Source organism: Sminthopsis crassicaudata, chromosome 5 (assembly GCF_048593235.1).
Source record: "Sminthopsis crassicaudata isolate SCR6 chromosome 5, ASM4859323v1, whole genome shotgun sequence".
NCBI classification, from domain to species: Eukaryota; Metazoa; Chordata; class Mammalia; order Dasyuromorphia; family Dasyuridae; genus Sminthopsis; species Sminthopsis crassicaudata.
In genome coordinates this window covers 226,883,451-227,027,629 of record NC_133621.1, presented here as the reverse complement: position 1 = coordinate 227,027,629, position 144,179 = coordinate 226,883,451, and positions in this window count along the sequence as shown.

Here is a 144,179-nt window from a genome sequence, read left to right as displayed (position 1 = left end):
TCCCTACCCCAGCCGTCCACCTCTCTGCGGCAGTGGAAGCTTCATCTCTCTCCTGCCTCATTTGCCGCCGTTGACCTTACCGAGTTAAATTAAAAAGCAATGTTCTGTGTGCGGCTCCGGCCCCGTGGAGCTTGACTCGGGGAAGAGGAAGACAATTACCTTCTCCTCCGTCTCCCTCTCGTCTGGCTGCCTTATAATTTTTCCCCCCGCTGCCTGGTATGCAACATTTATGTTTTTAATAACACCAGAATGGCTTTGACCTTGGGAATTCAGAGCGGAATAGGTACTGAGAAAGACCCCGACGTGATTGGCGTTTGTCTAAAGCGTTGGCAGAGGAGGTGTCTCTGTACCTGGGAGGTTGGGCAAGGGGGAAATTAGGAGTGAAACAGGGGGTGGAAGGGGAGTCTATTTCAGGACTAAAAGGGATGAAAGGGGTACGGAAAGGGGAACGTATATGGGGGGGAAGAGAAGGCGGAGGTTGGGTTTCTTCCCATTACATTTTTTGGGGGGGAGATCCGGAAGGGAAGGATTTATAAATGATATTTTCTGGTTTTGAATATATTCTGTCTTGAGTTTTATCGGGAAGTAGTTAAGGGTAGTGATGGTGGTCCTGTGTGGATGAGGGTATGGGGAAAAGAGAGGGCTGAGGTTGGGATGTTTCACTCAGGAATGTCAGTCACCCACACCCACAAACACATACACTTGCCAGCCCCTATATCATCTCCACTGTTCTCTTAAGTGCTCATTATATGCAAATATGATGCTCCTGAAGGGCTGGAAGGTATTTTAGAGAGCATCTAGTCCAGAAAATTTTGGTGTAAGGTCACACAGCTGGGAAATGTCAGAGTTGAGACCTGAACTCAGAGCTTCTGATTTAAAAGTTAGTGTCCTTTCATGTGATCAAAAAATACTGGCTTACAGCCAGGGACACAGGAGACTTTTACCTATATGATCTTGGACCAGTCCCTTCCCATCCCTAAACTGCAGATTGTGACATGGAGGGGACTAGATGACTTCTATATTGTCCTCAGATCTGATCTCAGACACTTATTAGCTGTTTGACCCTAGATAAGCCACTTTACCCCGTTTACTTTAGTTTCCTGGTCTGTACAATGAGCTGCAGAAGGAACTGGCAAAGCGCTCTAAAACCAGGAAGACCCCAATGGGATCGTACCAAGGAAAAGTGACTGAACAACTTACTCAGCAGCTCATCAGAAAAGAGGAAAAAATGAGAATTCCAGCTGGAAGAGTAAGGTTAGATTTTAAAGGGAACTTTCCAACAGAGACAATTGGATAGAAGAGATATCCTAACTCAAAGATGACCTCTCTCTCCGCCATCTTCTTTTTTTTTTTTTTTTTTGTCCTCCTTTCCCGGGATAATAACTGATTTTGGGAAGCACTATGCATGGAGTAATCACCTCATTCATAGTCAAGCACCCAATGAAGTAGGTACTACTCTCCTCACTTTCTTCAGAGGTAGCCTACCTCTTTCTGCAGCCAGGCGCAGAAAGTGTTTCAGTGAGCCGTGCTACCTCTAGCTGCACATTTAGAAGGGATCCGGAGAAGAAATTTGTGAGTGGTAGAGACAAGCAGAGCAGAGAGGCCGTGGAAGCAGGAGCGATGACAGTGGTTTGGGAAAGTGACGGGTGTGAGGAAGAAACGTCCTTGAGAGGAGAAGATGGGGTGGAGAGTAGGGAGCAGACCCTGACTGGTGTACGAAGGGTTACGGGCACAAGAAGCTATTACTTTCAGTGCACACCTAGGATTTGAACAGATGTTGGAATATAAAGCATCAAGGTTAGATTTTAGAAAGGCTTTCTCTTTCTGCAGGGTATAAGGTAGAAGCGAGGAAGCAAAATGATTGACGGCCCTCATCCCTGCCAAGGAGGCTGAGGGCCATAGTGACATTTGGGGGATAGAAACAGAGACTGGGGTCCTAAGGGACCCAGTTATCCCGCTTTTCTAGCATCGGGAGCCCAACACGTTTCTTCCGGATTTGTCTGTGTCTCTTTAAGAGCGATGTCAGGGTAACATGAAAAAAAAGGCTCTCTCCCAGACTTCTCCTCCGGCCCCCTAACTCCTTCCCTGTTTTTCCGTCTCGGTTCCTGCTCTCCCAGCTCCTGGTTTTTGCTTCCCTCCCCTCCCCACCCATTCCCACTCCAGGAATCTTCCTCTACGTAGAATTTCCTAGCTTGTTCTGGGAGTGGGGGAAGGTACACGAAGTCTGGATTTGCATGTACATCCGGGCTATCCGTCCCCGGCCATCGCGGGAACTACCCCGAGGTCACCGGATTACAGCCGGGGGCTGGCCGGGCTCGAGCCCCCTCCGGGCGCGCGCTCTGCGGCACGGGGACCTCCCGGGCCTCAGTTTCCTCATCCGTGAGACCCGGCCGGCGGCGGAGCCCCCCAGCTTTACAGCTCTGCCCTCTGATAATAAGACTCTGTTTTTATAGGCCCTTTAATAGCTTCTGCCTCTCTCCCTTCCACCCTCCACAGCTCAGATGGAGCTAAATCCCCTCGTTTCCCCAAGGCCGCCCCTTCTGACCTGTCTCCCCAACCCCTTTGCGCCCCACTGTGTCCAAAACGCACACTGCAGGGAGCTCTGTTGTTTGCTGCCCTCAGGTGGCAGAAGCGCAGATCGCAAGCCCCGGCCTTGGGTTCAGTTCTGGTCCAGAGGACTCCCTCCTTCCCCCTGGTGGGGATTTGCTATATTACAAAGAAGGAGCTTTTCTCAGCTGTGCCTCTGTTTTTGAGAAAACATCCTTTAGCTTGAAAAGTTCTTACTAAGTTGTTATTTTATTTTATTTAACCGTCCATCTTCGGCAGGGAATTTCCATTGCTTTCTGGGGAATGAGAACTGGATAAAAGGAATCCAGATTCAAATCAGAGTTATCTCCATCCTGCCATCCCAGAGAACGGGAATCCCTGCAGGGCCTCCGCAGTCCCTGTCAGGTCTTTAGGGAGGGTCCAGCACTAGGAGGAAATTGAGGCTGGGGCAGGTCGTGAATTGCCCAAGGGCATGAGGAGTAAATGTGTCCCCCCCCCCCCTTTCCCCCAGGATCTCTAAGTAATTAAAGCCTCAAAGACAGGGTCATTTCTAACAGAAAGCCAAATGGGTCGGGGGGACTCCTCAGGCCTCTGGCCCCGGTGCCATTGCTCAGCGCGAGCCGTCCATCCGCGGAGAGATGGATTGGCAGAAGCCGGGAGCGGCGAGACAGGGATGATGAAGGGAGATGGCGCGTCTGACAGATGCTGACAAGCCTCGTTATTTCCTCCCAGGGGGACTCCACCCACCCAGCGAGCGGCTGAGGATCTCCTAGCACGCAGGGTAGTTAGTGGCTCCTGCCGTGGAGGACCCCGGCGTCCGGGTTCTTGGGGGCCCCGAGTGAGGCTCTCAGCGAGGAGAGCAGAAGTCTGTGACACTGAAAGACGGCGGGTTTTTGAGGGAAGACCCCCCCTTTCAAATGGGATAGGTGAATTTAGCGAGGGGGAGGCATTGACTGAGAGAGCCCCTATTAATGTAACAGGGACATGGTCCCTCGCACCAGAATTTGAGTGGGGACTTGTGGCATTTGTAAGTGAGCGTCTCCAGGCATATGCGTGTCTTTAGCGGTCTGGGACTCGCTGGGAGACCCTCCGCGGGGGAGGCGCTCCTTGCCCCTCATCTTCTCTGACCCCAGCGTTCCCCGTCCTCTCCTCAGCTCCATCCCGTCACCCGGTCCCTTCTCTCTCTCACGCTCCGAAGCACTATATACCCTTGTACATGTAGATAATGGGTGTGTGTGAGAGTATATAGGTATCTAAGCACTTATATACATGCACACATACGTGTGTAGGATATCTATATCTGTATACGGGCATATGAGCACTTGCATGCCCGAGGGAAGGCCGCCCGAGGCTCTGGCGTTCTCACCCCCCGGCCCCTTGGTCCCACTGCGGGGAAGTGGCCCTGGGGGCAGAGGTCAGAGCCGGCGTGGAAGGCCGGGGGTGGGGAGGGGCTGGGGCCTGGCGCGGGGCCGGAGACTGGGGGGTGGGGTGGGGAGTGTGTGGTGCGGGCGGGAGGCTGCAGTGGGAGGAATCGTGGAAACATTACTGGGCGAGGCGAGTGCTGCAGTCGGAGCCCGCGCTGCATCCTAATCAGCGCTGCAGGGTCTGAGTACAGCCCCGCCCCCAGCTCCCTAAACTGTCAATCATCCATACAAAGGGCCACCTACCCCCGTCACCACCTCCACTGCGGGGGGGGGGGGGGAAGGGCAGGGAGGGGGCGCGGGGGAGACAGGAGGACAGAGATTTGAGTCAGCAGAGATAGGGACAGAGGGAGAGACCTAGTGAGCGAGGGCAGAGAGACTCAGGAGACGGAGAAGCAGAGGCAAGGAGGGAGCATAAAGATGGAGACAGACAGTTACGGAGGGAGGAGAAGGGGGCATTTTGGGGGGAGAGAGGTGTGAGCTGGAGAAGAGAAATAAATGCGAATGTGTGTGTGTGTGCAGGGGACAGGGCACAGCTGGGCTCAGGGTCTGCTCTCTCTGACCCGCTGACCTGATGGAGGCATCTCCACGACTGGGAGATACCCGAACCCAAGCAAGCTTAGGTGAAAGGGAAGATTCTGGAATCTCATTCCATTAGGGTCATTACCACCACCTTGCTAGTTCTCTGTGGCAACTGCTTGAAAGTGAGGAGAGAGACATAAGGGAGACAGAGACAAAGAGAGAAAGGACAGAAGCCAGCCACGGGCAGATGCAGGGGACGTGGAGGGAGGGAACAGAGGGAGAGGAGAAGGAGGGGCAGCAGAAAGATAGAGATGGAGACAGAGACAGAAAGACATACAGTGAGACACAGAAACAGAAAGGACACAAAAGGAAAGAAATAGAAATTGAGGGATAGGAAAAGACATAAAGAAAAGGATGGCGTACAGAGTGTCATCAGTCCCAAAGAGACTGAGGGACAGAAAAGGATGGGGAGTGAGAAGGGCGAAAGGGAAAGTCATATTGTAAGGCAGCATAAGGGAGAATGGGGGATGTAAAAATGGCTAGGGAGACATCACCACCCTGGAAGCCAGACTAAACGAGCTGGGTGGCCTGGTGAAACGGGGTCTGGCCCCAGGGTAGGGAAAAGTGGAGAGAAAAGTAAGCCAGGTGTCTGCTCTCATGCTTTACAGGGTGAGGGGGGGGGGTTTCCCCTTGGAAGCAAGTCTGCACTCTAGGTAAGCAGCTGAACCTGGGGTCACTGAGGCAGCTAGACAGACACATCCCCCCACCCCCACCCCAGAAGGGGAAGAGAGGGAAAGGGAGAAGGAGAGAGAGACAAGAAAGACACAGAGTCAGAAAGAGAAGGGGGGAGGAAGGAAAGGAGGAACAGGGAGAGGGAGAGGAAGAAATATAAATGGACTGTTTGGGTGTATTGTGTTGTATATCTCCTTATGTATGGGCTGTGGCCACTAGATAATGAAATGGCATTTAATGAATCTATAAGATTTTCTCCATTCAAATACTAGTTGACCCCTTCTAAGCAGGTGCACTGGGAGGCTCTAATCATATTCCTGGGTTCTGAATACCTTGGGAGTCTTTTGGGCAATTGTCTTTAGAATCTGAGGCACGTCCTCACTGATGCAAAGTGTTTTCCTTTGAAGAGGATTTGATTTTTGGAAACAGGCAAAAGTCGTTTGGAGCTAAGTCTGGTTAAATAAGGTGGGGGATCAAGATGGGGGTGAAAAGAATCTGTGGCTGTAAAGTAAGGAGACTAATTTTCTCTGGTGGCTCATAAATGGGACTCTGAAGTCACTTTCCAAAGAGTAGTTCAAGCCTGTTTTGAGCAAAGGTTCGTGACTGGAATCAGTCTATGGCCTCCAAGGTAACGACTCTGAAGGACAGCGCTCAGTTGAAAACATGTTTGTTTTATTTTATTTTTTCTTGAAGCTGCTATGCCTCTGCAGTTATAAGCTCATATATCAGTCAGCAAAAGATACCGGGGTGCCTCCTTTTGTATAACCCTGCAATAGAGGGAAAAGGAAGAAAAGCCATATCAGTCTTTTGCTTTTGGGGAGCTTATGGTTATAGAAAACAGGGGGACAGATACTCTCATATATGCTTGTAAAACAACCTGAGAATATTTAAAGCCCACAGTCATTTAGTACTAGCTACGTGACTATCTACAAGTATTTCTGAAAAAATTATGTTGATCAAGGTAGAAAGGATGTAGTGTCACATAGGGGTCTCAGTCATCAACTAAGGAGAGCTGCCTGGAGCAGGCTAGTTTTGAGCCATTTAGAGGGCTAAATGAAATGTAGTTTGGGAGATTGGAGGAGGCAAGCCATTCCTAATGATCTCAGCCTCTTTCTCTGTCTCTGTGTCTGCTTGTCTCTCTCTCTCCCATCCTTTTTTGTTTGTTTGTTTTCTCTTCACCTTCTCTGCTTGCCTTTGTCCCAATCCTTTTCTCCATCTTCTCTCCTTCTTTCCTTCCTTCTTCATCTCTGTCTTTCTTGAGTTTTTCCCTTCCCCGGAGTCCTGAAGAAATGGCCCTAGCTTCTATCTCTTTTCTGGTATGGAGGTTCTGAACTAGGAAATAGGGGAGAATCAGAATAGCTTGAGTTGAGGAATTTGGATAGATTAGAAGTAGTCACAATTCCTTTTAGGTTCATGTTGACTCATACCAGGGCATGCCAGTATGTGGGAGTATCTGTATATGGGGGTACCTATGTTTTAGGGTATGTGACTAGGGGGACTGCATATGTGTGGGGTGGATTAGATAGAGTTGTAAGATGATTGCCCCTGGTTGCTTCTGCCTTACATCTATGAACATATTCTTATATTGATGTGTCTGAGTGTGTTTGTTTAACTTTCATGTTTTATGTGAGCACATGCAAATATGTCTCAGGTTCTATGTTTGTGTGTCTGTGTGCACTGATGGACAAGATGAATATACCTGTGTGTTTGAGTAGCTGGGGGTTTGCTGACAGTCTGTGTGCCTGCAGTAGGAAGGTGGAGATTTTCCCTGGCTCGGTCATTACTGCATCTGTCTCTCCTCTCCAGGAGTCTTATCTGCTCTTCCTGAGGTCAGTGCAAGGAAGGGGGTTACTCACAGTACACAATAGCAAATAACAGCCCGATGGACAGGAACACAGACTCCACATGGATTCCAGTGCACAGGGAGAGGCACAAATCCTGGGACTGGCAGACACATTCACACATAGAGATGCAGACATATAGGTATGCAATTACACTCATTCACATGAGCATCCTTGCATATAGATATGCATACAGACATGCAGATACTCACGGGCGTATTTTTATTCATACAGGCAATACTTGCACAATACACATTCAAGTACACTCAGACTCAGGGGGATCCATAAGTAGCATACTTTCACACACGGACATGCGGACCCACAAGGTACATATATGTGCACATACACAAACATGTTTGCTGACATACAGACATGCAGTCATACACAGGCCTGCACACACACACACACAGAGCCCAGGGAAGCCCCCCTTCCATCCTCCCCCCCAACACACACACCCCTCCTCTGAGCTGCTCCTGCTCTGCCTTCAATCACCATAAAACTATAGCCGAGGTTGGGGCCGCGGAGCACAGAGCTGATGTTCAGATTGTCTAATTGCTCCTCTGGCTGAGGGTGGGGGGGACTGGTCTCCCCACCCTCTTCCTCAGCCCCCTCTCCACCCCCCTCCAGCCCAGCCCGCGGCAGTTTCGGAAATCGCCCGGCGGCTGAGAATTCATTAGCTGGGGTGGGGGGGAGGGCGGCGGCGGATGTAAAGGCAGCGCTGTGGAACGTTTTAATTAGGCCTGAACAATAAACAAGCTAAACGAGGCGCGCAGGGCTCCCTGGCGGCCCTTCAGCCTCCTCAGCATGGCGAGGACTCATTATGGCTTCAGCCAATTTCATGCCATAGCGGAGGACTGGGCATGTGGGGGGCTGCGGTGGGGGAGACGGGGCCCGGTTTCCGGGCCGTTTTCTGCCGCAGTACTGGGCTGCCTCCCTGGGGCCCCCCTAACCAGGGGCAGGGGCATTTGCCTTTTCACCCCCCTCGCCCTCCCTCACCACAAAGCATCCCACCCCTTGTCCTCAGTCTGGGTTTCTCCATCCATGTGCCTATAAACCTAGCATGAAGGCTCCGCCAGCCCCTTCCCCCACTTCTTGGGCTGGGGAGGGAAGGGACATTTTTCTGCTTCTGGATTTTTCTTTAGGATCTTTCTCCCTCTTCATCTTTTTCTTGCTTTTTGTCTTTTATCTTTTCTCCGTTAACAGCTCCATTGCCCTTTCTCCCTCTGCTTCTGAATCCACACTTCTCTCCTCTCAACGTCCATTTCTCTGGGTAGGTATCACTCCCTTCTGACCCTTTTCCCCTTTCTTTGTTTCCCTTCACAGCATCTGTATTTTTATGTCTTCTTCCTCCATTCCTCTGGCCTGTCTTCTGTCTCCATTTTCTTTCTCTAGATTTCAGCTTTTATTTTTTTAGTTTTTTGTCATTCTCTCTCTCTCTCTCTCTCTCTCTCTCTCTCTCTCTCTCTCTCTCTCTCTCTCTCTCTGTCTCTCTCTCTCTCTCTCTCTCTCTCTGTCTCTCTGTCTCTCTCTCATTCTCTCTGTCTCTCTCCTCTGTCTCTCTGTCTCTCTCTGTCTCTCTCTGTCTCTCTCTCTCTGTCTCTCTGTCTCTCTGTCTCTCTCTCTCTCTCTCTCTCTCTCTCTCTCTCTCTCTGTCTCTCTCTCTCTCTCTTTCTCCACTTATAACCTGTCTGTCTGTCTGTCTGCCTGCCTGCCTGCTTGTCTATTTCTCCTCCTTTAGACTGCTGATTTCTGCTTTTTATACTGACTTCATTAACTCTCCCACTATGAACTGAATTGGCAGAGTTCCTTCTGCAATCGGGTTGGCACACAGCCAGGGCTAGGAGGGTAATGTAAGGACTGGAGACCAGCCATACAGGGATCCTTTGGAAAACTTGGAATGGTTTACTTGAAGAAGAGAAGGCTAAGGGCAGGCATGCTAGGAATATTCCAAGGGCAATTTATAAAGAGAGGGGCAGAAATGACAGAGTTGGGGATTTAGGCTTAATGTAAAGGGAAACTTTCTGACAAATAGGGCTATTCAAAAAGTGAAATGGCTGCTCTTGTAATAGTGCCTCTCCTTGTACATTACTGAAGGACTACATCTGGGAGATGGAAAAATAGTTTTTGGCCATTTTTCAGATAACCTTCCAATTTTTATTTGGAATTTCCAAAGTTCTCATTCTTTGCAACTCTGAAATTATGTGACTAGGTGTCTGATATTTCTCATTTCCACCCCACCCCCTTCTCTGAGCCCCTTTCTCCCAAGTTTCTCAGAGTGGACAGAGTCCAGAGAAGCATCAGAAATTAGATGTTTTACCTTGGAGTTTTTCAGGTAGTTGAAGAGGTTGGATTGGTTTGGGAGTTAGAAGTTTGGATTCATGAAACAATTGAATGGCATAACACAAGGAATCCTCTTATGGTCTTGGACATTGGGTGTGTACCTTTGAACCTTTAATAATCCAGACCATTTATTTATCTAGGATCTAGTCTACTCTAATCTCACTGCAGCAACCTATAGAGACCTATAGAAGAATCATTAGGTCCCTATCTCCTAAGGCAGAAGTAGATTTGAAGGTCTAGTTCCCTGATATCACAGGACTTACACTTGAAAGGAATCTTTGAGATCATCTGTTCTACTCTCATTTAGCCAAATAGGTAAGGAAATGGGAAGATAAATTGATTTACCTGACTTTGCCTAGATTGTCAAGTATGAGTCCCACTTCGGGACTCTATGCTCTCTCTATGTCACTCTACCCCCCTCTCTTTTTTTCCTGACATCTTATGTTCTCTCTCTCTCCTTTCCCCTCCCCCCCCCCGTTTTTCCTCCTATCATTCTAATTCCTTTTTTTTTTTTTTTTTTTTTTTTCTCCTAACACTTGGTCTGGAATGAGGAAGGCTTCGGGCACAATACAAGAATAACAGCCTGGAATGCAGCAGGAGTAATTGATGATAGATATGAAGAATGACTTCCCAATTTGTGAGGTGGCAGGGTTGAGAGGGGAGGAATTTGCTAAGAAAGGCTATAATCACTTCAGTTTGAGCCCCACTCTTTTAGAGACAGGAGTCTGGACAAGATGAGCTTTGTTGGCCCATCTGGATGAGATGAGCTTGGAATCTAAGATTCTGTTCCTCTGCCTGAGATAGTTTCCCCCTAGAACCTCATCTTTCTCTGGCAAAGAAAGAGCTGGTTAGAGAGACTTTTTCCACCCTCTACCCTCCCTCACCAAGCCCCCAAAGTACCCAATCCTATCTTTTAAACTGAGAGAAGACTAGAGGGAGACAATAAATGGAATCTGCCCTGCTGGGTAAAATGGGTTATATGCCTAGGCTGCGCAGGTATATGGGATGGGAACAATCATATAGAGTTCTAGACATCAGTGCTAGGGAGATAGGGAAGGATTTGGGGAGGAGCAAATTGAGAAAAAGAAGATATCTGGGAAGAGCATTGTAGGAAATGCTAATTAGGAAGGCTTTCCTGGAAGAGGGAAAAAGACATGAGTTGTTCAGAAAGGAGGGGCGGGGGGAGGGAGGAAGGAGGGGGAAGATGCATCCCTGAAGTGGGGAATAATCTGAGTGAATCTTAATAGTAGGTGAAGGAAAAGGATATGTGTAGAGGGCTAGGCTAGGTGGGAAGTAGGAATGAATGGCCCTTGTTGTTGGAGCAAAACTGAGAAATTAAAAGCACTTGTTTGAGTCTGAATCTAATCTCATTCTTTTACTAGCTTTGAGACTCTGGGTAAATCACTTAATCCCCTTTGCCTCAGTTTCCTCATTTGTAAAAAAGGGATGATACTAATAAATAATATACTAATAATAGTGGTAATAAATAACCTTCCAGAGTTGTTGTGAGCATAAAGTGAGCTGATATTTATAAAGTACTTGCAAATCTTAAAGTATAATGTAAACATTAGCTATCCCAAAGTTGGAAAACTACAAAAAATTATTCTCATACTCTAGCTATAATAAATGGGCTGCCAACACTACTGCCCTGAGACAAGTGGATGAGATGCTTAGACTAGCCAGGTTTCTCTGGCCCTGATGGATCTTTTTGCTATATGAGGATGAATGGGCCTGGATTTCATGGGCCAATGAGCCATGGCTGGCTGGAGACAGCTGCTTAGACCATGAAATGTAGGGAAGTGGCCTCTGGGGGTCAGGAGAGGTGGAAAGAGAGAGGACTGTGTGAGCGTAGGAAAGAAGTCTTCCACATCTTATTAGCTGTCTCCAGCTCAAAATCCCAAACTCAACCCCTATTCACAGAATCAACAACCCTAGAGCTGAAGGGATCCAGAGATTCTTGAGTTCAGTTCCCTCTGCTTTTAGGCAGGTAAGGCTCTATTATTTCATCCATTTTGCAGATGAGGCAAAACTCAGAAAGGGGAAACCATTTGCCCAACTAGTAAGTGATATCAGAGAAATTAGAATTAAGGTCCTAAAATAATTTTGTAAGAAAATGCTCTTCCTATTATATGCTGTCTGACCCTTCTCACTTCCTCATCTTCACAGTCCCCATTGGACTTCCTGCTCCTGGGAAGTTGGCTCACAAGGGCCTTCTTGTCTCCCATTAGCTCTTCACGCTGCCTCATCACTGAACCTGAACATTATGATTTCCCTTGCTCAGATGTTCCCTCTTCTTTCCCTGATATACACATCCTAGCTCTGGTAATTCCATTTGTTTATAATCATTTGCACTCAATCCTCTGCCTCTCTAGGTATGTGCCTTGTTCTCCACTTCCTCCCTGACACACACACATCTCTATATTCCATCAGTAGAAGTACCCTGTCTTTTTGGATCCCTTCAGTAAACTCACATTCAGGGAAGTGAAATGACAACCTTGCTCACACAGTCAGTTAATCATAATGCTAAACCTTAAAGCCAGGTCTTCTGACTCTAAATTCAGTGTTCTGCCCAATGTATCACACTGCCTTTGGGTTTGTGATTCAGATACACTATTTGCTTTTTCACACACATTGCCTTATTGGATTCTAAACAACTCCAGATGTTGCAATGGTGAAAGACAACAGTAGTTTAGGGAGAGGGGTTGGTGGGATATCACTTTGGGTGTCAGATACCAGTGTTCACTCTATTCTTTTTGTGTATTATGTAATATCTCTGTCTTCTAATTTTCCACTTCTCTGAACTTGGAGAGGTAAATCACCACACTATTTAGCACAGTGCTTGGTATGCAGTAGATGCTTAATATATATTTTTTGAATGAATTCATAGTAGGTGCTTAATAAATGTTTATTGAATGAATGGATTTAGACAGTTTCTTTGTATTATAAAAGGGAAAGCACTATCACCTCAATTTTCTAGGTCAGGAAACTGAGTTATACATTCTGATGGTCATTTGCTCCATAGAGGCAGCAAGATGACTCAGTGAATAGCATACCTGACAGGAAAGCTTGAGTTCAAATTCAGCCTCAGATACTTAGTAGCTGTGTGACCTTGAGAATGAAAATACATTTGTAAAAAGCATAGTGTCTGGCAAATAGTAGGAATTTAATAAGTGCTTGTTCCCTTTCCTTTCCTTTTTTTTCCATCTCCTTTCTGTATCCCCCATCCATAGGAGGTAGCATTTTAAATAGCTTAAGTAAATAGAAGTTTTTTTAAATTTGGACTCATAAGATCTGGGTTCAAATTTTGTCTAATATTTATGATGGGTAAACCACTTCATAAAACTAGAATTTATATAGTGTTTTAAAGTTAGCAAGTGCTAAAATGTGTTATTTCATTTGAGGCTCATAACAATTCTATTACCCCCATTTTATAGATGAGAACACAGACTGAAAGATTAAATGTTTGGCCCAGGGTGTTATAGTTAGGCTATGTCTGAGGTAGTAGTAGAATTCAGGTCTTTCTAATTTCAAATTCTTTTCTTTCTCCCCTATACCACTTGGCTGTCTTTCTGGGCCTCAATTTTTTTTCATCCCTAAAATTATCAATATTTGCACTATCTATCTCACAGGGCTGTTAAAGGGAAGGAAATATATAAATTTAAATGCTTTTATAAATAAGAGCCAATATTCCTATTTTCCTCTGCGTGGTTTATGTGTTAGAAGGGGGAAGAAGTGGGGAAATTAGTGAAATGGGAAATAGGAAAGGATAATCTATATCCTCTCTATGTCAAATGAAAAAAACTTTTCTGTTCAAAAGTCCTTTCTGAATGCTGACTTGTTTCTTTTACTGCAAAGGAAGTAGTCCAAAGCTGTGGAGATATGGGGGAGAGGGGTTTATAAGAGCTAACCCAGGGGCAATTACTGCAGACTGAAAACTATGATCTCTTCCTGGGGAGCTAGTTAAAATAGATGAAAAATGTATGTATATATCTATATTTATATCTATATATCTGTGTGTGTGTGTGTGTGTGTGTGTGTGTGTGTGTGTGTGTGTGTGTGTGTAGGGGTGAGGTTGGGGAGGAGAATGGGGAGAAGACCCAGCCACTGCCTCCAATTCCAAAAGTGATAAGGAAAATTGGTAGACATACTGAAAAGTTTAATGTCTCCTTATGGGGGATGGAGCAGGTACCCCAACCCCTTTCCCCTACTCCCAAGAATTTGATTGCTCATCTCCTTTTCTCTCTACAGATGGCGTTATAAAGCAGCTCTTAAGAAAAGAACAAAACCTTTGAGGATGCAGAATGCCATAGACGTCCCCTGTTCCCCCCTTTTCTGTCCTTCATCAATTTCTCCAAGACTCACTGGTTCTTTGACCCTTCTACCCTCCATCTCTTTCCCTTCCTGATTGGAAGGTAGACTTATTAGCTATTTCCTGGGGGGGCTGCCTCCTCCTCCATACCCACCCTCCCAACCTGTGCGTTAATTATGAACAGAGGGAGCTTGGTGTGTGAGGTTGGTCTGTCCCCTACTCTCCTTTCTGGCTGAGGGAGAAAAGGGAACTGAGAGCCAGGGGATTTAAATGTAATTTCCTGTACCATTTTCATTTCCTGCTGGAGACTGGGGGAGAGCAAAGAACAGAGTGGGTGGCAAATCAGAGAATGACCAGGCAGGTGTCAGAGGTGACTTGGAGTTCCCTTAGAGCTCCCCTCTATTATTCCTTCTCTGCCATCTCTCTGTCTTGAGCTCCTTAAGGAAGGCAGATTTTGTCGAATACAGTTGTAGGACAGTAAGGACATGTGGAATCGAGAAGATCAAGACATAGAGCCTTCTCAGCCCTCTACATTCCTAAGTGTGGAAGGAATGATATTTTTTTTTCTTCCTTTTTTTTAATTGTTTTTAAATAACAACAGGATTCATAGGTTGAAAGAGACTTTAGGGGCAATCTAGTCCAATATTTTCATTTTACAGATGAGGTAGCTAAGGTCCTGACAGGAGAAATGTCTTACCCAAGAATATATAATCACCAGGAGTAGGACTAGTCAACTCAACTTCTAGGGCAATGCCCACTCTATTATACTAGGATGTTTCCTTAGTAAGTTGTTGGTCCAGATGTGAGTGGGCTATGGGCCAGCTCATAAGTTTGTTCAGTGAAGGGCTTTAAAGGATCCAATTTGAAAAGGATTCAGATGTTGGTGAACCTCCAGAGCCATAAGCTGGAAGAAGCTCTTAAGATCTATGTGCTGGAGGGTAAAGGGAGAAGGACAGGGAAGAAAAAATCCTGACCCTTTAGCATCCCATTCACAAGTGTGAGTCCTGGAGCCAGATGTCTCAAGGCTAGGAGGATGGTGAGGGGGAGAATGGAGGGAGAGGGGAGGGAAAAGGAAAAATTCAAATCTAGCCATCCAAAATTATGTGATTTTTGTAGCCTGAAAAAAATCCCACTGTAAATGTAAGATATGTAGTCATATTATTATTCCCAAAGAGTCTGAGGTAGCTGGAGGTATATGTGAGTGAGGGGGAGGGGGTAGCACAGAGGACAAAGAAGCCAATTACCGAGTGACTGGATTAATTGATTAATTGTCAAGAAGCTCCCTATACAATTGGAATTTTCTCTTAAAACCGAGATATCTCCTTCCCTAGTGCCCCCTCCCATCAAGTCAGCTATGTCCTCCATTGGCCTAGATTATTAATTAGAGTGAGGAGTCATTTAATGATGATTTCATTATTGATGTGGTCAGGCCTGTCTGTCTGTCTCGGGTACTGCCCTGTTGCCAGGGTGACTCTGATCGATTATCTTCCATTCCAGAAACCGACATATCTCTCGGGCAGCTGTCAGAGATCACTTCCTAGTGGCTTTTTCTGGTATTGCAACATTGTTTGGCCCCGGAGAGGCTATATTTTAAGAGATGTTTGTGGTCCTTAGCTGAATCTAGAATGTTAAGAGATGGGGCTTGTCTTGGGATACCAGGCAGGATTCTGGTTTGTTTGTCTGGCCTGGGCTAAGGATGTTGAAATGTTGGTCTTCATTTAAAAAATGGCTTATTCCATAGTTACTGCCAAATAGAATTTTGTTTTTTCCACTACTTCTATGAAATCTTCTACCATCTGCTGGGAAGTGGAAAAGGAAAATATGGATGGCCTAATCACTAAACAGCCCTTAGATCCAGCTTCTGCAGGGAAACCTAGTAGTGATGGGATTGCTCTCCCAGCTGATACAATGCAGACTTGAAGTCTAGCCGTGCAAGGACATTTTTGAGATTCAGGGCCATGGAGTGCCTGTGTTTAATAATCATAAAATCTAGCATTATATACAAATATATTATTTTATTTTATTTAATTTATATTACAAATATTATGTCATTTATTCTCACATTCAACCCTGAGATGTAAGTGCTGTCATTAGCCCCAATTTGCAAACAAGGAATTGGAGGGAGATAGAGCTTAGCATGACTTGCCTGGGATCACACAGTTAGTAAGATTCTGAGGCTGTATTTGATTTGAATTTGGACCTTGCTGACTTTAGGTCTTGCATTTAAGCCACTGTGACACTATCTGCCCAGGGTCTTCCACTGGAATGTAAAGGCATTTTGGGTCTTAGTCCACCCTCTCTATGGCATCTTGAGCTAAAAGGCAATTTCTTTCCAATATCCCAACATCCACCCATGAAGATAAAGGTGAAGTATTTGGGTTGAATCAGGACAGTATCTGCTCTTAAGAAGCCCAAACCCCACTGTGTGTGTGTGTGTGTGTGTGTGTGTGTGTGTGTGTGTGTGTACTCTAAGAGACCAGAGAGTGGTAGAATTTCAGTCTAGATCCCTTATTCTATAGCCAAGGAAGAAAGGATAGAAAGCTTGGGTGAGAGCTTGGAATTCTTGGTGAAAGTGACTCAATAGCAATCAATGCTTGCTTTCATCTTCATTTTCAAAACCTTGTGTGCTATTGAATATCTAAATGGAGAAAAAACTTCCAGCTTTTCCCTCCCTCCCTTCTGCTCTTCCTGACATCCATTACCTTTGCCAAGTGCTCTTTCCTCCATTCTTACACTTTCTTTCCCTTCTCCTTTCTTGTCTCTCTCCCGTATGCCTTTCTTTTTGCCTATCTTCTCTTAGTACTTTTTATCTTTCCAGGAGCTTTCTGTGCTAGCCTCCATGAACTCATTCTAAATAAACTGGTGGTGGAGATGGTGGGGGAAAATGAATTTCTCATTTTAGTTGGGGGATGTAGAGGATGGCAGTCTTGGAATTTCAGGGATGGGGTGGATGGTGGTCTCGGGGGTTCAAGAAGAAGTGTGGGAATTTGTCTGCCCTGGGGATATTGCCAGTACTTTGAAATTTCCCCAGGCTGGGAGGGTTGGGAGAGGGCTGGTCTGCTGCTGCTTTGCTACCGATCGGTTTTCTGGGCACATCCACCACAGAGCGGCACCTGAGAGGGGAGCCGGCTTAGCAGCCAGCCGAGTAAGATTGAAGAGGATCATAAAGAAAATATATATCCCCCTCCTTGGCCCCCTGCTCCCTCCTCCTGCTCAATGCTTTCCTCCTTCTCCCTCTTCTCTTTGTTTCACTCCCTCCTCCCTCCCCTCTGCATCCCTGTTTTTCTTTGTTCGCTCTCTGCTTCCTTCACCAACCATCATTGTCTGTCAGTCTGGCAATCTGTCTGTCTGTCTCCCCATCCTTTCCCTGTTATCCTTCCCCCCAAGCCTAACTCCTTTGGGCTTCTTAGATTTCCCTTGACAATGACTCTGGGTCTTTCCCTTTCTCCCTCTTGGAGTGGGCTCTTTCTGTTTCTCAGAGCATCAAATCTTTATGTCCGTGCATCTCTCTGACGGTGTTTTTCTCGCTGTCAGTGGGCCGTGTTTCTGAGGCTTTCTGGCTCATACCTTTTCACCTCCATTTCTCTTTCCTCCATTCTTGTTTCTTTTCATCTCCCCCTTTACTTAGTCTCTTTCTCCAAAGCTTTCATTTTTCTCCCTATATCACTTTTCCCACCCCATTCCCTTCCCCCAAAACTGTTTTTCTGTCTCTTTTTTCTCTATGTCTGTTTTGATTCTTTTCCTGTTTCTGCCTAACACATTTCTCTGCCTGCCTCCTCTTCTTCCCCACCCCCTCCCCTGCCCCAGGTTCAGATATTTCATATGATTTCACCTGGATGGGCTCCAGCCAGTGCTGGAGCAACCCCCCACAACCATTTGGAGATTTATGGCCCCAACTCCCTGTATTCCTCTGTTCCCTTCAGCCCTGGGCCAGCTCTTTTCATTACCTGGTGATTATTTGGGGGCCTGGCATTTCCCCCAGCCCCCCACCCTCTACCCAGGAGGCAATGAGCTATATGGGGAGGGGGGATGGGAACTTGGGACCAGATGCAAGGACAGGAGGATCCTCCTCCACCTCCACCCCCACCACAAGCAGATGGGCATCTGGGAAAATCCCAGCTTGAGGCAGGGGAAAAGACAGTCCAGAACTGCTAGCATACTATAAATCAAAAAGTCAAGTTGCTCCTCCCTTCCCATTCTTGTCACTACATCTTCTATTGAAGGTTCACCCTTCCCTTTTTTGACTTTTTGTGTGATCTGTACCATCTCCTTACTTTTCCTGTCTAGAGGCTGGATTGCTTCTCATCCACTCAAACTGGAGATTGGTATAAGGGAGAGGCAACAGATCGATACTGATTAAAACCCCTACCTTCAGTTCATACAAAGATCTTGTCTCAATCGTTGTTCAGTCATGTTCAATTCTTCATGACCCCATTTAGGATTTTGTTAGCAAAGATACTGTAGTGGCTTGCCATTTCCTTCTCCAGTTCATTTTACAGACTGGGAAACTGAAGCACACAGGGTTAAGTGACTTGCCCAGGGCCACCCAGTTAGTGAGTGTCTGAGGCCAGATTTGAACTCTTGAAAATGAGTGTTCCTGATCCCAAGCCCAGTGCTCTATCCACTTCATCATCTAGCTGCCTTCTTGTCTCCATTCCTCTTGCTCTAATACTACCTCAGTGAACCTAATGTTTACTACCTTTATATGGGGGCCCTCTTTCCCAAATTGTACTGCCCTACTGTCCTGCTCCTAAGTAGAAGTTTAGCACAGAGGAAATTAGAGATAAGTAGCAATGATGCTGTTTTCTCCTTAGGATAGAAGGAGGCAGCATGGGGCAATGGATATTTGAATCTCACCTTTGCTACTGACCTACCACTTCTGGTACCTTAGGACATCTCTGTAGGCAGGCAGACGATAGGATCAATAATGCGTTGGTTCCTTTCACTTTGAAATCCATGATCCAATAAAAGGAAATGAAGGGGAAGAAATATGTATTTATAAGGAGATTATTATGTGCAAATTTTTTCCAATTATTATTTCATTTGATTTTTACAACTCTGGAGTGTAAGTGTTATTTTGGTGCCCATTTTACAGTTGAAAAAAAACAGAGGTTAGTGACTTGCTCAGGATCATACTACTAGAAGGTATTTGAAGCTGTTATTGAGCTCAAGTCTTTTTTGGCCCATTGCTCTATCCACAAGAGTAACCACCAGCTGCCTGCCATGAATCCCAAGATCCTACTTCCCCAATGCCATAGTTTCTCTTCTATGTGTATAATATTAAGATCCTCAGGAAAGAAGATATAGTTGCCCATTCCAGCACCTAATAATCCTTTCATTGGGGAAAACTTAATATAACTCATATTTATATAGCTCCTTAAGGTTCACAGTCAACAATAAAGTTTACCTAGCTCTCCAGGGTGGGTAGTACAAGCACTGTTTTCAATACCTTCATTTTATAGATGTAGAAATTCCCTTATCCAGATCACACAAGCTAGTAACTGTCAGATAAGGAATACGGGCCCAGGTTTCTAAGTCCATAGACTATTGTATTATATCACAATTAACAGTTAGATTATAAATTTGTTGAGTTACATTTTAACGGATTGTATTCTGGCTTGGTCAGGGAACTGGGTTCAAATCCTATCACTGATATTTTACTAGGGCTAAGCCATCACAACCTTCCCAGGAATCAGTTTATTCATCTATAAAATGAGGAGTTGGATTGGATGTACTAAAATCCTTCTCTTCCTTCCTGGACCATTTTAGTTCTCCCTGTTCCTTAAATCCTTGAATCTCTTCAGCTGAAAGGTGTCTTTCCTTCCCTAGACTTTTCTAGATTACTTTTTTTTACATTTTTCTATTGCCCATATCACATTCTATATATTTATAGATTGTAAATTCTTTGAAGGGAGGGAACAATCCATTTTCCATCTTTTTATTTTCAACGGCCTCTCACGGCAGTGAATTGAATGAATGTCTAACTCAAATCCTCAAGTTTAAATCTAATAGCTTAAGCTAGTTTCCTCTCAGTTTGTTTCCCCGGGGAGAGACAATATGGAACACTGGGCAGAGCCTGGGACTCAAGAGTCTTGACTTTGCTGCTTTGTTGTTGTTTAGTCATTTCAGTTGTCCAACTCCCCATTTGGGGTTTTCTTGGCAAAGGTACTGGAGTGGTTTGTTATTTCCTTTGCCAGGTGCCAGACAGATGAGGAAATTGAGGCAAATGGGATTAAATGACTTGCCCAGGGTCACATAGCTAGTGTCTGAAGCTGAATTTGAACTCAGGAAGAGGCACCTCCCTAGAGCCCAGCTCTCTATGCACTATGGCACCACCTGGCTGCCCCTTTGCCACTTATTAGCAGTGTAACCTTAAACTATTCCTCTCTGAGGCTCACTCAGTACCTCATCTGAAAAATGAAAATAATTATACTTAGAAACCTTCCTCTCACAGTATTGTGATGAGGAAAGCACCATATAAATATAAATGAGTTGTTATTATCAAAAGATTTGAAATCTTTACTAAGTGCCTTCTATGTTCAAGGTTCTATGCCAGCTACAATATTGGATACAAAATTTCAAATCAGTGAACATTTTATTAAACACTTACTATGCTCAAGTCCCAGTCTTCCCCTCAAAGAGCTTACAATCTAATAAATGAAATGAGTTAGACAATTATGCAAAGTGCAGTAACAAACTTTCTTCTCACAGCATTGTGGTGAGGAAAGCATCACATAAATGTAAATCTTTACTAAGTGCCTTCTATGTTCAAGGTTCTATGCTAGATACAATATTGGATACAAAATTTCAAATCAATGAACATTATTAAACACTTACTATGCTCAAGTCATAATCTTCCCCTTAAAGAGTTTACAATCTAATAAGTGAAATGAGTTAAACAATTAAATATAATACAAAGTGCAGTAAGATATTCAGGAACCAAGAGTTTTGAGAATCGAAAGGAAGGGTCCTTATCATGATGCTTGGGTTTGTGGAGGAGATATCCTGTGAGAGAGAATTTAAAGAATGGTGAGGAATTAAGCAGAGCAAGGAAAAGCATTCTAGGAAGAATACTGGAGGTAAAAACTCAGGACAGGTTTTGGGTACAAGGAACCCAATTTGCCTGAACAGAAAAAAAATGAACAAAAAAATAGTGGAGGAGGCATAAACTTGCAAAAATAGGTTGGATTCACCAGCCATTCTGGAGAGCAATTTGGAACTATGCCCAAAAAAGTTATCAAACTGTGCATACCCTTTGATCTAGCATTGCTGCTATTGAGCTTATATCCCAAAGAAATACTGAGGAGGGGAAAGGGACCTGTATGTGCCAAAATGTTTGTGGCAGCTCTTTTCGTAGTGGCCAGAAACTGGAAGATGAATGGATGCCCATCAATTGGAGAATGGTTGGGTAAATTATGGTATATGAAGGTTATGGAATATTATTGTTCTGTAAGAAATGACCAGCAGGAGGAATACAGAGAGGCTTGGAGAGACTTACATCAACTGATGCTGAGTGAAATGAATAGAACCAGAAGATCTCTGTACACTTCAATGCTGTATGAAGAGGTATTCTGATGGAAGTGGATATCTTCAACATAAAGAAGATCCAACTCACTTCCAGCTGATCAATGATGGACAGAAACAACTACACCCAGAGATGGAACACTGGGAAGTGAATGTAAATTGTTAGTACTACTGTCTACCTACCCAGGTTACTTATACCTTCGGAATCTAATACTTAATGTGCAACAAGAAAATGGTATTTACACACATATATTGTATCTAGGTTATATTGTAACACATGTAAAATGTATGGGATTGCCTGTCATCAAGGGGAGGGAGTAGAGGGAGGGAGGGGATAATTTGGAAAAATGAATACAAGGGATAATGTTATAAAAAAATTACTCATGCATATATAATATAAAAAATTATAAATAAAATTTCAAAAAAAAAGAATAGGTTGGATTCAGATTGTGGAGGACTTGAATACTAATCTATGAAATTTGGATTTTTTTTTGGAAGGTGATGAAGAGATGTGAAAAGCTTTTGATTAGAAGAGTAACTTGATCAGAGCTGTATATTAGAAAGATTGCTTTGGCAGCTGTTGGGTATGAGGTAGACTGGAGTGGGAGAGGAGACATGTGGAGACTACCTAAGATATGATAGTAATAGTCCAAGTGAGAAGTAATGAAGACTTGAACTAAGATCATGGTATCATGAAAAGAATGGAATTGATTAAAGAGTCATCAAGGAGAGAAAGTAGATAAGATATGGCTATTGGGTAAACCATGTACTTGGACTGGGCAGAAGGGAAGAATCAGAGATGACCCAGATATTTTCTAGGTCCTTATATGAGGAAAAATTGTTTCCCTCTATAGAATGTAATTTCCTTAAGATCAAGGGATTTTTTTTTATCTTTTAAAACATTTTATTTTTGTATTTTAGAGTCATACACATAGTATGAAATTTTAAAATACTTGCTTGATTGCTGAATTGAATTAGATTGAAGGCTCTATAAATGGAGTCAGTATATTGTAATAAAAAAAGGAATCAGATAAATGTATACACAATAATTTAAAGAGGAGTTTGAGAGCACTATGTAATTTCGGATAAGTCACAAGATGAGGAATGATTGTCTTGGCCCCTTTCTCTTCACAGTGGTTCATACAGGATGCTGGGACTCAGAACCTTTCTGGCCTTCGGGGACAGTTTTAAGGTAGAAACTGGGTGGAAGTACATGACCCTCCTGGGGATCAGAGCATTGAAGAGAACCTGAGGAGAAGGGATTGATTTAGAGGAGTAAGTCTTGGTAGACTGTGGTAGGTAAGCTATTGGCAGACTGATAGAAAGATGTTGTGTGAGCTATATTGTACTTGTTGCTTAACCTTTGTTCTCAGAGAGGACCTTAAAATCAAAAAGGTGATGCCCATGACAAGCAAATGAATAGGATGTAAGTGAGGATGGGCTATACAAGGCCACCTCCCTCACTTTTTCCTCCAGAGCTATCTGACTCCAGGGGCCAGATATAGATCAGGATGACTGGAGGTGGCACCAGATGCAGTGACCTTGGACTTTTTAAGCTAAGAGCTTAATTTTCCAGGTCTCAGTTTGTCTGAGGGAACTCCCATTTAGTGATTAAGGTTAGGTAAGCAACAAGACAGAAAATGACCTCTTTTACCTGGTTTAAAAAAATCAATGTGGGAAGGGAAGACCCACAGGATTTCTGGCCAAAACAGAAGCAATTGCTATTTACATTCACTCTGAGCAATTGGGGCCCAAACTATGACTGTGAGCATGGGCTGGAACCTATCCTTGGCTCTGTTGGGGAAGGGAGTACTCCAAGTCAGGCCATTAACCTTTCCTCCTCTGTCTCATTATCATTATACTGGTGAGTTTGAACACATGCTGCTCAGGGACCCTATATGTACAAGGATAGAATACATGCTTGGTTGAGGAGTTATATTATGCACTAAGTCTTTTTGCTATACCTTTTCAGAAAATTAATTTTCTTAGATCTAAGTGATATCAAATTGCTCATGCATACTGATGGGGGCTCAGGAGTACTAGACACCATAGTTATCTGATTTACCCTAATTACATTAAGGAGACAAGTATCTAGTAATCTTATGAGCAACCAAATGTTGAAATTCAATGGGAGTTTGGAAAGTTTTCTGTGTTCTTGATATTTCCTAACTCTAGGATTTCTGATGGCCTCCATTTTCTCCAAATCCAAGATTTTCACCTAAACTTCTCTACTTCTTTTTGTTATTCAGGCCTTGCAAACACATATCTCAACTTGATTTGGCGTTTCAAAGAATCATCTAGCTAATCAAATAAATTTGTACCATTGGAAATGAAGCAGTTGCGATATGGCTGGGCAGGGGAAAAATAAGCAAGGAACACAATGGAAAAGTACAAATTAGAAAAGAAGAGTTCCAGGTTTAATGTCAAAGGATTCAGGTTTGAATCCTATTTCTGATTAGTTGTGTGGTCTTGGACAAGTCACTTTATTTCCTCATCTGTAATTGAAGGATGATAGAGAAAAAATGTGTCATGCATTAAGTGCTCTACAAATATTATCTCATTTGATCCTCACAACAACTAGGTACTATTATTCCTGTAAAGGGCTAGAACTGAGCAATGCACTTGGATAATGAAGCACGTGAGATTAGTTGCCAATTAGACAGTTCCCTATTAACTTGTTTGAAGGTTGACCCTCTCCAGCTGTTCTGTGCTGACTTGATTGGTGGGACAAAGAAGGGGAAGTGACGTGTGTGGGAAAAGGAGGAGGAGGAAGAGGAAATTGATGCTGGGTCAGTCTCTTGTGGCGTTTGAGGGAGGAATGTGTGTGTGAGATTGCTAGACCTAACCCCCTGACCTTGACTGTAAAAGATCAAGAATAAAGACGTTTAATGATCCTGACTCCGGCTGATTTCTGGGAAGACAGAGTTCCAGCATTTTGGTGCCACAGCCCAAATAAAATTTGTAGCCTCCAATATATATCAACTCTTTAAGGAACTTCAAGAGCGAGTGAGAAAGCATCTAGGTAAGATTTATATTTTGCATATCCACTCCCATAGTGGACTTCCAGGTCCTATTTTTGATGATAATTCAAAGTCAGATAGCCTTCTAACCATGTTGGCCAATACTCCTTTATTTCAAGAAGCAGAAGAATATCATTCTAAATATCATCAGGCTGCCCGAGCTTTATGTTTTCAATTTGGAATAACAAAAGAAGAAGCTAGAAGCATAGTAAAAGCCTGAACAGCTTGCCTTCCTTTCCATGCTCCTACACTCCCTCCAGAGAAGAACCCTCATGGTTTGAGACCTAATGAAATTTGGCAAATGGATGTGACCCATTATAAATCTTTTGGTTGTCTATCTTTTATCCACGTCATGGTAGAACCTTTTCAGGATTCACTTTTGCAATGCCAGCAGCAAAAGAGACAGCCCGAGTGGTCACTGAATTCCTTATACAAACATTTGCAATTATGGGTGTGCCATAAGCAATAAAAACAGACAATGGACTTGCATATATGTCTAAACATTTTGCACACTTTTATGCAGAATATAAGATTTTACATACCACGGCCATACCCTTTAATCCTCAATGAGAGGCAATAGTAGAGAGAAGAAACAGAGATATTAAGACACTCCTCCAAAAACAAAAGAAAGGTGGAGTCACGGGTAACCCTAGAGAACTTCTAAATTTAGTTCTCTATACCATTAATTTTTAAATTTTTGACAAAGATGCACTGGCTCTGGCAGACAGGTTTTATAACCCACCAGAAGGGCAGTGTTTAGTGCGAGCACCTCCACTGTCTTTGGATAGTCGCCAGGTGATGTGGAGAGACCCAGAAAGTGGTGAATGGAAGGGACCAGATAGATTAACTGCTTGGGGGAGAGGGTTTGCTTATATCTCCACAGATGGAGAAGGAATCAGATGGGTGCCAACAAGCCATATTTGCCTTGTCCATCGGAGAGAGACAGAGCAGACCCTTGAAACAAAGGAGCAGACCCAAGAAACATCGGGTGGTTCCATTGCTGATTGTGCCCACCACTGAAAGAACCTGACAGTTATGGTGTTTGACTCATGGACATCAAAAATTGTTGGACTTGAAAATCCTCAGAAATCATTGGATTCTCTGAGATGTGATAAGACTATTGTAGGACTTGAAAGCCCTCAGGAATCATTGGATTCTCTGAGGCATCATAAGACTGTTGCAGGACTTCAAAACCTGTTAGGATCACTGGATTCCCTAACATATAAAAAGACTGATGTGGGACTTCAAAAACTTGTGGGGATCATTGGATTCCCTAACATATAAAAAGACTGATGCGGGACTTCAAAAACTTGTGGGGGATCATTGGATTCCCTAACACATGAAGCAATGGACAATAGATTGGTTTTGGACTATTTCTTGGTTGCTGAAGAAGGTGTATGTGTGACTGATGTTTGCATACCCTCCTTCTCTAGGACTTCTGGAAATCTTTTACAAAACTGTGTTGCTTTATATTGTTTGTTATATCACTACTTGCATGTACAATTCCTGTTTGTTACACCACATTGAGTCTGCACTGACTGTGGGGAGAGTCATCACTAATAGCCTCTGCTATTGTGCTTGTGTAATAACTCCCATGCTGATGGGTTTGTGCATACTTGTCTCTAATAAGGCCCTTCAACCCAGAAATCCGTTAGCAATCCCCACTTCTCTTTGGTGTTTTTCATTTCCCTTCCTGAGATGCCAGGGAAGATGTGATTATCTCCTTTTTAGTGCTTTCATCTCCCCTCCTGAGAAGTAAGGGGGGGCGTGATCACCTCCTTTTTTGGGGTTCTCACCTCTCTGAAAAGTCAGGGATGGTGCAACCACTTGTGGTCTAAAACAAAAGAAAGAGGCTTATTCCCATTTTATAGTTGAAGCTTTTCCTCAGAAAGGTTAAGCATCAACCTTGTAGAAGTTTGAGCTTGAAAGGTCCAGAGGCCTTTGTGTCCAACAACAACAGCATTCATAAAAACTGTTTGTTGGAAATGGGTGAAATGGACTGACTCAAAAATTCAAGTTTTGAGTGGAGTGATATGACTGAATTGAAGCAAAATATGAAATAGTTAATTATTAGTTCTGCAAACTGCTCTGTGTTCTGATGAAGTTTCATAGCAGATTGTAATAATAGTTATAAACTAAGCTATTGAATTATATTCTTTTAATATGGTGTCATTAATTTTAAAATGTTTATCCTTTCTTGTATGTGTAGGAATAATTTATTTATCCTATAATCAGTCCCAATCTAATGTATTGTATGTTGAGTACCTTTTTTTTTTTTTAAACTTCTCTAAACTTGTAAGCCCTAACCTAATTTGACATAATTAAAATCATTTCAGGGGTAGAGTACTTAATGCACCAATGACTATAAGAATAAGAAATCTCTTCTCCCCAGAGGTTAGTGTCCCTGAGACTGAATCTAGTACATTTTTGTTTTTAATTGTGTCTAATTCTTTGTGACCCCATTTGGGATTTTCCTGGCAAAGACATTGAAGTAGTTTGCCATTTTCTTCTCCCAGCTATTTTTTTTTATAGATAAGGAAACTGAGGAAAACAAGGTTAAATGACTTGGCCAGGATCACACAACTATTATGTGTCAGAAGTTAGATTTGAACTTATGAAGATGTCTTCAAGGCACATGGCTCTACCTAACTGCCCTTGAACTGCCTGGTGAGGTAAAAGATATGGAGGTGTATCTTAATCCTTCTTGGACCATGCCATATGGTCACTCTAAGACACATATACACACACACTTTGGGAAATTTAACCTAAAACATAGGGACTAATTGATTTATCCTTTTGTCAATTAATTGCAACAAACATTTAATATAAACTAATTTTAGTGTGAGTCTTAATAAAGCACAAGTGGGAAGGCAAACCTTTTTTGGGAAGGAAATGAGAATGTGCTCAAAATAAAGAATAAAATGTGCATTATCTGTTTGAGGACAAGGTGGTTGACTTGAATGTAGAAGGAGATGTCTAGTATAGAGGATAAGAAAGGGAAATAATGAGGATCATCTGAAACCCCTAGAGGGTGTTGGCATTCCAGAGGAGTATTAATTGTTTTGGGTATGAGCATTCCTTCTTAATGTAAAAATTATTAATCACATTATTGATTGAGAAAATACTTAATGATAAAATGATAGTACTCAGTGAACATATGAGTTCATCTAATACCTTATGATAATTGAATCTGTAGCCCACAGGTTCAGAACCTTGAAGAAGAATTCAAGAGAAGACAATGTGTCTTGATGGGAGAAGTAATTTTTATTAATGTTTATATATATGAACTTGCCCAAATAATGGTATAATGACAGCTGGCATTAATATAGTTATTTAAGGTTTGCAAAATGTTTTTCATAAGTTATCATGTTTGATTCTCCATAACAACCTAGTGAAGTAGGTGCAATTATTATTGCCATTTTACAGATGAAGAAATGGAGACTGACAGAAGTTCATAGAGACAGGAAGTGTCTGAGGCAGGATTTGAACTCCTGACTCTTAAGTCTAGTGCATCTTGAGCCTCAAGAAGAAGGAACAAGAATAGGTAATGAGGAAACCAAATTATCACTCTTTGCAGATAATATACTTAGAGAACCCTAGAGAATCAGCTAAAAAACTATTAGATGCAATCTACAACTTCAGAAAAATTGCAGGATACAAAATAAATCCACAAAAATCATCAGCATTCTTATACATCACTAACAAAATCCAACAGCAAGAGATACAAAGAGAAATTCAATTTAAAATAACTGTAAATAGTGTAAAATATTTGGGAATCTGTCTGGCAAGGGAAAGTCAGGAACTATATAAGCAACACTACAAAACACTTTCCACCCAAATAAAGTCAGGTCTATGCAATTGGAAAAATATCAAGAGCTTGTAGATAGGTTGAGTGAATATAATAAGGATGACAATACTCCCTAGTCTATTTATTTAGTGCTCTACCAATCAAACTCCCAAGAAACTATTTTACTGACCTAGAAAAAATGACAACAAAATTCATCTGGAAGAACAAAAGTTCAAGAATTTCAAAGGAATTAATGAAGAGAAAAGCAAATGAAGGTGGCCTAGCCTTTAAAACTATTTTATTTAAAATTTATTTTAAATTTAAGATTTAAAACTATATTATAAAGCAGTGGTCATCAAAATCATTTGGTACTGGCTAAGAAATAGAGAAGTTGATCAGTGGAATAGGTTAAGTTCACAGAACAAAATATTCAATGACTATAGCAATCTAATATTTGGCAAACCCAAAGGCCCCAGCTTTTGGGATAAGAATTCACTATTTAACAAAAACTGCTGGGAAAATTGGAAAGGAGTATGGCAGAAAATAGGTATTGACCCACTCTAACATTGTTTACCAAGATAAGGTGGAAATGGGTTCATGATCTAGACATAAAGAATAATATTATAAACAAATTAGAAGAACATAAGATAGTTTACCTCTCAGATTTGTGGAGGAGGAAGGAATTTCTGACCAAAGAAGAACTAGAGATCATTACTGATCACAAAATAGATAATTTTGATTATATTATGTTTAAAAGTTTTTGTGAAAACAGAATTAATGCAGACAAGATTAGAAGGGAAGCAATAAACTAGAAAAACATTTTTACATCCAAAGGATCTGATAAAGGCCTCATTTCTAAAATATATAGAGAATTGACTAAAATTTATGATAGTTCAAGCCATTCTCCAATTGATAAATAGTCAAAGGATATGAATAGACAATTTTCAGATGAAGAAATTGAAACTATTTGTAGCCACATGAAAAGGTGCTCCAAATCACTATTGTTCAGAGAAATGCAAATTAAGACAACTCTGAGATACTACTATACACCTGTTAGATTGGCTAAGATGACAGGAAAAGATAACCAATTTTGGAGGGAATGTAGAAAAACTGGAACACTGGTACATTGTTGGTGGAACTGTGAATGGATCCAGCCATTCTGGAGAGCAGTTTGGAACACTGCTCAGAAAGTTATCAAACTGCATACCCTTTGACCCAGCAGTATTTCTACTGGGATTATATCTCAAAGAGATCTTAAGAGAGGGAAGGGGACCTGTATGTGCAAAAATGTTTGTGGCAGCCCTCTTTGTAGTGGCCAGAAACTGGAAACTGAGGGGATGCCCATCAGTTGGAGAATGGCTTAATAAATTATGGTATATGAATGTTATGGAATATTATTGTTCTGTAAGAAATGACCAGCAGGATGAATATAGAGAGGCTTGGAGAGACTTACATGAACTGATGCTATATGAAATGAGCAGAACCAGGAGATCATTAGACATGGCAACAACAAGACTATACAATGATCAATTCTGATGGATGTGGCTCTCTTCAACATTGAGATGATTCAAACCAATACCATTTGTTCAGTAATGAGCCATCTACACCCAGAGAGAGAACCATGGGAACAGAGTGTGGAACACAACATAACATTCTCACTTTCTCTATTGTTATTTGCTTGCATTTTGTTTTCTTTCTCAGTTTTTCTTTTTCTTCCTTCTTGATCTGATTTTTCTTGTGCAGCAAGAAAACTGTATAAATATGTATACATATATTGGATTTAACATGTATTAGACTACCTGCCAAATAAGGGTGGGGTTGGGGGGAAGGAGGGGAAAATTTGAAACAAAAGGTTTTGCAGGGGTCAATGTTGGAAAAATTGCCCATGCATATGCTTTGTAAATAAAAAGCTTTAATTAAAAAAAAAGAAGGAACAAGTTTTGGGAGTTGGAGATAGTAATATATTTCCAGTAATCTGGTCTACTTGCTCGTCAGCCCCAAGTCAAGAAGAAGGGCTTATAGACAATTAGAAACAGCATCTACCCAATTGCAGTCTCTTGGCTCACATGGTTTGATCTTTTCTTTCTTTTTCTTGGAACTTCCCAAATCTTAGGAAATGGTGGTGGTGGAGGAGGGATCAAGTGATTTTCTTTTCTTTTCTTTTTTTTTAATAATAGCTTTTTATTATCAAAATATATTCAAAGATAGTTTTCAACATCCACACTTGCAAAACCTTGTGCTCCAAATTTTTCTTCCTCCTTTCCCCCACCCCCCTCTACTAGACAGTAAGGAATCCAATATATGTTAAACATGTGCAATTCTTCTATATATATTTTCACATTTATCTTGCTGCACAAGAAAAATCAGATTAAAAAGGAAAAAATGAGAAAGAAAACAAAGAGCAAGCAAACAACAACAAAAGTGAAAAATACTATGTTATGATCCACATTCAGTCCCCACAGTCCTCTCTCTGGATGCAGATGACTCTCTCCATTATAAGTCTTTTGGAATTGGCTTGAATCACCTCATTGTTGAAGAGTCATGTTTATCAGAATTGATCATCTTTTTGTTTCTGTGTACAATGTTCTCTTGGTTCAGAAGTGATTTTCTAGTTCTCAGAGGAACCAGGCAGACTCCAAAAATAGCTATCCATGTATGATCCATTTGAATGTGCTTGTGTGTGTGATTTTTTTCCAGGGTACCAGTAGGGTAAATGTGGAGAGAGCCCTGACTACAAAAGGCTGTTAATCTACTGATAAGACCAGACACACAGGTATATAGATACAGATAAGAGTTAAAGATACAAGAAATGAGAGGAACTAATTGCATGGAACTTCAGTTTCTCTCTTTAGTGTCAGGGAGAAGGGATTTAAGCAGGGGACAGTATCTTGGAGCCAGGGCACTTATTCAAAGAAAGCTTTTGAGAGAAGGGGAATTGAGTCTATGCAGAGAGGAGGAGAATTCCTCCTAGACCTGGGAAATAAACCTTCTGAAGGCTTTTAAGTATAAGAAAAAAAAGATAGATAAATGAATTCTCTTCTGTTGTTTTCTTATTAGATGGTAAGAATTTTAAAAGGGTGAGGAGGAGGAAAAGGTACTAGGAAAAAAGATTCATAGGGGAAGGAAAAAAAATAGAGTTGAAAAGCTGGGTTAGGAAACTCACATGTCTTACATAAGTTTTTACAAGTAAATCTGTCATATTAAAGCATGGTGCTGGTAGAGGGTATTGTGAACTGCAATATTAAATGAAGGAAAATGCAAAAGCCAACTGGGAAGGCAGGCAGGCAACAAGGATTTATAAATATTTACTGTGTCTAGGCACTGTGCTGAGTGCTGGGAATTTAGAACGAACCCCACTCCCACCCCAAATACTTTCCTTGTCTTCAAGAAACTTACAATCTAAAAAGATAAGATAATATAAAAGGATGGCTAAACAGAGAAAGGGAAGGAAATCCCTCTTGCTGGGGAATGAAGGCAAAGTCTAAAAAAATCAAAAGTATAACCAGAAACAAAGCATGGGAGACCTAGGCTTATCCCCAAAGCTCTCAGAAGGAACTTATCAGTGGGAGAGGGGGGCTGGCATTGGCAAAGGGATTTTCTAGGTGAGATAACTCTTGATGATTATCAGAGTTCCAGGGCAACAAGTCATGGTGATAAAGTCTGGAAGAAAGAAGGAAGAGAAGAAACTGATTTTGGCCTTGAAATGCTTGAATTATTCTTTTTTTTTAAAACCTCCTGAAGCTCTTTATCATTAGTTGATTTAAGTAGAGGAAAGCCAGACTGGAGTTTGTTCCTGGAAGCTCATTCAATTTCTAGAGAGGTCTAGAGACTACTGGCCTGATTTTTATAGTTCATGAAATTCCAACCCATTTTGGATGTGGAAGGAATGACAAGAACATTTAGTGTTGGACTGAAATCAAATTTTCCAACATGTCAAGAAACATCAGTCTTGGAGAGCTGAGTGAAAAATACGAAACATGAGCCCTCTACCCACAAGTAGGCCTCAGTCTAGTTGTGGGTACCATAGACAAACATTTGAAGAGCCTTTATAGGATAATGTCCAAGCAATTTTAAGTGAATACAGCACAAAGTTAACCCATCAGTGGTGAAAAGATAGAATAAAAGAATGGTCAGCTGGGTGAAATCAATTATGGAAGGCAGTGCTGGAAAAGAGGAAATGTCTGGCCATTTCTCTTCATTAGTGTAAGATGAATTTGATTGCATTGGCTTTTTTTCCCTTCTGCTTTCCAGAGAAGGTATTTGAGTTTTATATCTTTCTCATCAAGTGAAGAACTCTCGGACTGCTGTATAAATTGATCCTCTCCTGAACTTCTTTGCTGTCTGCTCAGTTTATGATTGATATCTGTATTGTCTATATAGCAAACATTTAATCAATCTAGTCTGTATAGACCCCATGTAACTGGTTTGTTTGAGCCACAGTGTGGTTTTTGGCTTGAGCCCAAGTTGATGTTTCTATGGGCAGCGGAAGGTAAAGGGCAGTTCCTTCCTGCCTTTTCCATGCAGCCTTCCCAGACTGATTAGAAAAGAACTTCCTCTTCCCTTGTGCTGTCCAAGTATGGAACTCTTATAGTTGTTATATCTCTTTGCTCCACTATGGACTCATTTTATCCTCTGTCTATGAAATGTTCATGGTCACGACTTATCTATGATTCAGACTTTATTGTCTGTTCATGCCTTGATTTATTATGTCTATTCTACTACCTCTATATGTGTTTTATTTATTTTTTCTGGGTTTGAGTCTATTGTATATCGAAAGCTCCCAGAGGGCAGAGTCTGTGTATATATAACATTTCTATATAGCCTTATGTGCAATTAGGAACCTATGTGGTTGTGATAATGATTTATGGGGGGAAATCAAAACAACATTTATTGCTTTTGCTTCAATTTAACCAACATTTATCAAGTGTGTACTATGTGCAAGGTAGTGGAAGTTCCTTAAATAAGTATTAGGTTCTAGAAAATTGCTCCTAGTTTGTTTTCATTTAGTTAATACTTGCTACAGGATGCCACATCTATGCTGTGTAGTTTTTCTCCAAAGGGGAATGAAGCCATCCTAAAGGCTTAATTGTTTCAGGAGATTAAAACTCAAACTATTGACATGACTACCTTGTACATACAATACAAAAGGCAGCACCTGAGAAATTAGGGGCTGCTCAGATTTGATATACTGTTCTGATGGGTGCATTGACATGGCAGGAGTGGAGGGAAGGAAGCTGTGCTCAATTGAGTCAATGCTGTATCCTTACTATATATCCCTTCTATATTATTGTTATATAAACCACCTCTGTTAACTGCTATAAGTCTCTGAGTGTCTCATTCCATTTTTCTTCAGTCCTGAACCTGGGCTACCTTGAACCAACTTAAATCAAAGAACATCTGTCATAGTTGGCAGATTTGGATTAGGAAAGCTGTGAGGCTGGCCTTGTACTTGAATTGGGGGGAAGGGCAATTCAGAAGCTTTGATCTGGTAGCCCTGTACCCTGTGGCTTCCATGTTTCTGGTCAAACACCTTGAATCTTGTCAATGAGAGAAGGAATAGCCCACATTCTCCTAGTGGGATTAGGGAATAAACTTCTTAGAGTGCTCAGCAACTAGGATAGATGAAAATGTGCTTTGGGTTTTAGAGCGCCATTTTCTGAAGATGATTAAAATAGTAAAACATTTTTTCTTGCTTTTCATAACTTTGCATATAGGAATGATTCTAATCTCTAGATTTACCAGCTGTTCATTCCTAAACATATATATATATATATATATATATATATATATATATATATATATATATATCAATATCCTCAGTATTTCTCCTGAGCACCTGTAAAATGAGTATAATAATAATGCCTACCTCCCAAGACTTTTGAGAGAAAATTTGTAAATTTGTAAATATTTGTAATATTTGTATAAAAAAGCTTTGAAAACTTTCAAATGCTGTACAAATGCAACTAACACTAACTTATTTTTAGACATTTTGATCTAGATGTCCTACAGACATCTCAAATTCAGCACTCTAAAATAGAATTCATTATCTTTACCCCTAAACCTTTCTCTCTTTATAACTGTCCTATAACACCATTCTCTAGTTACTTAGGTTTCCAACCTTGGTGTTCAGCTTCTGACAAGCACCCAACATATTGAATCCATTGTCAAATTTTGTCATTTCTACCTTCCCAGCATCTCCCACATAATATTTTCTTTTCTATACTCCAGCACAATTCTACTTCACCTTTCTCTTAGATTCTTGCAATATAGTATTCTAGTTGATTTTCCAGTCTCAAGTTTCTCCCTATTCTAATCAGCTGCTAAAGTGATTTTCCTAAATTGAAGGTCTGACCATGTGAAACCCCACCCCCATGCTATTTCTCAATAAATCTTGTATTTTCTTGTTATCCACACAATCAGCCAGAACATTCTCTGGACCACTTAAAATCCTTCACAACCTGATTCTTTGTACCTTTCTAATTTTCTTATATTTTATTCACACTCACACACCCTATGATCCAGGTGCCTATTTGCTGTTTCTCACACAACACTCCTATCAATTCTGTGTCTTTTCTCTGGTCATTCCCCATGTCTGGAATCCTGTCTGTCTGTCTGCCTCTTAGCATCCTTGACTTTCTTCAAGACTCAGATCAAATCTCACCTTCCCCTGGAAGTCTTTCTATGTGCCTCATTGTTAGTGCCTTCCTTCTCAGACTACTCTGTATATATATACTCTTTATGTTATTTTTACATAGAGAACTGTTTATATGAATCCTTTGGAATGTAAGCTCCTTGAAGGCAGCATTTCTTTTTTGGCTTTTCTTTGTATTCTTTGTGCTTAGTTTAGTGGCTGGAACATAGTAAACCCTTATTAAATTCTTGTTGCCTTATTGACTGACTGCTGGGTCTGGTCCTTCTTTAAAGACTATAATTTTGGAATAATAATGGCTAAAATTTACATAGTATTTATATGCCTACTAGGATTATGCAGCTAGTAAGAGTCAAGGGTGTGAGGCTGGATTTGAACTCAGGTCCTCCTGATTCCAGGACTGGCACTCTATCCTCTGTACCATGAGCTGCCTCCAAACTTCTTTCCTAGGAAACCTTTAGGACGTTTTCACTAAGGAATGTAATGTTATAGGGGCAAGATCTACCCCAAACAGGCTAGGCTAGTTTTTCCCTTAAAAGGTAATGAAACTATCCTGAAGGTTTTATTGGTCTAGGGGACTAAGGCTTACATTGTAAATACAAAAGTTAGTGCCTGGTGAGTCTTGGGGGGCTCCTCAGACTTAGCACATGCCTCTGCCCAGAACTTACCATGGCAAATATGGAGGCAAGAAGACTGGGCTAAGCCTAATCAATGCTCTAGCCTTGTATCACTGGAAAGGAACTCTTTTGTCAATTGCTAGATGGCCTACAAACCCCGTTGTTTTATTTCACTCCTGAATCTGAACCCCAAGATTGGTCTGTATAAGGACTGCTTTATACAAATATTTGATATTTGATTGCTTGAATCACTTAGAAAATTATCCATTTGAGGAAGAGAATAAAACCATAGACTCACTCAGAGGTCTTTTAATTAATCTCTTGGTGCCTAAGGCAGACAGTCTTGCAGGCTGTCTTTTCTGGAGTCCAGCCTTATTCTAGCTACCTCAAATTCAACATTATAGTATTTTGTGTAATGCCAAGATATGGCTGCTGGAAAAATATTGTGCATTTAGTATGGGTGATTTTTCTAGACCAAATAAATCAATGAAACTAATAAACTTAGTGTTGTCCACCTGTTCGGTGCTTAGAAGTCAAATGGGGATAAAAATGGAGAGAATAATAAATGTCAGAAACAATGTACTTTGGTTCCAGAATGGTTTTTTAAATTTACTTCCTTCATGCTTTTGCCTTGCTGATATGAAACTGCTCTGGTCTGGGTACCTGCTAAACAAAAAGGCTAGGATTTCTAACATAATGGTGGTGAAGGAAGATTTTTTTCCCTTTCAAGTATAATTCTCACTTAAATGAAAAGAATACTTATATTTGCACTTGGGTTTAGACCTTTTTTTATGGCTTCACAACAGAAAAATCTATTTTTTGTAATCTCAAACACTAGACTTTTTAAGGTGAATGCTGTATGCTTTCTCAGGAGTAGCAGAAAACTAGCTTGGATGGGGACTCTTCCTCTGCTATTACCTGTTAACCCCTTTGTTTTTTGATTAGTAAGAGCTAGCATTTATTTGGTATTTTCAGGTATGTAAAATATTTTACATATATTATCTTGCTTGGTCCTCACAATAGCCTTGTGAGGAATGTGCCAAAGCTATTTTGCAGATGAGGATACTGATCAGGATTGAGAGATTAAATGATTTAATCAATTGACAAGATAGTAAGTATCTGAAATAAGATTGGAACTCAGGTTTTCCTGCTTCCAAATAAAATCCTCTATCAACTTTATGCAGAGTCTACCCTGTGTGGAATGGAGAGATGGAGAGAATTAGAACAGAAATGGGTTCTGAAGATCTAGTGTGATGGAGATCCAGGAAAAGAGACTCAGGACAGAGTGAGTCATACACAGAAATGAAGTAGGAGCATCTGGTCAGAACCCAGACATCCTGACCAGGGACAGATGGATGATTGGAATCTGGGGGCAGAATCCTTAGGGCAGACTTCCTGAAAGAGGAGAGAATGAGGCAGTGTTTGGAAGGAGGGTGACTTAATGGTCTGAGTGAGGCTTGGAAGTGGAACGTGTTTAGATATTCGGGTATAGGGAGAAAAGGAGAGTTCAGTCCATTTTGAGGGATGCAGAATATGAAAGGACTTGCAAAGATTCTTAATGTGGGTTCATTAACTTATTTTTAACAAATGTTTTGGTAATTGCATTGCAATATAATTAATTTGCTTTGTTAAAACCTATGTATTTCATTTTAAGGACGTGATGGGAAAGAAGGATCCAAAGGCTTCACTGTCTGCCAGAGGAGTTAGTGCCTCATAAAAGGTTAAGAACCTCTGGAATAGAGGGAATCTGATGCCCAGAATGAGCAGGTTTTGAGCAGTTTTGATTTGCTCTTCGGTGCAGCTGCAGAGAATGGGGGGCTGTTTCTCAGTAAGACTGAGGAGGGTGTCATTTTACAGAAGAAGGGTAGAGGGCACTCACACTTCAGTTATGTGTTTCATTGCCGCAGTCTGGGGAAATGTGATTTAGAGATCTGGCCTTCTCTTTCCACAGGAAGCCTTGCCATCCTGGAAACTGTAGGGGGTAGTTAGGCAGTTAGAGTTGGGTTCCTAATGTCTGGAGATGTCACCAGTTTTCACATGAGCATGGCTGGCTCAGCTGGGGAGCTAGGGCCAAGGCAAATCTCTAATCTGTAGGAGGACTAAGAGGGAAAAATAATCAGGGGGACAAAGGTGAAAAATGTCAGAGAGATAAATAGTGGGAGGTAGGATTAAGAGAAAGAAAAGCAGAATGCAAAAGCTGCTGTTATCAGGTGTTAGTTTCCCCATAAAGATATCAGTTTCTTCATCTTCCAGCATCTGGGTACATCCATTCTGCCTTTATTTTTGATTCTTATTTTTGAAGTTCCCTTAGAGGGAAAGGAGAATTTCCTTCCTCCTTTGGTGATATTCCTATCCTTGGATCTTTTTTTTTAGAATGTCCAGTTTGAGATTATCTTCTCTTTAGATAAATTTCAGTTGTTCATTCATGCCCAGCTCTTCTTGACCTCATGGATCACATCATGCTAATGTGACTTGTGGATCTGTATATATTTTTTATTTTTTGGGCAAGGATACTGGAGTGGTTTGGCATTTCCTTCTTCAATGGATTAAGGCAAACAGAGATTAAGTTTACTTATCTAGAGACACACAGCAATTAAATACCCAAGGCTATATTTGAATTTAGATCTTCCTGACTCCAGGCCTGTCAGACAGCTAGTAAGTATCTAAGGACAGATTTGAACTAAGGTTTTCTTGACTCCCAGACCCAGCACTTTACCCACTGAGCCTCCTCGATGCCTTCATAGATAAATTTTAAGGAGATGTAAAATAGAAGCCTTGAGAAGGAACCTTGCAGCTTGAGTTCCCTTGGTTCCTGGGCTTATTTAGCCATGTGTTTTCCACAGAAAATCTGATTTAAAACAGTTTCAGTGAAAAGAGAGGGGGATACAAGAGATGTTATCATGTTAGACGTAACAAGATTTGGTAACAGAAAAGATGAAATGAGTGTGAGTTTGGGAGTTGAGGATGACAGTGACATGGCAAGTGTGGTTAACTGGGAGGATTGTGCCATTTCTTAGCAGAAGAGGGGTGATGGGTTTGGGAAGAAAGATATGAGTTTTATTTTGGACATGAGTTAGAGGTGCCTATGGGAAATCTAGTTCAAAGGTCATTTGGTGATGTGGGACTGGAGCTCAGAGTTACATATCTAGTTATATAGTTACAAGTATCATTTACAGTGAGATTATTGAACCCATAGCAACCAATGGAATCAACAAGTAAGATAGTATAATAAAAAAGAGAAAATGGCCCAGGAGTTTTTTTGTTTGTTTGTGGAAAGGAGCCTTGAGAACAGAGGATGTCATAAAAACCCAGAAAGAAGAGAGTATCCAGTACAAGCTGACCAATGATGTCAAATGGAAGGGTGAAGTAAATCGAGATCTCTGGTAAGTTTGGAGAGAGCAGTTTCAGTGACCAGATATCATAGTATATAAATACAGCATTTTAAGGTGTTAGACAAGAAAGGGACAAAAGATATGGAATAAAAGTTAGTGGAATGGCTAGACCAAGTGAGCATCTCTTTGGAAGGACAGTGGGAAGGGGTTACTATGTTTGTAGTTCATAGGAAAAGAGCCAATAGGGAATGATTAAAGAGTAGAGATAGTTGCTAGTGTGGGGCAATCTGTGGAAGAACTTGGGAGAGAATGGAATCAATGTTTGCTGAATCAGTTTAGCGGTAGAGATGCTGTTATCTCATTCATATATCTCAGGAAGCAAGAGGGAATAAAAATTATGATGCTATTGTTGTTAGTTCTTCCTTCTTGAAAAGAACTAATGACATAAGGAATGTGATGTCCTGATTTGCATGTGAATTGGATTTGAGTGAGGTAGATCTATGCAAAAGTCATCAAGCCCACTCTTTCCTCCAGAGTTAGCAGAGTCCAGTGGCAAGATTGGTAATGGTCCTACAAGTTCTATTGTAGCCTGAAGATAGGCAGTTAGACATAGAGAACTATCAGGGTGGAATGTATTAGAATGTTGCCAAAAATAGCAATGGAATCTTCTCTCTCTGAAATATGGAAAATGAGGCTGAAGGCATAAGTTTGTTCAAGGCTGGGCTATGGTCAAAAAGGCATTTGGTTGTCTTTACAAGGTTATTTTTAAAAATCAGTGTGAAGGAAATGATAGTGGGGAATGAGGTCAAGAATGTGAAATGACAAAAAAAGAATGCGTTGAAATGAGGAGGAAAGGGAGCTTTTGGTGAATGGCCTTAATTCTTTTGATAATGTATGAGGTGAAATCTTCAGCTGAGAGGGTGAGAGAAAGGAGTGTGGTGGGAGGTTTAAGAAGAGAAGGAGATTCAAATAGCTGCTAGGGTGAATGGGCTAAAGAGACAATTAGTGCAGAGGAGTAGATTTTGTTTTACCACAGTTAGAACCTAGCTAATAATTGCTAAACTAAATTTGATGGTTTAAAAAAAGTTAATAGCTTTTTATTTTTCCAAATACATGCAAAAATAGTTTTCTACATTCACCTTTGCAAAACCTTGTGTTTCAAAATTTTCTTCCTCCTTTCCCCTCTTCCCCTCACCTAAACAGAAAGCAATCTGATATAGGTTAAACATATATATTTGGAATGCTGTGCAAGAATAATATAAAAATGAAAAAATATAAGCAACTAAATAATAACAACAACAAAGATGAAAAGGTTATTTTAATCCACATTCAGTCTCCATAGTTTTCTCTCTGGATGAATACGGTTCTTTTTATCACAAGTCTATTGGAATTGCCTTGGAATTGCAAACAACAACAGAAAGTGAAAATACCCTTTTGTGATCCACATTCAGTCCCCATAGTCCTCTCTTTGGGTGCAGATGGCTTTCTTCATCACAAGACTATTGAAACTGGCCTGAATCACCTAGCTATTGAAAAGAGCCATGTCCACCAGAATTATGGCATAATCTTATTGTTGCTATGTATAATATTCTCTTGGTTCTGTTCACTTCACTCAGCATCAGTTCATGTAAGTCTTTCCAGGCTTTTCTGAAATCAGCCTGTTCATCATTTCTCATAAAACAATAATATTTCATTACATTCATATACCATAACTTATTCATCCATTTTTCAAATGGCTCCATTTCCAACTACCACTAAAAAAAGGCCTGCTACAAATATTTTTGCAATGTGGGTCCTTTCCCCTCTTTTATGATCTCTTTGGGACACAGATCTATAAAGACACTATTGGATCAAAGGGTATGCACAGTTTGATAGTCCTTTGAGCATAGTTCCAAATTGTTTTTCATAATTATTGGATCAGTTCATAACTCCACCAACCCACAATGCACCAGTGTTCCAAATTTCCCATACCCCTTTCAACATTTATCCTGTCATTTTAGCTCATCTGAGAGGCTAACCTAAATTTGTAGTGGACCGGATCAGTATGATTTCTAGTTCTGTTCAGTTTCACATGATTGAGCCATAGGAAGAAGATGATAGTTATAAACATAGTATTGGAATTTGGTAAGCCATGTAGGATAATAGATTGGCCAAGGGGACAGGGATTTGAGAGCAGGTTATAATAGGATAGAGTTGAACTAGTTATTTACCAAGATGTATAGCCAATGTAGGAGAATGGCCTAAGATAATCTTCAGTTGTGGAGGGGTTGGCAGTAATGATAAGGACAAAGACCAGGACTAGGGAATTGTAAGAGAATGGCAAGAAATCAAATAAAGGGCTTTCAGAATTCATGAATATGAGACCCTTGTGGGAATGGCAAAATTAAAGGTATGGCCATCTCTGTAAGCTGAAGTGGAGTGGAGAGAAAGATCATAGAAATTGAATGGATTGAAAAAATAAGGTCTTTGCAAAAATATCAATATATGTGGAAGTTTTCTAATATGAGACCTGGAGTTGGGGTAGAGAGGGAGGATTGTGAGCTAGACACAAAACTCTTTGAGGAAGATGTTGGTAGATATTATCTATCAGGTTCTGGATTGAATTATACATTTAAAAGCATGAATTTCAAAGGAGAAGTTGCTAAGGGATAGTGATAGAGAAAGAGTCTGGAAGTAGTATTGGGGAGCAAGGAATATTCCAATTTTTCCACCATGACTAGTGAGTGAGTTAGGTTTTGTGGAAGAAAATGTATACTGGAAAGGATGTTGAGAAAAAGTGTCATCTGGAAGGAGCCATATCTCAATGAGTGCTATAAGATGGAACCAGTGAGAGAGGGAAGTTTAAGATGAGAGAAAGTTCCTTATCCACTAGGCATTCCAGTAGGCTTGGTTGAAAGGATAGCAGATTTGGAGTGGGACATTGTCAGATTCACAGTTACTAGGAGGTTTGGTTCAGAGAAGTGTTAAAGAGCCTAGTCAAAAAAACAGGAGGATAATGAGTGTCAGAAGCAAAAAGGGGACTGGTGCTGTTGTTGACTGAAGGTCAGGAAGCTCAGGGAGTTAAACTGTGAACTAATCAAATTTTTCCTATGATACAAATATAATCTTAATATAACTTTTTTGACTTTAGGCAAATTACAATTTCTCTTGACACAGTTTTATTTGTAATATAAAGAGGTTTTCCCAGTCTTTCTCAGCCCTACATCCTATGAGCTATGAACAGAAAGGGGCAGGTAGGCTTTAGCACTTTTATGTGCCATGACTTGTGCCTTAACTGGAAAGCTGCTGCATCTTGATGTTTCAGTTGCTGTCCATCAAACAAATATTTATAAACAAAACATTTCTTGGAGTTGGATAACTCATGTCAGAAGTAGATTGAACCCATGTCTTCTTGACTATTAGTTTAGTACTGTATCATTATTCTATGCTGCCATTGACTTCAAAGAAATGATCAGAAAAGAGAGCTGATTAGCCACATAACAACAGAGAAGAATGAGCTATGTACTCTGTTTCAGTGCAATGTCCAGATATTTAGAGGATGGTCCCCGCTCATTAGGTAGACCCCTTGGGGGATGGCATGGACAAAAGTCTCAGAAGAAAAGAAGATGTGTGTAGGTTGTATTGGAAGAATCTTCAACTTTAATGGGTTAGTCAAATCAATAAACATTTATCAATCACCAATTATATGCCAGACATCAGACACAAAATGGTGACAAAAGGTAAAAGACAATGCTTACCTTCAAGGAACTTAACAGACTAATAGAAGTATGTTGGAGACTACTTGAATCTACTTACAGATTGTTAAATTTTCAATGTGAGCATTTACATCTCAAAAATCAACAAATGCTACAGAATTAGGGCTTGATTTATTATTTTAGTGATTGCCTAGACTTATAGAAAGTGATGGAGAAATGCTTATAAGACTTATAGAAAGTAATGGATTAAATGTTTATTAAATTAAGTTTAAAAGTGTATCATCTATATCTGCTTTCCCCTTGCAAGATTAGTAGTTAAATATTGACCAGCACAATTGGCCCACAAGTATTGTAAATGTTGCGAACCTAAATAAAGATTCAAGTCATAGTGTAAGATTGGTATTAAGTCTTGTATGATGCTTTTTACTAAGCTTGCTTCCTAATTTTGTAGGCATTATGATCAACTGTGTCAAACTGATTTTTTTTCCTATAATATGGCCTCAATTTTCTTTAAGATGTGGAGCAGAAGCATGCATTTTAGCATTGCAATGGATGGATTCTTCTGCAAATGGACTGTGAAGGAGAGCTGCCTTCCCTTCAACGCTCAGTCTTATCTGGCCACTGTATCTAGGAAGTAAATGACCTGGTACATTAGGAAATTTGAAGAATTCTCTCCCTTCTTTAATTGCCTTCACTAAAGAGATATAGTCTGCTGTTCTGATCTTTCACCTCATTCTTCAGATTGATCTTGGTGGCAGATGGTTCTGGTGTGCTCTGGAAGAAGCAAGAGTCCCTCTAGGTAGCTACTGAGGTTTGAGGATATCAAGTCTGGAGATTTTTGTCTATGGGGGCCTCTACTTCATTCCCTTCTCTTCCCCTGTGGAGCAAACATCTTTAAAAGGGGTCTTCACCTTTCATCTCCTTTGAATCTTAATTGAATTTTCTATAGGGCAACTAGATGATGCTGTGGATAGAGTGCTGGGTTTAGAGTCAGGAAAACTCATCTTCCCGAGTTCAAATCTGGCCCCAGACACTAGCTGTGTGACCTTGGAAGTCATTTAACTCTTTGATTCAGTTTTCTCATTTGTAAAATGAGCTTGAGAAGTAAATGGCAACATTCCAGTATTTCTGCCAAGAAAATCCCAAATAGGGTCATGAAAAATCAGACACAATTGAGAAACGATTGAACAAATGTTTTCTCACTTATACTTATTCATCTGTATTATATTTATATTCATATTTGTTATATTGTGACATATAAGCTTATCTGTGTACTTTGATTCCCCTCTTCCACTAGGTTATAAACTGTTTGAGGGCAGGGATGATTTTTATAAACTCTGAATGTTGCTTTGAATGTATGGAGTAGGCTTTCAATAAATGTTCATTGAATCAAGAGAATGAGGTTTCACTTCCTTCCCTGAATTTCTTGAATTTGCAAATATATTTGTCTATGGAATGGAGTTTGTGCTATCTCACTTCTCTGGAAGTAAGAGGGAATAGTTATAATTGTAGCCTGAGATATGTCAGCCATGGAAAGCATAGGGGAAATATCAAAGTGGAGATATTGGAAGGGACAAGAAGAGATGGAATCTTCTTTCTTGGAAATATGGAAAGAGAGGATGAAGGAATGTTTGTTCAAGGCTGGGTTATGGTCATTGAGACAGAGGAATGAATGAAATTGAAAACATAAATTTGATTATTCTAAGCTTATTGTATTCTGTTTTGGAAAAAATAAAATGGCCGTGGCAGGATATAAAACTTACGGATCAAGTGAAGGGAGAATCGGTAATCCCTGAAAGACCCCAGAATCGCAGTGTCTTCCCCTTTTCCATCTAATGTCTCCCCTTAATTCCTGCCAATTGTTGTCTTTTCCTTTTCTGTGATTTCATTCCCCCAACCAATGCCCCTCAGAGTCCCTGCCTTCCTAGTTTAGTCTCCTGATTTGGCATTCGGTGTCAATTCTACAAGCATGACAGTTATACTATGTACAATTATTATAACCACACAAATAGGTGCCAAACCTGTGGTTTCTTTCCAGGCATTTGTACTTTACAGACATTTCAGCTGTTAATCAAAGACAAGGGAATTCCATCTTCATCTCTAGCCCTAAAACTCCCAATCCCTGAGTGGATGTGTGTGTGTGTGTGTGTGTGTGTGTGTGTGTGTGTGTGTGTGTGACAGAGATGATGAGAATCTTATTTGTAAAGCATTGAAGTTCCTGGTTAGGTAGTAAGTTTTGTGCCACTGGAGGCATTCAAACAGAGGCGAAATGACAAGTTCAGGAGGATGTATTGAAAGAGTTCATGTTTTGGTAAGATTTAGAAATTACTTCTGAGGTACCCTCTAATTCTAGCACCCTATGATTACATTATAACTGTTTACGCCCCTTTATTCTTCCACACCTCCCAAAAGAAATGGAGAATGCCATTCTCTCTGCTCCATACTTTTCTAACAATAATGTGGAAGCATTAAGCCTCTATCTCCCCTGAGTTTAGGGGGGAAAGGAGACAAAAACCAGAAAAAGAAAAGGGACGATATACTCTAGATGTACAATGATACCAAGACCTAGAGGCATCGGGTGGACCATGTTTGTCCCAGCTAGTAAACAAATGGGTCATGGAACCTGAGACTGATTGCTTGATTGATTCTTCCCTGTCTAGATGCTGAGAGGACCCAGCAAACTAGGTGTCCAGTCTTTGTTACCCTTTACTCCCCTTTCCCTCTGCTAATTCCTACCCTAAGGATGTCATAGTGAAAATTGATTTCTCCTCCTCCTTCCTTGGAGGGGACAACCCCATAATTCTCCACTTGCCTGCCCCTTTCCTCTATGCGAGTGTGTATTTTCCAACATTTATAAACGGTGGTTAGGCGGTCGTTCTCTTCAGATTATTTATTGTTGAGGAAATCTATAACTCTTTGGACTTCTCGTTTTGATGTAGAAGCTTTCATCCCCATTGCCTGGGGGGAGAGAGTTTATAAGAGGTGCTCTTTGCCTCTCAGAAAAAGGTTTTCAGGCTTCCCTTTGGGGCCCTTTCTCTCCCTGGCCCTGATCATCTCTGATATCTCTGACAATGCTTCCTGAAGCATGTGGGGCTAGGGACTGAATTCATCAATCCAAGCTCTCAAGGAGTGTGGTTGTCTAATTTGCACTGTACTCATTTTTCTTTCCCAAGGTCTCATCTTTGCTATTCTCAATTTTTCCACTTTTTTTTTCTTATCCCATGACAAGGAGCTCCCCACTGTCTCATAAGTATTACATTCTTCTTCAACGCATAGTCAACTCTTGAATATTCGAGATAATGGGGGTGAGCAGGGGCAAAGATAATTTAGAACAGAGAACATAAATGTTACTTTTGGTTGGTTTTGGAATATATATATATATATATATATATATATATATATATATATATATATATATATATAAACATATATATATATATATTTTACTACCAATTAGTTTTTCTTAGGCTGATAGTAAAGTTAATTTTTCTCTGCTAATTATAATAGGGGTTGTACAAAAGTATGATTTGAGATTTAGGGAAGAATCCTCCTGAGACTGGGAAAAAGCCATTTTTAGATAAAAGAGAAGATACAAAACCTATTTGTCTTGGACACTTAAAGAGAATTGTGTAGTTAAGTTCCTAGTTTTTTTCTGCATAGCTTTTTATATTACCAAATATAATATTAAAAAATCATATCTTAGTTTTTTATTCAATTTCTGATGCTATCCTGTGTTTTCCCTATAGCAGAGAGATGAAGATTGGACATGAAAAGGGAATATCTTGTTAAGGCCTTGGGATGGGAGTTATTTCTGTTTTCATTTTAGAAAAACAAAAAGGCAGCTATCTGTTTGGGGGCTAGTATATTCTACTACATGGAAGTGGAGGAATGGACAGAGTGACCTTGTGAACCATCGAAGAGTGTGGGTGGGATTGGCTGGGAGAAGGAGACAGCCTTCAATTGAGTGGGTGGATTGGATTTGACATGGGTTCTTCTTGGCTGGTTGGTATGGAACTTGTGGAGTTTGGAATGAGCTCAGAGACAGATAGATGAGGGAAGGAGGGACCCGGGGGCATTGTGGAATCCATACAAGCCATCTTCATGTTTCCGGGCTCCTTCTGCCTTACTTAGCACCTCCCCAGAGCCAAGCACCTCCTCTGGGAGAAAATGTTTCTTAATTAAACTGAGATTCACAGACTAGGAGCCTCATTAGGAAATGTCCTCAGGAGATGCTCCTGAAATGGATGATGTGCTTGTTCTTGCCTTCCCCGCCAGTGGCTGGCTGGCTGGCTCTTTCCCACTCTCCTTCCAAAGAACTTCCTACTTCTAGGAAAACCGAGATCTATCAGTGTATACAACAGTCTATTCCCACCATCTTGAGCAACCATGTACATAAATATATCCCTGCGGTGAGTACTGGGGACGAGACTTAGTGCTTTTCCTCAGCAAACTCCTACTCTGATACAGCAGCTAAGTGGCAGTGGATAGAGTATCAGGGCCAGAGTCAGGAAGGCTCATCTTTCTGAATTCAAATCCTGCCTCAGATACTCACTAGTTATGTGACCTTGGACAAGTCACTTCAGCCCATTTGCCTTAGTTTCCTCATCTGTAAAATAAATTGGAAAGGCAATGGTCAACCATTTCAGTATCTTTGCTAAGAAAACCTATAAATGGGGTCCTATGAAGAAATAAGAACTCTGAACCAGGAAGACCTGGATTGAAATCTTTCCTCTGACACATACTGGCTATGTGACCCTGGGGAAGTCCTAGCTCTCAGTACTTTAAAACTATAAAATTGCAGAGAAGATATTATATTGCTTTTGGAGACCCATTCACTTGCCAACATAGGAAGTATACAACCAGTGACTATCAGCGAATGAGAAAGAAAGGCTATTGTTGTTTGCCTTTTGTTCTTGAAGACCACCATGACATCAGAAAGGTGATACCATGACATGCAAGTGAATTGAATTTGAGGGCTGTGAGGGTCAGGATGGAGCAAGGCCAGAAACTCTGTTTTTTGTCTACACTATAACTGTGCCTGAAGATCTAACTTGTCTTTTGATCACTCAAATTATCCCAAGCACTTATTATGTAGAAAACTCTCCTCATGGAGAACCTGGGCCAGCTTCCTATTTTTCTACATCAGGGATGGAGTCTACCAGGTGGGTCACACTTATGCAAATTCCTCAACATTTTGAGTCCTCAATTTCTCCCCACTTTGAAACAGGGGATGATACCTTGATACTCATCCACCTCCAACACAGTCAGACCTGTTTCAAAGTCTTAGAGATGCCAGGGTCATTGGAGACAAATTCCAAATAGAAGAGAAGGAAAGGAAGGGCCTGTTTTAAGATGTAAACCAGGCCAAAAAATAGACCATAAGGGATAGTCTAGAATGTAGATGGATTGAGAAATCTTATATATATATATAGACAGACTAAACCTGTGATTTTGTCAGTATAGGGCATTCTTAGAAGAATCCATTCCCTCTCTCAATCCAAAACAATATCAATCAAAAAGCATTTATTAAGTGTCTCCTATATGCCAAGTTTTAGAAACATCCCTTCTATGCTTATGTCTCTGCCTCCAGACATTGTCATTGGTACTAGGTTAAGCAGAGAACAGAAACTTCAGTGATAGTAAGAGGGTGCCCCATCCCTGCCTACTGCAGGAGAAGGTATATATGGTTATCTAGGAGAGGGTGCCATGAACCCATATTTTAATTCCTTTTCTTCTCTGGTCCTGTCCAATAAAAACAAATCTACTCCTTTTATCTTAGATTCTCTCTTTAGCTTTATCATGCCTGTAGATATTTGTTAACAATAATAACATTTATTTAAATGTAAATATAAATATATATGTTATTTAAATAACATTTATTTAAATATTTGCAAAATACTTTAAAATTATTAATTCTATGATCTCTGCTGCTGTGGCATAGATTATGTGAACATGAGATTTTACACACACATATATATATCTGCATACGTATAGATAGATATAGATATATAGATATAACTATGACACAGAGCCAGTCTCGGAACCAGGAAGACCCTACTGGGTTCAAGGCAACTAAACTAATTATTCAATGTTCTAGTGATTCTCTAAGTATGTACAGGGCAGAGGAGGTGCCAACGAGCATTGATAGAGGGAGTTTCCTCATTCAGGGAGTTCTGTCCACCAGTGGAATCACAGGTCCAGGTCCTATGTCTATGAGGGATGCATCTCCACTAAAATCCAGTTAAAAAGCAACAACTTGTAGTAAATGAGATGGAGGTTAAATATGGTAAGATCTTCCAGGCTCAGCATTGATGCAGTAGAGAACATGTTATGAAGAAATGTTATGGAATTTTTTTCCTTGTAAAGACAAGTCAAATAACCCCTGTCACTTGGGGTGGTTTAGACTAAAGATTCATAACATGAAGCCCCGATCTGGAGATCTAGGAGCTGGTGAAATTGGGTGGGAAAAATCCATTCCTTTATTTTAATATAATTTTTTTTGTATTTTATGCATTTTTTTTTCCTGAGGCTGGGGTTAAGTGACTTGCCCAGGGTCACACAGCTAGGAAGTGTTAAGTGTCTGATGCCTATTTTATGCATTTTAAAATCTTACTGTGAGAAGGGGTCCACTGTACACAGTTTAAAAACTCTGCTCAAAAGTTTAAAATTTAAGTCAGGTGTTCTAAAATTGTGTGTGTATACAGCATGCGCACATGTACCCTCTGGCAATCTGGGGAAGCCTATGGACTTCTAATAATAATAATAAAAATATTGTTTTTAAGTTTTTTGTTTTTAAGTAAAATTAATAATTGAAGAAAATGCTGAATGTCACTTAGAAATTAGTAGAAATAAAAATGTATTTTTTCCTATCTGAGTTCAGCTCAGTGGATTCCGAGATCAATTTGTCCTTTGATCATTGGTTAAGAACCTCTGGTTTAGAGACCCTTCTGGCCAAAGGCTAGGATTAGGTTAAACAGAGAACAGAAGCTGTTGAGATTCTGAAGCTTCAGTGATAGTGAGAAGGTACCCCAACCCTGCCTACTGCAGGAGAATGTATATATGGTTATCTAGGAGAGGGTGCCATAATCAGGGGAACCTAGTTATGATAACTGTGAAGAAATTTTGGGGATTTAAAACTAGCATTAAGGTGGCTTGATTCCCTACAGCCTGAAGGGGACCATGGTTCCAAGGCAGCCTAAAAAATGCAATCAATTATCCATATAGTATGTGGCTTATTTGTTGTAAAATTGTTTTTTGTGGTTTTTTTTTTATCTTTGTTAGTTTTTCTTTATTTTTTCAGTTTAAATCTGGACCATCTACTTCATCTTCTTCATATCCAATATCACTTTGATATTTGATTCAAACAGGTTTGGGATGCTTGTCTATTTAGTTGTGTCTGACTCTATGTGATGCTATGGACCGGACTGTCTTTGGAGTGGAAAATCTACTGGATTGGTTTGCCATTTCCTTTTTCAGTGGATTGACGCAAAGGTTAAATAAGACCATAGCTAATAGTGAGGCTAGATTTGAAGTTAGGACTTCTTGACCTGACTTCGAGACCCCCAATGTATCCACTGAGCCATCTCGTTTCCTCTAAGGAAGAGTGTTCTTTTGGAAAATTATTGCATCCTAAGGTCACATGGAAAGGAATATATGTTCTTTTAGTGTTTTCTCTTCATTTGGCAATAAATTCAGAATTAGTGATGACTATATATGCTCCATGCTGAAGGTTAACTGAGATTTAGAGCAAAAAAAATGGCAATAATTTTTTTTAAAGGAAGGAGTTGACTTGCTAAGCCTGGGATCTTTCCTTTGATTGTCCATGAAGACTTCATACTTTTAATCTTACTTTCCAATTCCCTTCCAAATCCTCTGCCAATATTTCCTGAAATTTTCCCACCACAAAAGGAGGTGGAGACAAAAGGTGAAGGAGTTGAATCAGTGTTGAAGATGTGACTTAACTTTTTGTACTTTCCTCATTCTGAAGGCAGATTACAGGGCTGCTCATCCGAGTACCCCACTCCTCTCAAAAGCTTATTGAGTGATGGGAGGGAATCTAGGGGGAAAGGGAGCAACACGCTGGGCTTGTTTGTTAAGAAAATGAATCTGGCTCATCCAGACAATGGTTTGTGTGAGTTAAAAATAACTCCTTGTGAAAAATTAATAGGGAGTTATATATAAGTGAGTGTTTTTAATACATGCTTGCAGAGCGGGACAGATTCTCCAGGCGGCTGGTGGCTGACATCACAGATGGCAGAGGGTGTTTATAGAACACTATGGGCCAAAAAGACTAGAGTAGGCTACAAATAGAGGCTTGTACAATTTCCCAAAGCCACGGGGAGACGGTAGAAAGGATCTCATTTGGGAAAAAGAGATTAAGCTCCTGCCTAATGGCTGTGTCCCTCTTCCCCATAGTATATTCATTTGATAGATTGATTTCTATATCTCCTTAACTTTCCTGACTTTTTAGATATGCAATTATTCCACCTTTCCACTAGTTGCTTGATGTGGGATTTGTTGAATGTCAGAAAAGCCCCAAGTTCCTTCTCCTTTCTCCCAGGAGATATTTAATCTAGCCTCTCTTTTTTTCCTTCAGTGATTTGGGCAATAGACCTTGGCTGCCAGTGTTCATGAAGTTTTTGTCCTTCTCCTGACCAGTCTTTTCTCAATGTCCGCTCTGATGTCAATTCCTTCTTTCCCCAATATCCACAGCTTCTACTTCTATAGGCCTTCAGGTCTTACTTCAGTTGGGAAAGACGGTTGGGTTCCCTTCTCCATCACTAAGGAACTCTTACCTGTGCCATGGAATAGAAGAGCCCATTGCATGGTGGTATGTGATTTTAGGTGTCTGCCTCTTGAGATCCAGATTTTTGAGGCAGGACCCAGATTGGGGGGCAAGACTGACACCCACATTTGTATTTTAAATCCAAATGATTTTTAAAAAATGGTTCTGTAATTGCAACGAGGCCCTCTAGGCCGTGAATTAATGTGTCATAACTCACGCCCAAGCACTGCGCAAACACCCCGTGTGTGAATTATTGCACAATAAATTCATGCCCTGTTGTGTCTTACAGCTTAATTAGTACATGAAGCTACACGAGTTAGACGAACCCAAATGGGATTGTATCATGTGATGCGTAAAAAGGCAGGATGCCTAGAGGTATTGGGACCTTTTGGGGAGGAGGACCACAGTGGGGAGGAGTTGGTTTTCCTATGACGTGGTCTGGCGTCAGTGCTTGTGTTCCTTGGTCTCTGGCGAGCGGCTTTATAAGCTTTGTTTGGCATGGGATTTCTGAGTTTGGACTGATAGCTGACTTCTGATCTCAAAGCACTTTGTCTTTGGTTGGGTGTTTCTATGCTAGGAGTTTCTGTATTCATGAATGTTCAAGTTCCTCTTTCTCTTCTGTTTCTTGATCAGTCTGCCCTAAAAGTCCAGAGACTGGCTGAGAGGCCTGGATTTTAGATTCAGTTCTTTTAGGACAAGTCATTGGATCTTCCTAGATTAGGGTTGTCTGATTTCTAAACTGTGGAATTAGAGTAGATTATTTTTTAGACTTCATAGAAATATCTCATTTGATTCTCTTGACAACCCTGCAAGGTAAGTGCTGAAGAAGATGCTATTATTATCTCCATTTTGCAGATGAGGAAACTGAGATAGGTGAAAGTTAACTGACTTGCCCATGGTCACACATCTAAAAAGCAGGAGCTTGTCTGGTCCTTGGTTATATTTATGTATATATTTTATATTTATGGAGTTTTTGTCTTCCCCATTAAAATACAAGTTAATCTTGAGTAAAGATCGTTTCCTTCTTTATAATCATTTTCATATTGTTTTCCTTATTAGAATGTGATCTCCTTGAGGTCAAGGATTATTTTTGCCTTTTTTTTTCATCCCCAGCCAAAAAAATAGATATATATCCGGTGCATAGTAGGTGCTTAATAAATGTTATCTGACTTGAAGATTCTGAACCAGGGAGTTTTCAAAATTATGCTTTAGGAAATTGATATGTGAGGAACAGATCGATGAACAGTTGGGAATGAGGGAGATGGGTCCATTCTGGAAAGCTTTGGAGGAGACTGCTGCCTTAAAATTATCCATATAGAAATTAATGGGGGTCTGGACTGTGAAGTATGTGTGCTGTGAAGATACTAGTTAGGGAGTGTATGTATCTGAAGGGCTTGGAATGGCTCAGTCTGGAAGGACTGGAGTACTGGGTTTGGGGGTGGGTGTGGGAGGATTGTGGTACTTGGCTCACCTTTGTGCTTCCCACACCAGTCACCACGCCAGGACATGGCATTGTGCCTACTTTGGGAAAGGTGCCTACTATGCCCACGCTGGAGCCTGTTTAGTCCCTAGGGAATCCCTGGGGCAGGGATAGTGCAGGTCAGGGCTTCTGACAAAACCCTTTCTCTCCCTCCCCTTCCTCTCCCACATCATATGAATGCTTGGAGAGTAGAAAAGTTCATACTTATCCCCCCTTGCCTCAAGGCTATACCACTTTTAACTAAATGGATGACAATTGGATAATGCTAATTAAGAAAGATAGAGAGGGGGAGAAATGAGGGAAGTGGGCAAAGGTTAGGGCATCTTTTTAAAATCATTTGTTGATAATAAATAATTCCATCATTTATTTAGTATGTTAAAACAAGGGTCCCTGACAAGGTGCCTATGTTAAAATCATACAAGCTTCCTTGAAAAGTATAATAACAAAGATAATCTTGTGTGGTGACCCTTTGATTCTGAATATCAAGCAAGGAATAAAATAAGAAAATATATGCTTGGCAACTATCTTAGAGTATTTTATTTATGTGGCTTTGAGGAAAGGCCAATTACCCCCTCACCCAGATAAGAAGATTGGCATAATGTATACTCTTCCTGGCTTTGGACCAGTGGAAGAAAAAAGGAAAGAATTATAGGACTAAGCTGGCATGACCTGAGAAAAGAAGCCCAATGGTCCCATTTAATCATCCTTATGTTTCTGAAAGATCTGTGTTGCTCATTTTTTTTGAAGACTGAATACTATAAGATAAATGGACATTTTAGCAAAGGAAGGAAAAAAACAAACATTTATAAGTGCCTACTATGTGCCAGGCAGTGGGCTAAGTAAGTACTTTATACAAACATTTTATCATTTACTCCTCACAACTACCCTGGGAGGTAGGTACTGTTATGATCCTCATGTTACAATTGAGGAAACTGAGGGAGATAGAGATTTAATCAAAGGAATTGAAATTGGACATAAAGAAGAATTCTTAAATGTTCAAATGACTGATTGAGGGAATCTCAATATTCCCTTTTTTAGAATATTCTCTTTGGGATGAGATTCTGTTGCAGGAATGGGAATTGATGTGATATCAACACTCATCGTCTTTCACCTGGACTCCAAGTAAATTTCTGTGCTTCCAGTCTTTCCTCTTTTAATCCATTCTCCCCATAGCCACCAGAGTAATCTTCCTAAAATATGGTTTAACCATGCTGCTCTCCTGCTTAAGTTGTGATTACTCTATTTAATCTATATCAGATTGCTTGCTATCTTGGGGAGGGGGGAGGTAAGGAAAGGAGGGAGAAAAATTTAGAACACAAAATTTTTACAAAAATGAATGTTGAAAGCTATCTTTACATGTTTTTGGGAAAATAAAATACAATTTAAAATTTTTTATTTTTAATTAAAATTAAATTATTAAATTAAATATTATTTAAAAATAAAAAAAGAAAATAACAACAAAAAAAGATGTGATGACTCCCCTATTGCCTCCAACTATAACCTCTGCCATTTAAAGTCCTTCAAAGTGGCTCCAGTCTACCTTTCCATTATGATTTCATAGTATTCCTATTTATATCTTCTTTGTTCTAGCCAAACAGTTCTACTTACTATTTCCTGAACCTGATATTCCATCTTGGATTATTTTGTACAGGTTATCTCCTCATTAGTGGAATGTACCCCCTTCCTTACCTCTTCTTAGAAACCTTGACTTCAAGGCTTAGCACAGAAGCTTCAGCTTTGGATGCTCTGCTCTGATCCCCCAGCTGTTTATGCTCTCCTCAGTTATCTCCCATTTAGTTATCTGTTTACCTACAGCATGTCTCAATAGAATGTAAATTCCTTGAGGGCAGGAACTGTTTTTCCATCTTTGTTTTCCCATCACTAAAGTCTCCTACCAGTGCCTTGCACTTGTGGGTGTTTAATTAATACCCCTTGAATTGAACATCTTTTAATCCAAAGATTCACTGACCCACTCTCTGAAGGAGACACTGATTATCCAGGCATGCTGAGCTGCCGAAGGATTTGTCAGAAGCTAATAAACAAGGTTGGGTAGGGCAGAAGATTATATTTTGAGGCCTACACAGAGCTTTTGTATTATCTGTATTTGTTGTTGCTGAGTTATTTCAGTCACATCCCTCTCCTTGTGACCCAGTTTGAGATTTTCTTGACAAAAATACTGAAGTGGTTTGCCATTTCATTCTCTACAGATGAGGAAACTGAAGCAAACAGGTTAAAAAGACTTACCCAAGGTCACACCTAGTAAGTATCTGACGTTAGATTTGAACTCATGAAGATGAGTCTTTTTTATTCCAAGCCCAGTGCTTTATCCCTAGTGCCATCTAGCTACTTATTATCTTTATAGATTTCAGTTTTTAGGCTTTATTCTCTCATTCTTTTTTCTTTTTTAAATGTATAAGCTCAGAGTCTCTTCTCAATCACATTCTTTTTTAAAAAATTGAAATTACTTAATTATTTTTAACATACATTTGAAAATTTTAAGTTCCAAATATCCCCCCTTTCTCCTATCCTTCTCTCACCTTTGAGAAAGCAAGCAATAAGATATCAGTTATACATGTCGAGTCATGAAAAATGTATTTCCATATTAGCCATGTTGCAAAGAAAAACCAATAAAAAGCAAAAAGCATAAAGAAAGCTTTAAAAAAAATGCTTCTATTTGTACTCAGAGTTCATCAGATCTTGCTCTGGAGGTAGATAGCATTTTTCATCAAGGGTCTGTTGGAATTACTGTATTGATCAGAGTAGCCAAGTCTTTCAGAGTTGATCGTTGTTATAATATTGCTTTTACTGTAGATCATACAATCTCAAAGGTCATGGTCCAAGTTACAGCTTTTTGTATTCCTAGTGCCTACCACTATGCTATACATACGCTATGTGCACAATAATAATAACTAATATTTATGTGGCATTTTAAATTTTGCAAAACATTTTGCAAATTTCATCTCATTTTATCTTCATAACAACTCGGGAAAGTAGGTGGAAAGGGCTAGGGAATAAGCACTTATATAGTTCTTACTATGGGCCAGGCACTGTGTTAAGACCTTTACAAATATTATCTCAAATGATCCTTAAACAATCTTGGAAAGCAGGTACTGAAGTAGGAATTAGGGGCTATTATTACTTCTATTTCACAGATGAGGAAATTGAGTCAGATTGAAGTTAAATGACTTGCCCAAGGTCATATGGCTATTAAGTGAGTGAGATTGGAGTTGAATTCAGATCTTCCTGACTCCAGTTCCAGTGTATTATCCACTGTACCATCTAGCTATAATAGATATTCAACAAACATTATGATAATAATTGGATAGCTTTATAGAATAATCCAAAAATTATTTTTACTTTATTTTCAGCATGTAAAGACATACTTAAATACAGGCACCCACATTTATTCATTCATTTCCAATGTGCCTGTCAGTTTGGGACTCTGCTAGGACTCTGTCAAAGAAGCTGAGGTTAATTGATAACTTAAGAGTTGATAGTGTTGGATAGTGTACACTACTCATTAGTGGATTTGAGTGGAAATATGCAGTGGAGGGTGGGGAGTAACAGTAGAGAGCAAGTATGATGGTCTGGGCTATATACTGATTGCTCCAAACCAGAATGAATTAAATCGTCTCCAGAGAATTGGCTCCCCGCCACCCCCAGCCATGGCTGATGTGTTATTTCTCTGCCACCTCTCAGGGGAACCCCAATGAGTTTTCTTTCTGAGAAGTTTATGGCTGAGGAGCTGAGCTGCTCTGGGGCCCCTGTAAATCTGCTGTAATCAGGGTAGGTTTGCAGGGAAACAGAAATAGCTGGTACGATGCACCCCTTACTTCTCTGCCTTATTCTTTCAGTAAATTTATATCATACTGGATTCCTGCCCCACCTGCCCCAATTGAAGGTTTCTGGAGTGCCTAGGTCCCTTTTCCCTTTGTTTCTACATAGGATCCTCCCCACATCAGGAAGGGAAGGGAAAAAATCAGATGATTCTAAGAAATCTAGGGCTGATAGGGATATCTTGAAAAGGGAGAGTACTTAACTAATATCTTCCGTAAGAGAAATGAAATTATCAGTAAATAGAAGAACTTTCTGATGGAGAAAAAGGCCAAGGGCAATTTAATGTTCTAATAATCTTCTCTTGGACAGCTTTAAGATGAGCTTGGTCTGGGATGTCCCTGAAGGCAGGGGGCTGGATAAAATGACCTTGATGTTATTGGGATGTTCAGGGATGAATTAAGAAGCAGGCTCAGCTTACAAACTCCCCTCCTCCATATCCCATTGCCTGTAGTTGGGAGATTTTTTTTATGAGGGATTTTTATGACAAACTTTACTTTACATTTGACATTTAACAGCATCTCCGTGCAGGGCAGGAGGAAATATAGATATTTATGGACACATGGTGGCAGAAGATTGAGGAAAACTGATTCTGGTGAGGGAAGGAATTCCAGTGTCTGCTCCCCTGTAAGCAAATTATCTGACTTAATTTGGATAGCATGTGTTTGTCTGACTTTTTTGTGTAAGAAGATTTAAAGCATTTGTTTGTTCATAGAGTCTTTGGAGTGGTGATCAGAGACAAACAGATTGAAAATAGTGAGCAACCTACTCTGCATACATCCCCAGTATCTTTATGCATGAATTGAAATAGAGAGGAGAAAGGGCGAATGAGGCTCAGAATGGGAACTCAGGACTCTTGGGTCCTACCTTCTCTATTCCAGATTTTTGGTTCTCCCTTCAGTTCTCTCTGAGGGACAGCTCAGTCATTTTTCTCTTTTCTTCCAATCAATCTCTGTCTCAGCTTTTCAAATTGTCAGAAAGCTAGAGGATTCCTAAAACTAGCAAGTCCATCGCAGATTTCTAAAACCAGCAAGTCCAATGCTCCTGTTAATTCCTCTGTTTGAAATTTCCCTTTCTCCAACATTTCTATTGTACGATTTCCATATACTTGTGCTTCTAGAGATTCTGATTTATCATCTGGAGAATATAGTACTAGCCATAGATTATCACAATGTACCTACCCAATAGATCCTTCTCCTAGTCAATCAATCAACAAGCATTTATGAAGATCTTACTCTGTGCCAGGTGTTGTGCTAAACTTCGAGGATATGAAGAAAGGCAAAAAACACTTGTCACCAGGGAGCTGACAGTCTAATGGAGGAGACTGTACAGGGTTCAGCCAACAAAAAGGTAGGGAGTCAGGAGGTGGAATAATAGCAATAATAAAATCATAGGAATAGTAATAAATAATGAAACCACAATAATAATAATAATCAAATTGTCATCTCCCTACAGAGGGGTGTTTTGGTTTTCCCAAGCTTGTTATCCCTCTACCTTTCTTACTGCTTTGGGGGAAGAAGGCTGTCCCAGGATGGTCCCTCCCTTCCTACCTCCCCCAACTTTTAGCTCAGGAGCCAGACAGTAAAACAGGTGGTGGGAACTTTGATGTCCGCCAGGACTTGGAGAAAGATCAAGGAGGAGACTTCCTCAAAACTGCTACAGGGTATGAGGAGCTGGGGAAGAGAAGGAAAGAACTAATTACAGTGACAGAGCTGATGAGTTTTTCTCCACACTTTTCTCTTGCCCCACCTCCATGCCTAAACACTTGGAGTCGAGTCTCTGGACATTGTTCTAGGCTTTGGGGATGGAAGAGAGTTATAATGCTAGAATGACAATTGCCTTAGCCATCTTTAATGTCAGGGTTTCAGAGAGTGGGAAATGGCATCTTGTGGTATTTCAATACTTAATACATGGTTGCTGCATGAGCGCATAGCCTCCTGGGACTCTCCAGTGAGGCACAATGGCTAATACCTGGCTAGCTCCTCTCCCGCACTGTTCACCACCAACACCTCCTTCTTTCTAATGGAAAGGGAGGGATAAAGTAGCCTTGAGATTAGTATTTATGGATTTCCTTCTTCCCTTCCCCGCCATATTTCCCACTGAAATTCTGTTATAATTTGTTAGAGCTCCTTTACCTCTAGACCAGAACTAATAATAGTATCTCCTTTCACAAAAGCTGATTTCTCTTTGATCACAGTACTAAACACCCTATCTGGATTGTTAGAAAATCCTTCCTTAGGTCGAATCCAAAATGATCTTCTTCCTCTAGTTCCCATGGGATGAGTTTCCTCGGTCCTGAGACTATGGTTTATAGGATGGGGTTGGGGGAAGGAGGAGGTGCATATTGTCTCATTTAAGGGGAACAGTAAATAGATGGGGGAATGTAGTTTTCTTTGCCAAATCTAAATAGAATGGAGATCTGCTTGAATTGCAGTTGAAAAGATGGATGTTCACTTTCAGGAAAGATTCCAGATAGCTGGGGATAGAAAACCAAGGTAGAGAGTGAAAGTAGGGGTTATCATCTCATTTATAAACTACATATATAGCTAGATTTATAGATTTCTCTATACTATGTCTCCTGTGCATTAAAACAAAACAAAATGGAGACTTTGAGAGATCGTTTTATCTATCTCCTTCACCAGTCAGCCAGCCAATAAACATTTATTAAATGTCTACTATGTGCCAGGCACTGTGGCCAAGTTCTGGGAACACAAAGAAAAGCAAAAGACAGTCCCTTACTGCATTCTAACATGCAAACAACTATGTACAAGTACAAAATGAAGGGGGCAAATTGGAAATAATCAACAGAAGAAAGGTAGTAGAATTAAGGGGGAACAGGAAACGTTTCCTGGCTGGGATTTGAAGAGGAAGTCCCCTTAACTTCAAGAAAGTGGAGGTGAGGAGGAAGAACTTTCCAGGTATGGGGACAGCTTTAAAATGTCTGGAGCCAAGTAATGGAGTGTCTTGTTCAAGGCAACAGAATATGGGGTTCTTAACCTAGGATTCAGTGAACTTGTTTGAGGGTATTTTACTAATTGTATTTCAATATAATGGACTTTCTTTGTAATTCTGTGTGTTTTATTTTATGCATTTAAGCATTATTCTGAGAAGAAATTCATAGGCTTCAGCAGATTATGAAAGGGTACAAATACACACAAAAAGCCTCATGAAAAGGGGGTTTTAGCAGATCATGATTCCTCTTGAACTCTTACCAAAAAGGATTCCTCAATCTGTTCTGATCTACCCACAAAGAGGTGGAAGATTTATTTTTCCCTTTTGAAATGTCTAGTCTTCTTACTTCATTAATATAGCTTTTTAGAATTGTGGTGACTATTGGTCTCCACCTGTACTAGGGATAGAAACAGAATTTGGATTAGAATAGGAAGAGATTTTGACTTAAGTTTCTACCAAGATACCAAGTCTATTCCTGCTTCTCTAGACCTGATTCTGACATTTTCTAGCCTTTACCTATATATTCTATTTGGACTAAAGACATATGGTTGGGGTGGAGGCTTTCCATTAAGAAAAGATTCCCACTCAGCTGGAATGGGTGAGGCAGTGGAGTAGCTGAGATAATGCTTAAATATGAAGAGCCTGGGATTATGGAAGAATGAAGGGAGGCAGGACTTTGTGGCTGACACCATTTTACTCCCAGCCCTTACTTGTAAGTGCTACTTGGAGTCTAACTCCTCCGTGATGAAAACATCCCTGGCTTTCTTCAAAGGCAGGATGAGACACGCAGGGCAGGGCAAGTTAAAACAGATTCTGGCAACAGAATAGACAGTAGACAGTGTATTTGGTGGGGGTGGGGAGGACTTACAGACTTTCCCCAAAGAGCTGAGTTCAAGAAGTAGTGGAGGATGGGAAAAGCAAGGATTTTATGAAAAGAAAGGGATCCAATTAGATGGTGTAGTGGAAAGAAATCAGGCTCTGAGTTCAAATTTGCCCTCAGACACTTAACATTTTCTAACAATTGAGCCTGGGCAAGTCACTTAACCCCAATTGCCTTAGAGAGAGAGAGAGAGAGAGAGAGAGAGAGAGAGAGAGAGAGAGAGAGAGAGAGAGAGAGAGAGAGAATTAAAGCTGTGTTCTCTAGCATAAATTTTGCTTTGATTTCCTGTTTCTGTTGCTTCTTCCATGGAATGGAAAAGTATTTACTAAGTGTTTCTAATATGCTTTGTGAGAGGTGACATTGTATGTGGATAGAGTAATGGCTTCATAACCAAAACTAGGTTCAAGTCTCTTTACACACACTGGCTGTGTAAGCCTGGGCAAGACATCCTCTTAGTGCTCTAAGCAACTCTCTAAGACTTTTAAGTGACTAAGAGACAGCTAACTTTGGTAAAATGAGTTTCTTCATCAAGAGGTTCTCAAGACACCAATGAAATCACAAGTGTCATTCTCATTCCTATTGTCTATGTGCCAAGCACTGAGCTTGGGCCCAGTACATGGGGAAGACATAAATAGAAAAGTGAGATTCTGTTGCAAAGAGCTCACACTCTCTTTGGGGAAGATAATACATAAAGAACAGTCCATTTCCAAGATTAGTGGAAAGGTCTGGCGATCCATTGAGGGGATCCATTGGGAGGCCAAGGAGTCTTTTGTTGTGCACTCTTGGGAAGGGGAAACTTGTGTCATTGCCTTATTAAAGGATCTTTTCCTTTCCCTTATTTCCATCCCCAAAGCAAATTCTCAATGTCTTCTCTGCTTTCATCTCAGATTCTCCCAGTTTATTTTAGCTATTTCCTCCACAGTAGATCCTCTACTGATCTATCATTATCAAAAAAATGTTTACTCTGTGCCACAATTTCTCTGGGACCCCAACAGCATATTGTTCTAACTCAGCATTACCTTGTTGCACTAAGGTTGGGTCTCCCATACCTTTCTACCCAATATCTTTTCTCTCCTCTATTTGCTTTGCAGAACTGCAGAAATTCCATATTTCCTCTAGGACCTGTTGGATCTCTCTTTTTGGACTTTCTTGATCTCACTTAGTCCTCTCCATCTCTACAATTATTGTCTCAATTCCTTCACGCTTCCCTCTTTTATCTTTACAATGCAGTGGGTAGAGTGGGGGACTTCAAGTTAGGCAGACTTGAGTTCAATTCCAACCTCAGGTACTTACTAGCTATATAACCCTGGGCGAGTTACTTTAGTCTGCCTCAGTTTCCTCATCTGTAAAATAAGGATCATAATAACACCTACTTTACAGAGTTATTGTAAGGACAAAACAAGATAATATTTGTAAAGTTCTTTACAAAGCTTAATGTGCTATAAAAGTGTTAGCTGTTACCATTATACTTACCAGCACTTTGATCCCTACCTTGAGGAGACTGAGAGGGCAAGATATGGGCACATCAGGAAAGAAGTAAGGTTTTAGCTTGTGTCAGGAGAAACGAGGTTAAACTTCACCAGTGACTTTCTGAAAGATTCTGAAATAGGATGACCAAGGAGATTTACTCAATGGGCCATCTTGAAGTGGGGCAGAACTCCCTGTTTGAGTTTGGGGGAGAGAGTTTTTGGCTTTGAAACTGGAAAGATTAGCAAAAAGAAGGAATATGATTAGAGCAAAGAGCTTGCGTGTTGGTTAATTGGGGATACTGAGGACTATTTATCTCAATCTCTTATTTAGGTTCTTATCGAAGTGAATTGGTCAGAAGATGGTTGGACTATGCTTGGGTTTTTGTGTTTGAATTTCAGTTCTGATCAGCCTTATGGGGAAGGGGATTGGGACAGGGCATCTTCTCCCTGGCCCTCCTTCTCTCTAGACAGACCGCCTCTCAGCTCTAGTCAGGTGAGACCTACTCCAATTTGGAGGGATTATGAGCATGGGCTTTTCAGTTTCGGGACAGTTTGAGATTAGATGGAAGGAAGGATCTCCCATTTTTTACCATCAGGGTTTACCAAAGTTGTACTAAAGGTACAGGTTAAACATTTTTTCCTGTTAAATGTAGGCCTAAGAACAACTTAAAGCCAGGGGTGTACTGGTAAATGTTTAACACTAAGCTTTCTAGAAAAAAAGTACTTTTAAGTTTAATTTGCATATTAACATTTTCTTTATCACTTTCTTACAGTCTAGAAATCAACAAAACAATAAATCAAGCCCTGATTAATAGTTTGACGATTTCCGAGATATAAATGCTCTCATTGAAAATTTAACAATCAGCTTGGGGCTAGTATGAGTTGGCTCCTGCTTGCACATCCCTTGCTTTGAGTTACCATTGCCCAGAGCTAAGGAGTTTGGATCCAGCACAGAATTATTCTCACTCCATGATGTATAGAATGTAGGAATGATAGGCTATGTGTGATGGTTTCTCCAGGGGCTTCTGGTTGATCCTCAGCCTGTCTTCTCTTTTTTCCACTTCTCAGACCTCTACTAGCTACGTCTCTCTGCCACACTGGGACAATTAAAATTATAGCTAGAATTTATGTAGTGCTTTACAAATATTATCTAATTTTATTCTCTTGCACATGTTTAACATATATTGAATTGCTGGCTGTCTAAGGGAGGGGGGGTGTAGGGAAGAGAAGGGGAAACATTTGGAACACAAGGTTTTGCAAGGGAGAATGTTGAAAACTACCTTTGCATGTATTTTGGAAAAAAACAAGCTATTGTTAAAAAATTTATTCTCACAACAACCTTGGAAGGTAGGGGCTATTATTAACCCCATTAAAAAAAATAAATGAGGAAACAGAGGCTAAGGACTTGCTTAGAGTCACATAGTAAGCACAGATTTGAATTCAGTTCTTTCTGACTCTAGCTTCAGTATGCTAAACACTGTGCTGCCTGTCATTTTAATTTAATGTAAATTTATTTTAATATTTATCTGTGTCTGATAGAATTAACAAGGCACGTTTATTGGAAAAATTTTAAAAATTCACCTTGGTTCTTTGTAGTAATGGGATAAGCATGGAGAACCCAAAATTATAGCCAGAATGCAAAGGAAAGCTCCCAGTATTTTGGGTGCCCTCCCTCTGATGTATTTGTGGAAGGACAGAGATGAGAATCCCTCAGAATAGACAGGCCTCAAGGAACTGCATTTTGCACTCTAGAGAGAGTACCCACAATATGCTAATTGATCTGTTGGGGCTATTGGAGGAAATAAAAACATAATTCTGTAAGATCATAGACTAAGAGCTAGAAGAGACTTGAGAAGTGATTTAGTTAAACCCCTCATTTTTATGCAGAAAGGTGGACAGTCTGCTCAGGGTCTCATGGGTAAAACAAAGATTTCAAACCTAAATCCTCTTACTTCAAAACCAGCTCTCACTCTACTGCATTGAGACACTTCCCATTTGAAGATAATTGGGGTTGGGTGGTGGTGGTGTGTATGTAGGGAGAGGTATTTTGTTGTATACTTCAAATTCTAGGAATTCTAATATTACAGATTAAATATTAAAACTGTACTGTGAATATATGACTTCTCCAAGGTAAATGGGAAGCTATTTATTTTCCTATTCTAACAGCCTCCATTTTCCCCTGCATCTCCCTCTGTTTTAGGGATAGACAATATACCTTTCAGAGATATCCTGCTGTCTGTATAGCTCAGACCAGAAAAGATAGAGAAAAAGCCATGAAGAGGTGGTCTATCTTCTGACCCAAGCATGAAAGTTTGCTGGGCACTGAAATCACTGACCTTCCACCTGAGGAGCTTAGGAAAGAAGAGTGCAGCTGGTGAAGGTGACAGCATCAAGGTGCTTTATAGACCTGAGAGGACTTATTGAGAGGAGGATGGGGAAGAGCGATAGGATAGAATGAGGAGGCAGCTAGGGATGCTCCTTGGCACTGGCTCCTTGGCAACGGTTACCTAGCAACCCTCCCCCCCACCTTCCTCTCTGGTCTCTTGCAAGGAGCTAGAGAGCTTGGAGTGAATGACAATTTGGAGAAACAGCCACAGTCAGAAGATCTAAGAGGCTCTAAAGAAGATGGATAAGAAAATCGATGCATAATAAAAACCACAGGCAAAGCCACCTTGACGGAGGGCGGGTGGCTTTCTTCTCCCACCCCTTTCAGTCTTCTGAACTGAAGAGCTCCATTCCCAGCCTAGAATTTCTTCCGATTCCCCATTTTACCCCTTGAAAATTCAGAGAGGCATTTGTAGAGATTTCAGGGGGAGAGGAGGAGGATGGGGACCTGGGGGATAACAAAACAAGGGCAAAGCAATAGGGGTAAAATAGAGAAGCCTGGGGAAGGGGATATATTTCAGCTGTACTGTGCATAAGGGAATGAGGTTAGACAGGAAGAACTTTGAAACAATGGAGAATAGCAAGATATTGAAACCAGTTTCAAATTGTATCCAGGAGGGATTTAAAATAGACAATTTGAGGCAGTTTTTTTGAAGATAACCAATTGAGATAAAGTATTGCTTGCAAGAAGGAGGGTGCATTGGATGATCTTTTTCCTTTTTTTGAATGAATTTTTTGTTTGTGGGATGAACCAAGCATTTCTATAACATAGTATAATAAAAATATAAAACTGTAAAATCTTACAAGTTTCTATTCCTTTCAATATTATATAATAAAATTATCATGAAAATTTCTCTTTTTTTTCTTTTTCCCCCTTTTAAAAAAATGATTTTTGAGGCCCTCTTTATGATTTAGTGATTAGTACTCCCTTCTAAAACCTTATCTTGATAGGGAAGATGATCTTGCTAGCCTCTCATTCTATTTTGTTGTATTTTTGGCTGCTTCCATGATAAAACCCCAGCTCATAGAGGCTACCTCATAAGGCCAGGTAATGGGTCTGAATTGATGTTTGATCTTCTAGCAGGAGGGGTGCAGGTGACTGACCTACCTATACTAGTTCAGTTCAATCAGACAGACAGATGTCTGCTCCTACGGAATCATGAGGCTAAATTATGGATCATAGGATCATAGACCCTGAGTTGGCAGGGCTGAAGGAAGCTTTGGGAGTCCAGGGGTTTTGGTTTTGTTGTAAACTTGGAGAGACAATGTGCACCCTATCTCCTCATCTCCATTCCCTCCAGCCCAGCCAGGTTGGGCATGTCACAGACCCTTTTGGCAATCAGATGAAACTGAAAGAGCCCTGAGAACAGAATCATGTTTCTAAATGCATAAATTAAAATGCACAAGATTACAAAGAAAACTAATTATATTGAAATACAATTATCAAAATATCTAAAAAGGAACTCACAGACCTCAGACTACCTTCTGGGGGAGAAGAGGTGGTTGGTGGATTCAGATTAAGACCCCTTGATCTCCAGACTTGCAAATCATCTCATTTTCTGGGTATAGTTAATTAGCAAAGCTTTAGGGATTCTGGGCTTGTCTTCCTGTTGCTTCTTGTAATTAAATCTAAATTCTAGCTTCAAGGTTTTTGACCTATCACTACTATCTACTTCCCAATGCTTTAGTTTAATCACATGATTGTTTGCTTCTCAACACCTTAAGTTTTGTCCATTTTTAACCCAGAGCATGCAGAGAAAAGAGGAAATGCTTTCTGTCTAATAGGGAACAAAGGAACAACAAGTTGGAAAAATGAGGGAAAAGTAGTATGTCATCCCTTGGGGTGAGGCTGCTCTATATGATCAGGGATGATTTCTAGGAGAAAGAGTGCTCAGGAAGGGGATGGGAAGGATTTTTCAGGCAGTAGAAATGGCCTATGTGAAAGCTTGGAGGGAAAAGGATGGGGAGCTAATTTGTTTAACCTGAAAGCTTGTGATGAAGATTTACTACAGTATGAAGGTAGTTAGGTCTGGAGGGAAGTAGGGTTAGTGATGATAAAAATAGCTTATGTTTATATAGCACCTTACTATTTACCAAGCACTTTACATAAATTATCTCATCTGCTCCACTGTGTGAGGGAAGAATTCCTATTGTACCGATAAAGAAATGAAATGCTTGGGGAGGTTTTTGCTATCCCAGGTCACATAACTAGTAAAAAAAAAAAAAAAAGACAAATTGATGGGAGAAAACTGTGTGTGTCATTAGTACTGGAAATCCTGTAGGGAAGGTAGGTCTTCAAACCTTGTTGTTGTGATTTTGCTTCTGGTTATACCAATATTAATGCCTAGAGAAACCTTAACCCGAATATGGAAGAATTCGGATGAGACAGACAATTGGGAGCTACTGAACTTTCTAAGCAAGAACGAGATCAGGGTCGTTAGTGGTTCAGGAAGCTACATAAGTGCTGCTGTGTAGAGGATAATTGGGAGTGGGAGGCCTCAAGAAGGCTGATGCTATAGTCCTGATCCAGCCCAGGGAAGGATTAGATTTGGGGCAAGAGCTGGTTGCTCAATGTCCTGGCTGGGCTGGAGGGGGAGGGGGTGAAGATACAGGGAGCACATTGTTTCCCCAAGCTTGCATCACAGACTTCTCCTGAACAAAACACGCTGTTTCCAACTCCAGCTGACTCATTCCTCCTATTCCCCCGCTTTTCCCCCTGCTAGAGGAGGTATCGTGGCTTCTGAAAAGAGCTGGTGGGGATGGGAGCCAAGGAACGATGGGGCCAGGATGCTTAGGTTTTTCTTATGTATTTCTTTCTCTCTGGAGCTTTTCTTCCCACCCTTATCCCTTCATCTTGGGGAAGAGAAGGTGGAAAGTCATTTAGTCAGTCATCCTTGTCTCTGGATCAGAGGGCCAACTAGTTCAGTAGTCTCCAAAGCAGAGGAATGTGTAAGGGGATTGATTAGTGGAGTGACAAAAAAGAAAACATGGGCTAGGGGCCTTCCTATTTGTATTGATGGTTTCTGACAGAGTGGCTCTAATTGGGTGGGTAGCTCCTAGTTTCTCTCTGTCTCTTTTTGTGTTTCTCTTTCCATCTTTCTCAAAGGTTTGAAACAGATGCAAACTGGGTAAGGGGCACAAGGCAGCTGGGATTGCAGCAGTGCAGTCAGTCCCAGCCCCGGTCCCAGATGGTTACAGTAGTGGCTGTGATTGTGGCAGAGGGGAAGATAGCAGCAGGGGCCTAGGAGGCAGTGGATTGTACATTGGACTCAACCCAGAACTTTTCAGCCCAACCGGCTGGTAGAAGGTAGTAATAAATCAATCATTCAGCTAGCACTTAGTAATTGGCTTCTATGTACAAGGCACTGGGATTACATAAACAAAATCGAAACAGGCCCTGGCTTCAAGTAGCTTATAGTCTATCTGGGAAGACATGTTCATAGGCAGGGTATCCCCAAGTCTTGTTGTAGTTTTAAGCTCAATAAATTCATTAAGTTTAAAAAAAAGCTTAATAAATTCATTAAGCTTAAAAAAGCTTAATAATGAAATTACATGCTTAATAAGCTTAAGCCTCATTAAGACTTTAGCTATTAGTATTAGCCAATTAAAGACAACCTTCCTTTTGAAATAATTTCTCCATTTATTGTTCACTTCTTTGTAGGTTTCCTAATCTCATTCATATATATACATATATATATATATATATATATTGACATGTACTGAATATATACATATATATATGTATATATATGACTTTTCAGTACCTTCTGCCAATTAGAGAGCTCAGGAAAGGCTTCACATAGAAAGTGAGACAAGCTTTTGAAGGAGACTAGCAATTCTTAGAGAGGAGGAAGGAATATATTTTAGGTACAGGGAACAGTCAATGCAAAGAAGTACTGAAAATGTCATTTGGATTGTAGTCTAATGTGCATGAAAGGAAATAATGTTCCTAATTAATCTGGAAAAGTCAACGACCAAAGGAGGGCAATGATGCAGAAACTTGCGAAGAAGTGAACAATAAAGGAAGAAATTATTTCAAAAGGAAGATTGTCTTTAATTGGCTAATAATAATAGCTAACATTTATGGAGCGCTTCCTATGTTCCAGGTACTAGGCACTTTACAATTATTTTCTCATTTGATTTTCATAACAACCCTGAGAGGTAGGTGGTGTTATTATCCTTATTTACAGAGGAGGAAACTGAGGCAAATAAAGGTTAAGTTAACAGCTGGTATCTGAGGCTGGACTTGAATGAATTTAGGTCTTTCAGACCCCAAGTGCAGCACTCTATGCATTGTGCCTGTCCTACCTTTCAAGTGTCACTTAAAATCCTGTCTTCTACAGTATGCTTTTCTCAACCTCTCTTAATTCTTATGTTCTTCCCAGAGCAGCTAAGTGGTAAAGTGGATAGAGCACTAGCCCTGGGATCAGAAGGACCTGAATTAAAATCTGATCTTAGGCATTTATTAGCTGCATGATCCTGAACAAGTTAATTATACCTGCTTATCTATCAAAATAAATTTACTGTAGAAAAAAATTCTAATGCCTTTCCTCCATTGATTATCCTCCAATTTATCTTGTATTTAGCTTTTTTGTATATAGTTCTTTGCTTGATATCTTCCCTTCCATTAAACTGAAGGCAGATACTGCCTTTTGTTTCTCTTTGTATCCCTAGCACAGTGCCTGGAACATAGTAGGCAGTTATCAAGTGTTTATGGACTGACATCAGTGTCATGGTTATGATAATAAGCCTACATGTGGATTTTAGGCAACAGTTGACAAAATAATTAATTCCAATAAATCATTCTAAATACTTAATATTTTCCTTAACTGATTCTCTAGAACTGAAAACTATTCCAGAGGGGCTGAGCAGGGCAGACTGTCATCTTCTTGATCCCAGATGCTTTGTTTGTCTCAGTGAAGCTTAGGATCATGTAAGTATTTTTGGCTGTCATGTCATTATTGCTTCAGAGAGAATTTACCCAACCCCCCACGTCATCTTTAGATAAACTACTGTCTAGCCATATCTTTTCCATCTTGTACTTGGTGATTTTTTAAAAATTCAAGCATAAGACTTGATTCTTATCCCTATTGAATTTCATTTTATTAGATGTGGATCAAATTCTAGTCTGCCAAGGTATTTATCTATCCTGTCATCCACTGCATTAACTTATTTCTCCAAGCTCTTTGTCACTTGCCATTTGTACAGTTCTTCAAGTCACAGATTTTTTTTAAAGCATACATTCATTTCTGGGAGGCACTTCAATAGAGGCTTCCTTCCTGATCAATACTGAGTGATTAGTGGCTATTCTTTGGATCTAACCAGTCGACCAGTTCCAAATCTACCTAACTGCAAGTTTGAAGGTAGCTCTCCGTCTTTTACATAAGAATGCCTCCAAAGACTTTGCTAAAAGGGATAACCTTCTCTTGATCTATGCTGTGGGCAAAGATGAGGTGAGTCTAGTATGCAGTCTGTGATGAAGCCATTCTATGGTTTGTGATCTTTCCATTATGGTTACCAATCACCTCTTTAATTATAACTTTTAAAATTATTACAGGAATCAAAGTAGTCATGCTGACAGGCCTATAGGATAGAGTGCTCTTTACTCTTTTTTAAATATATAATTGGAGCATTTGATCCCCTCCTCTTCAGTTCTGTGGCATCTTTCCTATTTTCTACTCTTCCAAAAGATAATTGACAGTGGCTCAATGATCACACCCATCAATTTTTTCAGTACAATGAAAGGTCATTTTGCTGGGCTTGACTTGGACTTATCTAGGGAAGCTCAACTTACTATTTTCTTACAGATACTAAATTTCAATTCTGTGCTAGTTATTTTTATTCTATCCTTTCTATGCTAAAGATGTTTCTCCTCATCAGAGAATGCAGAAACAAAGGTGGGAAATGCTACTTATTCTGAGTTCTCCATTGTCATCACCCCTTCCTATCCTTTCTTTGAATCTTCTGTTTCCCAATATAGCTCAGAAATGAACAAACCATTTTGAAATATGTTTTGCACAATTCCACATGTTGGATATCAAGTTGCTTATTCTCTCATTGAGGGGCAGAATGGGAAAGAGGGAAGGAGAGACTTTGGAACTCAACATTAAAAAAATATATTGTAAGTTTTTATACATAATTTTTAAAAAATTTTATTTATTTATAATTTTTGACAGTATATATGCATGAGTAATTTTTAAAAAACATTATCCCTTGTATTCATTTTTCCAAATTATCCCCTCCCTCTACTCCCTCCCTTGATGACAGGCAATCCCATACATTTTACATATGTTACAATATATGTGTGATTTTACACATTATTTTAAAGTAAAATTTCTAAAATTAAAAAAATTAATTTATAAAAATAAATAAAATTGTTTTATGTCAACTTTCCTCAACAGTTTCACCTCATTCTGAAGTTTAGTGCTCCTGATGCTATTCTTTGTACTATCTTTCGTATTTGACTTCTTAGCTATCCGTTTTTCTTTTTTTGATTATGCCTTTAAAAAAATCTGTTTATCATTGAATTCTACTGTACATTGCGTAGGCCAGGGCTTCTTAATGTTTTTCCACTTGAGAGCTCTTTTTGCTTGAGAAATTTTTCGTTGAATAAACTGGCAAAATTTTTTACATCTGAGATTTCTGATGAAGACCTCATTTCTAAAATATACAGAGAATTGATTCAAATTTATAAGAATATAGGCCATTCTCCAATTGACAAAGTGGTCAAATGATATAAATAGACAATGTTCAGATAAAAAAATGAAAACCATTTCTGGTCAGATGAAAAAATGCTCTAAATTGATCAGAGAAATGCAAATTAAGACAATTCTGAGGTACCACTACATATCTCTCAGATCTGCTAAGATGACAGGTAATGATGAATGTTGGAGGGGATATGGAAAAACTGAGACACTAATACATTGTTGGTGGAGTTGTGAATGTATAACATTCTGGAGAGCAATATGGATCTATGCCCAAGGAGCTATTGTACTGTTCATACCCTTTGATCCATCAGTGTCTCTATAGGCCTGTATCCTAAAGAGATCATAAAAGAGGGAAAAGGACCCACATGTGCAAAAATGTTTGTAGCAGCCCTTTTTTGTAGTGGCAAGGAACTGGAAATTAAGTGGATGCCCATCACTTAGTGAAGTTAAGTTTCATTATGATTTATTATCAGTAAATTGATTTGTATATCTATTTTATATACCTAAAAACAGGGATTCAAGCAAAAATTTCTCTTTAAAATTTTTTTATTTTTAAGACTTTTTATTTTCAAAACATATGCATAGATAATTTTCAACATTCACCTTTGCAAAAACCTTGTGTTCCAAATTTTTTCTTTCTCCTTTCTCCCAAACCCCACACCTAGTTGGCAAGTAATTCAATATATGTTAAACTTGTGCAATTCTTCTATACATATTTCCACATATATCATGCTACACAAGAAAAATCAGATCAAAAAGGGAAAAATTGAAAAAGAAAACAAAATGCAAGCAAATAACAACAAAAAAGTGAAAATATTATGTTGTGATACACACTCAGTTCCCACAGTCCTCTCTCTGGGTGCAGATGGCTTTCTTCCTCACAAGACCATTGGAAATGGCCTCAATCACCTTGCTGTTGAAAAGAACCACATCCATGGCTAGAATGACAGGGAAAGATAATACAGAATGTTGGTGGGGATATGGGAAAATTGGGACAATGATACATTGTTGGTGGAATTGTGAATGCATCCAACCATTCTGAAGAATGATTTGGAACTATGCTCAAAAAGTTATCAAAATGTACATACCCTTTGACCCAGCAGTGCTACTACTGGGCTTATATCCCCAAGAGGTATTAAAGAAGGGAAAGGGACCTGTATGTGCAAGAATGTTTGTGGCAGCCCTCTTTGTAGTGGCCAGAAACTGGAAACTGAGGGGATGACCATCAGTTGGAGATTGGCTGAATAAATTGTGGTATATGAATATTATGGAATATTATTGTTCTGTAAGAAATGACCAACAGGATGATTTCAGAAAGGCCTGGAGAGACTTACATGAACTGATGCTGAGTGAAATGAGCAGGACCAGGAGATCATTATACACTTCAACAACAATACTGTATCATGATCAATTCTGATGGACGTGGCCCTCTTCAACAAGGAGATGAACCAAATCAGTTCCAATAGGGCAGTAAGGAACTGAACCAGCTACACCCAGCGAAAGAACTCTGGGAGATGACTATGAACCACTACATAGAATTCCCAATTCACCTGCATTTTTTATTTCCTTCACAGGCTAATTGTACACTGTTTCAAAGTCCGATTCTTTTTGTACAGCAAAATAACTGTTTGGACATGTATACATATATTATATGCACAGTTTGTCCTGACTTACAACCTAGTTGACTTTAATCACTTAATTTCTCAGGACTAAGTTTCCTTATCCATGAAATAAAAAGATTGAACCAGATTATCTTTAAAGTCCCATCCAGTCATATATCTTTGATCCTTTGATGCATGGGAGGCTTTCAGGAAATGAGAGCGGCAGGGGCATAGTATTTCAACTACAGGAATAAGAAAGTGGATGATGCAAAAAAGTATGAGATTGTCACCATTTTGGTGCAAGCCCTCATCACCTCATGTCTGGATTATTGCAATAACCTGCTAGTCTGTCTACTTGCCCCAACTCTCTCCCCACTCCAAATCCATTCTCTATTCAGACATTAAAGTGATTTTCCTAAATTGTAGGTGTGATCATGTCATCTCCTCTTTTCCCCAACTCTATAAACTCCAGTTGTTTCTTGTTGCCTCCAGGAGAAAATACAAAATTCTGTTCGATTTTCAAAGCCTTTTTATAACCTATTCTGCTCCTACCTTTCCAGTCCACCTTATTTGCCCACACATACTCTTTAATGAAGTGCCACTGGTCTCCTGGCTGTTCCATGAACAAGACACTCCATCTCTTGGCTGTGGGCATTTTCTTTGACTATTCCCCATATTATCCCTCCTCATCTCCATCTATTGCCTTCTGAAGCTTCCTTTAAGTCCCACTTAAAATCCCACTTTCACTGGAAGCCTTAATTCCCCTTATTATAGTTTCTTCTCTTTCTTAATCATCATCTCATGTGATCTTCACAATAGCCATTATTATCCTGATTTCACAGACAAGTAAACTGAGGCAAACAAGTTAAGTGACTTGCCTAGAGTCACATTGCTATTGAGCATTATTCTGTACATAGCTTATTTGTTTGATGGTTCCCTCATCAGATTGTGAGTTTCCTGAGGGCAGGGATATTTTTTGTCTCTTTTTGTATCCCTAATGCTTAGCACAGTGCCTGGTACTTATAGTAGTATCAGAGCAGAGTATAAGAATGGTGGGATGCAGTTTCATTAGAATTTTTTCCTGAGGCAATAGGGGTTAAGTGACTTGCCCAGGGTCACACAGCTAAGAAGTGTTAAGCGTCTGAGACCAGATTTGAACTCAGATCCTCCTGACTTCAAGGCTGGTGCTCTATCCACTGCACCACCGAGCTGTCCCTAGAATTGTCTTTGAAAGAGGAAGGAACTGAGTCATGAAAATTGATTGATTGGATGGACAATAATTGACTTACTTTTGGATCCCATGTTTATCTAATTTTTGGACAACTTTCTTCCTTTTTTTCCCCCTCTATACATCTCAAAACACATAACTGTTTTTCATCCTTCTAATATCCCCAAGTCATATTCTGCCCTCATTTTCCCAAGTGTTGTAACATAGAATGCCAATGCCATCCTTGGCACACACATGTCCCTGAGCTTCATGCATGTCCCTGGGCTGTGTATATTTGTGTCTGGGTTGTATGTCTCTGGGCTGTGTCTACGAGGGGTCACTAAGGGGGAAACAAGAAATCCTGCCTCATGGTCCCCAATTTGGGATGGAGGGAGGGGTTGGTGTGGAGATGGTTCTAGATGGTTCCATCTCTATTTGTCTTTTCTGAGATTGTTTTATAACTAGAGACTAGAATAAAGAGCCCAGGCTGGAGAAACTGAAGAACAAATAGAGCTATAAAAGACCCTGATAAATTTCTTCTCGGCCCAGAATGGTCTTTGGTGCCTTTCTTGAGGATCTCAGAGTAATCTGGAAACACTAATTAAGTCTCACAGCCCCCTGAGGGGCTAGAGCATGGCAGGATTGGGGAAGGAAGGATGGAGAAAAATTCCTCACTTCTCCCTGTTTTCTCCTGAGACCTGCATTCTCCAGCTCCCAGGCTGAAGATTGGAAGTAGGGCTGTGAGCTTTACTTGGATGTCTCCCTCGTGCCTAATAGAGAGGAAAAAAGATGGGAGGGGAGAAGACTGATGGTTTAGAATAGCCCCCCCCTCCCAGTCCAGGAAGGAGTGATATGGATAGAAGGCATAAGGAAGAGATCTCGATAGGAGTTATTGAGAAAAGAGGGGTCCGTAGAGTAATCAGGGGGACTAGATTGAAAAGCTATGAGGAGAGGGAGGGTAAGAGGCTCACCTGGGGAAGAGGCAGAATGAAGATCCATTAAAATAAAGAGCCAAAGTGAGAGTGAGGTGAACCCAAATTAGGGGGCTTTGAGAGCAGATAGGTCTGGACTGGGAAGCTATAAAAATGTCTGATCTGCCTAAGGGTATTGTTGGGATTGAAGAAATTCTGAAAATAGGAAGATTGGATTAAAGGAACTGGAGAGGACAGAAATCTGCTTTGATTAGAGGGAGGTTTAAGGCTCTTGTGCTAAATTCAGTAAAGGGGGACTTTCTTCCCTTTCCTATGAAGGTATCAATTTGGAGTTTCACCTCAGCAGAATGCTTGAAGAGACAGTAAGCTTTCTCCCTGATCTTTTCCTTTTCTCTTCTCCCCCTTCTTTTCCTTCCCCATCCTTTAACCCTTCTCCTTTTCCCTTTCCCTTTCTCCCTTTCCTGTTCCCTCCTTCTTTCTACCTTTTCATATTCTTTCCTTCTTTTCCCCTTTCTGTCTCCTCTTTCTTCTTCCCCTCTCCCTTCTTTCCCTCCATCTCTTCTTCCTTCCCTTCTTCCCTCTCTCTTCCTCTTCTTTCTTTTTTTCTCTCTCTCTTTTTCTCTCTCTCTCTTTCCTCTTCCCTTTCTCTCTCCCTTCCCCCCCTCTCTCCTGTAACTCATTACACAGATTTTCATAAATTGGACACAAAGATAAATCCTGTGACACAAAGGTATGTTAAAAGGGAGTTGTTGCTTTTTGGAGGGGCACAGAGGGTAATGATTGCAGAGCAAGAGGGATTACTACCAGTTGTCATGGTGATGGTCAAATTCTGTATCTTTTGATTATCAACAGGGCAGGCAAACCTGCTTAGCTGAATCTGCAAGGAGTCTTGAAGGAGAGATAGGAGATGACCAGACAAGTCAAAGCATCACCCTTCCCATTACCTTGACTACCACCACCCCCTTAAACTAGTGGAAATTTAGAACCATGAACCTTGAGAAAACTACTCATTTTTTTCCTAGCCCAGGCCCAGTCCTTCAGCTTGTAAAGGAAACAAAACACTGTGAAAGAGGGATTCACTTCATCAGAAGGAATTCATTACTCATCCCCACCACCAATTGCTGACCAATTGCCTGCAATGGGCAAGTAAGCTCAAGATCCCTGGAAGGGGCAACATCCGCCAGATTGCTGGTCCTGCTTCCAAGCCTAACCCTCAAAGCCATCATCGTCCTGGGAAGCAGCTCCCACAGAAATGTGGTTGAGCAGCTGCTTTTGTTCCCAGCCGCAGCCACAGCTACTGACCCTGAAAAGAAAGCTCTTGCCACTAAAGTCTTTGGCACTGTCAAATGGTCCAACACCAGAAGCTGACATGAGTGTCAGTGAAAATTAGATTAAAGATAATGCTTTAGCACCAGCTTTTCCCCTGTATCTTGCAGTTGTTTGTCCTTTGTTCTTGAAAAGGACCATGACATGAGAAAGATGATGTCATAGCTTGCAAATGAATTGAATTTAAGTGAGGGAGGGCTGTGCAAAGTCACCAGCCTCACTCCCTCCTCCCCAGCCTTCTAGGTCCAGTGTCAATATATAGATCAGGATGACTGGAGATGACCCCAGATGCAGTAAGAGAGTTTAGCTGAAGATCTTTTCCAGGTCTCAGTTTTTCTGAGGCAATGCCCATTCAATAATTAAGGCAAGATAAGAATGACCTCTTTTACTTAATTAAATTAAAATTTTTTTCAATCAGTTTGTGAGGTTTCTGGCCAAAACAGAACTTGCACTTAGTCTCAGCCATCAGAATCCAAACAATGACCAAGGGAGGCTGGGACCTATTGTCGGCCAATCAATAAGAGCCAGAGTGATTTGAGTCCTTTAAAAAGAAATCTAGTCCATAAACCGCAAGATCTCTTGCTAGGTTGCAGTGATCAAAATTTATATTTCTTTGGGCAGAGTCTGTCTTTTGGACAGAGGGAGAGGGGGAGGAGAGGAAGAGGGAAGGAAGGAAGAAACTGTGTTGCCTAACTGGAACTGGCCGGTTAGATTCTCAGGGAGTCTGCACCTTAAGGATCAGGGGACCTTCCTATCTGATTTAAGACTGAACTCTTCTATATGTATGTATGTATGGCAGCTAGACAGCACAGTGGATGGAGCAATGGGTTTATAATCAGGAAGACTCATCTTCCTGAGTTCAAATATGCCTTTAGACACTCACTATCTGTGTCACCCTAGGTAAGTCACTTAACCCTATTTGCCTCAGTTATAATGAGCTGGAGAAGGAAATGGCAAAGAAAACCTTCATGGAGAGCTGGAAACACCTGAATAACGACATATGCATGTGTGTGTGGTATTTCCTCATTATAGCCACTAGGTGGCACAGTGGGTAGAGTACCGTACCTGGAGTCAGGAAGATGAGTTCAAATTTGACATCAGGCACTAGCTGTGTGATTCTGGTCAAGTTTTCTGCCTCAGTTTTCTCAACTGTAAAATGGGAATAATAATAGCCCCTACCTCACAGGATTGTCATGAGAGTCAATTGGGATCAAATGAGATAGCTTAGCAGAGTGCCTGGTATATAATAGGCATTTAATAAATATTTATTCCTTTCTTTTCCTCCTTCCACGTTAAAAGGTGAACTTCTTGTGAACAGGAACTATCGTTACTTTTTTGCTTGTAAACCCAGAGCCTAGCACAATGCTTTGAATACCGGAAGTACATGATGAGGACATCTGGATGGCTCAGGATAGAGTGCTGATCCTGAAGGGGAGAAGAACTGAGTTCAAATTTAGTTTCAGACGCTCAATAGTTGGGTGATCCTGGGTAAGTAACTTAACCTCTGCCTTTACTCCACGGAGAATGAAATGGTAAAACTTTGCTGAGAAAATCCCAGGACAAGAATGTTCCACGGCATCACAGAGAGTTGGACACCACTGAATGACAACAATAACCCAACAAATGCTTTTTCATCCGTTCATTCGCCAAGAAAAATGAGAAGGGAACATCATCTTCTACGCGAGCTGAAGAATCGGGTTCTGAGGGTTTCCAGGGAGGAAATGTGAGCAGTATCTGTAGTCCTTTAATATGAGCCCTTGGTCTCCATACTAGAGTATCCAGGAAATTCAGGGAAGAAGAAAAGCATAGATTCGAATCTTTCCTTACTGGCTGAGGGTGTAACCAGGGCCTCAGAAACCAGAGCCATTCTGCCTTCAGTACACACAGGGGGTTCACCCTCTCCTCCAGCCCCCGATCAGCAAAGTTAAGCGCCTGGGTGCCCTTTGTATAGAGTTCCAATGTTCATAATTTAAATATCTCTGTTTGCAACAGGAATCTATCTTTCTCCCACCCAACCTAGTCAACCTTTCTTCAACTTTCTCTCTCACTCTGTTGCCCTGTAACTAAACACATAGTTTGTTGTCATGAGGAATATTTATGGGGTACCAAAATAGCAAGAAAAGTCTAGTAAATAAACTATTGCTGAACTGGTTTAGGTCTTGGGGACCTGGACCTGGTTCCCATCCGAACTGAGCTGTTCCTTCCATTTTCTTCATGAGAATCTGTAGGGTTGAATGATTTACCAAAAGTTGCACAATAGATGATATTCAGATTTTCTATCTAACCCCCAGCACAGTGCCAGCCTTAGAGCTGTCACTGAGCCAAGTAGCATGTCAGCAGCATGAAATCCCATCCCAGGTACACTGTACTCCTGTGTGTTTTCCAAATTCCTTCTACCCATCTGACTCCGGAATGAAGTAGCTGCCAAAATCAGCTACTCCAATCCTCAATTCAAATTCACCATGTGAGGTTTGCTGTCTGAACATCTATCCCTGTCTCAGCACCTCCTCTGGGTCCCTCAGTCCTAACAGCCTTCATGAGTGAGCTCCGAGAAACAGTATGTAGTGTGTGTGAGAGGCGTGACTCAAACACATGAACATTTTCTTTGGACTTCTCTTCAGTGTCCTTCCAGGCTCCTTGAGGTCCAATGTGCTCTAATATATATTCCTTTGTCCCATTGCTCCCCAGTCCACCCTCCCTTTGGGCTTTTCCTAGCCTCTGTCTCTCTTCCCAGTGTCCCTTCAGTTACTGCTTCTACCTTCTATCTTCCTCCCTCCCTCCCTCCCTCCCTTCCTTTGTTCCTTCTTCCCTCCCTTCCTTTTCTCTTTTTTCCTTCTTTCTTTTCTTTGTCTCTTTCTTTGTTTCTCTTCTTTCTTACCTACCTTCCTTTCCTTTCCTTTTTTCCTTTCCTTTCCTTTTCTTTCCCTTTCCCTTCCTCCCTCTCTCCCTTCCTTTGTTGCTTCTTCCCTCCCTTCCTTTTCTCTTTTTTCCTTCTTTCTTTTCTTTGTCTCTTTCTTTGTTTCTCTTCTTTCTTACCTACCTTCCTTTCCTTTCCTTTCCTTTTCTTTCCCTTTCCCTTCCTTCCTCCCTCCCCTTCCTTCCTCCCTTCCCTCCCTCCTTTTCTCCCTTCTTTCCTTCCTTCCTTCCTTCTTTCCTTCCTCCCTCCCTCCCTCCCTCCCTCCCTCCCTCCCTCCCTTCCTCCCTCCCTCCCTTCCTTCCTTCCTTCCTTCCTTCCTTCCTTCCTTCCTTCCTTCCTTCCTTCCTTCCTTCCTTCCTTCCTTCCTTCTTTCTTTCCTCCTTTCCTTCTTTCCTCCTTTCCTTCCTTCCTTCTTTCTTTCCTTGCTTACTCCTTCCCTCTCTCCCTTCCTTCCTTCTTTCCTTATTTTCTTCTTTCCTCCCATTTATTATTTTCCTGACACTGTTATACAGTTAGGATTGAGAAGCAAAAATAAAGGAATTCTTCCACACAGAATTTACATTCTATGGGGCAGACATCATGTACACACATATAAGTAAACACATGATATAGACAAAATAATAAATTGTAATTTGGTAGGAAATACTCTAGCATCGAGGGAGATCAGGGAAGGTTGAATTCACATAGAAGGTGATTGCTCTGAGTCTTAAAAGAAAACAAGGGATTCTAAGAGGCAGAGGTGAAGTGGGAGGTCATTCCAGGCATGTGAGGACACAGGAGATGCATTATCATGTATTAAGAACAGCAAGCAGTTCATTTTGGCTGGATTGTAGATTTCAGAAGGGAAATAATGTATAATGAAGTTGGAGAGGTAGATTGGAGCAGGTTCTGAAGGGCTTTTAAGGTCATACATAAGAGTTTATATTTTATCCTAGAAGGAATAGAAAGCCAGTGGAATGAAAGAATAATGAATGAGTGAATGAATGAATATGGTGAATGACCCTCTAGCTCATGTTTCAATTTTACTGTATTCCAGCTCTTCTTTCCTCAATAACTTCCCTAGTCCCTCTCTCCTCTCTTACCTTCTCTTTCTTTTCCAATCCCCTTCCCTGCTTTTTTTCCTCCTTCTCTCCCTCCTTCTCTCCCTCCTTCTTTCCCCTCTCCTTCTCCTTTCTCCTTCCCTCCCCTTAGCATCTACATTAGCTCCTGTTCCTCTCTCCTCCACGCCTCCCATCTCTTAGGACAGCTAGTACTGGGTTCCCCCTTTTTTGGACTTCTTAAAGCCAGTAAGTTCTTCACAGCATCTAGCCTTGCTTCTTCCTGCTGCAGTTTCTGAACTCATTCTGTGACCCTCTGCAGCCCCATCTTTAATGCCTGCCAGATGTATTGCTCAGGGGCTGTGGTACATAACGGATGTTCAAGGACTCTGAAAGGTGTAAAGCCATGTACAAATGTTAAATGATCTTCCCCTCTTGCTGTCCTCCACAATGAGTGGATATGAGTCCACAGAGCCTTACAAATGTGTCTGTCTCCCCTCAGCCTTTTATAGGACAACCTTCAATCTCCATGTTCACTAAGAAGCTTAGCCCATCTAGCTAGCTAGTTCTCTGTCTCTGTCTCTGTCTCTTTCACCTTTTTCTCCACTTTTCTCTCCTATGTATCTCTCTGTGTCACTCTCTTAGATATTTACTATCTAGGTCACCCATCCTTTAATCTTTTTAATCTCTCTGACTCAGTTTCTTCATCTGTAAAATGGGGATCATAACAGCACATACCTCCAGGGGTTGTTGTGAATGTCAAATGAGATAATATTTGTAAAATACTTAGCACAGTACTGGGCCTATTGTTGTTGTTCAGCCATAAGGTTTTCTAGGTAAAGATATCAGAATGTTTTGCCATTTCTTTTTCCACTTTGTACCCATTTTTCCAGATGAGGAACTGAGACAAATAGGGATTAAATGACTTGCTCAGAATCACACAAATAGTAAGTGTCTGAGGCTAGATTTGAATTCAGAGCTTCCTAATTTTAGGCCTGGAATTCCTTGCACCATCCAACTATAGTAGGCACTTAATAAATGTTTGCTCTCTTTTTCCTTCTCTTTAATTGTAGTGATAGGGATTCAAGGTATACTTTAGGAAGAATTTCCTCATATCCTGAATAGCAAAATCCTATAAAAGGGAATTTCTCTTCTGTTTCAAGATGTAACATGAAGCTCTGAAATTGGAGAATCTGAATTAAAATCGATTTTACTTATGAGCTGGAGGCAGGTAGGTGACACAGTAGGTACAACGTTAGATCTGAATTCCAGTACTCCCTCAGACACTTACAGGCTACCTGTGTGGCTCTTAACAGGAGTCAATGTGACCTTTCTCAGCCTCTGTTTGCTCTTCTGTAAAATGGGGATAGAAGTAGCACTGTTTGATGTGAAGATCAAACAAGATACCAGATGAAGTGCTTTGCAAATCTTAAAGTGCTCTATAAATCATTGCTATTACTACTACTAGCTCTGTGACTCTGGTCTCAGTTTCCTCATCTGTCGAATGTGGGAGAGGGGAGGGTGAACTAGATGCCACCTGAGATTCCTTCCTGCTCTGAATCTGTGATCCTCTATGAATGAGGGAAGAATTCTCATCCCACAATTATTGCACCAAGGGGATTGCCACAATGACCTTGAAAGAGGTCTAAAGAGACCCTGAGAAAGCAACAAGGGTGCTCCACTCCTGGAGGGTGGATTTCCAGAAGGAATTAGGAGCCTGACTTCACCACCCTGAGTCAGAATCTATCAGTTGTGCTGGGCTCCCATTAAAGGCTTTGGAGCTGCCGACTGGATGCATCCCATTACCCTTTGGGGTGGAGACAGAGAGAAGGGGTGGGAGAGAATCAGAGCCAGAGAGCTTTGCTGAAATCTGGGCTGAGGAGACAGCTCCTCCCAACCTGGGAGGACATCTGTCTGCCCCACTTCTGATGGATGGATTGCAATGGGGGAAATCATACTTTGATTGACTCCTTCAAAGTCTCAGGTTAACGGGCTCTAGGACAACAGTCTGCTACTCAGGGGCCACTCTGTTCTTTTTCTAGCCTCTAGACCCACCCAGGATGATGTCTCTAAGATTCCCCCTTCTCTCTTGGCTTCTTCCTTTCCCGCCTGCCTCCAGGAGAAAAGACAAACCCCTCTAGCATTTCAAACTCCTCAGGCTGTGGTCCCAGTCTCACCTTGAAACTCAGTGTGTGTTATCCTCCTTCATGCACAGTCAGCCAGAATGGACAACTTACTCTTTCCTGGGTTTGCCTTTCCACCTTTGGCTTCTCTCTTTCTTTCACAGGCTGTCCTGGTCCCTGAAAACGGACTTGTAGGAATCCTTTACCTCAAAGCTCACCTCCTTTGGGAAGCTCCCCTGAGTTCTGCAGTCGTTATATCCCCCTACCACTTCTCTCCTCCTTAAATTATCCAGTATTTAATTTAGTCACAACCCACATCCCCCAGGATGTGTGTGTGTGTGTGTGTGTGTGTGTGTGTGTGTGTGTGTGTGTGTGTGTTTTTAAAAGACAGCTATTTGTCAGCTTTGCTATTGTGTCCCTTACACAGTGTTTTGTCTCCAAAAAATTGTTGTTTTATTGAATTGAGTGAGCTTTTTTCCATTGTCAGGCTTGAGTCTATACCTTGCTCTGATGTTCTACTTCATTTGTTCTCACCATAAACCAAGGTGAATGTCTCCTTTTCTTTTTTCTTTTGGCCAAGTGCCCCTCAACTGAGCACTGGGAGTATTATGTTCTTTGTTTCTCTCTGATCTCTCCCTCTGTCCTTCCCTATTTTGTCCATCTCTGTCTCTGCTCTCTCTCTTTTTCTTTCTCTCTTTCTCTCTCTCTCTTTTTCTTTCTCTCTTTCCTCTCTTTCTCTCTTCTCTCCCTCCCCCTTTCCTCTCTTTCTGTCTCTCCCTTTCTCATATCTCTTCTTTCCTCTCTCTTTCTCTTTCTCTTTTTTCCCCATTTCCCTCCCTCCTCTCTTTCATTTTTCTTTCTCATCCCTTACTCTCTCTCTTCTCTTCTGTTACCTCTTCTTTTCTTTTCTCTTCTCTTCTTCTCTCTCTCTGTTTCTCTCTTTTTCCCCCTTTCCTCCCTCCCTCCCTCCTCTCTCTTTTCATTCCTAACTCTTTTCTCTCTCTCCTCTATTTCTCTTTCCTCCCTCAGCCCTTCCTTTCTCTCCACCATACTCCTCTTTTCCTTCACTTCTTTCCCTCCCTCCTTTCTATTTCTCACTCTTTCTCTCTCCCTGCCCTCCCTCCCATCACCGCCTCTGCAGGCGACAGAGCTGGGAGAAGGATTCATGGCACCTGCAGAACAGCTTCCAGTGACTCAAGATGAACGGGCTGAGCTCAAAGTCACAACAGAAACCTATTTGTTAGGTGGATGTTTTTCTTTCAAGTCCAGGAGAACACAAGCAGCCTGTCTTCTAGTGGGGGAGTGAGATGGGGTGGGAGGGTGGGTATAGATGGAGACAGCTCCACATCTCATCCTGCCTTAGGAAAACTTCTAGCTTTAGCACCCCACCCCTTCCCCATCCCAGAGGGGCTTAGACTCCCAGTGCCCCTGAGGCTGAATGGCTGCAGCATCTCTCAGCCCCTTTTGTGTCACCTTTCTCCTATCCCTCCCCCAGCTTAACATCAATCAGCTGCCTAAAGTGGCACTATGACTGAGTCCCTACTTAGTCTGGCATGGAAATTTCCTCTGCAACTGTTAGACATAAACACCACAGCCCTTCCATCTGTTGCCTCTTCTTCCCTATCCCACCCACAGTCATCTAACTCCCACCATCTCCCTTAATCTCCCCTCCACTGGGGGTGACCTTGCTCCTGGTTCCCCATGTAAACCTCATAATATTTCATTCCAAACCTTTGCATAGGATGTTTTCCCTTTCTGATAGGAACCTCTTTTCCCAACTCTGTCTGTCCATCTTTCTAAATCCTTCCCCTTTTCTTTGGGAAGCTCCTGCCAATTAATCTGCCTTTGGCTTCCCTTCTCATTCCTGGAGCCCTGATATCCAAAGTTCTATACAGTTGCTTTCCGTCCTGTCCTAGTCTCCATCAGACTTAATTCCCTAAAGGAAGAAGCCATGCCTCTTCCTTTCTCTGGATGTCCCCTAATTGCTCAGGAAAGGCCTCAGCCAATAGTGAATGATCACTCCAGATGGTGGAAAACCAGGCCAACATTAGCCCCAATTATGTAAATGTAAAAATCATCAAAAATAACACCACTGGACTGAATTTAAAATGTGGATTTTTTTTGGAGAGTGTGAACTGATACTTTTCATAAACCTTAATTCCGTGTTTCTATCAAAGATGAACACTCTTCTAGCTTTTGGATTCCACAGTTGATGGATTGGATTCAGGGTGATCCCGAACCTCATTTGGGATGACATTCTCCCAGGGTGCAGACACCAGCCACAGAGGGATCTGGCGTCAGTTAACAAACCCCTAGGAAAGTTGGTCTTTGGCCCCTACAGTAGCTTCCAGTTTCTGTCTCCAAGGTTGGGGCCCTGGGGGTGATTCATTCATTGTTTGTAGGTGGCTCCTCTGTGGATGAGGATGGTTGAAGAACTAATGTAATCCTTCCTGATGTTCTCCCTCTCCAACCCCCCTCTTCTCTCCATAGGGAGTGAGGAGAGGCAGGAAGAGTGGAGACAGGGTGTGCGTGCCAAACCTGTTCTTCACATAGCAATCATCTCATCTCACTCTTTGCTCTTGCTCCAAGTTGAATCGTGGCTGGGAAAACCAGGAGCAAGTCTGCTTGGCACATGCCCAGCCTCCCCTAGTTCCTTTCTGTCTCCCTTCAGAAAGAGTGCTGTTCCGTGGAAGACCTTGTGGCGATTGCAATAGAGACAGCCAGAAAAAAGGGGGGAGATTTTATTGGGGAAGGGTGTAGAAAGCCGGCAATCAGGGTAGGAAAGAGAGCCCATCTCTTTAATTTTTGTGGAAAGGGCTGGAGAGGAGAAAGGTGGCTCGGAGGGGGTCCCACTTGGCTTAGACACCCAAATCTCTGCAATTTCCTCTGGTTATCTTTGCCACGACTGGAGGAGAGCTGTGCAGTCCCAGTGAGTGGGGGCACAGAGAGATCTGCAGATGATCCTTCTCTCCCCCAAACGGGGGTCCTCATGTTGGCTGCCGCTTCTTCCCTATTAACTGCTTGTTTTTTATGTGTATATGATCACATGTGTGTGCAACACACACACACGCACACACACACACTCCCTGCTACTAGTCTTCAGTGCTCGTGGCAGTTAAGTAGCATAGCAGAATTTGGATTAAGAAGTTCTGAATTCGAATCCTCTCTCAGATACTTACTGTGACTCTTAGCCAGTTGCTAAACTTCTCTGTAAATCACTTTCCTCAATTGTAAAATGTCCCCCTATCTTTCCCCCCCAGCTCTAAATCTGTGACACTGTGACACTGAAGGCTAAAGAGATGGAGGAGGACGTGCATTGAGGGTAGAGAGAAAGCCCAGCCCTTGGCTCTTTTTTTTCCCGGGAGGCAATTGGGGTTAAGTGACTTGCCCAGGGTCCCTCAGCTAGCCGCAGGTCTTCCTGAGTTCAGGGCCAGTGCTCTATCCACTGTGCAATCTAGCTGCCCCAGCCCTTGGCTCTGAAGGCTTAGTTGTCGAGTTTCTAGGAGTCAGTTCATTTAAGAATAAATTTCTTCCCCTCGCTCCGAGGAAGGAAGTTGTGCTCCCCCTCCAACATAGCTTAGGGTTGCCTTTCTTAGAATCATAACTCCAAAGCTCTGTCTTGCCACTTTGTTTCTATCTACATTCAAGGATCACAGCATCTTAGAGATGGAAGTGATATTTGAGGTTATCTGCTCTCCCCCAGTTTAAGAAACCAAGCCCAGAGAGGTTAAATCATTTCCCCAATAGTAATAACTGGCAAAGATAGAATTAGAACCCAAATCTTTTGACTTTGAGTCCAGAACTTTCCCCTTTGTACCACATTGCAATCTAGGAGCTCCCTGACAGCAAAGATTATCTACTCCTCCCTCTAGTGTCCTCCCAGAGTCTCCTACAAAGTGTATAAAAATAAGTGGGTTAGTGACCTGCACAAAACTTCAAGAAAGTCCAGGTTTTTTCTCTATAAAAAGTGTCGGAGCGGTTGGATCACCATATGATATATCCGTGATTATTTCTGACAGAAGTTGCCTCAGCCTTTGACACCCCCATCCCCGTACTAGCTCCCCCCATCTGGTTCCTCTTAGGTTGTGAGCTGACTTAGGTGAAATTCTTAGGTGGGCTTTAACTTTGAAAATAAGTACTTGGAGAGGAGATGCAATGTCCCAGATGTGGGAGATTGATTGGGGGGATTTTGAGAAAGTACGAGTTCTACACCAACATGGGGAAATATGGGTCTGAGGCTGCTGCTGCTGTGTGTGTGTGTGTGTGTGTGTGTGTTGTTATTTCTTTTCCAACAGGCTGGATAATTTTTATGGCCAATTATTCCATTTGTAATGACGCTGAGATAACAGCGATCCCATCTCATGCTCCATGGCACACGCCAGGCACCCACAGGAGCTGGTAGACACTATCATCAACAGGCATAGGGTGGCAAGGGTGCATCTACCAGCTTCTAGATGCAGCAGGAGGGATGGGATTTGGAGCTAAAGAACAATATCCCAGCAGCAAGGGGTGAGGTGCTGGAGCAGAGGGGAAGGAAACAACCCTTTATTAAATGCCTCCTGTGTACAAGCCACTGTGCTGAGCACTTTATGAATATTATTTAATTTGATCATTTGTGTGACTGAGATTGTAGAATCTCCCCTGGAAAACTTTAAAACAGATCCTTACCGCTATGGAATGAAAGGCAGTGAAGAAAGCAGGAACAGGCTGTTTCAAAGTGGGGAAATAACTGAAATGACCTCTTGGGTTCTCTTCTACACTGATAATTCCATAATCTCATTTGTTTCTGGTAATGTTCGGCTCAGACTTATTAAATGAATAATCCATTTTGACTATGGAGACAGTGTTCCCAGATGCTAATGAAGAATGCCTTTTTGATGTGTAGACAACAGACCCAGGTGGGAGTTGATGGACTAGACTGAAGGGATTGGCCTTAGGGTGACTCCATTCTGATTGTGGGGGATACCCTTCTTGGGCTCAGCAATTTCCCCCTACACCTCACCCCACCCCATAATCATCCTGCCAGGATTTCGAGTCAGAACAGAGTTGGTCTCCCTGCCAAATTCAGTAATTAGTCCACCAGGTTGGAAGATAGGAGGGTTATTAGACTTGGGGGTCTGAATATTCCTTGCTGCTTTGGCTAGAAAACATTGCCAGTTCTCCTGTCCCTCCACCCTCAGCTTCCTCCCAGTAATTCATCTGAGGCCTTTACACCCCACCGGTCCCCAAATCTTTTCCCTTCTGTCTCCTCTTGCCTATTCATGCTCTCAAGTACTAGCTAGGAGAAAAGGGAGAACATGAAGACAGCCTGAGACAGGAGAAGGAGAAACAAAAGAATTAAAAAGAGAGAGGGAAAAGAAATGAGATAAAAGGAGACACTATAAGGCATCAGATTTGGTGCAGAAGGAAAGGTGGCGATAAAATAAACAGAAATGGAGGAAGAGAGACAGAGAAGGAGTGAGAAAGGTTAGAGAGAGAGGAGGCAGAGAATGATGGTGGATGTGAGATCTGGGTTAAGATAGCTAGGCTCACTCTCGGTCTCCCTTGACTCCTGTCTCCTTCTGGACTTGAGGGTGGAGACCCCATTCTCTGATCTGTCCCTCCGACTCCTCCCAATCAGATTCTTCTGGATCCCATCTCACAGGGATTTTTTCTTCCCCGAAGAAACATTAGGCAGAGCCAGAGCAGCTAGTCAGTGCAGTAACCAGGTGTAATTTTACAGTCTCTCCCCCTCTCTCCCCCCACCCTTGACTGTAACTGCACTTTCATATATCTCTGGCTGCGACAGGCAATTTTCTCTCAAAGATTGTTTTTTCTGGAGCCTGTGATTTCTGCTCTCGCCTCCAACCTCTGGGATATTAAACCGGGGTCAGTGGCTCCTGGCAGACTGACCGATTTGTGGTCATTCCCAGCTCCCCTGTTTACCCACCCTCCCACTGCCATCTGTAATGCCCCCTCTATTCCCCAGTTTGGTCCATCTCCAGACTCTGCCCCTCATCCAGTCTGTGTGGAGCACAAATGGGCTTTCCAGAGGGAGCTGAAACAGGCACACAGTGATTGCAACCCTCCCCATAGGGGGAAATGCTTTCTTGTGCCTAACTCTGATTCATTCTGCAATAGGAATCAGGAAGGGGGGGGGGGAAACAAACAAGAAATCTTTTTAAATTTCTTCCCTTTCTCCTCCAACCTCACCCCCCAACAACTCTTTCTCTGTCACTGTTATTTTTCAGCAATTTGGGAGGTTATAGTAGTTATGGGGAAATGGCAATACAGATTTGATTTCAATTTTCTGGATGAAAACTCCGGTGAAGTCTCTCGTTAAATCTAATTTTGTGGCAAATGTATAGGTGAGATGCCCCTCTGGTTCGGGCTGGAGCCATAGGTGGAAAGTGGGAGAGGTCAACCCAATGATCTCTAGGGTCCCGATACCTGGGGAAAACGAACTATTTTGTCAAAACCTCCTCATTCCATTATTTTCCACATCTCTGGGCAACAAGAATTTTCTTCCCTCTCTTAGCCACTGTGGAGTTCTCTTCAAGGAAGAAAAACCTTCAGTGATCCAAAGCAATTCTCATAGACTTTGGACAGAAAATGCCACCTGCATCCAGAAAAAGAACTATGGAGATGGAATGTAAATCAACCCATGCTCCGTTCACTTCTTTTTTCTGTTTTTTTCTCCCCCATAGTTTTTCCCTTTTGTTCTGATTTTTCTCTCCCAACATAATTCACAAAGCAATATGTATTAAAATAAATAAATAAATATTTTTTTAAACGAAAATTCTATATTCTGTCTTGGGTTTGTTTTCTTTTTTCTTTTTCTTTGTTTCCTCTTTTCCCACCTAATTGCTTGAAATCCTTCTTCAAGTCTAACCCCCATCCCTCTTGCTTCACCAGCAAATCCTGAAGAATAGAGACAACACTCTCCCCCAAATACCATCCCTTGTTTTTATTAAATAAAAGTAAGTGGAGCTATAATATGTGACTGGCTGGGGTCCTGGCTTCATAAAACAAAACTAACACCCTCTTTATCAAGGGGCCGAGGCATCCAGGGAAGATTTCTTAGGCCATTTCCCTGTCACGTAAATGGGAATCAATATTCAATAAGCCTTTGATGCACTACGCTAGCGGCTCACTTAATACCAGCTTCCAGTACAGTAAGTGGTGGTGATATAGGGAGGTCTTGTTTGTAAAGAATACCAAAGCCCCTGTTTCCTGGATACCACGGCTGGCTTCCCCAAGAAGAGGGAGAGTGGAAGGAAGGCCATTTTGTTTTCTCCCTCACCTCACTGCAGGATCCCCCTCCTAACCCCCAAACTCCTGGTGCCTTTTCAAAGGCCATTGATGAAAAAGGTCCTAGTAATTAACACTTTCTAGCTTAGAATTTTGGAGTTGGAAGACACCTTGGAGGGGAGGAAGGAGGGAAGCATTTATTAAAGGCACCATGCTAAGTGCTCTACAGATATTATCTCATTTCATTCTCACAACAACCCCAGGAGGTGCTTGCTATTATGATCCCCATTTTACAGTTAAGGAACATGAGGTAGACAATGATTAAATGACTTATTTGCCCAGCATCCCATAGCTAGTAATTGTCTGAGGCTGGATTTGAACTCCTGGGGCTTTCTTTGTGCTAGTTATCTCTCCGTTTTCCCATTTCCCAAATGAAGAGACCAAGAAGCCCAAATGTTACGGGATTTACCAAAGGTCACAAAGCTAGTTAGTGGCAGGATTCTTGCTTCTCACTCTAACCCCATTTTCATCGTATCCTGTCTTCAGGAAGTTTTTCTGTGTGGCTAACCTGATTCCTTCCTGCTGCTTTGAGTCCTTCCCTGTATTTACAAGTGTAGACCTCCAGTGCCCCCCAAAGCTAATATGTGTAAACACACCCAGCATCTTCCAGCCCATTTCTTGCTATTTGAACTCCTACTTCTTCTTACCTCTTGACAAGCAGACAACATATATCTGGGATCTTCAGGGGAGATAGTGTTTGAGGGGGATAGGGCGTAAAGAGGTTATCCTAAAAGAAATGTTCCCCATTAAATACTGCTCACTTTCTATTATACATCTAGGGGCTTTCCTACTGTGAATTATGATGCTTCTGAGGGAATTTGAATTAATTTTAATACACAATGACAAATCATTACATAATACATCTCAGGCCAAATTAAGCATTTTTTTTTAAATTAAGATTTTGGGGTTACATATGCTGCTCTTTATCATAACACAGAGTTGGTTATAGAGAGATCTAATCTTGTGGAGGCTGTGCTTTATAGGGCTCTCATTGGATTTGACTTGGAGTTCTTAATTTTTTTGTGGTCTGGATTCCTTGGTGAAACCTATGCACTCTTCCTTAGGATAATATCGTTAAACGCATAAAATAAAATGTACAGGATTCCAGAGTAAATCAAAGATCAGTATTTTTTTTCCTCATCCAAGTTCACAGTCTTTCAAATCTATTTATGGTCTAATACTTTGAGGAGTCCATGGCTCCGAAGCTAAGAATCTCTGATTTAATCTCAGTCCTTTTAGAGCCTCTGTGTTTTTGCTCAACGCCATCAAAGGGTTAGATTCCAGGCTGGAGGAAAGAATCCTATGCAGCTTTACTTGGTCATGATTCTGAGAAAGATAAGGATGAAAAGCTCTTAGTGAGCTCTGTTTGAGGGATCTATCCAAGAACTCTGTCCAAGATGATCTTAGGAGCTTTCTTAGGCCCTCCATGGCTGCTTGAGACTAGATTTTAGGAAGTTCTAACTGCTATCTTATCTCAGCCAATCTTGCTGTGATTAGGTGGAACAGTTCTACAGGGCAACAGGATTGCATAAAAGGAGGGGATATGTCTGGGTAAAGGCCAGTCCCCGACTTTTCCCTGTGGGCTCCACTGGAGAACAGCTCGTGTTATTTTTCTGATATTAATTCCATTTTTTTTTTTTTTTTTTTTTTTTATGGTGTGACCCAGCAGAGAAATTGGGTAATGGGTGTGGGCTTAGCAGGGGAGATATAAATAAATCCTGGCAGGCTTCCTGTCCTTGGAGTGCCTGGCTCAGATTAGGGGCAGCAGTGATGTATATCAGGGCTCTGGCGGCTTCTTGGTCCAGAGGGGTGCTGCTGTGGGGCAGCCTGAGTTGAGACTCTTGTAATAAACTTTAAGGCTCTCTAAAATGGAGGAGATAGTTGTTTTCTACTTTCATGGAGCTGCAAGGAACTTTAGAGATAATCCAATCTAGGCTTGTCATTTTAGAGGTAAGGAAAGGACTCAAATAGAGAAATAATTTGCTCAGGCTTATAAAACTAGTAAATGGGAAGGAGGGGGGAAAGGAGAGGATAATCACTGATATAATGAAGCCAGGCGCCATGCTAAGTGCCTTTTGCAAATATGATTTTATTTGATTTTCATGCTATTATCCCAAATTCACAATGGAGGAAACTGAGGTGAAGTGTTTTGATCAGGATCATACAACTAGTCAAATATCTGAAGCCAGACTTGAATTCTGGACTTCCTGACTCCAGATTCTAAGCCGAACCACCTAGTTGCCTGTGGTTAAAGAACAACAGAGTCCTTCCATGTCTCCCGAAAGGGGGGAGAGAGGGCATCTAGGTGGTGCAATGGTCAGGGGGACCTGAGTTCAAATCTAGCCTCGGACACTTCCTAGCTGTGTGGTCCTGGGCAAGTCACTTAACCCCAGCCTCAGGGGAGAAAAAAGAGGAGAAAAGACTAAAATGACAGTTTGAGGGATTTAAGTTTTTTTTTTTAATTAATTTTATAATTATAACATTTTTTGACAGTACATATGCATGGGTAATTTTTTACAACATGATCCCTTCCGAATTTTCCCCTCCTTCCCTCCACCCCCTCCCCTAGAGGGCAGGCATTGAGGGATTTAAGTTAGACTCAGCAGGGAAAACTTTCCAATGGCCACCAGCACTGCTCTCTCTCTTTTTGTGTCACCAGCGGATGGCCTTTGCTCAGGAGACTGGATCAGTGCTTGCACGGGGAGGAACTCCTAGGGAGAAGCATGGGGTGGGCCCCCATCCCACTTCACTGGGCACATGGCCCAGGGCTCCTTCCTTTCTAAACCAGCTTTATTTCCCTTCCATCTGCAGTCTTTCCCTCAGCTTTCCTCTATTTCTCCTCCTCCCCTCACCAAGCACAGGGTCTGATCCAAGGTCTGCTCTTATCTCTTCCTGCACTTGGGGTGTGATCCGCCTCTCCTATCGGACTGGGAACTCCTGCGGGGAGAACCCATGTTTGGGGGCTCTTTGGGTCGCCATTCTTCCCTCCAGGCAAGCCATGGTGGGGGGCTGTGGGAGGGAATGGATAGTCACTGGTGGCAGCCCCGCTTCGAGCTTTGCTGCTGACCGAGCCCCTCTCCCCTCCTTCCCCTTGGTTAAACTCCCATTCAGTCACTCAGAGCCTCGTCTGCTCATTCCTGCTGCAACCTGCGCTCTGGCATCCGTGCTCCCCCACGCAACAGCTGATGACATCTCTTGGCCTCTCCCGGCCCATTCAGCAACACCTCCCCCCACCCCCGGCCCACCCCCCCTCCTGCTGTCCCGGCCTGCAGCCCTGATCTCATTTCCTCCTACTTCTCAGCCCGTCTGAAGACTTCTTGCCTCATCTCCGAGCCCCTCTCCCTGTTTTCTAGGCTCCCCGGCCCCCTTCTAGGAGAGGTGGGAGAGGAAAGGTCCGTTCTCTCTGGGGAGCTCCTCCAAACATGAGTGTCTCTATCCCCCTCACCCTAATCCTCCAGGGGCCGCTGCCCAAGCCCCAGGAGCGCTCGGATCCCCGAGGTTGCCCCCAGCTCCTTGCTGGGGCAGATTTCACGCCTGGTTTGTGTTGTTTGTCTGCCTCAGAGTTTGGAGCCCCCGGGCGATAGCTCTGTCTTTGCAGGCTCAGGGAGGCCCTGGCATCCAGCAAATAATAAATAACACCCTGGAAACACCACCTGCAACTTGCTAATGAGCGTCTTTCCCTGCCTCCCCCCGAGCTCAGGGCTCACTCCTCACAGCAGCTTGAAGCTCCCTCTCCTCCTTGGCCAGAATGGGGGTCTCGTTCAGAGACGGGGTGCCTCCTGAAGTGACCCTGAGCAATCTGCCGTGTACAAAGGGGAAGCTTCTCAACTGCAAGATTTTGGAGGGTGACGGCAGTATTCCTTGGGAGGGAAAAATAACTACAAGTAGAATTTATATAACATTTTAAAGTCTGTGAAACATTTTAATAATTTTCTCTACAGATCCTTGCCATTATTATTATTAGAAAAAATAACTACAAGTAGAATGTATATAACATTTTAAAGTCTGTGAAACATTTTAATAATTTTCTCTACAGATCCTCACAACAACCTTGCTATTATTATTTTCTCTTTTGGTGAGTGGAATTATTATTTCCATTTTACGGATGAAGAAAATGAATCTGCAGGAAGTGTCTCCCAGAGTCAGGGGCTAGTGTCTGAGCCAGAAACTGAACTTAGATCCCTCAGCCCTCCCTCCTACCCCAGTCCTGACAGTCCGTCCACTATCCCACCAGCCATCCCAACGAGGAGCCTCTAACTTAACTGGGAAGGGCTTTGGATTTGTCCAGGCTTCGAGGATTCCAGTCTACCCGGCCTTGGGTCACAGACGATCGTTGTCTTAAAGGGGCATTCCCTAAGTTTTTCCTCATCTGTAGGGTGGGTCACCTTTGCCATCCCTGTCTAGGATGACATTTATGAGACCAGTGCCTCAGAGTCAGTTATTTCCGTCTCAGTCTCTGTGCCTGAAAGCCGCTGCTACAAGGGATGATGGTGTCCTGGGTGGTGGCCATCAGCCCAGCTGACTTGGCTTTGCCCAGAAATGGCACTGGGGCTTTTCAGGAGGCACCCTGAAACGCTCTTTTTGAAGTACACTAAATGTACATTTAACGGCATAAAAAATGAATTTAAAACCTCACGACTTTAGTCAGGGTCATTAGGGGATAAGAGACTGGATGTGTGACTTTGTTCTTCTTTTGCAGTTTGCTTAGAATGTTGAGAATCTGAGTACTTTGCCCATGGTCTCACAGCCAGGGAAGGTTGGAGGCAAGTCTTGAGCGCAGGTCTTCCAGGCTCCAAATAGGTCTCTATTCATACTGTGATTGCTTCCCATAATAGCTGGGAGATGAGACACAAGATCAACATGACTATTTTTTTTTTTTTTTTTTTTTTGTCTTGGAGGCAAATGGGAACGAGCGAATTGAATGATCCCCTCTGGGCCTTTTGCCTTATCAGATTTGTCTGTGGCCTGGCAAATCTGACACTAACTGCCGAGAGCTGGCTACACAGAAAGACCTCAAAGGGTGTGACTGGTGCCATTGAAAGGGTGGCTTCCCGCTCTCATGGCCTTGGCTTCGGGTAGAATCACTGGAAGCCATCATCTGGTCCATACAAGTCCAGACTTAGCGTGACCTATGGTGAAACCTACAGTGCAGCCCTAATCAGAGATTTTAGACTTTCCATATTTGCTAAATGAAAAAAAAAATCCCTATTTATTATTATTATTATTATTATTATTATTTACCCAGAAGGAGTTTGGGGGGAAAGACTTCCAGTGTCTATTGATGCCCCCTAATTTGTATTCCTGCACCCCTATTCTTGCATTTCCCCTTCTGCCTGTCATCTCCAGGACCCCCTTTTTCATGTGCTTCCTGGTATCTCCTCAGTCCTTGCCCTTTTCCCCTCCGTCCCCTTCCAAGCCTTGCTTCCCTTCTCCCAGTTTCCAGGGAGTAAACAGTCCTGTCTGGCACACCGGGTAAATGAGCTCCTTGTTGGGCTTCGGTCTGCATGACACAGCTTGTTGGCTTCTGGGGGGAGGAGCTGTCCTTTACCCTCCCCTCTCCCCCCCTCCCCCAAAGAGTCAGAATCCTGAGCTCTGGGCCAAAGAGGCTCATTTTCCCACGTGTGGGAGGATTACGGGTGCCCCTCCCCCCAGCTTTTGGCTCCCCAGGTTTCTGGGCTGAGTCACCCACTGACCCACTGGCTCCTTGGTCTGTGGCGAGGGCTCCGACTGGTCGGCCCCAGCCTCACCTGGGAGGCCTTAACGAGTACCTGGTAGCTAAGTGCTTTGAGATCTCCTAGATGAAAAGAGCTGCCAGTGGCTTAGGAGTTAATTATTGGCATGGTGGCGGCTGCAATTATTCTGTTGGATCAGGGAACCCCTACTCCCTTCACCCCGAGGGGCCCCAGGGCCTCAGTGGATAGGCTGAATGCCTTGTTTGATCTGTCTTGGGCACCGTTGAGGTGTTAGCTGATCCCCCCCCAACACACACAGACATTTGTGTTTCTTCCCTCTGGAGCCAGGAATGGCACAGAGTCTTTGACCTCTGAAAAATTCTGCATCCTTTTGAAGGACGGCGTGGTTTTCTGGAGCCTGTCTCGTTTTTGTTTTTTTTTTTTAGATCTGGAAGATCTAATCACTTGATCCATATCTCCTACCATTGCTTCCCCCTGCCCTCTGCCCATTTTACAGATGAATAAACTCAAGCTCAAAGATGTGAAGTGACCAGACCAATATCACCTATTTTTTGAGTAGTTGAGAAGATATTTGAACCCAGCCTGTTTCATCAGGGGAGTGGGATCAGGGAGGAAGTCCTGAGAGCATAGAGATGGGGAGAGTCATCTCATTTCTTCTCTCCGGAGCTGAAAGTTAGAGGGGTGAAGAAATCAGATTCTAGATAACAAATGCCTTAATTCAAGGGGTAAATGCCCTCTTTTAATGGTCTAGGTGGTATAGTGGGAAAGTGCCAGGCCTGGAATCAGGAGGAGCTGAGTTCCAATCCAGCTGTGTGACTGGGCTAGTCACTTAATTCTTATTGCCTCAGTTTCCTCATCTGTAAAATGTGCTGGAACTCCCTCCCCCCAACACCTACTCCAGCAACTCAATAATAATGACAACCACTGGGACCCCAACAACAATAACAAATCTCCCCCTACCTCTTGCCCATTGCAGGAGGGATTGAGAGTGGACCTCAGAGAGAACTTTCTGATAAAGACACAGAAGGGGAAAGAATAAGAAATGTAAAAGAAGTTGCTGGGGAGATAGTAAATATATACCCCCAAGGCAGAGGGACAGTCGGGATACTGAAGAATTGAGAATTTTAGATGAGCTACATGTGGAGGATGAAACTACCTCTCCTAATTCTGCCTGAGGATGAGGGCAATTTTTATTCTGTCCTTTCCTAGAATCAGAGAATTAAGGCTGGAAGAGACTTTATAGACCATTAAGTCCAACTCCCTGATTTTATAGATGAGGAAATTGGAGCCCCGAGAAATTAAGTAGCATACCCAGGATTGCACAGTTTGTAAGTATCTGAGGAAGGATTAAAAGTCAGGTAGTATCCTATAAATACATGGGATTCGGGTGGCATCCTCCTTTCCACTCATTTGGGATGGGAAGAGATTTATCTCATTAGTCTCTCCTCCCAAGCAGGATTTCAAAGGAAAGAAAGTCATTCAGAGTAAATAAAGTTTGGGAGGCAGCCAACAGAAGGAATTAGAATGTCTGTGTTCTTGGTTGGAGTCTAGCCTTGCTGCCTGTACCTATTCTAGGAGTGATCTCCATTTGAGGTAATTTGAGGTAAATGGAGTTAAGTGATTTGCCCAGGGTCACACAGCTAGTAAGTGTCTGAGGCTGGATTTGAACTCAGGTTTTCCTGACTCCAGCGCCCATGATCTATCTCCTTTGTCACCTGGCTGTCCTTTTCCTATTCATTTTCCATCATTGTCCCAATATTATTACTTTTCTTGGGTAGAGAAATTCTCGCAGGGATCGTGATTTCCATTCCCTCCCCCTTGGTCCTTTGGTGATTAAGAGCTTCCAGTAAAGAGTCCACAACTAATGTGATCATTCTTCTTTAGCGTCTTGAAACCATCCCTCTAGGTTTAATTTCCATTCATTCCATGTTAGGTTCAGTCCATTTCCTCTTGTTCTCAAGCCACAAACTGCTAACCGAGGCTTTCTCCTTGCCCACATTTATAATAGACCAATGAATTCTTTCTCGATATCCCAAGTTCTTGGATTTGATTCACATATATGTAGGTAGGACTAGGTTAGGTATATTTTTTAAGCCACTGAGGCTGAGGCTGACTATAGTTTAAGTATATTCCTCCTTTCTCCTGCTTCTCACATAGGGTAATAGCAATGGAATTTTTGGGGTGCAGGGAGATGCTGCTTCTGTAACATTTGGAGGTACTTTGGCACAGCACTTGGGGCACTGGAACTGGAATCAGGAAAATATGGGTTCAAATTCCATTTTGGAAACTTCCTAGATTTCTAGGCAAATTCCTTCACTTCCGTGACTCAGTTTCCTCATTTGTAAAATGAGGAATAGTGTTTTAATTATGTTCACCAGACACCAAACTTGGAGCAGCTAGATGGTGCAGTGGATAGAGCACCAGCCCTGACATCAGGAGGACCTGAGTTCAAATCTGGCCTCAGACGCTTAACACTTCCTAGCTGTGTGACAATTGTCTCAGGGAAATTTATATGGCTTGAAAATGTGTGTGTGTGTGTGTGTGTGTGTGTGTGTGTATGTGTGTGTGTGTGTGTGTATGTTGGATTAAGTAGAGAGGACTGGGCAGGGAAAAGGACAGAGAATTGAGGGAAAAAATTGCTGACCACTCCTTCCCTCCTACCCCCCAAAAATACTAACAGGAAGGATTCTGGGCTTCTCACTGGGAGAGTTAGTGAGCCTGCTTCCCAGGGGAATTGTTTAATTTTTCCCTCTGAAAATCTCGGCTGCGTAGAGCAGTGAGCCAATTCGGAGGCAGGAGATTAGCAAAGATGACCTTTGGAGGCCACCTGATGACTCTCTGCCCACCCCCTCACCTGTCAGACTCATCCATTCTCCCTCCCTGAAACACGCTTGATGACTTGACAATAGCCAATTAGGCGTTAACACATCTATCTCTCTGGGTATCTAGCCATCTTTATGGAGAACAGGATCTTAAATCTCTGTTCACCAGGACAGCCAGAGGCTCAGGCTAAACGGTGGAAAGAGCTGTAGACATTTTTCATAATTATAATGACTTTTTACAGGGAGAGCCATAACTCCTGCTCCTGACAGTGTGAGAGAGATGCAAAGAATAGTGGCCCGATGCCTGTCTTCCTCAGTCTAGCTGTCCTTTCTACCATTCTGAGCAGATATGCAAAATGAAGGGGGTGAATTTATTTCATCCATTCCACAAACACTGGTCATGTCTTATGTGCAAAGTCTTGTAGGCTGAGAGGGGGGAGATCAGATTCAAAAGGGAAAGACATATAATCCCTCCTTTTAGGAAACTCCCCAAGGAATCACATTCAGGAGATGCAAAAGGAAAAAAGATAAAAAAAAAGGGGGAAGATATCCTGGAGGTTATTATGGAAGAGAAGAATGGGAATATGAAATACAGTTGAAAAGGAAAATGAAGGGGGAGGAAAAGGTTTCAAAATCTGGAATCTGTAAACTGTTTTTCATTAAAAATATTTTTATAAAAATTACACATATTTAAGCTACATCAGATTACTTACTGTCTTGAAGAGGGGGGAGGTAAGGGAGGGAGAAAAATTTGAAACACAAAGTCTTACAACAATGAATGTTGAAAACTATTTTAGAGAAATAACATACTTTTGAAAATTTAAAAATGTATTTTTATAACATTGGCTTTCTTTTGTAATCCTATGTATTTTATTTTTATCCATTCTGAGGAGTCCATGACATAAAAATATAAGCATACTATATATTCCATGACACAAAATAACACTTATATATATTTTGTGTCATACTATTATATATTTATAGTTTGTATCATATATGTTTATTAGTTCATGACAAAATATTTTATATTTTGTGTCATATTATATGTAATATGTTTATAATTTGTGTGTCATGGACCTGTTCTCAGAATACATAAAAACAAAATTTATAGGATTACAAAAGGAAACCAAATATATTATTTGACATATCATATGTAATGTATTCATATTATCATATAAAATACCCATAAAGGAAGTAGTTATGAGCAAAGAAAGTGTTCTCTTCACAGGTGAGAAAGGGTGAGATATGGATGAATTTAGGACTACAAATATTTTGTGGGTCATTAAAATTCCTTTCACCTGGGATTAATGAGGTTAGATCTCCCTCTCCCACTCCTTGATAGGCTTGGGACTTGAACAGGTAGAATGGGGAGTTGTCCCTTTAGCCCACACTATACCTGGTGGCAGATAATTCCTGAATTGTCACCTACCAGGTAGGTGAGTTGTTACCAATTTGGCAAAATGGTCAGCTAGTATCTTCAAAGAAGAAATGTGTTGGGGAGGGGGAGTTTTCTTCCTGTTTTAAGATTTGGCTTTTTTCTCCTTCGTAAGGACCTGTTTAGTCCCTTTGTTGTTAATTGTTCAGTCACGTCCCAGTCTTTGTGAGCTCACGGACCATATCCCAATAATGGGGTCTGTGGGGTTTTCTTGCCAAAGACACTGGAGTGGAGTGGTTTGCCATTTTCTCCTCCAGTGGATTGGGGCAAACAGGTAAAGTGACTTGGTCAAGGACAAGTGAATGTCTGAGCCTGGATTTGAACTCATGCCCATATCTATCGAACCCCCAGCTAGCCCCATCCAGTTTATCCTCATAGTTCATTCCTGTTCTCCGTCACCCCAGCTACAATTAATTACCAAACATCTATAAGTCCCCACTCTATGCCAAGGGCTTACAACAGGGCCCTTCAGATTCAAAGATAAAAATGAAAAAATAATTTCTGCTTTCAAGGAATTTATTGGGGAAAACCATGAGTAGACATTTAACTATAGACCAAATAAATCCAAAGTATTTGGGGAGGGGAAAGCCCTGGCAGCTGGAGGGATCTGGAAAGACTTTGTATGCCTTCTACTCATGGGGGGACAGCTTGGGCAAAGACACAGATACAAGAGAGAGAAGGCTATCTCCAGTTTGGACTATATTAATTAAAACAACAACAGCAAAAATAACAACTAGCATTTATATAGTTACTTTAATGTAGGCAGAGATCTTTATAAATATCTCATTTTAGCCTCAAAACAAACCCAGAAGGTAGGTGTTATTAACAACCTGATTTTACACATTAGGAAATCGAGGCAGACAGAGGTTCAGGTCTCCTTAACTCTGGATCAGGCACTTTGCCTCCACTGTACCACCTTGCTGCCAGAGAGTAAAGGAAAGGGAATACTGTGTAATAAGGCTGGAAAGAGAGGTTGGAGCCAAATTGGGAAAAATCATAAATGCCAAACAAAAGGGTTGGTCTTTGATCATAGAATAGGGAGCTATTTGAACAGAGGACTGACATGGTAAAACCTGGTTTAAGGAAAATCACTAGCAGCTATAAAGATGGTGAATTGGAGAGAGTGGGAAGGAAGGAAAGAAATAAATATTTATATAACTCCTACTATGTGCCAGGCATTGTGCTAAGTGCTTTTTGTAAATATTTTCTCATTTGCTCTTCACAACAACTCTAAGAAGTAGATGCTATTTTACAGTTTAGGAAACTGAGGCAATCAGTAAAGAAACTTTGCAATTTCCCCAAAATAATACAGCTTACTCTCTTCTTTCTGTTCAATATTTGTTGTCCATCCATGTGATTTTTCCCACTACAAACTGATGAATAAGGTCCATAGGTTGACCATGCAAATACATGTTTGTAATCTAGGTAATAGATATTATTTATCCATTTAATCTTTACCGTGTGGATGGTTAGTGCATTTTCCATTCGTTTGTCCTCTCCTGTGTGGAATGATTATGCATCTCCTCCAGAAGACTTTGAAATATTTCTGGGCTTGATACAGACAGGAGCACCAAGGGGATTCCTAGACTCTGTGCTGGATCTCCTCCGTTACAGTGGTCAAGACATTTGGTGAGCCTTCTTCTCCCCAGTTCTCCTTGTTTGATTTTTACTACCAGAGGCTCGCTAATTAGAGTAATTTCTGTGTTTATAACTTTCAAGGAATCTTGAATAATTTCAATTTATTTATGGGAGGCACCTTGTTGTAAACAAGCATCTAAGAAGGTGTTTTGTTCTGTGGAATCAAATGCTTCTTCATAATCAACCAACAATAGCACAGTAGGAGCTTATATTCTCTGCATCTTTCAGCTAATTGTGAAATGGAAAAGATATGGTCCATTGTTGTATACTGCTTGTAAAAGCTTATTTGTTCCCTACTAATACCTTAATTGAACCTGTCCTTGATTTGACTCTCATAAAAATCTCATGTCTATATAGGAGAGTAAGCATCTAGATGGGGCAGCTAGGTGGCGCAAAGGATAGAGTGTATAGAACACTGGACTTGGAGTCAGGAATACTTATCTTCCTGAGTTCAAATCTGACCTCAGACTTAAGTAGCTCTGTGATCCTGGGTAAGTCACCTAATCCTGTTTGTTTCGGTTTTATCTGTAAAATTCACTGGAGAAGGAAATGTTATACTACTCCATTACCTCTGACAAGAAAATCCCAAATGGAATCATGAAGAGTTGGACATGACTTAAAAACAATAAAAGCATCTTAGGTTGACAGTTTTGAATCTCTCAGTTGCCTTTTTCTCCTTTTTGGTATCTTCATTTCCTTTAAGAATGCTCTTCAACCCCTCATCTCCATCACAGATCTCCTCTATATGCATTTAAAAATAAACTATATGGCACAGGAGTTGTCAATTTCTTATTCAGTACTTTAGTTCTTTGTATATTCAGATGTGTGTATTTTTAATGGTTGTTAAATTCATAACAAAAAATTTAATATAAAAAAAGAAGTGATGAGACTAGTGTTGGGTTGAGTGCATAGAACAGGGGTCATCATGCTATGTCTGGGGGCCCATTCCATGGGGCCCAGGAGAAGAGAATGATTTTTACAAGTTTAAATTAAACAAGGCTTTTTAAAAATGTAAAAACCATTAAAAAAGAAAAGAAAAAAGGCTGACATGCTGGATTTGGCCTCCTTGAATAGTTTGCCAACCTGTAGAAAGAAGGGAACAAATGTAAGAGAAATTTGGCAATTCATATATGGGGGAGAGAGAGAAGTGGAGGATGACCTTAAGGTTCCAAATCTAGATAATTGGAAAGATGGCGGTCTCCTCAATAGGGATGAGGAAGTTTGAAAAAGGAGTGGGGGAGAAAGATTACAAGATACATATGTACATCCGGGCTAAAGCTGTATATATTGATCCAAATCTTCTAACTCTTCCCCAGATTATACCCTATTCCTGGAGTCACTTCTGAGCTCCTCACAATGTCTCCTTTTCATTGGCCATATTCCTTCTTCCAGGAAGCTTCGTCTTATTGATTAAAGGAGATGTCTTGCTGTTGGAATAATTTTTCTTCTCTGCTTAAAGATCTTATTTCCTGAGTAAAGTTTAAATTCTTCTGACTGGTATTTGTAGAGCTATATAAACTAACTACTCTGCTTTCCTAACCCAATTTTCTTCCCCTCTATGCTTCTTTCTCCAGTCAAATTATACTACCCTCCATGACATGATCACTCATGGCCTCCTTAGGTTTCTTTGCCTTTGTTCAATTATTCCTACATCTGGACTGCCATGAGTTGGTTGGTTGCCCTTTCTTCTCAAAGAGGATCAAAATGACATCACTATTGGGAGTCAAGATAGAATGCATCCATATGACGGATCAGACCAGTATGAGCCGGGAAGGCTCCACCACAGGTTGGGCACAGATTGTCCATATGAACATTTGGAATGGAGATGTCTCTAAAATTTCACATCTCTCGTTTCTTTTGAGCTACTGCAACTCTGCTTTGCTATAAAGCACAGCACATTCTTTGATGTGGCCATACCGTGTTGGGTGGTCCTTTACCAGTATCTCCCATGTTGTGTAATTGATTTCAAAGTTCTTCAGAGAGACCTTCAGAGGGTCCTTGTATTGCTTTATAAACATCATCTCATTTGGTCCCCCCAATAACCCTGGGATGTGAGTACTGTCGTGATCCCTATAATGGAGATTACATGACGTGTCCAGTGTGAGTCTGAGGCTAGATTTCAACTCGGGTCTTCCTGACTTCTGCCTGGCACTCTCCATTGTACCGTGTAGCTACCCCCTTCTTCATCTGTTGAATTTCTCTCCATCTTTTAACATGCTAGGATGCCCTCCATGACACTCAAGTCAGAAGTGACCTTTCCCCTCATACTTCATATACTATTTGGTTCTGTAACTCTTAATGTTCTTATTTCTGTACTTTATTAAGTATCTTAATTCTGATTAGGTCTAGTTCCTTAAATCAACCAATTAATAAACATTGATTAAATATATTTTATGTGCCAGATATGATAGGAAAAGTTTCTTCTCTAAACAATGTGCCTCCCCATTAGTCTGTGGGCTTTTCAAGGACAGGAACTTCTTGGTCTTTCTTTGCATCCCTACTTCTTAACATAGTGCCTGACATATAATGGGTGATTAATAAATGCTTTTTGAGTGACTTACTGACCCTTATACCTAACCCAGTACTTGACATGCAATAGCCCCTTAATAAATGTAAAAAAAGGTTGTTTCTTCCTCCCTTGATCAGATGTGTGATCTCCTCCTCCCTAACAGCTTTGTCTTCCCCATCTCCAGGTGCTACTAATCCCCTAATTTGTTTACAGTGGAAATAATTCCTCCTTCTTCATATCTGTCTTTTACCAACATATATTATTCAATTATCTGTCCACCCTCCCCATGTAACCTCATTTTTGAGGCTGGAAGCCCCTGAGGTGAAAATCTAAGTGTCTGTATGACTTGCTCTGTCTTGGCCTAGAATGATTTAGGCTGAATACATGATACTCAGTGATGATGAGAGAAGAGATAAACTGTTCCCAAATAACATGATCTGTGTAGATAACCCTGAACCCCTTCTGTCATTAGCAAGTTTGGAGGTCAGGATCTTGCAGGTAAATTGCCTCTGCAAATCATTCCTTTGGCTATTCAGACATAACCCTACAAAGGAACTACAGAATTCGTCAGTCAATAATCAACAAATATTTGTTATGTGTCTCCTGTGTGTTAGGCATTATGTTAAGCACAAGAGGTACAAAGACAGGCAAAAGGCAATCCCTGTGCTCATGGAGCTCAGGGGAAGACCACGTGAAAACAATAATGTACAAATTATAGACAGGATAAATAGGAAATATTCAACAGAAAGAAGATGGATGGGGAATGGCTTTCTATAGAAGGTGAAATTTTATCTTGAAGGAATCCAAAAGGTAGTTATGGGGAGGAAAGAAATTCCAATATGAGAAATCAGCAAAAATGCTCAGATTGAGAGGTGAGAATCTGGTGTCCAGAAAGGACTTTACTGAATGTGGTAATAACATAATAAAAATGGTATTGTGTACCTTCTTTACCCATTAGACTAACCTACTGGGGGAAAAGGATTAACAGTAGACATTAAAAGAAGAAACTCCAACCCATCATTCCTAAATAGTTTTCTGGGATAGCATCTTTAGACCTGAAGGAGTAGGGAAAGAATTTCCCTTTCCTGTCTCACCCCTCACTCCCTTTATTTCAGGCACCCTGAAATCAATCCTCTGATGCTTGGAGGCAGAGGAATGGCATCAATGACCTTTCTTCCTATTCTTTTTCCACTCTCTGAACAGGTTGATTCCAATCTCACTGCTCGGTTTATTTACCATCTGGAATTCTAGCAGTCGAGGGATCAGGAATATATCAAACTTCCTACTTCTCTGTCTGGACATTTTTCCTAGTTCAGGAAGCAATTAGTCTGGGCGAGACAGAAGTGAGAGTGTAGGAGCAGAATATATATCCTTTTAAAATAATTTAGTAACAACCCTAGGTAAGTGACCAATAATTTATAGAGTCAATTCTTTTTATAGAGATATTTCCCTGCTGCTCAACCAGAGAGCTTGCCGGGTTTAGAGGATTAATCTTTGACGTAGTAAATATGCTCGAGTTGTAATTCAGTTGAAGGGATAAAGGGAACTTAGACTTGTCATGTGGAAGGGGAAAAAAAAATTAAATGGATTTGTTCCAGTACCACCCTAGTAACTCCCATTGCTTCTTGTGTCAGAGAATCTTGGGACCTGGGATTTAGAGGCAGAGATCAGCTGGTCCAAAGATGTTATATACAGGACTCTGGGGCTAGCAACACTCCCAATTGCTGCCAGATCCACATTAAAATGTAATTGGGAAATATTGAATATATTTGATTTAATAAAATTTTTAATAAATAAAAATACAATAGAACCTAAATAATGTTAATATGTGGTTTTCCAAGACAATTCCAAGCTAAGAATATTTTGTTATTGTCAATGTTGTTGAATCAATTCTTCATGACCCCATTTGGGGTTTTCTTGCTATTTCTTTCTCCAGCTCATTTAACAGATGAGAAAAGTTAAGCAAACAGAGTTAAATAACTTGTACAGGTTCATATAGCTAGTCAGTGTCTGAGGCTGGATTTGAACTTATGAAGAGGAATTTTCTTGATTCCAAGCCCAGTGCTCTATCTACCTTGCTGCCTGACAGGGAGCCTTAGTTATTGTTTTTAAAAGCTCTGTTTATATTTGAGTTTGATACCACTGTTCTAGTCCAACATCCTCATTTTTTATTTTTTTATTTTATAAAAGTTTTATTTTTTCAAAACATATGCATGGGTAATTTTTCTACACTGACCCTTGCAAAACCTTGTGTTCCAAATCCCCCCCTCATTTCTCCTATCCCTCCCCTAGATGACAAGTAACCCAATATATGTTTAGCATTTTCAATTCTTCTATACATAGTTTCTACAATTATCTTGCTGCACAAGAAAAATCAGATCAAAAAGGAGAAAAATGAAAAAGAAAACAAAATGCAAGCAAACAACAACAAAAAGAGTAAAAATGCTCTGTGGTGATCCACACTCAGTTCCCACAGTCCTCTCTCTGGGTGTAGATGGCTCTCTCTATTACAAGATCATTGGAACTGGCCTGAATTGTCTCATTGTTGAAAAGAATTGATCATTGTATAATCTTCTTGTCGTATACAATGATCTCCTGATTCTGCTCATTTCACTCAGCATAATGTAAGTCTCTCCAAGCCTCTCTGTATTCATCCTGCTGGTCATTTCTTACAGAACAATAATATTCCATAACATTCATATACCACAGTTTACCCAACCATTCTCCAATTGATGGACATCCATTCATCTTCCAGTTTCTAGCCACTACAAAAAGGTCTGCCACAAACATTTTTGCACATGCAACATTCTCATTTTACAGGAAACAGAGAGAAAATAGACAGTAAGAAAGTGAGCAGGCACAAGATCTTAGGTATCTTGACTCCTGTGTGCTATTCCTGTCCAGTCCAACATTTTAATCTGGACCATCTAAACTCTTCTGTCAATAACTTCCTCATTTCCCTCTTGTTTCTTGTCACAGAGATGTGTTGGGGATTTCAATGTGAGCATACACAAATGGGGAATCATCCCTTTTTCCTTTTGCTTTTCTAACATCAGGGTCTTTTCCAATGAGTTCCATTGTCTCATTATGTGACTAAAGTATTTAAGCTTTAGCTTCAGTATTTGATCTTCCAGTGAATAGTCTGGGATTAAATTTTTAAAGTATTGATTGATTTGATCTTATTGTTCCTGGAAGAACCAAAAAAAGTCTTCTCTAATACCACAGTTCCAAAGTGTTGGTTGACAGTGAAGATGGCCTGGGTCACCTCTTTAAAATGGAAGTTGGGAAAGAACCAGCCAATCAGTGGGTGAATGAAGGTGTGGAAGGTACCTTCAGTGTGTGAAATCCAGAGGTAGAGGAATCTTCTAGGGTAAAAGAACCTCTTCTAGGGGAATTATTAAGAAAGCTTGGGAGAGGAAAGTCCAAAGTACAGGCTGGCAAGTATTCCTTTTTACTAGACCAAATAAACATATAACAAAAACATTGCTATGTTAGCATTTTTACAGTGTTTTAAAGTTTGTAAATTCATCAAGTCATTTAATAAGTGTTCAAGGTATTACAAGACATCAAGAGGAAAGATACCATTTGGAGCAAATTAGATGGAAGTTAGAATGATGGAGTTTTTTAGTCATTGTTTTGTTTTGATTTTGTTTCTGTGATCAAAGGACTATAATTCCCAGGGTGCTGAGATCATAGATGCTGTATTGAGAGGTGGTGGTATAGGTGAGACATATATAAAATCCTCTATGTAAGCTATTTCATTCAATTCTCACAGCAACTCTGGGAGTTGTTTTTTTTTTAATTTTTTTAATTTTTTTTTATCCCTAGTCTATGCCATTTTTATCCCTAGTTTGTGGATGAGGGAACTGAGATCAGGAGAGGTTTAGTGACTTCATATAACTATTAAGTGTCTGGAGTGGGATTTGAACTCAAGATTTTCCTGACTCTTAAGTCCAGTATCCCAAGAAGATGGTTTGTCTATTTCTTCTTCACATCTTAAATAGAAAATTGGGAACCTTGTGTAGAAACGGAGGAGAATAGCCTCAATGTAAGTCAGAGCTGGGTGGGGCCTCCAGCTCCCCAGTGAGTGACCTCAGCTGGTAGCTAGACTAGGCTTCTTCTTACCACCTCAGGCGAGGAAGGCCCTGATGAACATTTTGACCTGAGTTCAAATTCCCTAAAGCAAATGAGCTCTTCTTGCTCAAGGCTCCAGTCAAATAGACTCCAGTATGTTTATTGACTCCTGCTCATCCCTGCCTGGGAGAAAAACACAAACAGACCAGCCCTGACTCATCCTTTCTACAATTCTCCTTGGCATCTGTGCCGTGATTTGTCCACAGACCCCTTCAGACATTGTAGTTGGTGGGCCCAGCTTATTTGTCTCTATTTGATCCCTCTAGAAAGACCTTGTATTCTCTGGGGGTGGGATGGACATATAGCCTTAATGGGAAATACAAAGTGAGTTTTTGCACGGAGCAAAGGAGATCAGGGTATAAAATGCTGCCAGTTTATTATATTATCTCAGAACCATGGCAGGTTAGTCAGTGAAGTAGCATTTATTAAGCACCTACTACAAACTAAGTTTGGTCTTCCGCCTGGGATGAGACCTTGGACCCTCCCTCTGGGAAGTCTGTCAGCTCCCATTCCCACTATTTTTTGTATCTGTCTCTTCCCACCCCATCCCAAAGTGGGAAACTTTGCTCCCCACCCTTTGCACACCATATTTGCAGTAGGCATCTTCTTCTCCTTGGGACCATCTTTTACTTAGTTCCCACATACTCTTTTTCCTCTTCTCTCTTTCCAGTCCTATTCAATCAATCAACCAACAAGCATTTATTAAGTTCCCATAATGTGCTAGGCATTGTGCTAAGTGCTAGGGATACAAAGAAGGGCAAAAGACAATGCCTGTCTTTAAGGGACCCACAAGACCACATGCCCATGACTGTACAAACAAGGTCTATTGAGGATAACTTGTAGACCATCAATAGAGGGACTAGCTTCCAGTTGGTAATTGGTTCCATTTCTGGGATCAATGATCCTTTTCCTCCAGCTCTGCTTAGCGCCAAACTCTCAGCAGCATCACCTCGACTCTTATATCAAGCTCTGTTTGTCTACTTCTATTTCAGTATGTCTTTTATCAAGCTCTGTTTGTCTACTTCTATTTCAGTATGTCTTTGTTGTCTGTCTTCCATAAGACAGAGACTAGGAATCTTTTTCATAGGTAGTATGAGGCAATTGGGTTAAATGACTTGCCTAAGATCATGTGGCCAGTAAACATCAAGTACTTGAGACCATATTTGAACTCAGGTCCTCCTGGTTCCAGGGCTGGTTCCCTATTTATTGCATCACTTAGCTGCCCCCTACTTCTTATTTAGTAGTATTCCCCTACTAGCTCCAGGCACTGTACTAGTACATAGCAGAGGTTAATAAATGGCTATTAATGTCCTTCCCTCTAGATTAGGAGTACTTAGCTAACACATGTATGTGCATTTGTCCTAGTTCTCTTTGCCATTCTAGTAAAACATTCTCCAAAAAAAATACCTATCAGTTAGTCAATAAGCATTTATTAGGCACCTACTATGTGCCATTAAGGCTATGTATTAAGCTCTGCAGATCCAAAGGCAGATCCTGACCTGGAGAAGCACACAACCAAATGGGGAAAATAGCACGCAAACAACTATGTAGAAACATACTATTTACAGAATCAATTATATTGAAATGAAAATATCTGTTTTCCCTATTTGAGTTCATGGATCCATCCCTGGAAGATTACCCATACTGAAGGTCTACCCATACACACAGTGGCCCCCTCATTCACGAATTCCATCATTTAATAAGCTATTCAAGGCACCAAGAGGAAGGACACCATTTGGAGCAATTTAGGGAGTTAGAATGGTGGAAGTTAAAAATTTGATTTGTTTTGTCCCTGTGATTGAGTAGATCAGAATTCCAGGGTGTATTGCTGAATTGAGAGGTGGTTGTCCAGGGCTCCCAAGGAGAGAGAAATCTGGACTTCCAAATTCTCTCCACTTGAATTCAGTACGATGATCTAGAGTAGTAGAACAAGTTCATGCCTCTGGGAACTGTCATTCAAAAGAGATAAGAGATGAACAGAGACTCTTATCTTTATAGGTGTTCAGGTCTGGTTATATATTCTCTTGTGTATGCTTGTCTTTATGTAAGTTTGAGCGTGTGCCTGCTTCTGTCAGTAGGATAGTTGTGTTCAAGATGATGTGTTCATGTCTATGAGGTGATTTATTTTTTCATTCATTCCACAAAAATCGAACACCTGCTTTGTGGAAGGTGCATGTGTGTGAGAGTTCACGTTCTATACAGGGTGTCCCAAAAATTTTAGGACACTGTATATTTTAGGTCTGTCTCAGTTTGTGTATATGCACAGAAGCAACTGTGAAATGAAACCCCGTCTGGTGCATTGTGAGGGTCAAGTTCTCAATGAAAATCCTGCCCAGGAACTTTTGTGCATTTCCTTTGCTATACGTGGAGGACAATAGGAACAAAAAGCATTGAATGGGACGGTTCATCCCTTTGAGAATCCCTCTCTCATTCTGCAGTAGAGTTTGGCCAATTCTACAGGACAGGGTGGGACAATGCTGTGCCCCTATGTGTGCAGCGGAAAGCTTCCTGGCTGTTCTCTCCATTTTCCCCACCCCCTTCCCGCATCGGATTCATCCTCTCAATCCCCAACCAGTTCTCCCAGTCCCTCGAAAGAGGCTCAAGGTTTTCTCCTCCCAGAGAAACTGAAGGAAGAGAGCATTCATTCTAAGGGAATCTGCTCTGGTTTTATGGGCTCTGTCAATAATGTGCCTTCATTAAGATAGGATCTCAGCAGAATGAAAGAAGCCTCAACTCTTCGTGAAAGGAGAGGGTTGTATTTTTTTTTTTGAGGGGGGAAGAAGGGGAGAGGCATTAAATAAACCTGTTTTTTAAAAAGTACCTCTGCAGCAAGGAAATGTATTATTATTATAATTGTCTAATGCTAATTATACTTATTACCATAATAACCATTTTGTTGTTACAAATGATGTAATCCCCTTTATTTTGGTCCTGCCAGAGGCAAGTGATGTGTCTGTGGCAGGAGAGGGGAGACTGGGGAGGGCTCCTTGGCTGCAAGGTGAGATCTGAGCTGGGGGAGGGTGTCGAATTCTCCCCAGCACCGTCTGCTTGGCCCAGAGGGCTGAGGGGTGGGGGTAGGACTAGTTTCCAGGGAAGACAGGCTAAAGAAGACTGCTTCTCCGGATTATATGAACTTCCTATCATAGGTTTTCTCTGGAACCTGCCTTTTGAGGGCTGTTTCCTGGAAGTAACCCTAATAACAGACATGGAGTGGATGGCTCTAACCCCTATTCTGGGTCCAGAAAGAAGACTCGGTCCTGCTCCACTACCCCAAGTTTCAGTTGGAAGGAATTCATAGGAATCTCATTTAACACTATGGAGTTCAGAGGATTTTGGCAGTTCAGATCATAAGATCTTGATTTGAGAATTGGAAGGATCCTAGGAGATCACCTAATTTAACTTCCTTCAGTTTACAGAGGAGGAAGCTGAGACTCAGAAAGCTTAAATGATTACATAGATAAGAGCAGCAGAGGAATCCAGATTCTCTGATCCCCTAATATAACACTTTCCCTCTATTGTATACCAAGTAGTTCTATAAATTGGCCAAGCCAGATCTCTTAGGCCCTACACTTAAACTGTCTACATAGTTTTAAGTTATTAGCTTATAATGTTGTTATAATATTAGCTTTGAAGGACTTAGGAATAGTAATCGATGACCAACCATGATTCTAGAGGATTCATGATGAAACCTATCACCTACCTCCTCATAGAGAGGTGATGGACTCAGGGTGCAGATTGAAACCTAATTTTTTGGATAATGCCAATGGAAGAATCTATTTTGCTTGTATGTGCATGTATATGTAACAGGGCTTTTATTTTTCTTTCTTTATTGAGCATGGGAAAATAGAAATGAAAAAATTAATTTAAAAATGTCTTCCCATGTTTTTCTGAACTCCTCATATTTGCCATTATTTACAGTATATCAGTCCCATCCACAAAGATTATCTCTATTTTTTGCTATGTTTGCAAATGTGTTGGGTGTGTGGTGAAACACATGGACTTGTTTTGGTTTGCATTTTTCTTTTTGGTGATTTGGTGATTTTATGGATTTCATCTAATCATTAAAATTTGACAATTCTTTTAAGGATTGTTTGTTCCTATCCTTTGACTTCTTCTATATGGGAAAATGGCTCTTGGTCTTTACTTTATGTTTGCAAAGTACCTTCCTCACAGCTACCCTGTGAAGTAGGCATCAAGCTTATACCAAAACCTTCCATTTTCCTTAATGCCTTGTAGAAGCAATAGACCTTTAGGACCCCCTAATTATGTCTTCACCTGTGAACTACAAACTTGTACCAGCAGTTGTATGAATGCTTGGTTTTTGTTGTTGTTGTTATGTTTAGCCAGGAAGAGAAGCATTTTACTTCTTTGCATTGGAATCAACCATTTAACCTGACCTGGGAAAGTGAGGGAAGGAAAAACAGTTAATTTCTAACCCTAACCTGAGTTGACAGTTATTTTCAGGGTACACAATAACCTGGTTTGAAATAACCCTATCCACCACATAAGTCAGATCTTTAGGAAGAAGAGAAAAGCGGCTGAAGTAGGCAGCTAGGGTAGATACAAGACTGTTATTCCTTGAATAGCAATTAACTAGACAATCTGCAAACAGTGAATTTAGACCCTAACTTTTGGGGGCTCAGGGCTTTTGGTGGGTTTAATCACTGTTTCATCTGCTCAAACTTTAAAGCAATATAAATTATTCTTTCCCAATCACTGTTTCAGTATATTGCATAAGAAATTAAATGGGAATTTTGGGGTAGTTTTTGAATGCTGAAGTTTTTATGCAAAGACCAGGAAATGACACAGCACCTAAAACCAAATACTGAATCCAAATTTTACAATAAAATATTGTAAACACTCTATGGGGAAAAAAAAGAAAAAGAAAAAAAATCAGACTTCTCTGGTATGAGGGGATGGACAAAAATTTTTACATGGATTTTCCAGATTGTAGGGGATGTGAAAGGGATATACAAGTATGCAATTTTTAAAATTTAATTTTATACCTATTAGTTCCCAGATATATAAAGTGTGGACAAAAATCACAAGTGCACAATAAACAGCTGGGATTCTCTCGTGTGGGAATCCCTTTGTTACATCCCAAACTATATTCACATTGATAGAGTCCTCAGAGGGACATATGCACTGTTTTCAGGATTCTAGGATTAACCCTCCAAGTTAATTGAATATCTATCAAGGTACTTACTGATATTAATGCAAAAGTGGGGAAATGTGAAGATGGGGGAAGATATGTAACAAGGATTACATACAAGGAGCATACTTAGAGCTGTCCAACCTAGGTGCTGCCAGTCAACCATGCTCAGTGCTAAAGGGCTAGAGCACTTTGGGATATAAAACAACTCTCTCCATGACAATGGCAGTGAAGGGGCTTCATCTATTTAAGAGGAAAAGAGCTTCTGGCTTGCTCTTTTTCTTTCTCTCTCTGGAATGTGTATCAAGGAGTTCTCTCTCCTGGGGTTGACCACGAAAAGTAAAAGAAAGGCAGTCCAGCCCTCTGCCAACCCCAGCAGAAATGTTAAGCTGTAAGTACATGACAGCTAAAGCCAATATGTGGCTTAGGTGAACCTGAATCTGGATCTCAGAACCCTGACTTCTTCCCTAAGTATAAATGACTGGACAGTGTTTTCAAGATGGGTACATCCCAGCTTTGCTGATGACCTTATTATTTCAAGAGGAAATATGAGTTCCTCTGTCAGAGCTGATTGGATTCAAGGGGAATTTCTACATTGGAAAGGATGCTCACCAGACCCTAGCTGACTTGCCAGTAAAGAGGACCTGAGAGGAATTAATTGGACACTGAATAGTTCTGTTTGAGTCTCTATCAGTTCACTTGTAAATCTTTGTTTTTAGCATTTCTTTTGTGTGAAGAAGATGAATTGATGTATTCTGTCTAATTCACATTGTACATTGTATATTTTTCCACTCACCCCATTTGGGGAGACCTTAGATATGAACTTAGGTAATTTTTCCTTAAGTTATATTATGGGGACAAAAAGAGAAAATGTAAGAAAAAAATCCGATTCTTCTTCTTAAGGACTATATAGTGAATGCAGTCACTATATGGAGGGTTCAGGGCAGAAGTATTCCTAAGTGAAGAGAGCCCTAGTCTCTTGGGCCTTTCATTGGTTATAGTTGTTAGATGTACATGGCAAACTGTGGTTTAGGAAGAAAAAAAGAGAGAGGCTGAAGATTTATATGTAGATTACACAGAAGCTTTGTGCCTTTATATCATGAACATTTTCTTTGAGAAATAACTTTGTAGATGCTAGACATGACAAGCACCAAACACTATCATAAAAAGTAAAAAAGATTATATTTTAACAGGACAGGAAAAGACTTGTTATGGATGTAAGATTTATCCCTGAATTTACTGGATATGTGTAGTTAGACCATTGAATTGTCAGAACTAAGCTCAGATTAGTAAAAATCAAGAAGAAAGAATAACGATGAGAAAAAATATATAGCGTGCAGTTAAAATACCTTCATCCTGAACTGTTTAAACTGGTAATTGGCAATCAAAAATAGGAAATGGACAATAGAAATGACATTGACAGAAATCATAAAAAAGGGAAAAGGACCCACATGTGCAAAAATATTTGTAGCAGCCCTTTTTATAATGGCAAGGAACTGGAAACTGAGTGGATGCCCATCAGTTGGAAAATGGCTGAATAAGTTACGGTATATGAATATTATGGGATATTATTATTCTATAAGAAATTATCAGCAGGATGATTTCAGAGAGACCTGGAGGGATTTACATGAACTGATGCTAAGTGAAGTGAGTAGAACCAAGAGAACATTGTACATAGCAACAAAAAGATTCTGATGGATGTGGCTCTTTTCAACCATGAGGTAATTCAGGCCAAATCCAATGGTCTTGTGATGACTCTCATCTGCACCCAGAGAGAGGACTGTGGGGATCACAACATTGTATTTTCACTTTTTTTGTTGTTTTCTTTCTCATTTTTTCTTTTTTTGCTCTGATTTATCTTTTGCAGCATGATAATTGTAGAAATATGTATAGAAGAATTGTAAGTTAAAAAAAAAAAGAAATGACATTGACACTGATTATTATTTTTCTACAGAAGCTTGACCAGTATAATTAAGTGCCACAATAAGAAGACCAAAAGGACCTAGATAAAGCCTTAGTCACCAAACATCTGAATTCCTTGTAAACAGAGAGTTATGGTTGCCAAAGGTAGCGCTGAGAAGAATCTAAACTAATTTATAAAATCTTATTAAGAAAGTTGAGGGAGGATTATCATCTCTTAAAGCATAGTAGAAAGTAAAAACCAATTAAAAAAATTTAGCAAGACACTGGACAAAATCATCTCAAGGGAGATTAAGGATGAAAACAGAAGAACATCAAATAAAAGAAAAATGTCAAAGATTTGTAAAAATTATTATAACAAATTGTTTTCCCCCCTCTAGAAAATAGCACTAGAGATAACAAAAACAAGAAAGTAGCTATATTGGACCAAACGTATATAGGGGAAACACAGTTGTAAGGACAGAGTGGGCTTTATAGGCAAAGTATTTAAAGTATTGGAAGATACCAAGAGCAAATCTTATAGAGATTAGTATAGAACAAGAAGACTTTTCACAAGCAGAATTCTAAAATGGGCATATCTTTGTCAATTCACAATTAATTGAAAGATGTCAATAATATAAGGTACTATGATACTTATTTGTTGATTATGGAAAAAAATGGTTCTGTAGAATAGAAGCCTCCTTACAAATTCTTTTATAAGGTGATTCCCATAAATGTAATTTAGGATTATTTAGGAAAGATATAATAACAAAAATCACTCTGTTCAACTAACCCTATGCTGGTAATTATTGGAGTAAGGAGATGTGTATTCACTAGACATAATGGAGAAATGTTTGCACAGGTGCAAGGCAGTGGATGGTAAGGAGTTCTAGATGCACTATTTTAGGATAACACTCTGCTGATTGCATCAAGCCCAGAATACTGCAGGGTCTCCTGGAAGGGGAAGAGAGAAAACAAATGTTTATTAAGTGACTACTAGGTGCTCACAATGACCTGAGGAGGTGCTATTGTAATCCCCATTTTATAGTTAAGGAAATTGAGGCAGACAGTGATTATGTGACTTGCTTAGTGTTACACATCTTATAAATGTTTGAGGCTGGTATTGAATTCATATATCTCCTCATTCCTGGTACAGAGCTTTATCCACTGTACCACCTAGCTGCATCTCCTGGCAGAGATCCATAATCACTCAAAGGAATATAACACAATGATCCACTCTGGAGAGACCAAGTGAATGAATAATACTTAACTGTACATATTTCATCATACATTCTGATTGACAACCTATAGAGCTTGTTCATCAGTAAGTGTTTCTGGGACACAGATGGACAAAAGAAGAAGAGAGAAGCATGTTGGATTGCTTTTGAGAAATTGTAAAGATCCCTGAATGACTCCAAGCTCCCAATGAAAGCAAAATCCCATCATTTTAATTTTAATTAACAATTTAATTAACTTAATCAACATTTACATATTCTTGTGTGTGACTTCTCTAATTAGACTATAAACTCCCTGAGTGTAGGGATTGTCTTTCTTTTGCTAATTGTATCCCTAACTGTTAACATAGTGCCTACCACATAGTAGATGCTTAATGTTTATTGAATTGGATTATTGGATTATTGAATTGGACACAGGAATATACTGCTATGTTTAACCAACAAGGAACTTTGAAGTGGAACAGATGAAAAGATGTCATTAATGTAAGGTGCAATAGGAAGAAAGAAGATGATCTGATCATGTGTCAAGGGTAAAGGTTGGTGATGGACAGCCAGAGAACTCCATTAGTAACTCCTTAATGTTGCAAGAAAGCAAAGAAAGACTTCAGCAAAGTGGAACTGCTCTCCCCAGTCCTCTCTCTCTCTCTACTATTCCCTAGATGAATTTATTAGAAGACACAAGCAAGAATCCCACAGGATATGTAGACATGGATTGAGTTGCCATGTCCATCACTGGATGGGACTTTCAATTGAGGATATCATAAACCCACTTGAATATTTGAGTATTGTAATTAAGCCATTGTCCCAATGCAATCTTTCCTTTTTTGTTGTTTAATAGAAATAGCTCCCCTCCATAATAGATTATTCCAATACTATTCTATCTTCTTCCATCTTTTTAAAATGAATCTTTTTTGTTTACTATAAATATATAATCTAGTCAGAGAAAACAAGATGTGCACGTATACTATATACAAAATAGGTAAAGATAATTTTTAGGAAAGATACTTGCAACAGGGGAGATTAGGAAAGGCTTCATGGAGAAGGTGACACTTAAGTTGGGTCTTGAAGGAAATAAGGAATTCTAAGAGGAGAAAGAAAGGAAGCATTCTATTAGGCATAACTAATGCAAAAGCACACAGAGAGGAGATGGAGTGTTCACATGGTTTTATTCCATTTAACTGATCTTTTTTTTTTTTAATTTCTGCCTGGTATTCCCAGCCTCATCCCTTCCAGCTCACAATGCCCTTTTTCTAGACAGACCTTCCCTAATCTTGGGTAAGCCACTGTTTGCCTTAATTGACTGGAAGAAGGAAATAGCAAATCTCTCCAATATCTTTGCCAAGAAAATCCTATGGGCAGTATAATCCATAGGGTCAGGAAGAGTCGGACATGGCTGAAGAATATCAACAACAATGGCCAGACTCTATTCTGGGTACCCAACATGTCATTTTTTTACTCATTTCAGCCATTGGTGACCCCATTTGGAGTGTGTTCCTGGATACCCACCACTTCCCACTTTCTGTCTATTGACAGCCTATCCAACTCAAGAGCTACCTGCTCCATGAAGTGTTATCTAATTTCTTCAAGTTGGAAGCATTTTTGTTAGTAGTACTTTGTGATTTCTCTTAGGCATTTATTATTATTTAGTTTATAATTATTTGATGATATATCCTCTTTTCCTCTATGAAATTGCAATTCCTTAAGAGCAGGGACCAAGTCCTTTAATCTCTCTCTCCCCAGTCCAATGCATTACTGTGTTATATATAGCAGATGCTCAAGAAATATATTTTTATGGTGATATTGAGTTTCTGTTGTGTTCTGTGGATTGACTGTATATCTTAAAATAAGGCTAAAAGTCATATCCCCAGGCCTTCTGACTCCGAATCTCTGCTCAGGTTCTAGGGAAGTTCATTACTCCTGATCCTCTTCTACCCCTTCTCTCTGCCTCAACCCCACAGAGTAATGGGATACATCTAGCCAGCAGCTCCAAAGGTTTTGAATATAAGCTCAGAACAACTGATAAACTCTTGACTAAGGTCATTTGTCAATTCCCCTATTTATATACTGAAATAAAATATGTGGAGCAGGAAGGGACCTCAGAGCATATCTAGTCCAATTTTCAAATTCTACAAATGAGGAAACTTAGAGAGAGTAAGTAATGGCTTAACTAACAGGTATCTGAGATAGAATTTTTACTACCCCACAATGCCTCCTTGTAGGAGGGTAAAGGTGTAGAATCAGCTACACTCAGAGAGAGAACTATGGGAAATGAGTGTGGACCACAACATAGCATTTCCACTCTTTCTGTTATTGTTTGCCCGCATTTTTGTTTTCCTTCTCAGGTTTTTTTTTCCTCCTTTCTAGATCCGATTTTTCTTGTGCAGCAAGATAACTGTATAAGTATGTGTATATTGTATTTAACATATATTTTAACATATTTAATATGTATTGGACTACCTGCCAACTACAGGAGGGAGTGGGGGAAGAAGAGGAAAAGTTGGAACAGAAGGTTTCGCAAGGGTCAGTGTTGAAAAATTATCCATGCATATGTTTTGTAAATAAAAATAAATACATTTTTTTAAAAAGAAGAAGCTACATTTAAATATAAGAGCCAGGATTCCAACCAGACCAGTACTCTTACCATTTAATCAGAACATCAAATAGCTACATCATTTTAAAAATGGGAATGGACAGATTTGGCTTGTTTACTTCTGAAGATTTCTGTAGGGTTGAGGATCAACTGAGATAATGTAAGTGAAAGCAATTTAAAAACAGTAAATGCTATTGAAATTATGATCATTATTTAGATTCTTCTGCTCTTAAAAATCTCTAATTCTGCAAAACCACTTTCATCCTATCCTTCTCTGAGCAACAAATTATAGCAATTTCATTTCTTATGATCTCAGTTCTCCCCAGTTTTCCCATATATTCTACCATTTGTTTTGTCTTGGTCTTACCAATTTCTTTTATTGAGACTTGCCAATCTGGCATCTTTTGTACATGCCTTTGCCCAGAAAAAGCTGATGGTGCAATGCAAGAAAACCTGAGTTCAAATCCAGCCTCAGACACCTACTAGCTGTGTGAACCTGGAAAAATCTTGTTTCCTCAATTCCTCATTTAAATGAACTGGAGGAGAAAATGGCAAACCACTCCAGTACCTTTGCCAAGAAAACTCCAAATGGGGTCATGAAGAGTTGGACATGACTGAACAACAACAACATTCACGTCTACCTCTCCTGTAAAAAGAATCAAAGTTCATGAGCTTATTTGTGATATAATAGAAAGAGCATGGCTGCACTGGGATTTAGAAGGCCTGGAATCTAGCCCTGTTTCTGCTATTAATTCACTGTATGATCTTTAGGGATGAACATTAAGATCATACAGTCATTAATTTAGCTGAAGCAGAATTCTCACTCAGGTCCTCTGCCAATCTAATACAATTTCAAATCAAATACACCATAATAGCCTAACCTTCTTCCATTCCATTTAAGTGTACAAATATATATATATATATATATATATATATATATATATATATATATATATATATATATATATAAAAATCCTACAATAACCCTTTGAGCAATTATCCTTTATTTTGCAGATGGGTAAACTGAGACCCAGAGAAGGTTGCCAGAGTTCACCTAATTAGTACACGGGAGATCCAGGTTTTCTGTCTCCAAATCTAATGAGTTGTTCTACTACCACAGAGCTGTCTTCTGATGTCCCTTCCATTTCTCAAACCTTGTGTGGTATAAGTACTTGCGCCTTTGGATACAGATTAGAAAAGGAAAAGTCCCTTTTTTTATCATTTCCCTCCCCTTTAGGAGAAATGACACTCCTTCTCCTGAGCTAGCCCTCAAAGGTTTTTTGGTAGATGTAGCTGATATTCTTTCTCACTCATCCCATCTCCCCTTTTCCATCTTCTTAAGGTCTTTCCATTTTTATCCTGCCTACATTCAGGAAACAGGAAGCAGCCAACTATCTAGGCCTTCTTCTGCACTTGATTTTTATTTTAAGACTCAGAAAAAAGCCACCAGTTGACCAAACTTAGTAATAGAAAGTGGTTTTCCCCCCCTTTCCTTTTCTTTTCCTCCCTGGTCCCCTGGAGCTTATTTCATTTGAAGGCAACTCAGGTTGATGTATTTTTAAATGGCTTTGATTTTATCACCTTGCTTAATGATTTGGCACGTTATTTATTAGACTGGGAGCTTCCCAGAGGGGCCTGGCCCATTAACGTATAAATAATGTGGCAAATAGTTCAATAGAGCCGTAAAAAAAGTGATTTAGAAATAAATTGACCTCTGTTTGTTACATGTAAACGAAGGCCCAGGGTGATAATGCATTTTGTGCCCTTAAACCGGAATGGAGAGTGTGGCAGGAGGGGCTGGTGAGGAAGGGCATGAAGAAAAAAAGTTTTCTCTCAAGCCTTGTTTCTATGTCATGGCTGGAAAGGATTTGGGAGTGGAAATAAAGGCCCAAGGATCCATCTTAGAGTACAAATGGAGAGGAAAAGGATTAGAAAGGTAGATCTGGGAGGGCATTTAAAGCTCATCTGGTCCAGTCCCTTCATTTACAGGTGAGGATCTGAAGCTCAGAGAGGAGATATGAACTGCCTGGGCCTTAAGTATCAGAAATTAAACACAGGTCCTTTGACACCAAATCCAATATCCTTTCCACCATTCCATGTTGCCTCTCGTCACAACGGGGAATGTTCTTTTCAAGCAGACAAGTCAGTTTGATGCAAGATCCTCACACCTTAGTCCAGATAAATGAAGAACAAATCGGGATGTGAGAGTGGTTTATTTGATTGACTCTCTATCTAAAGAAAGGGCATCAAAGTGATACCTTCAATAAGCCACCATCCATATCATGAAAAATGGTTATCCATACTAGCTAAGGTATTTCTGCAGGTTGGAGACTGGTAATCACCAAATAATCCTCAAACTGATGATTAACCCCAAATGGTGCATAAGTAGGGAAGGAGTCAAAATGATGAATAATCAAAAATCATTTTAATTTGAGTCTAGGAAGCTTCATATGACATTTTAAAGCACATACCTTCCAAAATCTGTTTTGCTTTGTTGAACATTTTAATGCATTGGGCTAATCCTTGATAGATGATGGATGAGAAGAACAAGCATTTATATATATATATATATATATATATATATATATATATTAAAGCTTTTTATTTTTCAGAACATATGCATGGACAACCCTTCAACATTAGCTCTTGCAAAACCTTGTATTCCAATTTCCCCCTCCTCTTTCCCCATGTCCTCCCCTAGATGGCAAGTAGTCCAGTATATATTAAACATAGTAGAAATATAGGCTAAATCTAATGTATGCATACATATTTATACAATTATTGTGCTGCACAAGAAAAATCAAATCAAACTAGTAAAAAAAGGAAGCAAAATAAAATGCAAGCAACAACAAAAAGTGTGAAAATGCTATGTTGTGAACCACATTCAGTTCCCACAGTCCTCTCTCTCTCTGGGTATAGATGGCTCTCTTCATCACTGAATAATTGGAACTGGTTTGAATCATCTCATTGTTGAAGAAAGCCATGTCTATCAGAATTGATCGTCGTATAATATTGCTGTTGCCATGCACAATAATCTCCTGGTCCTGCTCATTTCACTCAGCATCAGTTGATGTAAGTCTCTCCAAACCTCTCTGTATTTCTCCTGTTGGTCATTTCTTACAGAACAATAATATTCCATAACATTCATATACCACAATTTACCCAACCATTCTCCAATTGATGGGCATCCATTCATTTTCCAATTTCTGGCCACTACAAAAAGGGCTGCCACAAACATTCTTGCACTTACAGGTCCCTTTCCTTTCTTTAATATTTCTTTGGGATATAAGCCCAGTAGTAACACTGCTGGATCAAAGGGTATGCACAGTTTGACAACTTTTTGAGCATAAGAACAAGCATCTATTAAGCACCTATTGTGTGCTATGTATTGTGCTAAGCACTTTACATATATTGTTTCAGTTGACCCTCAAAACAATTCTGGGAGCAGCTAGGTGGCAAAGTGGGTAGAGCACCAGCCCTGAAGTCAGGAGGACCCGAGTTCAAATCTGGCCTCAGACACTTAACACTTCCTAGCTGTGTGACCCTGGGCAAGTCATTTAACCCAATTTCCTCAGCAAGAAGAAAAAAGAAAAAAATAATTCTGAAGGGTAAGTGCTATTGTTATCTTTGTTTTAGTTTAGGAAATGGAGGCAGACAGAAATTACTTAGACAATAATTTGGGTAGCCAAATTTGAACTCAGTTCTTCTTGACCCTACACCCAGTGCTCTATCCACTGTGCCACATAGATGAGGCAGTGAGGAAAGTAATGGAGACATGATGAGGATTGAAGAAGGAGCTACTGTTTATACACATTGTCTGTGAAATAGATAATATTCAAATATAGATCAGAGGTAACATTAAATGCCTTAGATTTCTAGGCCCACTGAGGCATCCAGGCCTTTATGGCTAACAGGTAGGATAGAATTCAAAAGAAGAATGCTCCCCAGTTTTTCTAAGTTGTGTCTTCCCCTATTGTGGTTATCTGGAAGTTCCTTTTGAGACCTAATTCCATTCCTGCTGCTGTTTCCTCCTGTTCTGCCTACTAATAGAAAAACCCTTCACACATGATCAAAGGTCCCCTCTTTTTTAGGTTTGGGAAATCTTGACTGGGCAGAGTTTCCAATATAGTCAGGGATTTGGGGTGTCTTTCATCCCTAGAGCTCAAAGCCTCCCACAGATATTAACCTATTAATCACTGAGCTGCTCTGTGAAGTTGGGACTTTGTCAGTGGGAACCTTGCTTGCTTCCCAGGTGGAGAAACTGAAGCCTGGACTTGTCCAAAGCTGCCCAAGGAGTCAGGGGGTGGAGCCAAGAAATGAACCCGAAGTCCAGAGAGACCATCTTCTCTGTTCCCAGTGACTCAGGGCTCGCTCTTTCTGTAGGTTCAGCAGAAGAAGAAAGAGAAAAAAAATTGAGAGAAGCAAAAGCTGGAAATGATTTAAGATACCTTTGAGCTGTTGACAAGGGTTGGGATTGGGAAGCAAAGTGCCAAGTTCCACTCTGAGTTACTGAGCAAAGAAAGGGTCTTTTGAATAATCAGAAACATGGTAAATTTGAATTTAACTCCTGCTCTATGCCTTCCTCTCTACTATCATCATCATCATCATCATCATCATCATCACCATTAGTACTATTATGATTATTATTGCTATCACATATTTATGGCAAGAGGAGATCAACGCTTTAATCTGCCAAGACTTCAGGACTTTCTTGCCTTTCAGGCAGAGATTCAAGCCTAGATTTCAACCATGGAAAGTGGGAAAACAGAGGCATACTGAGGGGACATGGGAGATGATAGAGGGTTATAAATGGAGCTTTTGGTTCTGCTATAGCAGCTCTAGAAATAAAACCAATTTTTCTAAAAATTTTTAAAATTAATTTTATAATTATAACATTTTTTGACAGTACATATGCATAGGTAATTTTTTTTTACAACATTATCCCTTGTACTCCCTTCTGTTCTGAATTTTTCCCCTCCTTCCCTCCACCCCCTTCCCTAGTTGGCAGGCATTCCCATACATATTAAATGTTATAGTATATCCTAGGTACAATATATATGTGAAGAACCGAATTTTGTTGTTGTTGTTGTTGCAAAGGAAGAATTGTATTCGGAAAGTAAAAATAATCTGGGAAGAAAAACAAAACAAAACAAAAATGCTCACAGTTTACACTCATTTCCCAGTGTTCCTTTTTTGGGTGTAGCTGATTCTGTCCATCACTGATCAATTGGAATTGGATTAGCTCTTCTCTATGTTGAAGATATCCACTTCCATCAGAATACATCCTCATACAGTATTGTTGTTGAAGTGTATAATGATCTCCTGGTTCTGCTCATTTCACTCAGCATCAGTTGATGTAAGTCTCTCCAAACCTCTTTGTATTCCTCCTGTTGGTCATTTCTAACAGAACAATAATATTCCATAACATTCATATACCATAATTTACCCAACCATTCTCCAATTGATGGGCATCCATTCATTTTTCAGTTTCTAGCCACTACAAAAAGGACTGCCACAAACATTTTGGCACATACAGGTCCCTTTCCCTCCTTTAAGATCTCTTTGGGATATAGGCCCAATAGAAACACTGCTAGATCAAAGGGAATGCACAATTTGATAACTTTTTGAACATAGTTCCAGATTGCTCTCCAGAATGGCTGGATCCTTTCACAACTCCACCAACAATGTATCAGTGTCCCAGTTTTCCCACATTCCCTCCAACATTTGTCATTATCTTTTCCTGTCATCTTAGCCAATCTGAGAGGTGTGTAGTGGTATTCCAGTTGTCTTAATTTGCATTTCTCTGATCAATAGTGTTTTAGAGCACCTTCTCATAGGATTAGAAATAGTTTCCATTTATTCATCTGAAAATTGTCTGTTCATATTCTTTGACCATTTATCAGTTGGAGAATGGTTTGAATTCTTATAAATTTGAGTCAATTCTTTGTATATTTTAGAAAGTCTCCAAACTTTAAAAATTAATAGTATTTTATTTTTTTCCAATTACATGTAACATCAATTTTCAACATTCATTTTAAAAAGATTTTTAGTTCCAAATTTTTCTCCCCCCTCTCCCCAAAATAGCAAGCAATTTGACATAGTTATGCATATACAATCATGCAAAACATATTTCTGTATTAATCATATGAAAAAAGAGACAGAACAAAAGGAAAAATAAACCATAAAAAAACACCCAAAGTGAAAATTATATGCTTCAAACTGCAATCTGTTCTTTCTCTAGATATCTCCAATCTTTTTGATCACATAACTCTATTAGGGAAAATGTTTTGAACATATACCCTCAATATAAGTGTATTTACACATTAGCAAACTATATACATGTGAATGATGTGAACACAATCATGATGCACATGCTCAGTGCTCAGCAATGGAGGAAGCTATTCTCCTTATAGACTTCGGAGTATGTGCAAGGTATTCTGTTTCCAATTCCACTAAGCACTGATGAAGAGATAGATTTTTGATTGCTTGCAGACTGGGAACTTTGAATGCAAATAAAAGATTCCTTAAGGGTAACTTGGCCCTTTTTCATTCTATAGTGGTAAGTTTGAAGAAAAAGCTGCCGTGATCCTCCTCTGATTGGGAGAGGAACCTCAGTCCTCTTTCATCTGAAGCCTCCATAAAGTTGGGAGCATGTGGACCTGATATAGCAGAGAGAGGAAGGAATGTGCTAGAATTGGCATCCTACTCCCAGCTACTTTTCTCTCCACAAAGGCTGACATAACTCTTGAATATGAGCCTATGTTTTTGCCTCTTTGAAATTGTTATTTCTTTGAGCAGAACCAGAAGATCACTGTATACTTCAACAACGATACTGTATGAGGATGTATTCTGATGGAAGTGGAAATCTTCAACATAAAGAAGATCCAACTCACTTCCAGTTGATCAATGATGGACAGAGGTAGATACACCCAGAAAAGAAACACTGGGAGGGGAATGTAAATTGTTAGCACTAATATCTGTCTGCCCAGGTTGCATGTACCTTCGGATTCTAATGTTTATTGTGCAACAAGAAAATGATATTCACACACATGTATTGTACTTAGACTATATTGTAACACATGTAAAATGTATGGTATTGCCTGTCGTCGGGGGGAGGGAATAAGGGAGGGGGGGTAATTTGGAAAAATGAATACAAGGGATAATATTATAAAATATATATATATATATAATAAAAAAAAATTAAAAAAAAAAAAAAAGAAATTGTTATTTCTTTCTCTTAGGAGTGAATTTAGGTAATGGATTGAGCTTTATCTGGTGAACTTTAAAGGACTGGAAGACCAACAAACAGAAATCTGGGAACCAGAGTTCATGCTGGGATTTATCAGATTTTGAGCACAGTTGAGGTTTAAGGAGAGGACCTGAAGAATCACTTGATTAACCTTTTGTCCAAGAGTATTTGGAAATGAACTTGGTGGTGTTGGTGGTGGTGGTAGTGGGAATGCTTTGTAGTAACTGCTTTAAGTGTGAACCTATCCTTCCCAGGAATTCCAAGTTATTCCCAGGATAGGTGGGAGAGTATAATTACACATTTTGGTGGGAAATATAATATTTCTGTTATTGATATCTCTTCTTAGTAAATATTCTTTAGTAAAGGATTAATTTGATGATAAGTGGTTAAATAATACTGACACTAAACATCAGAGAATAAATTTGCTATAAGAAATTGTAATTGAAATTTAGCATTGGGGAACATAACTGAAACTAGGTTAGAGCCAATGGCTTTAGCAAAAGACATTCCCCAGTCCCTCGGGAGTACTCTCAGAACTCTGAAGGGGAAGGTGTAGCTTTGCTCTGATTATATGCTACTAGGCATATACTTTAAAGAAACAAGATAAAGGGGGAAAGGACCCTATATATACATACATACATACATACATACATATATATATAGTATAACTTTTTATTGTAATAAAAAACTGGAAACAAAATAAATGCCCATAAGTTCTGTAGAATGGTAGACTTGATTTTTTGATGTGAGTATGAGGTAGGAAGGATCCCAATTTTTATGCAGACTACAATGATTCCAAATTCAGTTAATTTTAATACTTGGTTTTAATAGTTATGAAAGTTTAAAAATACTACCTCATAAAAAGGTACATATTCTCAAATGGGAGAAGAACATGATTATACTTATTAAATCATGAATCTAATTTTTTAATCCCATCCACCAATTATGCAAAGGTTTTTGTTGTTAATAAATTCCCACCTTTCCTGACAAGTTATTCTTTTTTAAAAATAGCTTTTTATTTACCAGATATATGCATGGGTAATTTTTCAGTATTGACAGTTGCAAAACCTTTTGTTCCAACTTTTCCCCTCCTTCCCCCCATCTCTCCCCCAGATGGCAGGTTGACCAATACATGTTAAATATGTTAAAGTATAAGTTAAATACAATATAGGTATACATGTCCCTACAGTTGTTTTGTTGCACAAGAAGAATCAGACTTTGAAATAATGTACAATTAAGCTATGAAGGAAATAAAAAATGCAGGTGGCCAAAAAATAGAGGGATTGGGAATTCTATGTAGTGGTTCATAGTCATCTCCCAGAGTTCTTTTGCTGGGTGTAGCTGGTTCAATTCATTACTGTTCTATTGGAACTGGTTTGGTTCATCTCATTGTTAAAGAGACCCATGTCCATCAGAATTGATCATCATATAATATTGTTGTTGAAGTGTATAATGATCTCCTGGTCCTGCTCATTTCACTAAGCATCAGTTCATGTAAGTCCCTCCAGGCCTTTCTGAAATTTCTGTTTCTTTCTGAAAATTTTACAAATAAAAGCAAAAAGTGGAAATTCAAAAGGGAATACAGAATTTCAGGGCAGTATTGGAACTGCTGAGTTAAATTTAATAAATATTTTGAAAAAACAATTATATATTATACAGATTCATAGTTTCATATGCAACCTTCAATTTTTTCTTTGTACAAGAAAGTGTCCATGTTTATTGATATTTATTAAGATCATAATAATAAGTTTTTTAAAAAAAATTTAAAAAAAAAAGAGGCATACCAATATACTATTGATGGATTTGTGAACTGGCCTAACCATTGTTATGGTTAGAATTATGCTATGACACTGGTTATCTATACCCTTTGATCCAGAGATCCCACTGCTAAGAATAAACCACAAAGAGATCAGTGATAGAAAGACAAGTGTCTATTAGACACTAAAACATTTATAGCAGTGCTTTGTATGGAAGCAAAGAACTTGAAACAAAATAGATGCTCATCAATTGAAGGGATGACTAAAGAGACATAAGTGTGATGAAATATTACTCACCACAAGAAATAATGAATATGAAGAGTACCAGGAGGTATGGAAACATCGATATGAAGTGATGAAATGTGGAGCTGAACTCGGAAAACATCCATATCATACCAAAACTGAAGTTGAGCACTATATAATTATGATGATAAAATTTGGCTCCAAAGATGAGAGAGAAAATGTATTGCCAGTCCCATATTTGCAGGGGAAAGGGTGACTGGATGTGAAACAATGTTAGATCTAATTGATATGGTGATTAATTTTTCTGAATTGCCTTTTCCCTGTTTTTTTCCTCTTTGTTATAAGGCATCAGTTCTTAAAATGTGACCTGGGGACTCCTGGGGTCCTTGAGATCAAGGGGTTAATGAAGTCAAAACAACTTTCGTAATGATACCAAAATGTTTTAATTTCTAATATTTTATATATATATATATATATATATATATATATATATATATATATATATGTGTGTGTGTGTGTGTGTGTGTGTGTGTGTGTGTGTGTGTGTATCAGTAGTTATAACCCATATAAACAAAAGCTCTATGAGGATTCCTGGATAAATTCTTAAAGAAGTATAAGGTAGTCCTAAGGCCAAAAAAATTTAACAACTGTCATTTGAATGACTGGATGGATTAGAAAATGAAAGTTATATAAAAACAAAAGCTCTCCATAAAAAAAATTTAATGTCAACTTTACTGTGAAGGAAAAGATTAAAGGTTTTTTTTTTCTTTAGGAAAAATATCTGCTAAGTAACTTAAAACCACTTATAGCAGAAAAATCAGGAAATTTGGGGCTGTCTTTTCATAGAAAGAAAAAAAAGTATAACATCTTTAGATTTAATAACTCTTTTAAACATTTTGCCAGGAAATCAACTTGTATACAAAAAAGCATTGAAGTATAATATTTTCAGAAGATAAAGATTTTGAGGGTTTTTTTGTTTATTGTATTAGTCCTTGTTAAATACTTTATGATGAAATACTTGCATTCCCGACCACCACCAATGTTTGAATCTAGAACTCTGCAAAAGTGTTGTAATATGTTGAATATTTCTTCTCATATATTTTTTAAAAACCCTATGTTCTTCCTTTGGTTGGCTTCAATAATTCAGGGATTCAGCAAAGCTTGTAGATGTTGAAACAATGAAAGAAAATCTCTCAAATATTCCAGTGGGTCTGTGATCTCAGTAGATCTGAACAATGATCACTCTCTCCATCATCAATCATTTAACATTTGCCAGTACTATATGTTAGGCACTGTATTGAGAGAAACAATTACTGCTTTTGTTCCGTTGGGGGAGACAACATATACATAAATAAGAATGTCTGAAATTTTGTCATGGGTAGACTAGTTCACTGATGGCTCAGTCTTTTAATCATGTTCAGATTTGCCCTTCCTGGTGGGTTATACAACATGAGTGGCATTCTCTGCCTAGCTTCAATCTAGCAAGTGAAGGCTTGGTGAGCCTTTACTTTTTTGAATTTTCCTTCCTTCCTTCCTTCCTTCCTTCCTTCCTTCCTTCCTTCCTTCCTTCCTTCCTTCCTTCCTTCCTTCCTTCCTTCCTTCCACTCAAGTACACACTACACACACACACACACACACACACACACACACACACACACACAGAGCTTTAGCTCTGTTCTAGCTCAGAACTCCCAAATTTAAGTGATCCACTAATCTCAGCCTTCTCATAGCAAGGATTATAGGCATATACCATTCTTTTTCTGAGTCTATTTCTGTCTATATGTGACTGTGGAGTTGATACTATGCAGTGAGAAGTTTTCTGACTGACTGAGGATCCAGAATGAGATTATGTTACAAAAAGTTCAAGGAGATAAGACAAGAGAAAGATTGTTGTGAGCCACTGGATAGATGGAGGCACAGAAGCTACCTTATTTCCTCACCCAGCTGCTATGAATTCCTAAGTTCATGCTGTTAATTTCTTTTGGATTTATTCTTTCCTGCTCTTAGGTGAACTAGTTCCATTTGATGGACTGGCCAAGGTACAATCCTCTAAGCGTTGAAAAAAAAGAGAGGCATTCTCAGTTATTTTGGTAGCAACAATAACTGAGTTTAAATGAGGAGACAGCCTTGAAGATTTATCTATTCTAGAATAGTAGTAGATTGACCAATTGGCAAGATTCCACATCCAATACGGAGAACTGATAAACTAATCATTCATCAACAAATCCACACTTAGAAGCAAACAAGCTTGGAAAGGATTTTGAAGGTAGAAATGGATTTCTTAGTTGAGAAGGCTTGAGATATCCTTTCATCCACATGTTTCCTTTGTGTGTATCTTGCTACTCCCGGTACTTAAAACTCATGCTCATTTCTTTTCTCCACCGAACTCCCCTAGAGAGTGTGTACAAGAAGTTGAAAGGAAGATCATTTCTAGAGGGAAGAGAGTGGTGGGTTCTTTTTGTTTTTTTTAAATAACTCCTGACCTTCTTGTACCTTCTGATTATATATCTCTTTGAAAAACCTAATCTTTAACAGGAAAGAGAAATGTTGGAGGATGTGGGAAAACTAGAACATTAAAGCATTGTTGGTGGAGTTGTGAAATGATCCAACCATTCTGGAGAACAATTTGGAACTGTACCCAAAGGGCTATAAAACTGTGCATACCCTTTGATCTCACTACTTGGCCTGTATCCCAAAGAGGTCATAAAAGAGAGAAAAGGACCCGCGTGTGCAAAAATGTTTGTAGCAGGCCCTTTTGTAGTGGCAAGGAATTGGAAATTGAGTGGATGCCCATCAGTTGGGGAATAGTTGAATAATTTATGACATATAAATATTGTGGAATGTTATTGTTCTGTAAGAAATGATGAGCAGGCTGATTTTAGAAAGGCCTGGAAATACTTATTTGAACTGGTGCTAAGTGAAGCAGAACCAAGAAAATATTGTATACAGTAACAACATCATTGTATTGTTCATTTGGAGTGAATTTATTCTTTTTAACAATGAGATGATTCAAGGAAATTCCAATAGACTTGGGATAGACTAGATCTGCATTCAGGGAGAGGACTATGAAGACTGAATGTGAATCAAAACATAGTATTTCCGCCTTTTTGTTGATGTTTGTTTGTTTGCTTTTTTTTTTTTCCTTTTTTGATCTGCTTTTTCTTATACAGGGTAACAAATATGGAAATATGTTTAAAAGAACTACAAAAGCTTAATCTATATCGGATTGCTTGCTGTGTTGGTGGGGAGGAGAATGAGGGAAAAAATGGAACATAAGGTTTTTGCAAAGGTGAATGTTTTAAACTATCTTTGTATATATTTGGAAAAATAAAATACTATTTAAAAAACAATACAAAACCTAATCATTGCCTGGTGGTTGATTCATTGTGAAAGGAGCAAACTGAATGGGGGCTCATGAAGTATTAGAAGCATTAGAAGTCTTAACCTCTGAGGTATCCCTAGAATGCTAAGGAGAAATAATGTCAGTTACTCTCTGGAGAACAATCTATCTGTGCCAGTGAGGGTTGGAAAAATGAGGTTTGAGGGAGTGCTACATATACAAAACAAATATGAGATTATTTGGGGAGTTAGGGCACTTGGAACTGGGAGGAGGGATAAGGAAAGACTTTATATAGAAAACGGAGGGTTGTGTATAAGGAACAATAAGTGACTGGTTTGGCTGGATTGTACAGAGAGGAGATGAGAGGAATGTATATAAAGCTGGAAAGGTAGATTGGGATCACAATATGAAGCACTTTAAATACCCAACAGAGATTTATATTTGACACTAGAAGTAATACAGAGCTGCTGAAATTTACCTAGTAGGGTAGTGATTTGGTTAGAGCTATGCTTTATTTTTCAATATAACATTTTATTTTCTCCCAATTACATATCAAAATAATTTTAAAATTGTTTTTAAAAAGTTTTACATTTCAAATTCTATCCCTCCCCTCCCCCTGACAATCAGATATAATTTATACATGTGCAATCATGTGCAAATATTTCCATATTAGTCATTTTGTAGAAGAAGACTTAAATTTTAAAAAAAGAACAAACGAAAGAAAGTGAAAAGTAGCATGCTTCAGCCTGCATTCAGACAGTATCAGTTTTTCCTCTGGAAGAAGATAGCATGTTTCATCATGAATCCTTAGAGATTGTCTTAGATCATTGTATTGCTGAGAATAACTAAGTCATCAATTCTTCATTGAACAGTATTGCTGTTACTATGTACAATGTTCTCCTAGTTCTGTTCACTTCACTTTGCATCAGTTCATATAAGTCTTTATTGATTTTCTGAAATCATTCTTCCTTTCATTTTTATAGTACAATATATTCCACCACAATTATATATTACACCTTATTTATCCATTTTCTCAATTGATGAGCATCCTCTCAATTTCCAATTTTTAGCCACCACAAAAAGAGCTATTATAAATATTTTTACATAAATATAATCCTATGCTTTAAGCAATGATTTGAAGAGGAGGGAGGGAGGGAGAGAGAGAGAGAGAGAGAGAGAGAGAGAGAGAGAGAGAGAGAGAGAGAGAGAGAGAGAAGAAGAAGAAGAAGAAGAAGAAGAAGAAGAAGAAGAAGAAGAAGAAGAAGAAGAAGAAGAAGAAGAAGAAGAAGAAAAAGAAGAAGAAGAAGAAGAAGAAGAAGAAGAAAAGAGAAAAGAGAGAGAGAAGGAGAGAAGAGAGAGAGAGAGAGAGAGAGAGAGAGAGAGAGAGAGAGAGAGAGAGAGAGAGATGAGAGAACTACTTGGCTATTGCCACAGCTTGGGTGAGAGGTTCTGAGGGTCCCAGCTAGGGTGGTGGTGGAGAGAAGGAAACACAAGCAAGAGAGTGGAATTAAGATTTGGCAACTTATTGAACGCAGTGAGTGAAGGAGAATGAGAAGTCAAACACAAAGCAGGTCATAAACCTGAAAGACTGGAAAGGTGGTGATACCCTTGACAGAAATAGGGAATTATTGAAAATAATTGAGTTTGAGAGAGAAGATAAAGAGATCTTTGATACAGATTGCAATGCATCTGGACCTAGTCATTCTGTGCAGTTCACTTAGTTCCAACGCAAAATAAAAGGTGAGACAGAAGCTAGCCTTTTAGTCATCACCCCGTACCGCAGAGCTAGCCAAGGGCCACTGGAACCATATGGCGATATGAGTGCAGGATGTGAACAAACCATGATTTTCTCAATAACCCTTGTGCAGAGCTTATTGGTACCTAGGTTGCAGTTATAATCTTCCTGGGAGGTTAACAAGGGGGGTAAATGAGATAGTGTGGAGTCAGGAGTGCTGGCTGATAATTGTTCAAGACCTGCCACACTTCTTTTCATACTTCAATTGAAAGGTTGCATACCCTCAGAGTCATTTAGCTCCCTTTGGGGATATGTCACCCCCACTTTGAATACCACTGTGCTAGAGGTCAGATCTGGGGGATGAGTGATTTGTCCAATTACAGCCTTCTTTTAATCAGGTGACTGGCTGAGAATATGTATAGTAGTTCTTTCTTTTTTTATTCTTAGTATCTTTCATCTTGATGATGTCTCTCCCAGTCCCACTTGAGGGACTAAATATACACATTTCTGGAGGATGTCTCCAGGGTACTAGGATATCACAAAATTAGAGGCTTCTGGGATGAGAGGAGATACCAAAGTCATTCTTTCAGTGTCCCTGCCTTTGTGTAGGAGCAGTACCTACTGCAGCTTTAGCAGACAATGAAGAGGGAGACATTTTGCTAAATGTATCCCTTTATTTCAGTATCTCTGTGTGAAAGAGAATCTATATATGTATCTTTGTGTCTTGATGCATGTGATTGCATGTGTCTATAAGATAGTGTATCTCATTTGCTAATGTCTCCCCCATGGAGAAGAGAATGGGTGGATGCTGAGGGAGGTAGGTGCATTTCCTCACATTTGGCACTGTCTCTAACTGTATCCGACTGGAAGCTCCTGCTGGTAGTGTTCAAGGTTGTTTCCCCCCTGTGTGCTACCCCCCCAACTGCCGCCCTTTTGCCTGATTCTATGAGAACCACCATTTGCACTCCATCCCTGTCCCTGGGTGGTTCCCCACTGCCTGAGTTTATCTCCCCATTTTATGTTACCATTTAATTAGCTCGAGCACAGTGGTTTTATGGGACAAACACTGCCTTGTTTGTCTTATAACTGGATTTCACAGCTCTACAGGGACAGGTTGGGAAATTTCAGCTTCTGAATCCAGGAATGCTGGGAATTCCAGGAAAATGGAGAGCCCCAAGAATGTTAGAGATCTATTCCCTTCATAGGCTGTAGAGAAGTCAGAACACTTGATAAACAGCAGCCCCCACACCCAATACACACATGTTCCTTTCTCCCCTCTGTCATCCAGTTCAGAGCATCCCAGCAAAGTGGGGATGTGGAAATTGTGGCTAGAGATTTAGGCCAAAGAACTTTCTGGTCCCCTGCTATCTCCATCTCCTTGTTTCTTTTGTGACTGTATATTCTTTCTTTCTGGCCTATAGAACCTGCTGATATATAGTTTTTACAGATTTAGGGGAACAGAAGCTATATAGGGTTTTTGTGGAACTTATAATTAATACTTTTTTTTGTCCTTAAGATCCCCAAATGGGGATGCTTGAAGGATTTTAATTTTTCCTTCCCTTTCCTCTTTTACAAATACAAAGCCTCCGCAATCCAAGAAGATAGTAAGTTTGTTAATGCCAGGTATTGGTAAAGTATGCTACTTCAGCATTTTTGTAGGAAAACTTTAGAAACATTTTGTTCAAATTATTGTCTCCAAATGATTTGAATTTCTGCTAAAATCTATACATCACTTTAAAGTTTTATAAAATGCTTTATATTCTGGTTATTTAATTTATGCCCTGAAACAGCTCTGGGAGGTGGATGCTGTTACTCCCATTTTACAGATGAGAAAACTGAAGCAGGTGGGAATTATATAACTTGCCAGAGTCATACAGCTATTAAAAGTCTGAGATGAGATTTGAACTCTAGTCTGTCCTAATTCCAAGTCTAGTACTTCAATCATTTACTCTTGACTATCTCACATGCCTAGATAGCCAGACCAGATGGACACTGTTATGGGGCTGAATTATCCAGAATCAGACCTTTATCCTCCTGTCCCTACACCAAAGCAAACCTAAGCCATCACAGATAGCTCTGTCCAACTCTCTTACATCTCTAGAATTGGTAAGTCAGTAGATATTTATTAAATACCTACTATGTGTCAAGAGAGGCAGTTAAATGTACATAGAATGCCAAGCCTGGAGATCTTGCTGAGTTTAAATTTGGCCTCAGCTGTATGACTCCAAGAAAGTAATTTAATCCCTGCTTGCCTCAGTTTCCCCATCTGTAATGAGCTGGAGAAGGAAATGGCAAACCACTTCAGTATCTTTGCCAAGAAATCCCAAATATCATGAAGAGTCAGACACAACTGAAAAATGACTACATGACAACAAAATGTATCAGGTACATGAAGGCTTCCTATGGATGAGATTTTTGTGGGGACTTGAAGGAGACTGGGAGGTAGAGATGAGAAGAAAGAGCATTCCAGGGAGGGATTTCTCACTGCCAGAGAAAATGCCTGGAGTGTCTTGAGAAAGAGTAAGGAGACCAATGACATGGCATCATAGAGTATGTGGTAGAAGGTGGTATATTATGAAAGCTTCCTGGTCTGGCAACTTCATAGCCTCACAAAGATTCACCATGATGTGACTTTGCTGATTCAGGGAACTTTCAGGTGAGGAGCTCTTTACCATTGCAGGTCAAGATGTCCTTTGAATCTTATAGTCTTAGCTATCTAGAACACCAAATAGTCAAGATATTTGCCTGAGATCACACCACCACTATGTGTCAGAGGTAGACAGGACTCGACCCCATATCTTCCTAGCTTTAAGAATGACTCCCCCTTTCATAGCATACACATTAACTGTGTAAACACACTCTTAAAATTAAGCCCTAAAAGAGCCCCACAAACTATTACTTGTTAAAACATGCTACTCTCTTCCCAACTCTGGTGGGACATCTTTTATCATTGACTATGTGTGTGTCTGTTCGTGGATAAGGCAAAATATGCTTTAAAATGGAATATAATGAAAGAAATTGTGACATTTACCAATTCTTGACAGAATGCATCTTCTTTCCTTCATTGAAGAAGTTCAAGGTTATGGTATAGCATATGCTGCTAGATATGGAGAATATGTTGGTTGATTTTGCTATGCTGTTTTTTCCGCTGTTCTTTTTTATCTTTGTCAAAAAAGGTTGGCTTACTGGGCATGGGGAAAAGCATAAGAATATATTCAGAAATAAAAGTGATTAAAAAAAAACAAAAGGCTTAAGAAGAGAGAGACAGAGACAGAGAGAGATACACACAGAGAGACAGACAGACAGACAGACAGAGATAGAAAGACAGAGAGAAAGAGAGAGAGAGAGAGAGAGAGAGAGAGAGAGAGAGAGAGAGAGAGAGAGAGAGAGAGAGAGAGAGAGAGAGGAAAGGAGGGAAGAAGGGAGGGAGGGAGAGAGGGAGAAATTGGACTTTTCTTCTGTCCTCTGCCAATTCCACTCTTCCCCTAGGGTGAGAAGCTGAATGTCAGGCCTTGTTCTCAATTTATTTCATCGTCTACCTTCTAAATTACCTGTAGAGGGAAGAGATATGGACAAAGTTCCCAAAGGAAGGGAAATCAAAGTATGAGACTTGGAGTGGAAAAAGAGGTTTCGGGAGAGTGGAAGGATATAGTACTTTTTAGTTACAAAGTGCTTTCAGACATTTTCTCCCAGTGGGTTTTTTTTAATATATGATTTGCTTATGTAGGATTTAGAGTCCTTTCCCTTCTACGGGAAAGTGACCAGAAATATTAAAGGTTTTGTTGCTTTAGAACCTAAGAAAAAATTCATGGCCCTGGACCAGTACAATTTGATGGGAAGGATATAATTCTGCTCTGATATTCCCTCTACTAGAGGATTACACAAAGACCTGTCTTATGGCCCCTTCTCTTGCTCCACTCCAGGCAGTAATCAAAGTCTCCCTTGGAGAGAGGTGGATGAGATTCCAGAGATACCTATCAGTGTCATTTAGATAGCCCATGTGGATATACCTAACTTGCATGGACAGTAAATACCCCTTAGCTATGATTTCAAATTAAACTGCCCATCAGTGCTCTTTTTTTCCACCCTAAAGCCTTAATCTTCTCTTTCACCTAGTTCTCATTTTTTTCTGAAACAGTTGGAAATAGGTCTGCCCGAAGATCAAAAGGCAGTTAGAATGACCTCTGAAGTTCTCAGAGATGGCCTGATTTGCCTTAGGTCCCTTCTTCCAATAGCCACCTTTTCAGGGAATTGACCTGAAGGTCTACTTAAAACCTAGCAGCTGCTTACAACATCATGGATAGCAAGGACACAGATGACTCAGCTGCAATCCCCTCCACTTTCTGCTTCCCCTCCCTGGAAGCTTTTGACAACACAACACATCTCACCTAAAAAACCATTAGGCATTTAAAGGTCTGGGATGGGCCCTAGCATGCCTCCACCCTTTCATGCCATCCTATCTCCAGATGACTTCAGATGAAGAGATGGTATTGTGTGAGGGATGCTCCAGCCTCCCCCTTCTTTTTCCTTGCATTCTCCAATATATTTTCTTTGACAGTTTGCACAGATAGTTAAGATACCGTGTAATTACTGTTGCATCTGAAAGCCAAAGGTGATTTATTTCTGACAAGCACAGTCGTCTTAGAGATGGCTTGGGGTATGTGTGTATATATTTGAGAATGTAAGTATGGGTGTATGTGTAAGTTGTATCTTTTTCTGGGGGAGCAGAATAAGCACTAAATATTAGTTCTCTCCTCTTTCCCTGAGCAAAGTGCTTTATAAAAAATTATCTCTTTTAATCCTTACAACAATCTTGGGAGGTAGGTGCCATTTTTATTTACTTTCCCCTTAGCACCCCAATAATGTATAAAGCAATATAACAGCCACAGGGGGAAATAGGAATAAGGAGACAAAGTCTTGTCCTAGGGGAACTTCCAGTCTGATTGGAGAGACTCAATAGAAACAAAGAGACAATAATAACACCAACAATGTAAGGACATAACTATTATAAAAATATTTATTAAATAAACATTTATTATTCTTCTATTGTGTACAAGGCATTGGGAGTACAGATGTAAAAACAATCTTGACTTCAATGAACTTTCATTCCTTTTTTTAAATTTTTTTTAAATTTTTAATTTTTTTAAATTTTATAATTATAAATTTTTTGACAGTATATATGCATGAGTAATTTTTTTATAACATTATCCCTTGTATTCATTTTTCCAAATTTTCCCCTCCCTCCCTCTACTCCCTCCCCTAGATGACAGGCAATCCCATACATTTTACATGTGTTACAGTATAACCTAGATACAATACATGTGTGTAAATCCAATTTTCTTGTTGTATGTTAAGTATTGGATTCTGAAGGTAGATAACCTGGGTAGATAGACAGTAGTACTAACAATTTACATTCACTTCCCAGTGTTCCTTCTCTGGATGTAGTTGTTTCTGTCCATCATTGATCAGCTGGAAGTAAGTTGGATCTTCTTTATGTTGAAGATATCCACTTCCATCAGAATACCTCTTCATACAGCATTGTTGTTGAAGTGTACAGCGATCTTCTGGTTTTGTAATGAACTTTCATTCCACTGGGGAAATACAAAGTTAGGTGGATAGACTCAGAAAAACCTGAGTTTAAATCTGACCTTAACCATTTGCTAGCTGTGTGATCCCAGGCAAGTCACATAAATCTCTGCCTCAGTTCCCCCATCTGCAAAAAGTAGTTAAAAATGGCACCTACCTCCCAGGGTTGTTGCAAGGATTAAGAGAGAGAATTTTTATAAAGCATTTTGCAAAACTTAAGGTGCTGGCCATCACTATTAAATGTGAAATAATTAAATTAGAGAAAGCATACTAATAACTTAGGTAGGGAAGGTCAGAAAAGGGGTCACAGAGAAGGTGATATGGAACTAGGAAGGAAGACATTAGTACTGGGGGGGCAGATTCATGGGCTTCTGAGGAAAGAATTCTTGGAGGAAGGGAATACACAACAAGGTTTGGAATGGTAAGGACAGTGATGGGCAATGGAAGGGGGTGGACAACCCAGTCTGTTTGATTACTTTAAGGAAGGTATTTGGGGATGCGAAGTGACTATATCTGCAAGGAACTCAGATTTTATCCTAAGGAGCTATAAGAAAAGGGAAAATAATAAGAGAAATTATATAATTTGGGAGAGGAGTTGACATTTATGGAATGGGAATACCAATGGGGAGAATTTAAGCCATTCCTTAAGAGACTGAGGCTTTCATATGGGATCAGAGAATCACAACATTTGATAATTAGAAAGGACCTTTGTACCATACTCCAAAAAAACTCACTCTAACATATGCAGTGACTATCTGTCCAGCTTCTGCTCTTGTTCAAGCAAGGCAAACATGCCCTCTCTCAAAGGAACTGGTCCACTTTTGGACATGTCCAATTACAGGAAAGTCCCTGCCCTCCAATACCTAAGTCTACAATGGTCTCTTGGCAGCTTCTACCCATTATTCTTCATTCTGCCCATTGGTGCCATTCAGTACACTAAATTTCTCCTCTATGTGACAGTCCTTGAAATACTTGAAAACAGTTATGGTATCTGCTAGTCTTCTCTTCTTCAGGCTAACCATGCTCAGTTCTTTCAACCAATCTTCATATGTCAGGGATTTCTTCACTCTAGATATACTCTCACTTATCAATGTCCTACTTTAACCATCATACCCAGAAGTGGACATTGTCCTCCAGATGAGATCGGAGAAGGGCAGGATGCAGTGGAATTATCACTTCCTTTTTCCCAGAAGCCATATTCCTCATTGTAGTGCAAGATATTGTTAACTTCTTTGAACTCTCCAGTCACACTACTGAGTCCTATTGAGCTTGCCATCCACTAAGATTGCCAAATCTTTTTTGTTGTTCTCATAAAACCCTATACCGAAAAGAGTTTGAGATGTAAGGAGAGTAAAGAAATTATTCCTAATTAAAGAAATTAAGAATAATATTCTTAAGAATTAAAGAAATTGTATCAAGACAAAAGAATCAAAAAAGATATGGATTTAGACATCCAAAAAAAGAGGACAGGGTTGGCTGAATAATGTTCTAGGACGATATGGCACTTTTTGAAGTCTCCTCATATTGTAGCAGGATGGATTGAGATTAGATAGAAAGAGGGAATTCAGCTTCCAAGTAATACTGAGATGAGTTGAAGTGGGGGGAGAGGCCCCCAGATTTTAGGCAGGGGAAGAATATCATGGGATGAGGGGGTCCCCATCCTCCCTGGGGTGGAGCAGCAGCAGGGAAGGGGGGTAAATTCCCGAGCTTTGCTTCTGGCGTCCCTGGCTCAGGCTTCTGTCAGTACAGACCTGCATCCCAGCCCCGCCCCGATAGATGATTATACCCCTTGGGATGCATCATTGCTAGGAAAGCAGATGTGCCAGATGTGACATGTTTGGGATAAAAAAAATCCCTCACCTTTGAGCCTTGGGGAGAACTGCTAATCATCGTCCTACTGCTGCTTGTGGGTAGGGCAGGGCTGGGGTGAGGAGGGAGTTGGGATTCTGCCAGCTTTGCACCCTGCAAGTCTTCTGCAGGAGAATCTCCAACCACTTAAGGAACCAGGAATGGGGGGAGGAGGAAAAGGGTTATGGCATGAGGTTCTCCTGCTCCAAACAGATAAAAAAAATGGTTCTGCCGTTGGCCTACAGACTCAGGCTCTGACTTCCTGGCTAGTTGCTATAATTTGGTTGAACTCCATGAATAATGGGATGCTAGTGATTGCAGTTCCAATGAGAGCTGAAGTTTCCAGAAATATATAATTGTAGGAATAGCTTTAGGCTTACCCTATGCCGGTCTTCAGAAGCTAAGCTGAGGACTTGAAAGGTGTCTTGTCCTATGCCTGAGGGAGAGCCTCTTGAGTTCTGCTGACAGATATCTTAGTCTGGGGAGTCTTAGAATGCTTTGCTGATGTTCTTCTGCAAATAACAGAGCCTTAGGGACTCAGAAGTCCAGGCTCTTGGTACGTCAATCATTCCCCTTGTCCTTTCCTAGATCTTATGGGGAACAGCCAGGGAGAATAAAAATCCTTTGGAGAAATGTCTGGGAGGGCTTCTGATCATGCTAAAGTTCTAACTTATAGAATACTTGATAATATTGTACAGGAACAGGAGATGGACAAAATGTCAAAGATACAAGATGTTTATACTTGGAAGAAATGTAATCAATTCCTGGGTCTTAACAAGGGACTGATCCTCTTTTTCTCTGTGTGGATTCTTGCTATTTCCTAACTCCAATGTTGACTCTAAATCTAGCACCGACCCTAATGCTATCCCGTCCCAAGCCCACGAGTGTTTTTTGGAAAACACTTGGAAAATGGTGGGGTCTACCCCCGGCAAGCACTCCCTCCGGTTCTACTTAGAGGCAAGTTACTGGGATGTTTGCTGGTATTTCTATCAGCTGTGGCTAATGCTTAGGTTTTCCTCCCAAAGTGACTTTACCCCTCAAACTATACATTAACCCTATGCTTACCCTAAGCTTAACCCTATTAGGGAAACCTTCCTTCCTTTTACCCCATAGCAAATAATGTGGGGACTAGAGACAGCTGAGGAATGCCGCTGGAGAGGAGGCGGAGATCCAGCCAGAGCGACCTGGAGGAGCCAGTGTGGTATCTGAAAGCCCGGGGCATGATTCTGGTACCTGCCAAGCCATGAGTCACAACATCATTCTCCATGGCATTTTGGCGGGGGTGTGTCCAGGCTGGCAGCTGGTAAACAGAAATGGCACCATCACACTGGCCCCCTTCCTTGGTTGAGCCACTGTCCATTTCCCAACTTTGAGGGAAGGAAAGGTGATCTATCCCATCCTCCAAGATGCCTTAAACTTAAGAGCTTTGGGCAAGCTTATGGATAAAGCTGTGGAGTGGATGCCTTCAGCTTGCCAACCTGGTAAGGGAATCAGGGAGAGAAGGGCTCATAGAGAGCATCCACCATCTCCATCTCTGGCTCCTTTGAGAATCAGCCCCGATCAGGAGTATTGAGTTGCCCCTTCTATCCTAATAAGGATGCCTGCTCTACCCATTGTTCCTTCCACTATACAATTGCCAGAAGTCATATAAACATCCACCGAGGTGAGATTGTTGTCTTTTCTGGAGGATCCTCCTTTAGAAGCTTTAGAGACATATGAGCTCTATCATGGACCCCTGTGTCTATCACTAGCTGACTTCTACAAATCACTCTACTTGCTTGCAATTTGTATAATAAAACTCTCTCACAAGAGGGTGGGAAGAGGAATGAAGAGGGGAAAGGGAATCCAATGAGGTACTAATGACTATTTTCAGAGTGTTGTGGGAAGATTAAAATTATTATTATTATTTACTCCATGGGTTATCCATACTGTCATCAGACAGATTAAACACACATAGTTCTATTCTTTGGGCTTATGGAAACTACTCCCTTCCCTGTTTCTGACTTAATCGGAAGCAGCTGCTTTGGGTCATTAGTCCCATTTTGCTACTGGAATGATTGGTTATTTGAGCCTTGGGGATTGAAAATGCCAGGCTCCTCTGCTCCTCATTTTTCTGACCTGTCCTGGAAGCTCTTTAGATATAATCAATGAACTTTGGGGAGCATGAAGGGTCTGAGAGAGTCCCAAGGGAAAAATCTTTAAGTTGCATTAGCAGGGATATTTAGTGTTGAGGCAGTGATTGAGAGTGAGCCATTAGGCTCAGAAAGAGTTGAGTTCAAATCCAAGCTCAAACACACATGGGTTTTGTGATTCTGGGCAAGTCACTTAACCTTTCCCTAGCCCACTCAATTCTAATACTCCCTGTCTTGCGGAATAATTGCTAAAGCACTTTGGTAAATACATCACAAATTCACTATGTTGATGAAATCATAGGTCCAGGTAAAGCATTGAACATAATCACAGACCTTCTAAGACCCCATGACATTTATATACGCTTTAGCTAATTCTTCTAAACTCCAAGGTGATAAAGAACAATGACTCAGCAGGTTCAGGATTAATTACCTATGGGATTCTGATCTTTAGTATGGGAAAGTTGTTCAAAGAAGATGACAGCAGGCTAAAATGAGAGCCCTAACTCCAAACCTTCCCATTTCTCTTTTTATAGATACAAACAATTCCCAAGTCACTTCTGTCCAGCAGAGTTCCAGAAGTAATTACTTTGCAACTAATGAATTTCCTAGTTTTTGTCTGGATGGTCTAAGATTTTTAGCTGAGCCTTGAAGTTTCCTTGAGCATTGAAAAGAAAGAAAATAAAAAGGAATCTGGCTTCAAGGCCAAGAAAATATTAAGAAAACTCAACAGCAAATGTAATGTATTTGATCTAGAAAGGATTTCAAGAGTATAACTGCCCCTGCTTCTTGATGGAATAGTATTGAATTCAGTTTTGGCCTGAATGTCCAGTACTTAAAAGACAGTAATGGAGAGGGAAACTGTTCAATTCATATTAGAAGTTCCACCTTAGGTCTAATCCATATCTCTTTAGCCTGGAGAAGAGAACTGTGAGAAAATAATTTCAAATTTCTGAAATATTAAAAGGGGTCCTTGATTAGATTTCAGGGGGTCTATGAAATTGAATGAGAAATAAATTGCATTTTTATTTTCATTAACATCTTAGTAAAATTTAGTATTTTCTTCAATTATGATTAAAAACCCCATTATTCTGAGAAAGGTTTTAGCAAACTGCCAAAGAGATCATCTCACACACAGAAAGATTAAGAACCCTGGCATACCTCTCCTATGAGGCTCTTAGGATCAGAATTAAGTCCAATGAGTGTAAGTTACAGAGGAGGAAGATTTTTTATTTTGGCAAAACATAGAGAATAATTATGGAATGAATGACCCTGTGACATAACGAGTCTGAAACACTGAAAGTGTTTAAGTGGAAACCCTCTTGAATGGTACAAAGAGGAATTCTCCTAGAGGAAGAGGTAAATTTGATAGTTTCTAATAAGAAGGAAGGATATGGGGCAGTTAGGTGGTGCAGTGGATAGAGCACCAGCCCTGAAGTCAAGAGTTCAAATCTGGTCTCAGACACTTAACACTTCCTAGCTGTGTGACCCTGGGCAAGTCACTTAACCCCAATTGCCTCAGCCAAAAAAAAAAAAAAAAAAAAAAAGCCTACTGTTCACTAGACATTGTGCTAAGTGCTTTACAGATATTATCTTTTGATCCTCACAACAACCCACTAGGTAGATTCTATTATAATTTCCATTTTACAGTTGAGTAAACTGAGGCATTATGACTTTTAGTTCCTTGCCTAGGGTTACAGACTAGTGTCTGTGTTCAGATTTGAAGTCAGGCAGAACTTCGGCAGGCCCAATAGTCTCCAGACTATATTTCCAGACTAAATATTCTCAAGTCCTTTGGCAATTGGGTGAAGATCCTTTCTCAGAATAATGTTTTTTTTTAATAATAACTTTTTATTTTCAAAATACATGAAAAGATAATTTTCAACATTCACCCTTGCAAAATTTTGTTTCAAAATTTTCTCCC